The 121,896-nt window shown below is 37.5% G+C and overlaps 2 protein-coding genes and 1 pseudogene across 4 annotated transcripts; 1 reads left to right on the plus strand and 2 right to left on the minus strand.

Annotated features, from left to right (window-relative positions):
- Nucleotides 1–38,522: 38,522 nt before the first annotated feature.
- LOC117410351 (trifunctional enzyme subunit beta, mitochondrial-like) lies at nt 38,523–50,672 on the minus strand. Of its 2 annotated transcripts, none has more exons than XM_034016789.3 (16): nt 50,561–50,672; nt 49,688–49,763; nt 49,211–49,252; nt 48,808–48,904; nt 48,625–48,669; nt 48,393–48,492; nt 47,450–47,537; nt 47,056–47,243; nt 44,962–45,142; nt 42,321–42,442; nt 41,416–41,495; nt 41,037–41,084; nt 40,528–40,615; nt 39,983–40,057; nt 39,303–39,467; nt 38,523–38,908 (listed from the first exon to the last, which is right to left on the minus strand). In XM_034016789.3, the coding sequence occupies exons 2-16, from the start codon at nt 49,752–49,754 to the stop codon at nt 38,873–38,875; spliced, it is 1,422 nt and encodes a 473-aa protein (XP_033872680.3). In that variant the 5' UTR covers nt 49,755–49,763; nt 50,561–50,672; the 3' UTR covers nt 38,523–38,872. The 2 variants fall into 2 exon arrangements, with proteins under 2 accessions (XP_033872680.3, XP_058881717.1); XM_059025734.1 differs by having other exon boundaries at nt 50,492–50,664.
- A 214-nt stretch (nt 50,673–50,886) lies between these two features.
- Nucleotides 50,887–70,060, plus strand: LOC117410349 (trifunctional enzyme subunit alpha, mitochondrial-like; annotated as a pseudogene).
- Nucleotides 70,061–71,023: 963 nt separating this feature from the next.
- On the minus strand, nt 71,024–121,365 carry LOC117410347 (GRB2-associated and regulator of MAPK protein 2-like). Of its 2 annotated transcripts, none has more exons than XM_034016785.3 (6): nt 121,045–121,365; nt 102,161–102,301; nt 86,677–86,807; nt 83,616–84,803; nt 77,761–77,945; nt 71,024–75,318 (listed from the first exon to the last, which is right to left on the minus strand). In XM_034016785.3, exons 1-6 carry the CDS (start codon nt 121,154–121,156, stop codon nt 74,292–74,294), a joined length of 2,784 nt encoding a protein of 927 aa, XP_033872676.2. In that variant the 5' UTR covers nt 121,157–121,365; the 3' UTR covers nt 71,024–74,291. The 2 variants fall into 2 exon arrangements, with proteins under 2 accessions (XP_033872676.2, XP_058881718.1); XM_059025735.1 differs by lacking the exon at nt 121,045–121,365 and adding an exon at nt 103,337–103,393.
- Nucleotides 121,366–121,896: the final 531 nt, after the last annotated feature.

The following is a 121,896-nucleotide window of genomic DNA, read 5'->3' on the forward strand; positions in this document are numbered from 1 at the left end:
AAACTGTATATTATTATTATTTGTTTATTTAGCAAATGCCTTTATCCAAGGCGACTTACAGAGTGTGAACTATGCATCAGCTGCAGAGTCACTTACAATTACATCTCACCTGAAAGACAGAGCACAAGGAGGTTAAATGACTTGCTCAGAGTCACACACAGTGGCTGAGGTGGGATTTGAACCGGGGACCTCCTGGTTACAAGCCTGTTTCTTTAACCACTGGACCACACAGCCTCCTAATGTAGTGAGCCTCTTCAAATCACTTTTTCAGCCTGTACACATTTAAAACTGCAGCAATAAGGATAATTGTGACACAAAAAAATAAATATCTGAAAAGGGTTATCTTTTACAAAGTTGAGGATTGGGTCCTGACCATTTGTGTTATGGCATTCATTCATTTATAGTATAGTAATGTGGTTTCTTCTAGCAGTTTTCAAACTGGGCTACACATACCCCTGGGGGTACGCGAGACAAATTCTGAAATGGCAGACAACGCATTTTATTTAGTACCACTTGCCAATCTATTGCAAACTTTTATCATGTAATCAGCGTTTAGTCACACCAGACAGACGAGCTGTGAGTTCAGTGCACACACGACTAATTTACATATTAAATATGTACGTTTGAAATAAGCCCTGCTGTTTAAATGTCATATAAACAGTTGGTCTGTCTGGGATAAAAAAAAAATACATATTTTAAAAAACTAGAAGCCTAGTCTTTAACTCATTTTATTTCCTGTTCGTGCCTGCAAATCGATATTTATTTTTTTCAATGACCCGTTTAAAGTTTATTGTAACTTACTACATTTCAAAATACAGAATGTATGGCCAATCAGAAACCAAAGTATTGCCATGCGGTCTAGTATTGCCATGCGTTACGTCTGGTGTGAGAGTTAAGAGTTTTTAGCTTTTAATCCTGTGAAAAAATATGGATTGTTGGCTCAATACTATAACATTACTAGCAAAGGGCGATCAAGACGAAATACCGCCAAAAATGTCTTGCTACTGAAGCTCTCTCCAGTTTCCCTGCCATCATCAGTGAGTTGTGTGATAACAAGCAGGGACATCCATCACATACTAGGTAAGCGTTTTATTATTGTTTTTTTAATTATCATCAGTACTGTACGTTTTAATCACCAAGAATTTAAAAATGCCAATAATATGTTTTCGTAATGAGGTCAGCTGTAGAGATGCATGGACAGTTAACTTTTCTTTGCCTTTTCTGTAATTTTATTATCAATAAAAATATATGCTTGCCATTTGCTATCACGGAATAGTCTGAGTGATTAATAGTGTTATTTCTGAGTGATTTGAGGCTAACACAGAGGCTTCGTTGATTTTAATTAATATTTACAATAAAATGATGTTTCCAACAACTAGAAACCTGTCTGAGGGACTATTTTTAGCCAAAAAGTAAATATAATATATATTTTTTCTTTTATAATACTGTAACTTTTATAATTGTATCCATCACACACTCCAAGGCTTGTGCGTTTTGTTGTATCATGTTATTGTACAGACCTTTTTTTCTGTTTTCATTTTATGACTATCTCAGTGGACTACATATTTTGGAAAGGGGTACGCAGCTTAAAAAGATTGAAAAACCCTGTTCTAATGTGATTTGGTACAATGAATATCCTCTACTCAGTGATACACCAGCATCACTGTGACACATTTCCCAATATTGTCCCCAAAAGTGACAGTGAATATTGTAGAGACACCTTGGTTGTATCTACAGCTTTACAGTTTTATTTTTTATTCTGAAACAAAAGGTCAGTAAACTTTGCTGGCATATTTAAAAACACTACCGATCAAAAGTTTTAGAAGACCTCCATTTTTCCAGTTTTTATTGAAATTTACGCAGTTTAATGCCTCAATGTACTCTGAAATTAAAGCATAGAACAAATAAACAATTGGAGATAAAAAAGAAATCATGGAATCGTTTTGTTTAACAAAATTTAATCTAAATTTTTGACTCAAAGTAGCCACCTTTTGCAGATATAACAGCCGAACACACTCGTGGCATTCTTTCTACAATGGAAATCAAATATTGTTTGGAAAGTTCTTCCCAACACTGTTGCAGAAGTTCCCACAAATGTGTTGCACTTGTAGGTTGCTTTGCTTTCACCCTTCTGTCCAGTTCATCCCAAACCAGCTCGATGGGGTTTAAGTCTGGAGACTGTGCTGGCCATTCCATGATTTGAAGCCTATCGTCTTGTTCTTTTCTTCTAAGGTAGTTCTGACATAGCCTGGAGGTATGTTTTGGGTCATTATCTTGCTGTAGGATGAACCCCTAACCAACTAGGCGTATACCAGAGGGTATTGCATGGCGCTGCAAAATGCTGTGGTAGCAGTTTTGGTTCAGGGTGCCACTCACTCTGTGCAAGTCGCCGACTCTGGATCCAGCAAAAGAGCCCCAGACCATCATGCTTCCTCCTCCATGTTTGACAGTTGGTGTCACACACTGAGGAACCATCCTTTCGCCTACTCGACGGCATACAAAAACCTTGCGTGATGAACCGAAGATTTCAAATTTTGATTCATCGGTCCATAAGACCTTCTTCCAGTCTTCAGTAGTCCACTGGTGGTGCTTCATGGCCCAGGCAAGCCTCTTTTTCTTATTTTGCCATCTTAGCAATGGCTTTCTTACTGCCACTCGACCTGTCAAACCTGCAGCTCGAAGTCTTCTCTTCACAGTTGAAACTGAGACTTGCTTACTTCGACCAGTGTTAAGCTGTGCTTGAAGCTGTTGTCCTGTGAGCCGCCTATCACGCAAGCTGTTGACTCTCAGAAACTTGTCTTCTGATTCTGTTGTGGCTTTGGGTCTGCCAGACCTCTTCCTGTCAGAGTTTCCTCCAGTTTCCAAGTGCCTTTTGATGGTGTAGGAAACTGTACTCACTGACACCTTGGCTTTCTTTGCAATTTCTCTAAAGGAAAGACCTACACTTTTAAGGGTTATAATGGTCTGTCTGTCTTCCTTTGTTAATTGCCTTTTTCTCGCCATTATGAGAGCAATATACTACTTCCTGCAGTACAATACTGTCCAAATAATGCTTAAGAGGGTGTAATCAACAAAAGTTGGGACACCTATAGGAATTGTTAGCATCAACTTTCAAGGCTTAATTTACTTCCATTGCTGCAGAACAGCTGTAAGTTGTTAACCCATAACTTGTTCCCTGAAAAAGGCTTTTTTGTATAACTCTGAAATGTACATTATTTTTCAGTTTTTGGTTATATATGAGGCTGTGTGGTCTGGTGGTTAAAGAAACAGGCTTGTAACTAGGAAGCCCCTGGTTCAAATCCCAGCTCACTCACTGACTCATTGTGTGACCCTAAGCAAGTCACTTAACCTCCTTGTGCTCCATCTTTCAGGTGAGATGTTGTTCTAAGTGATTCTGCAGCTGATGCATAGTTCACACGTCCTAGTCTCTGTAAGTCTTCTGTATTGTCTGCTTCCATGCCAGTGACTTTTTTTTATAGCTTCAGCAAGTTATTCCTCTTGCTTAATTCTTTTACTCCATTTTACCTTAGTAGAATACCTGTATTACAATTCACCTGTACTACGTTTATCTTATTTTATAGCAATGTAAAAACAACTTAACTTTAAAGTAATATTACTCTGTTATTTGAGTATAGATATGTAACGGGGTAATGGATTCTTTCACGAATGATAAGTCCCACTTACACAATGAAACGGATACCACCACTGCGCTCAATTGGCTTTTGATAGCTAGAATGATTGTGCCAAACCATGGCTCTCCCCCATTTGGTAAGAAAAACCTGACTGAGCCAAAAATACAAATTAGCTGTAAATATATTTGTACATTTCAGTATGAATAATTGCAACAAATCCATGATTTACAGAAGTATTTGAAGTCTTTCAAATAAATTAGTACCTCCCTGTAACAGGGGGAAGTGTTACGTGTGTGGGCCGTCACTGAACAATAATGAGGCAGACACAGAGCATTGGGTGTTGACACGCTGGTGCTGTCACTAGGGTACCTGCAATGGCAGCCCTGGTATCAGATTTAATAAAGAAAACAAAACAAAGCTAAAAATAAAAGTTTGCCACACAAGGCAAGTGCTAGTCTCACTAAAAGAGATGTCCTGCTCCAGGAATCTATACGCTACAAAAACCCCCTTAATACTGTTTGGGATCAAAATCCCCTAAACTAACCTACTGCTGTTGCTCCCGAAGTCCCAGCCTCCCAGCGACTCTGGGTCGTTACAACGGACCTGGCTAAGCAGAGCTTTCACAGGCACCATCTTGCAGTTGAAAGGTTCCATAGTTATTATCCTGCAGAGAGGACGCTCTCCTCCTGGGTGTAAACAAAGCGCCCCTCTGTCCGGACCACCCGATCAGCTCATCATCAGGTGAGCCTACCTGCTCAATTGGATGTCTAGAAATGCATCTCCTGTTACGCGTCCCAGCTGCACACATCCGCACAAGAAACAGCGACAGGTGTTCATACAAAAGCATTCAAATCACTCTCCCCAGGTCAGCTAATGAGTTGGCATGAGCTGGCCCTCACTGCAGCAAGCCTCACGTAGACAAGATAGAAGATAGTTGCCCATGTTTCATCAAAGAAAAAGCTCATTAGCAGAGCTTTCAGGAACTGATTTGATTATAGTTTCACTTTTTAAAGTGAAAAATATTTCGCTCATTAGGATGATTATGATTCAAGGTCATCATTTGAAGCTGGGCCTGCCAATATAAGATAAATCGCCCTCCATTTTCCTTTACTTCTTTATTCCTTGGCTTTTAAAAATATCTGGCTTTTGGTCTAAAAGTTCTGTAACTATAATTATTTTTTCAATTGCTTTTCAGTTACAAACACTGATCAGAAAAGGGAGGAAGAACAAAGAGCAGGGGTGAGAAACAAAAGCCATTGAAGAGGTATTTTTTTTAGAGAGGTGGGTATTCTGCTTTTTACAGGTATCAGAAAGAATCCTTGAAATAAAAGTTATTCTTGAAGGGGTGTATTTATCTTCTTGGTGATATTTACAACAGTTCATAAGGCACCTTTAGGAAATGCCACTCTAGGGAATTGTTTTCAACAGGTATTTAGTATCTGCCCTGGTAGTCATTCATTAAATAATGACAAAAGACACACAGTGTCATACTTTATCCTGACATGAAGATGGGTTTTCTTTTTAAGAGCTATTCCTTTTAAGTTCCTTCGGCTGAACTTCATCTGAACAATATATGAGAAGAACCCTTTAATTAGTGGTGAAGATGGTTTGATAGCCTGGGGTCTGATCTATGATCACAAGGAATGAAGCACTGCTACGATAAATAAAAAAAAAAACTGGGACAGGACTACAGACCTTAGTTTACACAGTTTAGTCTTTCTATCAGTATAATTATTTAAAAAACACAATCAATCTTGTCCATGCAAAATTGTACAGACCTGGCAGTAGGTAGCGTGTACAGTAGTGGTTGTTATGATTGTGTCATAAACATAAAGTGAAAAGGTAACAGGGGCAGTTTTCAAAACTTATTAACCTGGAGTGTATGACTTCATTCTAAATAAGCACCTGCTGGTTAAAAAAAACTAGAAATAAACACATGTGATTTAGAGTTACCGTCTTTTAATTAGTCAGGATGTTTGATTTTACATTTTGTAACTTGGCTGTAATTTACCCTTTGAAGTAGAAAACTTTGATTTGATTTTATTAGATTTCTATAAAAATGTGTCTGTTTTGCTAGACTGAATAATGTTTTTTCAACACACCAAGACTGTATCAATTAGGTCCTTGCCAGATGTATATAAAGTACAAGTGAAATATTATAGTATAACCCTTTTAATATGTATTGTTGTTTCAAGCACACATGTGCGATTATGTAACAGACCTTCGATCCAGCATTTTCAACAAAGGCAAGAATGAGTGAGAAACGCAGCAATAAATCCAAACATTGATATATTTAGCTGTACAATAACAACAAGCATAGTGCATGTTCACTATGTTTGCTGTTTTCTTACATTCTGATTTAACATATGCAATACAACAGGTTGAACTATAAAATCGACCTAGTTGCTTAAAGTGGAGATTGGAGATTTAAAGTTGATTGAGGAAAAACTAAGAGGTAGATTCAATCAAAAATGCTGTGCCACTTTATGTAGCTATTTAACCAAACCTCCAGAAAAACAAGGGCCCAAACACACAACTGCACAAGAAAAAGAGGCAAAAAGAGGCAAATTTCACGATATGATAATTTACAGTTAGACAACAGTACATCGTACATCACTATATAGTTATTTATAAGGGCTTGTCACTTATTCGCTGTTTCTGTATATTTTATGAATCAGGCACTCATAAACAATCACTGAGGAATACAATAGCAAAACGATGGCATAGCACAGATAATAAAGCACAGGGTACAAATAATGTCTAGAATATGGATAGTAACATGCACAGGGTGGCTCAGGCTTTTGCATGTAACTCATTTTGTATTTACAACAATTAAGGAATTTAACAACCCATGAAGAGTACTTTGGTCAACCTGTTCATTCTCAGGGCAAGCCTCTTTCTGTTATTCCTCAGGAGATGATTACATGCCCCATTAATCAAGTTCAGAAAAGGGTCCAACGACATCTACATTTTCAAAATGAAGGCTGAAGTCCACTGTCACTTAGTTACTGATGAGTTGTAATAGCTTTCTAATGCACACACACTTTCTTTCTTTCTTTCTTTCTTTCTTTCTTGTCAAATTTCAGAGTAAATATTATGTTTCAACTGATGATTCTATCATTCAATTCAATTTTAAAAAAAGACAATAAGGCATCATTATACAGTACCTGCTGGTTTCATTGTTGAGCAGTGTACAATTGACTACAACCGTCATGCACAGTATTATTTATTATTATTTGTTTATTTAGCAGACGCCTTTATCCAAGGCAACTTACAGAGACTAGGGTGTGTGAACTATGCATCAGCTGCAGAGTCACTTACAATTACGTCTCACCCGAAAGACTGAGCACAAGGAGGTTAAGTGACTTGCTCAGGGGCACACAATGAGTCAGTGGCTGAGTTGGGATTTGAACCAGGGACCTCTTAGTTACAAGCCCTTTTTCTTTAACCACTGGACCACACAGTACATAGAGAAACATATATATTTGCTGTACAAATGCTTTTCAGCCACTTTATAAAGTAAGCAGGGCAGCATTGTAGTTAATATATTTGGATGTGTTTAAAGCAAATCTGATGACACCTAATTGTTAATGAATATTTATAAAATGGAATGTTCAGATGCTGCACGCTGATTGGCTGCTGAGGGGTTTTAAACTGCATAAATATAGCTTAATGAACAGCGGAATTTTTTTTATTTTGTCTAATTACAGTTCGATTAATAAATTATCAATACACAATATATTAAACTCGCCATAAGTATTTGCACATTGTTGTGAAAGGTCTTTTAAAGCTTTTAAATATGAGTGAGATTCCTTTCATCACATTTGATCTTTTTGGAGGCATGTCAGTAGACAAGTGGCGAGATTTTGAAGAAAACCCTGTGTTGAAAAAAAAAGCAAGAGACACAAAGAACTAACAAGTCAACAACTTAAAGAAATTGAAGAAAACAAAAATGAAGCAAACACAAAAAAACAACTGCTTGGGCTTCTGGTGTTTTTATTGATTTTAATGAAACAAAAAGAAATGGCAATCGACTTAAAAACAGTTTCTTTTGAAATTTTAAACAGTCAGTTACAAGAATTCTATGCTTCAGTGTGTAATTCAGCTGGTCAAGAATACTCAATTTCTATTGTTAGCCTTTGTTAGCCTCCGTGCTGGTCTCAACCGCTATGTAAACGGCACTGACATAAACCACAATGTTAGCATTGTTAGCGACCGAGCATTCAAAATGCCAATAATGTATTTTTGTCAATAATGAAAAGATACAGAAAAGCAGGCAAAGACACCGCAGTTCAGCATCCACTATACGAACCACAGCATAAGAAGCAGTGCTGTATACCTAAGCGAAGCTGGCTTGGAGGCGAGAGAAATAATGTCAGTTAGTGGTCACAGAGCAGAATCCAGTTTAAGAAGCTACTGGACTGCTTTGGCTGAAAACTGTAAGCAGTGGAGTTCAGTTCATGCCGCACCTTACGACCGTCTTCATCTGCAGCTCCCCCCACAAAACTTAAGGATAAAAAGGAGAAAACACTTTCTACAGCCCTTCCTACTAATTCGTCACGTTTTCCTTTTTTAATGGAACATTTTACAATTAATGGAAATGTTGAAAACATCCAGTTTAATGTTTCCGACAAATAGAACCTTGTCTGACGGACTATTTTTTTCTCAAAAGCTAAAGAATATATATTAAAATTGTCTGTTTTTTAAAAAAATTAAAAATAAAAGTTTTTTCTACGTTTTACTGTGTCCGTTTTATAAGTGGGATAACACACTCCAGGGCTTCGCTTCGTGCCTCCAACCCAACCACAGCCCTACGTTAATGCAACACAACCCACGCCCTGTCATGTGTTATCCCTTACTTATAGAGCTCTTCAATACTATATAGTGTTTTACATAAAATATCTAATCTGAAATATATTTATTTATTTGTTTGTTAAGTTATGCCATGTCACATCTTATCCCTCAAGCTCACCCTATTCACAGATAACATGGTAACACATAGAACATGCCATGTAACAATTACTCTGAGTGTGTGGACGAAGACGGAACCATTATACCAAACCACACCGATTTGTACTGGTACTTAAAACCATACATCATTTTGAGTTTTACTTTGGGTTTTTGTTGTTAAATCATGAAACAGGTAACACTGGAATCAGAGGACAGATAGAAGGAGAGATATTTGTTTATACCAGTGTAGATCAAGCCGTGGAAAGGGGGCTCTAAACTATTGGTCTCAGGTAAAGAACAATAATAAATTCACATATTTTTTTGAATTAATCTGAACAGTCACATGAACTTTGTTTTGGAAGACTGAGCAGAACGTAATTGTTCCTAAAAGGAAAATGCTACGCAGTACTTCATAAATCTCAAAATAAAAATATCAAGTAAAGCATCATAAAGTCAGAATGCTTTTTGCTTACTACAAAGTGAACACAATAGGCCAGGAAAAGCAGCAATTCCAATCGCTTTAATAAGCAACAATCTTGACTCGGGTTGTGTCACTTTTATGCTAAGGTAGCGTGGATATAGTTCAAGAGAATGAAAGCTAGTTCACCAGAACTTACTTGGCTGAAAATGCAAGTTCCATGTTGGTTTTAGGCTAAACATTATATCTTTGCTCCCCAGGGCACACCAATCAAATGAGCCTTTCAGGAAAAAAGGGAAAGGCACTCAAGTATTTTCCCCTGAAGAAAGTGAAAGGCAATAAGGAAATCAAAAGTGACCTGATCCACTTCACATTTTTTCAACACAGTAATCAACAGGTATAAGCAACTAGTACTTATAACACAAACATTAGCAAACCTTTAGAGTATTTTCTATTCAGTGAGGCTGAACTCAGGACTCTGCAGAGTGCAGTATATATATATATATATATATATATATATATATATATATATATATATATATATATATATATATATATATATATATATATACACACACACACACAACAAACTATTGGTCTCAAAATGTCAATATATACTGAAATATAAGTATTGGTCAAGTAGTAAGTACTTTAGCAGTCTGGGTTCGAAGGATGCAAACTACTAGGGTACTCTAGTAGACAGTTAGGCTTCATTTGAGTGCAGTACATTTACAGTATGTTGCAAAAATAGTAGAACATGTTTTTGTTTCTTTTTTACAACATTGTAGCAAACCTCAGTTCCCACAGGCAGGTGCATCACACAGGGCAAGGCAATCCACACACAGGCGGAGGGCGGGCGTGAACCCAGGACCTCTCGCACTAAAGCATAGCGCCAATACCGCTGTACAAAAGAGCCGGCTCCTTTGCAAGGAGTGTATATCGGGCTTATGTCTCGGTGTGTGATTACGTCACCTACCAGCCCTACTGCTGCCTTCCCCTGTGCACACTACACTCTCCCCAGCCAGCCTCAAGTCCGCCCCAGACTTGCTCACCAGGCTACAGTCCGACGAGTGCATGCTGGGGTATCTGTGTCCACTTCTGACACCAATTGTTGTGGTAGGTCTCTAATTTAATTATTTTTAAATAATGGTCAGACAACTATTTCCCAGTTAACACTCTGAGAGCTTTTTATTGCTGTTATAATAACACTAGGTCCCTATGGGCTGAGACCACGCCAAAAATAACAAACCCACTTCTAAACTATCCCCCCATGCACTCTCCTGACGGGAACTGACCCACTTCTATTCCAGAGGGGTGACCCGGTTACAGGCAAAACTATGTGCATGTAGAACTCCCCTGGTGTGGTCCCCTTCCCTTACAACACATGCACCTATAAACTGACGAACTAGGACAGACAACACATACAGTCTCTATGATGATGGTGCACTCCCCATAGGCCCCAGGTCTCTACAATATGTTTCAGACTTTTAAAACAGATAGCAAAAAAAAAACACTTTAGGAGTTATAGAAATTCACAGAAGAATAATTAATTATTGCACTGGCTGAGCTTTACAAAACACTGTATTTCTAAATTGCTGTAGTGTAGTGTAGATTTTAAATTCCAAACTGCAAACGGGGAATTGGGGCTTGATCCAGAGACTTTGTGTCAAAAAATGATGGTCAGATGTAATGCTCTTGAATATCAATGAACATATTGTTTAACTGCTCAGAGGAAGATGTTGTTCTCATCTAAGTGCAGTCTTCTGTTAGGGCCTCTACTTGACTGTTTGACATGCACTGCATGAGATGCCATCTGGAGCCAGCAGTGATCCAGGGATACCAATACTAATCTTGAGGGGCACCATGGGTGTGGTTACAAACATGTCTATAAAACCCACAGGGGGTCACAACAGACCCTGAGGGCCTGAATTATATAAATGTAATGCATGTAATATACTGTAGTATATTAATACAGATAGAGAGAAGTACAAAAATATTAATCTGTCTAGTTAAAAAAAAATACATGTATGATAAATAAAAACAAATCCTACTTATCTGTTAACTGCTATATAATTTCATCATTGTGTACGTTTTTGAGTGATATGATTGTTCTTTCATTTTATTAAATCACAGGTGAATGGGGTAGCCAACTTTGATGCCAACATTTTTTTTTTTCTGTCAGTTCAGTCAATCATAAGTAGGATCACTTCTAACCCCCAATGTTGACAAAGGTGTACAAACACATATACAGACAGTTCCCGGAAAGTTCTCTATATTTTGCTAACAATATTCTGAGATATTATTATGTGCACTCATTGGTGATGACTTAATTTCTGAGGCATGAAATATAAATATTTTATTTATTATAAAGTTTATTATTCATGAACTTTCCAGATTTCTTTTAAACAAGCCAAATGTCTAGAACAGTTTCATTAATAAGAATTTATATGTTCATTTAATTATACAGGCTTAGAATGAACATGCTTTATTGTTCATGTTCCAAAGCTTAGTTCTATGATGTATATGATATCCTACTTCCTAAATAGATATGTATTTTAAAATGGTATTCTTTTTATTCCATTTATTATAACACTATAGTTGGCAGCAAAAAACAAAGCAATACCTACAGCTGCTTGAGAAATGGTGGTTACTAAGATGCTTGCAATATCTAGTGACTTTAAAAATGACGGTTTCAGTTCAGTAAAGAATATGTCTAAAGATGAATATCTTTATGAGACAATTCCTGGTTGCTACAGTACAAATAAACTCTTCATTAGTCAAAATGAAATATAATAACTTCACTTTATATGAAACTCTTGTTTTAATGATGGTATTAAAAATAAAACCATGAACAACTACATACTGTACGTAAAATATATTTTCTGTCCTGATTTTTTTTATATCCCTAATAATAAACCCTTTATCATATTCTTACATATACTAGTTTTAAAAAAAAAGAACAGAAGAAATGGAGTTTAAACCTAGACAATTGATCTTGTCAAACCCCTGACTGAGCCTCATCTGGCCGAGAGAGCACTTTCTTCCTCATTTGCCTGCACTGAGCCATGAACACTAATTGAAGCGAGTAATGCAGAGCATTGTTGGGATGGAATGGAGGGGTGTGTGTGTGGAGAGAGGGGGGGGGTGATGGTGGCAGAGAAAGCTGACAGCGAATGGTGTCAGCTGCATAGGCAGCAGAAAAAGCCAACATCTTAATAAAACTGCCTCAGGCAAAATCCCATTAAAGCCTTCAGAAGCTTGTTTCCCTGCAGTTGAGCAGGTAGGTGGCGAGTCGTGCATGGCAGACTAGAGTGCTCTCTGGGAGCCTGGTCAAAAAAAGTGAGTGCTGTTTAAAAAAGAAAAAAAAAAGAAAAAAAACATCCATCCAGGCCGGCTCCTCAGAGTCATTTGCAAAGCAGAGAGAAAGTGCCTTGATGTTCAGGGACTGTGTGGCTCTGCAGTGACAGCATTGGCAGGCCTGTTAGCGAGCTGTGTGCTTCCATTAACGAGTAGCTCAGACCTCAGCATGACCTTTAGAAAGGAAAGGAAAGGGATCTGGCAGGACACACTGGGAATATGAATGAGGAACAACACACACACTGCTGTGCAAAAGTCTTAGACACATTCAGGAGTTACAATATATGCCTCCACTTGTGTTTTCCACTATTATAACAGCTTAGTTTGGGTGAGAAGAAACCAAGCTTGTCATTTACCAATCTTTAATTCACATTGATCAGAATCTTCAAAACCTTGTGATCATAACAACTCAAAGTAAACTATACATGAGCAGCTAATATAAAGTGTCGTAGTAGCTAATCCATCACATTTACCCAGTGGTTCTCAACAGGTTACGCGAGAAGCATAAAAAAAAAAAAAAGTGAAACTGTGCTAAATGTGCAAAATGTCTATATATATAAAAAGAATGAAATGCTATCACATTATGATTAAATGTTAACTACATTATTTTATTTTATTTTATTCCTATACAAAATGAATCGCTGTTTTTTATTTCTACATGAAAAAGAATGAAATCACATCTAACATGACGAGACACCTGCGATGTTGACACGCCAACTTTCTGCAACAGCAGTCTGAGAACCCACAGGAGACGGCTCCTTTAAGAGTCCAAGGCGGTTTATGTAATTTACGCAAGTCACAGCGTAATCACATACTCACTGTACTGTGCTACGTGAATCTGTCTTGCTCTGAAAAGCGTTATCTGTTCATCATTTGAAAACACTACTGTGTCCCAATTAAACAAATTGACATCCAAATTAAATGACATAGATTGTAGGGGTGTGCATTATGTATATTGTGATATTCATCAGGCAATACAATAACCCATATTTGAACAATACCAGTATTTTTGGTTAAACTGATTCAGGGATGTCGGCTATTATCTTTCGAGATAATCACTTCCTGCGAGAACTCATAATGCGAGCAGTGCCACTGCTACACAAAAGGAAATATGGCAGAAGCACACGAGATTTTGAGCTGCTTAAATTCTGCAAAACAAAGTCACGTGTGGAAGCATTTCCTAATAAAAAAATCTAAAAAGGATGGCTGTATAGCATCAAACATTGCGATATGTTGTTTATGCAAGGCTGGAGTAAAATATGCTGCCTGTACCACCAACCTTAGTTACAGTGGTGTAGTCCTACATCTTAAAATACCAGAACGCCAGTTAAAATATTGATTTTTCTAAAACAAATTATACGAATTCACACTGTATTGGTATATTGAACTTGAGGTAACATTTACTAGGTAATGCATGCGTCACCCATGCGACTTTTAGGTTACTCCCCCTTGATCAGTGTGCTGCCAGATTAGCGGTTTTCCAGCCAAATTTGGCTTGTTTTAAAAGCATCTGTCATGCATGCTTTTTTCTATTCCTTTCAATTATGAGGTCATCTCCAGTGCAGAACTTCAATCACCACGATGCCCTGTATACTGTATCACGTCCTCCCCCTGTCTACATCCAATAAAATTACAATTTACACAAACGCTCAGTTATTTTTTATTCGTCACCAATTTAGGAACTGTATCAGTGCAATTTTAATTGTTTTTACATTTATTTTTAAAGACTATCTGCCGACAGTTCTGGACAATGTAATTTTACACTATATTCCTGGACCTACTGTATTTGATCTCATCAGTTAAAAAACAGCGGTTCTGGTACTGTAAGTTGTGAGAAAAAAAAAAAACAAGCAAAGCAGATAAATAAATAAATAGTTTATAACATTTCTTACCAGTGTTTTTTTCTATTTTATTTTAAATAAATGTGTAGCACTTCTTTATGCTTTTGTAATGCTGTATACAGTTGTAGTCAAAAGTTTACATACCCCAATGGAAATTCATAATTTCTAGAAATTTCTCAAAAACAAAGAATTCTGTTATAGCAAAAGTGTTGCTTTTGTGGATGAGGAAAAAAAAGTTAAGAAATAGATCTACAATTATTTATTTCAGCAATTTTTTGCAACTCCAAAAAATGCTAATTCAAAAGTATTCATACCCTTTGAAGGTACAAGAAATTTCAATATGATAATGCAGAACCTAATTCTAGAAAAGTCTAGAAAATGCTGGATTGTATGTGAACATTCTTAAAGAGTATAAAATGGTTAGGCAAAGGATGATTGCTGTCATTACCAATAAGTCAATATGGGAAAAAGTAAAGAGCCATCAGAAGACCTTAGGCAGAAAAATATTTATTGTCATAAGGATGAAGAAGGATACAAGATTTCCAAGCATTTGAGTATCCCAATTTCAACTATTGTTTCTATTATCAAGAAGTACAAGACTCATGGTATTGTCACAATGCTCCCTCAGTCTGGAATAAAGAAGGTTAATAACAATCTGAGATTGACTGCCAAAGATATTCAAAGTGAATTGGCTGCAAGTGGGACTGGGGTTTTCATTTCAACCATATGTCGAGGACTGCATGGTGAATGTCTCAATGTTCGCAGGCAGATCAAGGAAAAGGCCACTCTCAGGAAAACGTCACAAGGACAATCGCTTAAAGTTTGCATTTGAATGATGGATATGAGTTCTGGTCAAAGTTTTTGTGGAGTGATGAAATAAAAATTGAGCTATTTGGTCACGCTGATAGTCGTTACATTTGGAAGAAAGTCTGGTGAGGCGTTGTGGCAAAGTGGTTAGCAGTGTACATGTGCAGGTGATCAATAAACAGACAGACAATTATAATCCAGGTGCAATGTTGTTCAATGATCTTTTAAATCCAATGGCCTGGCAGCAAACAATAAACAATGTCATTGAGAAGCAATACAGCGGCATGTATTGCTTATTTATAATCCGTGGGTTGGCCCCAAAATAATAACAGTCCCCAACACAGTTCCTCCTTTCAGTTATGTTAATTAACCATTTACAAAAAGGAACAGATCAGATCACTACGTTCCCTTAAATACCGTAAACCATGACTTGGTTAACGAGTGCATCCGCTCCTCCAATCCGCGGATGCCACGCCGTTTCCCGTCCGGGTCACTGATTTAGTGTACCATAGCTCCGTCCCCTTTCTAGCTGGCTGACTTCCACCTAACCCTGGGAATGAATTGTTGGGCCAACAAATCCAGGGTACTCTATTCCCTTTACGCTGCTGCCTCGCAGGTCAGGAGGGAGATCTAACACCAAGAATCATTCAATCTCTGTCACAGGCTATGGCAAAGTGGCTTGCAGTGTGCAGGTGTAGGAGTGATGCGGTGATTAATGAAAAGACAGACAACAAGAACCCAGGTGCAATGGTGTTTACTTATAATCCCGGTCTGGCGATTGCAAATAATAAATCACAGGCAATACCCAGCAATGGGTATTGCACTACTAACAAAACGGGTTACAGTCCCAAATAATAAACACAGTCAATTTGCAAAAACGAAACACAATACAAAACACGGTCACCAGTCCTGGGTGCATGTTTTAGTGCTCGTGGTGCAGGTACAATGAATTTGTGACTTTTTGGTGCAGTGTTGTTCCGGGTTAGTGCTGGCCCTTGGCGACAGCTCCGGAACGTGTTATCCGTCTACTAATAATAACAAGGAACAATAAGAGACAAACAAAACAAACACTCATGATACGTGTTTCACACACAAATGACAGGTCCTTCCAGGTTGTTCTCTAACCAAAACAAAGAAACAGATTACGTCGCTTTGTCCCCTATTTGTACCATCACACATGACCCCTTGGTAAATGATTGCAGCCACTCCTCCAATCTGCGGCTGCCACATCATTTCCCTTCTGGGTCGATGAGTTAGTGCACCGAAGCTCTGCCCCCTTTCTAGATGACCGACTTCCTTTTAACCCTGGAAATGAAGTGTCAGGCCAAACAGTCCAGGGTACTCTGTTCCCGTTACTTAGCACCCTCACAATTCGGGAGGGAGATTTACCACCAAAGATCATTCTATTTCCATCACACAGGTGTACAAAGAAAAGAACACCATACCTACTGTCAAGCATGGAGGTGGTAATATCCTATGGGGCTATCCTCTAATGGCACAGGAAATTATGTTCCAGTACATGGTAAAATGGATTCCATAGCATACCAAAAGAGATTGGCCAATCTGAAACCCTCAGCTACAAAACTTGGTTTAAAGCACAACTGGACATTCCAACACGACAACGATCCAAAGCACACATCAAAATCTTCTTCAGAATGGTTAAAGAAGAATAAAATCAAGGTTCTGGAATGGCCTTGTCAAAGTCCCAATCTAAATCCGATTGAGAATCTTTGGTATAAGTTGAAGAAGGCTGGGCACAAGAGAAGTCCTCGGAATTTGAATGAACTGGAACAATTTTGCATTGAAGAATGGTCAAAAATCACAAAAGAATCATGCCAAAAGCTCATTGACAAATATCCTGATCGTTTAAAAGAGATTATTATTGCTAAAGGTGTCTCAACTAGCTATTCATTTCATTTTCCTTGTCAGGGTATGAAACTTTAGAATGATCATTTTTGGAGTTTTGCAAAAAAAAAATTGCTGAAATAATTGTTTTATAAATAATCTATTTCTTGTAACTTTTTTTCATCATCCACAAAAGCAAAACTTTTGCTACAAAGATTTTTCCTATAATTATTTGTTTTCGAGAAATTTCTAGAAATTATAAATTTCCATTGGGGTATGTAAACTTCTGATTACAACTGTATATTAAATCTTAAAAGCAAGGTCAGTTTATTCTATTTTAATCCAACAGGGACTACAGTGAGGACTAAGAGGTTTATACTGTATCTAAACAGGGCCTCAGGACAAAATATCACATTTATTGACATCAGTCCCCAAAAGAGCGAAGAGCTAGTGCAAAGTAATAGCTTTTATAGTTCACTATGGTAATAAATCCATATGCAAATATAAGACACTGGACCAGATTCTCGTATAAATCATGATTCTCTTTTATTATATTTTAATTCTGATTCAACATTGCTTGTCACCAAACACAAAGGTGAGTTGCTAATATACAGGACTGAATCTTTTGCCACTAGTACACACATGAGATTGCTTGCCAAGTTCATAACAAAAATAGATTTGGTCCTTAATAATCCCTAATTTGTACGATAGTCTACAAAATGAATCAGAAAGCTAACCATAGTTTTATAAAGACTTCACCGCTATACAGGCCCTTGTCCACAGCAGTCGAAATCTAGTTTGTTAGTTGGTAGTTGTAGAATACCCAGCTGTTTATTATGTTTACATACCCTGGCATATTTCCATGTTGATGTAATTTCACCATTGATTGAAAGGGCAATGACTGGGTTTGCCACAGATAACACTACTAAGTCACAGTAAGAAGGTCAAGATTACCTGCTTCTACACTTTGTTTCAATTATTTCCAGACATTATATGAGATTATACTTTGATTAGAAACTTAAAATAAAGCACGTAATTTCTCAAGAACAGGAACCAAAAACAAAAACAAAAAACTGCACAGGCCTGCAATGATTAACAAAGAAAACAAAATCTGAAATCTGAAAAGCTCTCAGTTTAGCCAGCTATTGCTTTATTTAACTGAGCTGTAGAACTGACAACTTAAAACAGTCTCCAGACTTCAGGCCCCACCAAGCATGCCCCCGCCCCTTCATGCAGGTCAGCAGTTTTTGCCTTTTATCTTGCCACATTGCAGCAAGCATCATAGCTGAAAATTCTGCTTTTAACATCATCATGAGATTATTGACTCCCCTGTACTTCCACAGTTCAGAAATCTGTAATTATCTCCCCACCAAAACAGTTCTGTATATTGCATGTGAGAAGTGGGTCTGATTGCTTAAGATTGACCAAGTGCAAAATACAACTGTGGAGGGTTCAAAACTTCACGTTGGAGGCTCTATTTTGAAGCAAGTGTAAAGTCATGTATTCTTAAAAGGAATATACTAATTGTAACGGTATAAAACTTCTGTAAGTTCAAGGATTACATTTGAATACTGCCTCCTCTCTCATTGAGGCTTTTAAAAACTACCAAATAACAATACAAAAATGTCAAAACTGTGGTAGAAGTAACTGATGGTTTGTGGTATTTTATGCAGTGTTAGGATTAAATACCAATACAGCCAAACATATATCATAGGATAGTGAAGGGAGAGAAAGCTTTTAGTAACTATGCTCCCAGATTGTTGAATGCACTGCCACCTAATATCAGAAGTGCTACATCAGTTAATGCTTTTAAGTCAAGATTAAAAAGTTTAGCTTTTAAAATGAACCTTTAAACTGTGTTTTAAAATCTGTGCACTACTTTCTTTTTACCTTTTGAAAATAATTTTTAACATATTTTAAACTGTTTTTGTTTTGACTTCCTTTTGTTTTGTCTTGTACGGTGCTTTGAGATTGTATGAAAGTTACTATAGCAGTAAAATGTGATTTGATTTTATTTGATTTTGATTTTGATTTTGAATTTGAATTTGAATTTGGAATTCTAAGGAACAGATCAGTTATTGTTTAATTATGTTTTTGTTTTGTTTTTGCTAAAGTAAATTTAATGGAATTCTCTCTCAAAATGTTTATTTGCTCTTATTCATTTATTTATTTTGTTTTACCAAAATAAACATGTAACTTTCATTTTGGTGTACAGGCCTTGATAAGTCTGCCCTTGTGATATGTGAATGTTCTAAATGGAATGCAAATGGTAGAAAAATCTTGGCTAAGCTTCTGCAAATGTCACATCAGCAAATTGGGAAGCACACATTTTTGAAGATCTACAGAACTTTAGTGAACCAGGCCCTGAGGTACTAATTATCACTTAAATAAGTGAATAAAAAAATGGAGACAGCCCATTAACCTTCTTCAGCAATGTAATGATGCGGCTTCCCAGTTTCTATTAACCCAGGGTTCACTGTACAATTTACCGATTCTTGCAACTTTCTTATAATGTAATTTTTGTTCTGGTGTGAGTACCAGAAGTACTTTCCAGAGGCTGGTGTACGTAACTATAACTATATAGCAGAAATAATTTTCTTTGTTAAAGTCAATTGGGTGGAATGAAAGCAATTCTTCTTGTATAAATGCATATGTTACTGTAAAAGTCAGAATCTGGTCAATCTTAAGTTTTTCCGGTAAATGCCCGAAATACATTGTTTTTCAGACATTTACCGGTTAACCTTATGATTTACCAAAGCTTATTGGTAGGCCTAAATGTCCGAAATGATGAAGAAATAGATTACTTTTCAGACATTTATTGGTAAATGCAGGTATATCATCGAAGAATATATTTATTTCTGTATACACATTTTCCATTAACAGGAAAAGTTAATGTTGAACACCATATATTTATTTCTTGGCAGACGGAGACCACAGGAGCTGAAACTACCAAGCCAGCACATCCACCCAGAGCACCTGCACTGCCACAGCACAGCCACCTGGACTTTTCCTCGGAGCACCTGCACTGCCACAGCACAGATACCTGGACTTTCCCTTGGAGCACCTGCACTGCCCCAGCACCTCAACCCGTGTGTGCACCTGTGAATGGGACTGTGATTATCGTTTATTATTTTAAATCATCTTCTTTTGTTTAGGAACTGCAATCCCATCGTCTGTGCTACCCTAATACCATTGTTGAAACCCTTGCTCACCAGAAAGAGACTGCTTAGAAACAATTTCTCTGTCATGTTGGCAACTATATAAATGTGCGAAAGCGATTAGGAAGACATTCGGTCATTAGCCAAAGGCACTTGGTTACTCTTGAGATTTAGCATTAAATGCCCAAAGTAAAGCATTATCATGTTTATTTTGTAAAGATGATAGCAGCTCGCGGAGTGACTCCCCTGCCATCCTAGTCCGACCTCGGAGCCCTGGCTGTTGGCTGCTGCCAAACCGACTCCGGAGGGCCTCGCTCAGTGCCGCGTAGTCAGCCTGCTGCTCTGGGGTGAGGGTCAGTAGGCAGGGCAGAGCGTCATACACCAGACACCCAGTAAGTTGGAGGTCCTCCCCGGTCCATCCTTCGAGTTGGTCCACCAGGTTAAACTGGACATGGAAAGTGTCCCAGTCGACCTTTCCATTGAAGCGGGGGGTCTTGACTCGACTCCGCTTGCTGCTGTGTGGTGTTGGGACAGCCGCTGCCTCTATTTCCTCCTCTAGCTGACTTTTTGGTCCAGACAGCCCGCACTCGAAATCCCATTCGGCCGCCGGTCTCCACTTTGCCAGCGGAGAGAAGATCGACTCCTCCTCTGGTTCCTTATTGAATACCCACGACAACCCACAATGACACCAATGTGGTGGTGTCAAGAAGGAAGCAAGACAAGGTTTCAAGGCTAAATTTTGTATTTGTTTTAGCCTTAATAATCGCTTTAACTAAGCTGCTGTCAGCCACAGCTCATGCTTCTACAAGTTGTCTTTCTCTTCTCTTTAGCTCTTTCTCTCTAGCTCTTTCTTTCTTTTGCTCTTTCTCTCTTCACTCTGTTCTCCTTTTCTCAGTCCGACCCCGGGATCCAGCTCTCAGCTCCTTTTATAGGACAGTTGGAGGGAGGCGGTGCCTGTTCCAACCAATCCAGAACGGACACCTCACCCTGCTGGAAGGTTCCAGAATGACAGCTGTATGGAAATCCCCCAGCCCAGGTGCCTTCATCTGGGGATTGGAACACTCTAGATGAAAGGGGGCAGGGCCCCAGCCTGACCGCGGGTAACCTCGCTGGATGGAAAAGTATAGGCTGAGTTCTCCCGTTCACTCCAGCACACTGACCACGCCCCAACCGGTGGGATGCGCTCTTCTGGGTTTTAAATTTTAATCTGATACTCAGTACTTTCATTTTATTTTGTAAAAAAATTGTTTTGACAAGGTGTCATTTCAATTTCTGCATTAACCATATGAGAAAATATAGTGAGAAAACAGCACAGTTATCTTTATCTAAACCTTTAGGCTATTGTCATAAAGCAGTGGAATACTAAGGAAGGTGAAGTAATTCAGTTGTCAGCTGCCTTGCCTATATAAACAAAAAAGTGCACCAATGCCATTATAACTGAAGCAGCTAATAGGGAAGCTGGTATTATTATTATTTGTTTATTTAGCAGATGCCTTTATCCAAGTCAACTTACAGAGACTAGAGTATGTAGACTATGCTTCAGCTGCAGAGTCACTTACAACAACATCTCACCCAAAAGACAAAGCACAAGGTTAAGTGACTTGCTCAGGATCACATAACAAGTTAGTGAGCAAGCCGGGATTTGAACCGGGGACCTTCTAGTTACAAGCCCATTTCTTTATCCACTGGACCACACAGCCTCCTGTTAGGGAGGTCTGTTCAAGGGGTACCAGAAGACTGTGTCGCAGATTTAGATAACAGAAAAGGGATGGTGTGTTGCTTTATGCAAATTAAGTATTTGAGTAGCCATTTCAACTCCTACACTTCAGTTCGTGCAGATTCCCCAGGCATAACCCTCATGCTGCTTTAAAACTCAACTCGGAATGGCAGTGCTCAAGTAATAAGATCAGGTCTACTTGTGGATTTCATCCCATAGCTGTTTTTTGACCCATATTGTTTTTGGTACAGTGCTCCTGGTATTTTTTCCCTGTTAAGCAAACTAAAAAGAAAAACATAATTAAACTTGGAGTTTGAGGCTTACAGCAATTACAACACAACCTGACACATAGGAGGACATGCCCTGAATAATTCATCGCATCAACAAAAATGTAGAACTCCTGGCAACATACAATAAGAACATAATCCTAAACATACTGTGAATGTTGAGCTCTACAGGTGGACAGGCACAGCTAGTCTGTAAAAGGATCTTTTTTTTTCTTCAGGAATGTCTGTTACAGTCATCGGTGATCAAGGGGTGGCACACAGCCAAGCATAAACAAGCCAACTAAGTGTATTTAAACAATCGTGTGATCATTGGTGGAAACAGTATGGGACTTGTAGGCTATAATGGCTTATAAGCCCCTAAAGTCATATTTCTTTATTATTATAGTTCTGGAATCATACATATTTAGTGAAGAGAAAATGGAGTAGTGTCTGTTTGCAGTGTATGGGTTGTGTGGATTTAAATATGCATCTTCTTGTCGTGTTGATTCTACAGTATAAACCTGAGGAAAATATTACATAGATTATATACCTTGTAAAAGTGTACAGTAGTATAGCAGTGAAAGCAAACTAAAACACAGGCAAACATGGAAAACCACAGAGTAATTATCCCTTATTATTTCATGGCCATAGCTGTATGTGTCCATATATGTTAACTGCTTTTAGTCAAACTCGCGCTTAAATGTAATTATTTAGTGTATTCTCTATTTTGCTCTTGTTTGATTTATCTGCTACTGACTTTATTGTACTTTATAACTGCTCTATCTGTAATGTGATATTTTAGAATATGATACTTTGTACTGATATTTTGTAACAACTGTAAGTCACCCTGGATAAGGGCACCTACTAAGAAATAAATAATAATAATAATAATAATAATAATAATAATAATAATAATAATAATATATGTACCGTCCTTCAGTTGAGACGTAAAACCGAGGTCCTGTTGTAAGTGGCTCTTCAGCAGCAGTTGTGAGGCATAGTTCACCCCCTAGTCTCTAAGTCGCTTTGGATCTCAACTTCCTTTGATGGTGCTCCTCAGCACTAAGCTACATAAATATAGTAAGCATTTTAAATCTGGGTCTTGTTTTTTTTTATATTTTTGCAAAATCAATTGTTAGGAAATAGGAGATATCAGTTGCATGCAGTCACAAACATGCAGACCAGCAAAGTTTTCAAGAAGATTTTTTACTATTTGTAGCAGAAGGAAATGGGCTATGCAGTCACAAAGCACTAACTGAATTCAACCTGCTAATACTGTAACTATCACTTCCTAAAAGCACTTCCTTTAACCATCCACCCTATCCAAGTGAACTGTGTATATAGATGCAACTAAAACTTTAATGTGTTGTACTGTATGTGTAAATGTAGCAAAGGATATCATTGTATTTTTCAAATACCTTACTCAATATAAAAGGATTTGATGAAAAAAATAACCTCTTCTTACAATGCCATCTAGTGCCCTGATATTTGAAAACCTTTGAAAATGTAATTAGTTTGTGCTATCATAACTATGGCCCCAAAGGCACACTAACAACTCCAGGCTATGGCAGGATCCAGGGTGGCTTTTTGAGCTTATTTATAGGCACTTTTGGATCTACTGAGAACGCAAGCCTACTTTCAAGAAAAACAGCATATCAACAATTTCAAAAGTAGTTCAATGCAATTTGAGTTTTTTTTATGGTTTTCAGCACTTTGAATGGTTTCTTTTGGTCACACTTGCAGTTAATGAGTCCCAGCTGATCCATTTTGGACAGAGTACATGTTGGCTATGAAAATGGCGTGGGATTAAATCCATGTTGATCTCGAGGACAGCGTGCTATTTCAAGCAAAGCTGAAACTGTGAGTATATTGCTGAGGCAACCCTGACACCTAGTGGTGACAAATTAGGATTGTTATAGAATGCAAATCCTTGATTACCAGTTGTGTAATAAAGTGGGTCCTGTTCTTTTGTAATTCTGGCTATCTATAGCAGCCATTGTGGACAAAGCTCCGAAGTAAGGTTGCATTTCAGTGAAGTCTAATGCTAACAAGTTTGATAAAGATGTATCACATTTTTACAGATACAGGATTCTGCATCACTTGTTGACAGTTGATTGTCACTTGTACTATTCAAATCTAAATAACAGAAGGTCTGAACAAACATTGCTGCAGGTATCTTAAAATGTTGCTCTCCAGCACAAATCTGCCTGGAGCATCTGATAAAACAAATGCTCTTGTTTAGAGTTAATCTGTAAACACAATTCCAGACAGACTGGTGCAGAAAAGTACTAAGAAGTTTTTATCAGTGCAGTCAACCAATAAAAAACTTGCTTCAAGACCTTGCTTCCATTTTGTGGTTTTACAAACCCATAATGGAAGCCATCCTCTTTAGAAAGGTTTATAGTAAATCTATAAGACAATTTTGTTGTTTATTAAACTCCTGACCTCATTGGAGTTTAATAAACAACAACTGACCTCAGTTCTTGACCAATCTGTTGTGCTATCCTGTTAACCTTTGCTTAGTTATAGAAGATATCGTTCCAAAGGTTTTATTTAAACTATTTAACACAGATTCAGATACTTTGAGGGTTAGTTTGTATTAAACCACTTGCTCAATGATAATCAAGTTAGCAGATATAAATGCTATATTACTGTGGGATCTAAGATGAGGAAAGTGCAGTATGTGAAGTGACTCACTGGTGTGAGTCTTCTTTTCTGGATTAACCCAAACTGATTCACACAATACAACAATTAGTCAGTTCAATACTAATGCTGTATTAAACTTCAATAAAAAGATGCAATACAAAATAGGTATTAATGCACATAAATACCAATTTCATAAACATAAGAATGTGACAGTATTCTCTTCTAATGCTGGTCTAATGAAAGAGCTCTAAATAAGCCTTTTTATATCTAACCTGTGGTTACATTATTCTTATTATATATATATATATATATATATATATATATATATATATATATATATATATATATATATATATATATATATATATATATATAACTGTTCTCCACTACAGCATGATATCCTCTCGTAGCTTTTCTCTCTTGTTCACTTACAGACTGTGGTTCCCAATCTGTGGTCCACGGACCACTGGTCTGCTGGCTCCCTTCAGGTGGTCTGTGGAAAGGTTACATAATTACTGAAAGTAAGCGGCAGCATAGTTTATAAATCCCATTGCAAACCCAGAAATGGAGACCTTAAAAACTCATCTACAGAAGCAGGAAGAAAATGTACACATGGAGAATATCTCCAATTTAAAAAAAAGGTCTAAACTCTCCGTCATATAGTTTTGGATTGTCTAAAATGTATTCTTTATAGGGAGTTTTTTGTGTATTGTGCTCACGCGCACTCAACATAAGGGATAACAGTAACACGCGACAGGACGTGCGTTGTGTTGCATTAACATACTGCTGTGGGTTGGAGGCACGAAGCAAAGCAACACAAAGCACATGCCCTGAGTGTTATCCCGCTTATAAAACGGATACGATAAAAAAAAAAAAAAAAACAGTTTTATTATACAGTATATCCTTCCGCTTTGGAGACGAAATAGTCAGTCAAACAAGGTAATATTTGTTGTAAACATTCAACTGGAGGCTTTCAACGCTTCCATTTATTGTAATAATAAAATGAATGAAGCCACCGTTCTGGTCTCAATCGCTCCGTAAGCAGAGCTGACATAACCCGCAATGCTAGCCTTTTAGTGACCAAGCATTTACAAATGCCAATCATGTATTTTTGTTGATAAGATACAGAAAAGGAGGCAAAGACAAAGTTCACTATCCACGCATCCTTTGCGGTCCATTGTCGGACTGGGTCCGACATTGCAATTATTCCTCACAGGTCCTTTGTCGGACTGGGTCCGACATCATTATAGCAACGCAATAAACGGGTGTTTAGTCGTTTTTTCTCCGGAAAAAGCCGAGAAAACCATTCAATTGCCGAGTGGTAGCGACAGGAGCCGAGACAAGTCGGAAAAAAAAAAAAAAAAAAAAAAAAAAAAAGGCGTATTTCATGAATAGTCATACATGGTATCAGGTATCAGATAATGGGCGTCCATAGTAAACAAGCTGGCTAAGTGCGTCAGCGCACTGAGACTATCATGGACATTTGCAGAGCTTTTTTCAGATGTTATAGTAATAAAATAATGACTTGGATCGCATTATTGAGGAGTTTGGTGATAAAACGAGTGATCTGGAGATGATCGATCGGTATGTACGACTATTATTATTATTATTATTATTATTATTTATTTCTTACACAGCTGAACGCTATAGCAAACAAAAGGGTGGGGCGGGGCTGGAGATGCCTAGTGTGTGCTTTGTTGATATGCAGGGCCATTTAAACCCGTTTGACTGTGAAAAAAAATACTTTTAAACAGCGCGTATAAAATTAACTGCGCGTGTGAAAATTAATTAGACCTGGCGTGCCTGACGCGCGATTAATAAATGGACCGCAAAGGGTTAAGGTTGCTACACACCAGATGAGATGCGGCAAGCAGAACTGTGCAGAGATGAGTCAAAATGAATAGAACCTATACTTTTGATAAGTATCTTTCACGCCACACGCGACGAGACAGGCGAAGCAGGAGCGGCATCACGGTGGCATTGGAGCAGTGCGAAATAAATAGGAATGAATCCTATTTTTTGCGGTTTGACATGCGTCAACTAGGGCACTGAGCAATCTCAGAGAACAGCATCAATGCCCATGGTCTAGCATGGTGAAGCAGTATCCAAAATGATGGAGGAAACATTATACTTGTCATTGAAAAAATACCCAGAGCCTTGAGACAAAGGGCATCACAATTATAAATATACAGATTTGAAAGATAATATATGGAAGTCCATTTCGAAGGAACTGGATAAGCCTGCTACAGTATGTATTGCCATATATGTTGAAACATCGTCAGAGAAGACACTCGTAATTTCTATGTCACGTTGATGAATATACTTGATCATAGTTCTGTCAATAGCAATTTTGAACAGTTGTATAGTTCTGGCAGGTTTCAAACCTGTCGCATCGCCTCTGTGTGGCTTCTAGTGTGTGGTCATGTCAGCTGCGAAAATGTCTCGTCACCAATTTAAAAATTGCATCGCGTCTGTTGTGTGGAGACTTTTAAGCCGGAGACACACTGCCCGACGCTATCGTCTCATGTCTGGCGGATGTCGCGTCGCAAAAAACACTTCTGAGAGCCCGCATGACACACTGCCCAATGAAATTGCAATAACGCTTCCCATGTTGTGTGTTTCTGTGAGCTCATTAAATTACCCCTTGCATGTTTAAATTAGTTACAAATAAAATAGCGATGTCTTTGTGTACTTGCAAGAGTTTTATTAAACAACATGCATTCACTTTTTTTTTTTTTTATGAGAATGAAAATATGCATGTCCCATATATTTGCATGTGAAATAAAAGATACATACATTTAGAACCCAGTTACACAAAAAAGCAATCACCAGGAAATGCAGAAATATTTCACACTATTTTTGTACTTTTAACTAATCAAAAATAACAAACTTCTTTATTATTGTCTACAAATCCTGATACTGGGTTCCTGGACTGTCTGTTGCTGTAGTAAATGGTCTAATCGACATTGCAGAGTACACATATCTGAATTGCTATCTAGATGTGGCTGCATATATGTGTTGTTGTCATGCCTCCGAAAAAAATCAAATGTGACGAAAGGAATGTCACTCATTTTAAAAATCTTTAAAAGACCTCTCACAGCAGTGTGCATATTTATTATGAGTTTAATATGTTGTGTATTAATAATTTATTAATTGAACTGTGCTTCGGCAAAATAGGTTTTGCCGTGCGTTGTACAGTACTGTTTAACTACACGGTAAAGAAATCCTCAACAGGCAATCAGCGTGCAGCATCCAAACGTTCATTTTATAAACAAATATTCTAGCTGGAGATTCGTAGATCCGACTGTGCTGGTGGCTCGTGGATGTAACTTCACAGATTATTAATCCACACAAAACAATTTCTGCTGTAATTATCAATTTAAAAATAAAACAGCCCGTTTCCCCCCCCCCCCCCCCTTCGATAAATTCGTGTTATGAAAAGTAAACTAGAACCATTCTTTAAAACTCAAATTTTAAAATAACTTTGCACACAGAAACAGGCCCACCCATCACATTAAAACAAATAAAGGTAAGCCTCCTTTTAGTCTTAGTATTACAGTGATTTTTGTATGTGCTCACAATTCAAGCATTTGACACAGACACAGACGTTGGTACAGAAGATTACAAGACACAGACAATATCATACCCGCATGAAATACACATTTTATCTTGTAACAAGTAACACTTTTAAATTCAAGTTTTGTGATCAAAGACCAGCATCTTAATGTTTCTAGTATGGTACAGGGGATATAACAATTGTAGGTTTTCAAGGACAACTTTTAACCACCTACAGCATCTGAAAATAACATTATGATAGTGACCTGTCTGTATAGTAAATAAAAATAAATAAATAACAGTATTTTATTTTCAAAGTAGTTTTCAGCTCACCCACCCACCCCAGTTTCCTGTGTTACAACACTAAAGTCTACACATTACTTGCCTTGAGAGAGAGAGAGGCTCCATCTGAGAGAGGCAGTGGCTGAAGTAACCACTGGTTCCCTTACAGCTAAGGGATATAAATTCTTCTCTTAATTCAGTAGCAAGGTACAAAATCAAAGGGGGGAAGGGGCAAACCAGACAGAGCAGTCCTTCTTAAGAGGGCCTCAAGGTAACCCAGCAGCTCATGGAGCCTTCCCTTTACTGCCTACAATACAGTTCAATACTCACAGTGCAGCAGTTAACAAAACATGCAGGCTCGGACCCATATTCCTTTGTTTGTTACTGTTTAAGATGAAAACCTATTCAATCAGAATAATAGTTAGTACAGCCACGCTGTTAACATACTGTTTAGCAATGTAACCTATACAGTAGGCAACAGCTCTCTGCAAAACTGCAAAACGAAATGAGTAGCAGCGCTTGTTGGCAGATAAACAGATGCCTAAACAACCCTAAGCTGTTACTGCACTGACAATGCAGTGATGTTTGTCCAAACATCGGTAAGACTGAAAATATATGATGAATTCTGGGATTTCTGTACCAGAGGGCTGTCAATCAGCCATCCATCCATCTGACTAATTGGCTTCTTACCCTCTTTCCATCATGTTTTTTTCTTAACTGGTTGCCTCTGGCTAAAAATGCAAATGACCAGGATCTGTCTAAAAAAATGCAGCTTTACTTAATTATCTGTCAGAGTAAGGACCAACAGACTCTGGCCCACACAGCAGAGCTATGCTAAACAGCAAAGCATCATGGGAATTGGAGTGACAGCTCATTTTCTTCCTGCAATTTTATATGAAAGGCAAGGTAGAAACATGGGTTTTTCCCACACTCCATGTGAACACCTTGGAAAGTTCTCCTGGGAGCACAGTGCCAAGCCTGTCACTTATCCAGACATGGCCTATTTGCTTCCATGGTGACAGGATTTGTTGACAAATGCCAGCAGTCATCTCACTATCATGGGAAATATCTGCCATGATTTTGTCAGCGGCCTGACAGAAACTGTTAAATGTCTCAAATCCTTCTGGTGACAGAATCCTGTCTTGTTGACAGTATCTGACATTCTGAGCCCAATCTTTTTTTCAAATCTCTACTGTTTTAGCAGAATATTAATGATTTTCTCCAGACAAAGCTGTACTAGTTACCCCTTTTTGTTTTTGATAAAATATGTTAGTTGGCATGTTCTATATATAGAGCAGTGGTTTTCAACCTTTTCATCTCAAGTACCAGTGTTTCCAGCAGGGACCACCAGGAGTACCAGTAACCATGTGCAATCCTAAATGTCTGTTGTAAAACAGAGACTAACCCAACAACCAGTTTTCTTATTAAAATTTTGCTCATCATCTAATTATTTGACAAAAGTTCACCACAATCAACAACACAGTGGCTGCTTTGGTTCCCCATCAGTTACTTTGAAAGTTCACAGCAATACTTCTCATCATAATTTCTCATTTCTCTGTGGTTTTAAGTTGACACGTTACTAGTGTGATTAAGGGACTAACTGCCGGTGTGTACCAGTACTGGTATGTGTACCACAGGAGGACGTTTCATTAAATATGTGAGGACAACCTCCGAACAATTATTCAGTATTCTGTTTATACTACAAGTATCTATTTAAAATAAATAGCAATAAAATGTGTATTTTTTATATTAAATGTTCAGATAAGTCAGACGCAGGCAGATCGGTAGCTGCCATTTTTTGAGTAAACTTGGTTCTCAAAGAAATCGGGGTCCAAATCAAAACAACAATAGAAATCTAAAATTATTTCAGACATTCCAAATTATCAGCGAGAACTGCCAGGGATCAGCGAGAACTGCCATTGAGAAGAACGGTAGTTCCTCGAGTCAAGTTATACTGTATCAGTGAGAACTGCCAGAGATCAGCGAGAACTGCCAGGCTCTCTATACAGCAAGGATAGTTTACGTGTTTTCAGGGTGTTGGTGCTGCAAAAGTAAATCAGCCAAAAGCACCATTTCACTTTTAATTTGTAGTCCCAAAATGGAGATTTTTCAAGTCATCATTCATCTTCATCATCATCATCATCATCATCATCATCATCATCATTCTGAGATTCTGAACTTGATCTCTGAAAAATTTTCCTGTCAGTGTAACGCTCATTGTGGTCCCTATTGGCGCAAGGAAGTACGGTTTCCTCTCGATACTGGTTGATGAGAGTAACGCTATTTGTGGTCCCCACTGAACAAAAAGGAACGTTAATGTCTGAGAATTAGCTATGCTGAAGGATAGCCTATATATTTGGTAAAAGTAAAACATAAATGAATAAATACATTAATAAATATTGAAATAAATGCATAAATAAATCAATCAAGACATTTCTTTCTTTCTTTATCTATCTTGATATTTATTTATTTATTTTTCACTATCAGATATAAATAAACACTGCCATTTAATACTGTATGAAAATGAAAATAAATACTCAACAGTTCTTGTTCAATTGTATATTAACAAAGATTTTTGTACATAAAGGTCATCATGCTTTCATATATTTTTACTTTCAAATTAAAAAATATATTGTAACGACCTGGACAGTTGCATTGTTGCAGGACTTGTTGTCTGTTCAGTTTCTCTCGTCTGTCTTTAATATGTGTTACATGTATTGTAAGGGGAATGGGTCATGCCGTTAGCATGGGAAGGGGGAGTGAGTGAATGAGTAGGGAGAATGTCTTGCTGTTTTTGGGGGTTGCAAAGCATGGATGTGACTGGTTGATGAGCCGGACAGTGGCAGGAAATGACTGGAGGTTATATAAAGGGGTGCATGAGCCTGGGGACTGGAGAAACCCAGGACTGGAAGACCCAAAAAACTGTCTAACAAGGATGAGCAATACTTGAAGAGAATACCCTTAAGGAATAGAAAGAAGACAAGTGTTGAATGATAAATCATGGATTTGAATATAAACAATAACAAGTCGTTGTCATGCCATCAAAAACCTATAAATACCGCCAATGTTTTGATTCAAACACATGCTCCCTTGAGAAAGATATGTACAACATATCAAAACATTGGGCAGCTGACTCTTTGAGCTAATATATATATATATATATATATATATATATATATATATATATATATATATATATATATATAGGTAAAGTCAAAATTAATTATCTTGAAATTGTAAATATAAGTTTTTTGTAACAACAATCTAAGCAGTTTAGGGTGCATAGTCTAAGGCGAATGTTTATTATTATTTATTTCTTAGCAGACGCCCTTATCCAGGGCGACTTACAATTGTTACAAGATATCACGTTATTTTTACATACAATTACCCATTTATACAGTTGGGGTTTTACTGGAGCAATCTAGGTAAAGTACCTTGCTCGAGGGTACAGCAGCAGTGTCCGCCACCTAGGATTGAACCCACAACCCTTCGGTCAAGAGTCCAGAGCCCTAACCACTACTCCACACTGCAATGTTATAGAATTGGATGGGTGGGTAAACACAAAGTAAAATGCATATGTGAAAAATATCTTTCATGTACAGAGGTTAAAACAACATGACACTGAAATGGTAACTTTCACTGGACATCACCTGTAATACAACTTTATTGAAACAAGTATAGAATACAGTAGTGTACCATAACATTAAGACAATAACTCAGTGTACTCTCTCTATACAGCAGAAACTTAAAAAGTCACATTACTGTACCTCAGTATGGCAGTCATATAAGGTCAGAGGTCACTGTCATGGTGACCAACACATTTAGCATGCAATGAAAAGTCACTACCTCTAATGGCTTTTTAGGTATGAGGCCTTGATACTGCATGGGCGGCAGCTTTATAAACAAAAAGGACACATTTTTCTTGCATGATACCCACTATCAAGCTTGAACGAGAGAATTGTGGGTATCATACGTACCGAGTATGAAGCCATTATGTCAAGTGTTAAGTCTTTATGATCCGAAAACCAAAAAGCAGCAGAGACTGATTGGCATGAGTAGCTGTGTTTACCTTTTTACTGGAACACCAACCAACCTGGAGTAAGAGATGTAAGTGCAATCAGAGGCTATTACAGTTTTATATACAGTATATACAGACGTGCTCAAATTTGTTGGTACCCCTCCACAAAAAACGAAGAATGCACAATTTTCTCTGAAATAACTTGAAACTGACAAACGTAATTGGCATCCACCATTGTTTATTCCATATTTAATAGAAATCAGACTTTGCTTTTGATTTTTTATTCAACATAATATTGTAAATAAGAAAACAAATGAAAATGGCATGGACAAAAATGATGGGACTGCTAACCTAATATTTTGTTGCACAACCTTTAGAGGCAATCACTGCAATCAAACGTTTTCTGTAGCTCTCAATGAGACTTCTGCACCTGTTAACAGGTAGTTTGGCCCACTCTTCCTGAGCAAACTGCTCCAGCTGTCTCAGGTTTGATGGGTGCCTTCTCCAGACTGCAAGTTTCAGCTCTTTCCATAGATGTTCGATAGGATTCAGATCAGGACTCATGGAAGGCCACTTCAGAATAGTCCAATGTTTTGTTCTTATCCATTCTTGGGTGCTTTTAGCTGTGTGTTTTGGGTCATTATCCTGTTGGAGGACCCATGACCTGCGACTGAGACAGAGCTTTCTGACACTGGGCAGTACGTTTTGCTCCAGAATGCCTTGATAGTCTTGAGATTTCATTGTGCCCTGCACAGATTCAAGGCACCCTGTGCCAGGCGCAGCAAAGCAGCCCCAAAACATAACCGAGCCTCCTCAATGTTTCACTGTAGGTATGGTGTTCTTTTCTTTGAAAGCTTCATTTTTTCGTCTGTGAACGTAGAGCTGATGTGACTTGCCAAAAAGCTCCAGTTTTGACTCATCTGGTCAAAGGACATTCTCCCAGAAGGATTGTGGCTTGTCAATATGCATTTTAGCAAATTCCAGTCTGGCTTTTTTATGTTTTTCTTTCAAAAGTGGAGTCCTCATGGGTCTTCTTCCATGGAGCCCACTTTCACTCAAAAAGCGATGGATGGTGCGATCAGAAACTAACGTACCTTCACCTTGGAGTTCAGCTTGTATCTCTTTGGCAGTTATCCTTGGTTCTTTTTCTACCATTCGCACTATCCTTCTGTTCAATCTGGGGTCGATTTTCCTCTTGCAGCCGCGCCCAGGGAGGTTGGCTACAGTTCCATGGACCTTAAACTTCTTAATAATATTTGCAACTGTTGTCACAGGAACATCAAGCTGCTTGGAGATGGTCTTGTAGCCTTTACCTTTACCATGCTTGTCTATTAGTTTCTTTCTGATCTCCTCAGACAACTCTCTCCTTTGCTTTCTCTGGTCCATGTTCAGTGTGATGCACACAATGATACCAAACAGCACAGTGACTACTTTTCTCCATTTAAATAGGCTGAATGACTGATTACAAGATTGGAGACATGTGTGATACTAATTAAAGAAACTAATTAGTTTGAAATATCACTATAATCCAATTATTTATTATCTTTTCTAAGGGGTACCAACAAATGTGTCCAGGCCATTTTAGAATATCTTTGTAGAATAAGCAATAATTCATCTCTTTTCACAGCTTCTTTGCTTTATTCTATGACATACCAAAGGCATGCAAGTGTACATGATAAAATAGCTTTTAATTTCATCACTTTTCAGGAGGAATGAAGCATTATTTCAATGAGCTGTAAGGGTACCAACAAATTTGAGCACGTCTGTATATATATATATATATATATATATATATATATATATATATATATATATATATATATATATATATATATAATTTTTCATATAAACACACCAGCATTCCTAAACAGGCATAGTCTATCAATATTCTGTTTCTGTTATTCTTTTGTCATTCATTTGAATATTATTAGAAAATTGAAGAACAAGATTCCTGGTAGTCTAAGTAAAGACAGCACCCAGTCACACCTTACTGACCATGTATTGTAGTGCTGATTAACGTTTCTATAAGTGTCATCTTTGAGGTATTCTAGAATCTGTATTTTGCATGTGATCTTGTACTGGAGGACTGGCAGCTGTATCTTTTTTTTTTAATGTGAAATGTGTTTGTTCTATTGGATTTTGTTTCGGGTTTTCATTAGCAGCTTTTCTACTCATCTTTCTGTTCATATGAAGGTGAATGATATCTTATAACACAGATAAGGAAAACTATGTAGCATTTCGTGTTTACATATAAAGGAATATTGTGAAGTAAATTGCCCAGTCTTCAATATGAAAGAAAGAAAGAAAGAAAGAAAAAAAAGCATTCTTGTTTAAATTGTGTCCCTTGATTTTGCTTGCTGGCCTTTTTGGTTTAATATAAAAAAAAACCCATAATGTATGCTCTTTGAAAGATAACATAAAGCTACAAACAGTGCATTCTAAAGTTATAAAAACGTGCATTTCAATGCCTATTTTTGTATGATTTATGCTACATTTCTTTCATGTAAATATATTTGATGAGGCTTAGTTGAACCTCTAAGGTCTTAATTCCCAGTGCTGAAAAAGCAAAAGCACACATTGCCTGAATGAATAGATACATGTCAGTTTTCTGTCAGTCTAAAGTCAATAAGCTATTTTAAATAACCCCCCCCCCCCCAAAAAAAAAAAACTGCAATTATAAATAAAATGTCACAGATGCAACATAAAAAATGTAATGTATTACATAAATGTATTCTAATTTGGTTACAGTAAGTGAATTACAATATATGTTAATTAAAAAAGTTAAATAAAATAAAAACAGCATCCAGACTAGGGGTTATTTGATCAATCTATACACCACTGGGATAAGACACAACAGGGTTTATTTTTACAGCTTTTAACAGCACTGCGGAATCCCCTTGATTTCATCAACCACCTATCTGTGGTTATCCCAGGATTACCCCTAAACATAACTGGCTGATGCAATCCTTCTAGCTGTGTCGTATCCCAGGCTGGAGTAGGTCAATCAATTCAACCCCTAAGAAACCAATCTGAATTAACCCCACCTAATTTAAACCTGGATTTCTTCCAGTTGTCGGTTTGTGTTGTAGCTTAGCATTGACTCCTTTACTTGAATAAATGAAAATAATCGAATGCCTGCTTGTTTAATTCTTATTATCCCTACCTCTATAGTTGACATCTTGAGAATGTGTTGTCTGGTATGACTGGGATCTATATTATATCATTAACAACCGTTTATTATCCAAACTATCTTTAGTGCTGATAGAACATTTTGGGGGATTTAGGGCATGGCCAGTTGCAGTTGGAGGATTGGCTAGGTGTTGCCGTTTTACCCAACTCAGACCACTTGCTTACAAAGTATGTTCACTAACCCTGAATTGATTATCTTCTGGTCTTCAAATATATGCAAAATAATTTTAATAAGCAACTTGTCTCACATGTGCTGTGATACCCCAAATGTATCTTGTCTTCAGGGATTCATAGATGTTTAATTTGCATGTATCATAAGTGGGCTAACCCCCCCCCCCCCCCCAACCCCAACCAACATCACAAACCAGTATAATGGCCTTTTTTTGGTTGGCTAGTGTAAGTAAAGAGATTCTCAGTGAGTGATTCCCTTCACCTGTTTTGTATTTCTTGTTAAGCAGTTCTTTGGTCTGACATGTTTTGATGTAGTTTTCAATTGAAATACAATACTTTACGCACATAACTGTGGATTTGTTGTTTTATACATCAAACTGAAGATGTTTAGTTCCATTACAACTGCAAAAATGCATGGAAACGTCAAAGTGATATTTTGCATGCTTAAGGAGTCCATGCCAAGGCTCTTATTATTCCCCGCTGGGAATGAAATCTCCTGCAAAGGGCATGTGGCGGAGGTGGTAAGTACAGTAAGTCACACCTCTCTCCATATATCAGGGGAAGTGCTTATCCAATTGTCCAATTGCTGCTCTAGAAAGAGTGCAAAGAAGAGCAACCAGAATTATTCTGTGTTTAAAACGCATGTCATATGCAGACAGGCTTAAAGAATTGAATCGATTCAGCCTTGAACAAAGATTATCATGCAAAACCAGCAATGCAATTTCCACATTTACAGCATTCATTTGTCAGGAAGTGTTAAGAGCTTATTGTGGAGACTATAGTTCCTACTTGCACTGAAGTTATTTCCTTGGCATCCATTTATATAAAAGTGTGAGCAACATATCACATGTGATTCCTTTTTTTTTTGGTCTAACCACTACAGTATACATATTCCATGAAGATAAAGTCATTATTGGTCAGCATAAAGAAAAAAATAAGTCAGTTTCACCTAGTATGTACAATAACTTCTACATATAAAATGTAAACAACATTATGGTAAAGATTGCGTTTAGTGGTATTCAGTTGACTAATATTTATACAAAAGTAGATCACACCACGATATATATTCTGATATCATAAGGAACTTGTCAAAGAATGTCGATAATAAGGTTTGCTATCCCCCGCTGTGATGCATATTATATATTCTAACCTTATGCATGCACTAGTATGTTACACTTACATATTCACATATATCTAGAGAACTGCTTATCAAATCGAGATTTAACGTAGTCAAGACAAAATTCAGTCAAAGCTATTAGGAATATCAAAACCTAGTGATAAAGAGATGCTGGTCTATCTGTCTTTCATTATGTTTTTGTCAAACATTTTTATGTTTTCAGTACATATGGTGGATTTAGATCATGGTGATACACTTTTTCAAACTTTTTTTTTTACTTACAGCAGACATGGGACTAACATGCTTGTTCCAATTTAATGATCTGCTGTAAGCATTCAAACGTAAATGTGACCTACATACATATATTTTTACGATAGTACAATAAGGGTTCAGATTGTGTTTCATTATGTTTACTTTATACCATGGGGCTACATAGTCCTAACGGGTAACCAAACCAAGCTTTTCATACGTTTTAATAAAAAAAAAAACACATTTACGTTTAATGTGTTATTACCACTTATCCTTCATCACTAAAATGTATGCCATCGAATTTGGGTTTTTGATATAAAGGAGTTTAAAGTAGTTATTTTCTGTGTTTGTTCATTGTGGCATGGATCCCTGTTCCTATAGCCATTTATCCTAGGGGAAGTGCATTACCTGACAAGTCATTCTCATATGAAATGGCTAAAATAATACCCTACATTTCAATGCTCGCATATTATATTCATGTTTAGGTATGTTGGACAAACCAATTGCCTGAAATGTCAATGTTATTTACCTGTTTGTGGAACAACTGCTTCACTATAATGGTTTTACATTTTGTGTATTTTCACCTGTCTGTGGCCTCTTATAAATAGCCCTTGTAAATTATCATATTCATCACCCCCCCACGCTAAAGGAAATCAAATAAATAAAAAAAATACATATGTAATTGTGTGCATCTAATTTAATTGTACAGAAAATCCTTACACTGCCCCTGCTGCAGTACAATATTGATTGTTTTTGTATCCAGCAAAAACAAACAAACCAATACACTTGGAACTCTGGACACTGGAGTTCCACTGCTCCACTTCAGCAAGTAAATTCAGTCAAGCCCTGTCTTCATAAATATGGATATTCTGATTTGAAAACGGAAGTTATTGATTTTTGCATTCACTTGCAATAGTGCGCTTAATGCTAATGTCAACAGACCCCAAGTTCAAAGCATACACATAATACTTTGTCACTTCATCATCAAAAAAATATTTCACACAAACAAATTACCAAGGATAATGGACCAAATTGCCAATTCTCATTTGGATTCAGAAACAACATGACAAAAATATATATCAACATTTCCATGTGTTTATGAAGGTTAACACATTTGCTTACAGAGTGGTGTGTTAAGGGTGTGTTATCCTGTGTCTGGAAGTTTGATTGAATATTATCAAAAGCAGGGCAATACTGTGAGTCATAAAGCAGCACAGTATTTTTTGATTGAATCTACCCCAAGAATGGTCAACACACAGCTGTCCTGCAACATACAAAGCTCATCACTAGAGACACCAAACAGAAAGTGTCCAACAACTTTCCCAAAGTGTTTATTTTATATTCAAACAGTATTCTTTTAAAAAATGTAATACAATATTATTGTATATTACCACAAAGTTAACTGCTGGGGAAGAAAGCTTATAACTGAAATAATCTATATCAATGCTGTTCTTGGATTTTCACTTCTGGGATCTGTAGTCACCATCTCCAAAAGCCTTATATAAAATCAGTTCATTCTGTGTCAAGGCAAACTGGTAGAATATAAACAAAGGCATAGCGTTTCCATTCAAATACAAGAACCAAGATGTTCTGCCTTTTTGTTTTCTATAAGTAAGTGCATTAACTAGGGCATCAGAATTTGACAATTCATTCTTTACTGGGGATAGGCTTCCACAATCATAGCATGACCCTAAAAAAAAAAAAAAAAAAAACATTTTAGAACATTAGATTTCTGATTTATACTGTGCCCATAGGTTCTTTTAAATAAATGTTATTTAAATAACAAATTAGTAAGCTTTTGTATTACAGAAGACTACTGTGGATAGGTGGCAGAAATTGTTGAGAATATGGATACACCCACTAGATTCTATTCAATTGACCTAACAGGCAACAGTTTTAAATACACCACTGAGATCATTTAAATGGATGAACAACAAGTATAAAATATAACATCTGGCCGTGCATGACAGTCTATGTAGTGCATCATCAGAATTTAGCCAATTACCATTTAGGTCAACTGAATAGAGCCCACTGACTGTCCTACACATAAAATCAGTTTGGATGTTAAATCTGATCTACATTACCAGTCCTCCTGCAGCACAGGCAGCTACCACAGCATACTGTCCTCCTTCCTTAATCATTCTGTTTGCTGCGGTTGTTACCAGTCGGCAGCCTGTGGCCCCAAATGGATGTCCCAAAGACAAGGACCCACCCCAATTGTTAAACTTCTCCATGGGAGGAGCACCGACCTAAAAAAACAAATCATGCTTTTAGCATGCCTTGTAAACAAAATGTTCTAATGCATTCCTATGACAGGTGGTATCAAGTTAAAGTTGTCATGCACTGAAATAAGAAAGGGTAATTTCTAGTAAACATATACATTTTTATTTTTTATTTTATACGTTTTATTTTATATGATCAGCTTTGACATGCTATCTTGCAAGGTAAATCACACATGGTTAAACTTCGACTTTTTACCTTGCATAGTCACATACACAAAAAAGAAAGGACCTTCATTATGTTTGATACTTTTTATAGCAACAAGACAATAAACTTCTTTTTACTTACAACTTCCACAGTTTCAAGATTCATTAGAACATTTGAAGTTTGTTTTTTCCAGCTGCACCTTTGAATTATAACCTCTACAGGGCTCAAAAGCAGCATGTTACAAAGAACAAATGTAACAAGAAATGTCTGCACATTAAAGGATTTAATGTGCAAAAAATCTCCTAGAAAATGTATCAAATACAATCCATCCTTGTACCTTAGATTTCCTGCCAATATAGGTTTGTGCAAACCAGTCAGAGTCCATAGCTTTCATGTTAGCGATGATCTGTCCCTGTAAATAAATAAACAAATAAATAGCAGGTGCAATGAGAAAATAGAGGCTTTGAACACCTACACTCAACGGAATATTTTTTCACACTGACTGAAAAGCTGCCATTAGACAATTACAGTAAGGTTCTCAATCTACCAGAAAACAGATCTTGTTATACATAATAAAAACGATGCACCAAGACAGACTCATTTTATATTTTTCTTGTCAGTTTGCTTCATATCAGGTCAATGTAGAGTTACAGTTACAATGTGCAGGTTCAATGTGACTAAACTTAACTGTTTACATGTTTTATAACAGTATTGTAATCTATAGCAGCCATCTGTACTGTCCTGCGCTATGACACTTGATGTGATTAATTTTTGCATGCAGCAAAAACTTACAAGTCACATAATCAAATTTAAGAAAATAATCTAATTTCATATATTTCAAGCTGCTCATTTTTTAAGGTACCTTAAATGCAAAAAACTTACTGCAAAAGCTTCATGGAACTCAAAAACATCAATATCAGCCATTGTCAAACCACTCTTCTCAAGAACTTTAGGAGTACCGTATGTTGGGCTGTGAGATGAAGATAATAGATAACAAACAGTGTATGTCAGGGATTATGTTTTTTTTGGTTTTTTTTTTAAACTAGCACAGAAATTTCTGATTTAATTTTTATTTGAGCTCAGTGTCATCAGAACTGGACTAGGGGTTCTATAAATATATGTACAAGTCTATGTGTGACATACAGGCACACTCCATTTACCCCATGTTTGATACCATGAATAACTAAAGAACGTCCTTAGGTAGTCATTAGGATGTTTCATTATAATCCGATTTACAAAGTAGCAGGGTTACAAGGATACGACATTCAGTTTAAGACTGTATTCTTTTTTTTTTTTTAGAAAACAATGGGGTGCAAAGTTACTTTACATAAATCTCACAAAAAAAACTAACTTGGAAGTTAGTACATTAAAAAAATACGCTTCTCACTTACCCCAACAGAAGCTGGTCTTTTGGATCCTGGGATACATACACAAAATCCCTATTAAAATAGAAAAGTATCACTATCAAGACAAGGAACTATAAACTACTATAACCATGTTAAATGTCCTTGCTACAAAGGCATGTGCTGTTTTAACTCTCAATTCATTAAATACATACATACATACATACATACATACATACATACATACATACATACATACATAAATAATGTGCAGGACATACCCATCATAATTTGTAGATATTACATGGTTTGAAAACAAAACAAAAAAAAACGCATTTATTTAACTTCGATCATTTTGTATTTCTTAATTTTATATATATATATATATATATATATATATATATATATATATATATATAGTCTTTACCTTAGATATGCTTTTGGTTTGTATCCCATAGCAAGTGCTTTCTCTTCAGACATCAGAAGAACTGCTGAAGCACCATCAGTCTAAACAGAAGAACATTATTAATGAAAGAGCCAGTGTCACATCCATATAAGTATTAACAATACCTGTAAGATGTATTAGACCTTGCTGTGCTGTTTCCTATCTTCCCGGATCGTTTGAACTGCTTCAGGCAACTCAGAACTATCCTGATGCTTGGAGGTATTGATTACATTTTTGACTGCAGTCCAGAACAATTGTGTTTATTTTTTCCGGTCACACAGCAGCACAGTGCAACCCAATAAAAGCCTGTAGATGTATCTATTATTTTCATTCAAATTTCCCCGAGCCAACTTTTACAGATAGTGGCTGCTCAGCTAGCTAGAATATGGTCTGCCTAGCTTCACATGCAGTGTCATCTGGGATGAATTAATTCCATGGCCTATCGGTTTTAGACATGTTTCTTTTTGTATTTTTTAGATACCATTAAAACATAATTTTACATTTTTCATAATACTTACTGTAATGGTAATTGTACACAGTAAATTAAATATCATAACACAACTCTGCTTTTAAACTAAACCAGTGTTCAGTTGTAATCTCATGCTCCGTTCCTAACCAGAAGCCTGGCCATTCCAGCATATTGCATGGCTATTCATTCATTCATTCTTTATTTTACATTAACGTCAGTGTAATAATGGAAAAAAGACTTACAAACATGTTTGAATTATTAAAATATCAACCAACTCTGAAAAATATCCCTAACAGTAACAGAATTTCACTTTTCTTTTTATAAATATATTGTTGTTATTATTAAATTGAAAACTCAAACTAAACCATCTGTGCTGCAAGATGTGCTTTATGACTGTGTTGTATTCTGTCCCTCTTACCAAGAAAGAAGAGTTTGCAGCAGTGACTGTTCCATGGGGTTTGACAAAAGCAGCCTTCAGTTTGCCCATCTGTTCCATAGAGCTTGGTCTAATCCCATTGTCTGCTGTGACTGTGTCCCGTCCTGTTGAAATACAAAACAATTGTATCCAATATTTAGTATTTTTTTGTTTTATATATATATATATAACAAGTAGTTGTCATGCCGTCAAAAACCTATAAATACCTCCAATGTTTTGATTCAAACACAGGCTCCCTTGAGAAAGATATGTACAACATATCGAAACGTTGGGCAGCTGGCTCTTTGAGCTATATATATATATATATATATATATATATATATATATATATATATATATATACAGTGCCTTGCGAAAGTATTCGGCCCCCTTGAACTTTGCGACCTTTTGCCACATTTCAGGCTTCAAACATAAAGATATGAAACTGTAATTTTTTGTGAAGAATCAACAACAAGTGGGACACAATCATGAAGTGGAACGAAATTTATTGGATATTTCTAACTTTTTTAACAAATAAAAAACTGAAAAATTGGGCGTGCAAAATTATTCAGCCCCCTTAAGTTAATACTTTGTAGCGCCACCTTTTGCTGCGATTACAGCTGTAAGTCGCTTGGGGTATGTCTCTATCAGTTTTGCACATCGAGAGACTGAAATTTTTGCCCATTCCTCCTTGCAAAACAGCTCGAGCTCAGTGAGGTTGGATGGAGAGCATTTGTGAACAGCAGTTTTCAGTTCTTTCCACAGATTCTCAATTGGATTCAGGTCTGGACTTTGACTTGGCCATTCTAACACCTGGATATGTTTATTTGTGAACCATTCCATTGTAGATTTTGCTTTATGTTTTGGATCATTGTCTTGTTGGAAGACAAATCTCCGTCCCAGTCTCAGGTCTTTTGCAGACTCCATCAGGTTTTCTTCCAGAATGGTCCTGTATTTGGCTCCATCCATCTTCCCATCAATTTTAACCATCTTCCCTGTCCCTGCTGAAGAAAAGCAGGCCCAAACCATGATGCTGCCACCACCATGTTTGACAGTGGGGATGGTGTGTTCAGGGTGATGAGCTGTGTTGCTTTTACGCCAAACATAACGTTTTGCATTGTTGCCAAAAAGTTCGATTTTGGTTTCATCTGACCAGAGCACCTTCTTCCACATGTTTGGTGTGTCTCCCAGGTGGCTTGTGGCAAACTGTAAACGACACTTTTTATGGATATCTTTAAGAAATGGCTTTCTTCTTGCCACTCTTCCATAAAGGCCAGATTTGTGCAGTATACGACTGATTGTTGTCCTATGGACAGAGTCTCCCACCTCAGCTGTAGATCTCTGCAGTTCATCCAGAGTGATCATGGGCCTCTTGGCTGCATCTCTGATCAGTCTTCTCCTTGTATGAGCTGAAAGTTTAAAGGGACGGCCAGGTCTTGGTAGATTTGCAGTGGTCTGATACTTCCATTTCAATATTATCGCTTGCACAGTGCTCCTTGGCATGTTTAAAGCTTGGGAAATCTTTTTGTATCCAAATCCGGCTTTAAACTTCTCCACAACAGTATCTCGGACCTGCCTGGTGTGTTCCTTGTTCTTCATGATGCTCTCTGCGCTTTAAAACGGACCTCTGAGACTATCACAGTGCAGGTGCATTTATACGGAGACTTGATTACACACAGGTGGATTCTATTTATCATCATTAGTCATGTTGGTCAACATTGGATCATTCAGAGATCCTCACTGAACTTCTGGAGAGAGTTTGCTGCACTGAAAGTAAAGGGGCTGAATAATTTTGCACGCCCAATTTTTCAGTTTTTTATTTGTTAAAAAAGTTTGAAATATCCAATAAATTTCGTTCCACTTCATGATTGTGTCCCACTTGTTGTTGATTCTTCACAAAAAATTACAGTTTCATATCTTTATGTTTGAAGCCTGAAATGTGGCAAAAGGTCGCAAAGTTCAAGGGGGCCGAATACTTTCGCAAGGGCTGTATATATATCTTTATGTAACTTTAATAGCTTTACTTGGTAAATATAAATGTATATTCATATTTTAACTGCAGTTTTTGCATCTTCAAAAGTAAATGAGCATTGTCTGTACAGACCATGTTTACATGTCACTAGCTTTCACAGGATCGTTACTATGCAGTTGATTAGAATGGTACAGCCAGTAAGAGCTGCTACAAAGTACTGTTTCCTTGCCATGTAGAACATTTTAAGCTCATTCTGGTGAAGCCTGTTACTGAATCAGTTATTCATGTTGGTTTGAACCAGGTTAAGTATGAACAAAATGTCATGTTTATAGCTGTTGGAAACGCTGAAACTCTCGCTACAGAATGCATTGGGCTTGCTGTGTGAACGAAGCCTGGAATGCATTACTGTCTCGCTTAGTGCTAAAGGAAAAATGGAGGATGTACAGTCATAAAAATAAAGTGGGATGGAAAAAAAATACTGCCAATGTCATTCAGCAATTTTAAAATGGAAAGGCATTCATTATATTAGGGTAAACAGGAAGAGTTTCCTTTTTATGTAATGGCGTAGCTGCATGGGACTTGAATCAAATACAGTATACCTGCTAATCGACTTTAGCAGTTAAAGGGGAGGGCTAATGCATGCCGAAAGCCCTTGCTTAACTCCATAGTTACCTGGCACTTTGAACTTGATCACATCACTAAGGAGGCCTGCATCCTGAGCCTTCTTGGCTAGTGTGTGAGAACGCAAAGCAAACTCGTCCTGCTCCAGACGGGTAACTCCAAAGGCAGCAGCAAGCCTGTCTGCAGAGTGACCCATTGTCTCACTAGTGGAAAACTCTGCAACTGCTGGGAGCTATAAGAAAACATGGGAAACAAATGTACTGTTTGCAACAGTGACACAGGGAGTGACAGAGCACAAAGTGTTTGAGCAATAGCATCTATATAAATTGTCATTCAACATATTATTTCTCGTGGTTCAAAAACTTCAACAAGGTCAGATCCTTTCAAGAGCACAAACCTAATTACTAATTTATATATATATATATATATATATATATATATATATATATATATATATATCACACACACACACAGTGGCTCTCAAAAGTATTCACCCCCCTTGGACTTTTCTACATTTTATTGTGTTACAACATGGAATCAAAATGGATTTAATTAGGAGTTTTTGCCACTGATCAACACAAATAAAGTCCATAATGTCAAAGTGAAAAATAAAATCTACAAATTGTTCTAAATTAATTACAAATATAAAACAGAAAATAATTGATTGCATGAGTATTCACCCCCTTTGCTATGACACACCTAAAGAAGCTCTGGTGCAACCAATTGTCTTTAGAAGTCACATAATTAGTTGAATGGAGTCCACCTGTGTGCAATTAAGGTGTTTCACATGATTTCAGGTTAAATACACCACAGAGATCCCACAGTTGGTTAGTACATTTCCTAACAAAAACTACATCATCAAGACGAAGGAACATTCAAAGCAAATCCGGAATAAGGTTCTTCAAAAGCACCAATCAGGGGTAGGATATAAGAACATTTTCAAGGCATTGAATATCCCCCGGATCACAGTAAAGTCCAGTATTAAGAAATGGAGAGAATATGGCACAACTGTGAATCTGCCTAGAACAGGCAGTCCTCAAAAACTGAGTATTCGGGTGAGAAAGGCACTAGTCAGGGAGGCCACCAAGAGGCCTATGGCAACTCTAAAGGAGTTACAGTCTTCCACGGCTGAGCTGGGAGACACTGTGCATACGGCAACAATAGCCCGGGTGCTTCACAAAACTGGCCTTTATGGGACAGTGGCAAAAAGAAAGCCATTGTTGAAAAAAACTCACATCAAATCTTGGCTAGAGTTTGCCAGAAGGCATGTGGGAAGACTCTGAGACAAAGTGGAAGAAGATTCTATGGTCTGATGAGACCAAAATAGAGCTTTTTGGCCTCAACGCTAAGCGCTATGTTTGGCACAAGCCGAACACCATCCCTACCGTGAAGCATGGTGGTGGCAGCATCATGCTATGGGGATGCTTCTCTGCATCAGGGACTGGAAAGCTCGTGAAGGTAGAGGGCAAAATGGATGCAGCAAAGTACAGAGAAATCCTTGAGGAAAACCTGCTGAAGTCTGCAAGAGACCTGGAACTTGGGAGAAGATTAATCTTCCAGCAGGACAATGACCCAAAACATACAGCCAAAGCCATACTGGAGTGGCTTAAAAACAAAAAAGGTTAATGTCCTGGAGTGACCCAGTCAAACCCCAGACCTCAATCTAATTGAGAATATGTGAAAAAAGTTGAAAATGGCTGTTCACCAAAGGTCCCCATCCAACTTGACGGAGCTTGAGCAATTTTGCAAAGAAGAATGGGCAAAAATTGCAGTGTCCAGATGTGCAAAGCTGGTAGAGACTTATCCAAATAGACTCATGGCTATAACTGTTGCCAAAGGTGCCTCTACCAAATATTGACTCAAGGGGGTGAATATTCTGTTTTGTATTTGTAATTAATTTAGAACAATTTGTAGATTTTATTTTTCACTTTGACATTATGGACTTTGTGTGTTGATATTGAGATATATATATATATATATATATATATATATATATATATATATATATATATATATATATATATATATATATATATTATATATAAAATCTAAAAAATGAAAATAAAACATTTTGGTACACTTTGCAGGTATGTAAAGTTTGTTCAATTGTCTGATACAAAAGCCTTTAGTTTGTAATATTTCTACCTCTGGTGCAAAAAAATCGAGCCGAAGCTTGCCAAGAAGTGCCAGTCTCTGACCCATGGTCTTCGCTTTATTCAGTGACAGCAAGGTCTTCCTCATCTTCCGACTGTGACGAATAGGGACATCAGACATGAACTCCACACCTCCTGCTACCACGGTATCATACTGGCCTGAGGCAATCAGACCAACACCTACACAGCAATACAGAATGTTTTACATACTTATATACTATAGAAATTCTGAAAGCAGTAGCTACTAACTGTCCATAATTTTTTTTAATTTTTTTTAAAAACATCAACAGAAAAATAATTAAAACCAAAGGGTTAGGTCTCAAAAGATCAAAACACCACCTGCAGTAAAAATGTTCATTCTGCATTGCTTTCTGTAACTTAAATACCTGTAGTCATTGCCTGATTAGAAGAGATGCATGCCATGGTAACTGTATGTGCTGGAGTTTTTTCAGAGAGTCCTGCTCCCAAGGCAGCCTGAGGAACACAATTAAACTTATATAAACATGGGAATTCAGGTGGCCCAACAGCTAAAGCTACATTTGAAGAAAACAAAATCTGCAGTTTGAAAAGTAGATACTACAGAAAGTCAATTTGATTTCTTCTAAAATCAACAAATTGTAGGTCATTCATGTTACGTTCATTTTTTGTAAAATGTTGAACTATTGGTTAATTTACTTTTCTATTTCTTATGTTTGACAGGCGATTCTGTATTATTTTATATAATCCTGTATGTCTCTCCTACGTATTTCATTTTGTTACATTTTTGGCAAAACATACTATACACAAGGTTGCTTCTTATGGTGGGTTTCTTATGACTGGATATCAATTTTCTCTATTTGTCATTTCACTTTTATCTGTTTATTTTATTGTTCTCATAGATTTTAGTGTCCTTTAATGTGTCTGTGATCGGTTTATATTTACTGTGGACCGGAACATATATTTACAGACAAAAAAAGAAAGGATTCATTCACAAATCTTTCTTATTGTTTCTCTACCCCCAATGAAATAGTTGCAAAGGCTCAAACAAATTCAAGACAAGGCTGCAGGCTGTAAAACAAAGTTGGTGCCAACTGAATCAAAAGTCAAACAGCCTAATGACTCAGTAAAGGTGAGACAATAAAACCTGTTCATTTTAGACCACAAGTGACACCTGTATATTTTAACATTCTTGATGCATGCTCTCAGTTTTACACTTCGATAAGCAGTTCAGATGTGTTATTAGGTTTGGCGAGTTGTGTTGTTTCTTAACATTTATTCAAGCACCTAGCAAACCCTTGCAGCAGTATGACAACCAAATAAATTATTTTATACCTATAAGACAAACCCTACCTCTCTTGCAACATTGCTCGTCTTGACCTCCTGGATAACCGTCCCATAAATAATATAGTCAACAGCATCTCTTGGAAGACTTGTTCTAGTGAGAAGACCCCTATGAAAATAAATATATAAGAAAACAAGTATGTTATAAACTCTAAATAACTTGTGGTAAAGAATGTCCAAAAGTTAACACACTTTGATAAGATGTAAATACAGGTTTGAAAAGTGTAAGAAGTTTACTTACTGAAAAGCTGCTCTGGCCAAGTCATGGGGCATCAAATCATTGTAACTTCAAAAATGAAAATAAATAATGTTAATTACACCTAAAATTCAAGATAATATAGCCAATATAAACCATTAATATTACAATACTTCTTGAATTGGTATTGATGTCCTCGTTTCATACACAACTGTTAATTGTACTCACGCAGTTCCAGAAAGCAGAAAAGGTGTACGAACACCCTCTACCAAAACAACATTTTTAACACCGGTTTTAGACAGGGTCTTCTTAGTCTTCGGCTGAACTAGGGTGATTGACATGAGACATAAAAACAGAATGTTTAAGTTACTACAACACCTTTACCACACTAAATAATTATTACATACTGAGCTACTGAGTAATTTAATATACCAGTTTTGTGTAAGGTAAATATCTACATTCTATATATTACACACACACACACACACACAGAGTTGGCTTGATTTTACAAAAGATGCCACATTCCAAAGGCCATCTTGTATGAACCTACTACAGTACACTATTGAAAAACATTCCCAAATACTTATATGTATTGATGTATGTAGCCTACTCAATTTATTTTTTGTATTACCTTGAGCTTGAAGCTGTGAAGTAGAACTCAGTGCTCTTGCAGCTTAAAAATATAATTCATCAGAAAATCCAATTAGGTTATTGCATGTTATAAAATGATAACATTCTTGTGTGAGAAAGGTTTTTAAAAAATCACTCACTACCTTTATCACTATCAGAACACTGTTCAAGGCTTGCAGAACTTTTAATTTGCAAAAAAAAATATGTATTAATTCCAAAAACTGTATAGCACAGACCTCTCCATTATATTAGTCCTTGCACCTTATTTATTTTATGTATTTATTTATTTTTTGCTGGACAGAGTGGTGTAATTAGAACTTACTGTATGCCGCCCAGCTTTACTTAAAGTGTGGCACATGTTAAAGGCACAGGTGAGATGTATTTGACTAGGCGACCCTAACAAATGCGTTGTATCTTCACATTTGCTATTAAACGTTTTAAAATTACATTAAAATATTTATCATCAAAGTTTACTTACTGAGATTTGCAGGCCAAAAGGAATTAACTGGACAATTTCTGATAGTGTATGCCAACATGGACGCCATTGTGTTTCCCTAAGGTACACAACAAATAAAACAGCGTGCTTTTAAATGCAAAATTTACTTTTTAGCCAGATCAACCATCTAAAGTGGTATACAATTAAAAAAAAACAACAATTTTTTTGTAATTTAAACTATAAATTATAGACAGACATATTAGTAGTCTTCTCTTGTTAAATCACGACTAGACATTCAAAATGTGTGCAGAATATATTAGTAAAAACATGACTACAAATCCTCTCCTCATCTTACAAAGTTTTATCCAGCGCTGTACAGTAAGCTGAGCCCCGCCTTCTCAGCCAAATGACCTATGCCCTACTTTCCTGCCCTGTACAAGGGCATCACAAGCATACTTACCTACGTAATACTAATGTATGTATACACATGACAAGTGCGAAAAGTAAATATGATGAACTCCTATTTCACAGCAAACAAATTACCAATACACGGTTATCAATAAATACGAGTACTACCCATAGTATACTGTTAATAAACTACCCAAAAATAAACATTTATTGTTATAGTAAAACCAACAATATACTGTCTATTTAGATAGCACTGCTGCACTGGACATCTAAGAACAGCAATGACTAGGTGAATTACTACTCACGGTACTGCAAAAACAAACAAACAAAAAAAAAGTACGCTATACAGTTTAGTAGTTCTACCCAGTAGAAGACGCCTAACATTTGCATACATATAATGTATAAAACTATTAGGTGTGCTCTCCGACTGTATGGTACCTTTTAGTTTAATGCAGTTTTTTTCCTGATCTTTATTTGTTTTTACTATCCAGCAATGAGGGGTTTTACCTCTGTTATTGAACCACCAAAACCAATCCCCTGCTTTACTTCAAGTTCACACCGACTGAACTGCACAGAACTACACAACCAGCCTCGTCAGTGTCAAAGGACCCGACCAGAGGGATTGGCTCAGTATCCGCCTGTCTCTAATCTTTGATATTTGACACTAAAGATAGCTTGAAAACAAATTAGAAAAACACATAGGATGTAAATATATATTATAAATGATCTTTTTGTGTTTTTTTTTAGCTCCAACTCATTTGTGTGGAGTAGTGTCCTATTATTTTCATCAGAGACTATCCCGAGTCACATACATCTAAATAGGCCAAATTTGTCTATGCTTTTTCTCACTCCTCTTTGAGTTCTCAGGTAGTTGGTGTTCGGGCTGTAGGGATTCTCTTCAGGTTTTCAACTACCAGATACTCACTTCTCACAGGTAACGAGGGATTTTTGTGACAGTGGTCTGTTTGCAGATGAGGGGTGCTTTCCTTGTTTTTGTTACATGTTTGATTGTGTGTTTGCAGTGGGGACGCCGCTGGTCATCGAGTGAGACACACGGGTTATTATTGTTAGTATACTGACATCACCTTTCACCTACTTAATGGGAAAGTCATTTTGACACAATATATTTAAATGGTCAGGAAACATTTAATGTGTGTGTGGAAAAAATCAATGTTTATTCGAATCATACAGACGGATGATAACATATTGTTTCTGCCAGTAACACCCATTTTACTTGATTCTCCACTTTGTACATTACATGTTGACTGTTTTTACTATTTGTCTGATGGACTTCTGAGAGATGTTGGACATCCGGCTAGGCTGACTCATGCAGATGTTATGAAATGCATAGTTAATAAATGCTGTTGGTATAAAATACATTGCGTATCATATTAATTTGTTTTCTTCCAGAAACGATCAGCTGCTTATACTGTGTTGAAATTATTACTTCCATGAGGTGAATTTCAGACCCTTCATGTTGATGCAACTTTGTCTCTTTCAAGGGTCACCACTGTGTGGGAATGCAATCTATATGAATACTACATTTGCAAGCTAATATTTTGGGACTTAATTGCACTGTTGTTTTATTAGGTTGTTGTTCTTTAAGTTAACAATCCAAAAAAAAAAAACAATCCTGTCAATTGGAGATTTGCGAGGTATGACACAGGTCAGGTTTTTGGGATGGAACCGCATAACAATCTTGCGTTTTGATTGGTCCATGTCTGTCACATGAATATGTCGTCACACGAGTGGAAAAGCTTGCAGGCATTTTTAACATTGTGATCAGAGAGAGAGAGAGAGATCTGCTTTCCACAACTTTTTTGGTTTGCAGATAACGTCCCAAATTCTAGGACGCTTTGGTTTGCAGATAACGACCCAAATTATGGGCCGATTTAGTTTGCAGATAACGTCCCAAATTCTGTGCCGCTTTGGTTTTTAGATAACGTCCCAAATTCTGGGGCACTCTGTTAACATCCCAATTTCTGCGCTGCTCCGGTTTTTGGATAACGTCCCGAAATCTGCATTTTCGAATTTAGGCCAGTTTTCGAGATATTCTGCTTAGCTGACAGCCGAGTTTCTAAGTCACGCATGCACAGTTTACCATAAACTGGACCGTTAATTCATTTAAAAGTAACCCTTAGTACATGAATCAAAGTTAATGTATTTTTACTCTTCCCCAGAAAACATTTAGGAACATGGTATACCCAAAAAAAAAAAAAAAGTACATCTCATTTGCTTATGTAATGTCCATAAATATATAGTGAGGCGTAGGGGTTTATCAGAACCTCTGGGTTTAAGAGACCAGTGCCCTTCAACAACTTCAAATAAATCCTATTGTATTGTATTAGTCAACATTTCCCTTATCTATTCCTGATAGTTTAGGTCAGGGGTTTTCAACCTTTTTTTGAAACTACCCCTTCTATCTGGAGATTTCAGCTTGAGTACCCCTTTACAATTTCCGCTCAACTGAATGGTACCTCAGTTACAATAAAATGGAGAATAATCTGATGACCCCCCAATCCCCCGTTTATTTAATAAATTTGGGTGACAAACTGCTGGTTTAGGACAGAACAACAAACAGTAGGCTTAATTCTTAAAACTTTTAACTACAAGTATTTGGATGCGCAGAATTAAAAAGACAAGTATTGGGTTAGGAGCACACCTATTTTTTTGTAACTTTGACAGCCTTTTTTAAATTCTGACAGCCTTTTGTAAAAGTGAAGACCTTTTGATACCCAGCATACACTGCAATACCCAGCAAAGTTATACACTGATATTCTGATAGCAGAACAATTCAAATGAAGTTTGTAATTGGTTGTGTTCCTCAAATACACAATAAAAAGTGATATTTATAGGGCATACAGTTATACAGCGATACAGTGGTTTCGGACATCTAAGAACAGGTACTGCGAGCATCTGGATTCATACCCAGAGGTTCTCTGTAGCCTCCTAGGACAGTCACAGCTTGTTTGACACCCTCTTGTAGTTGCCCGTTTCTGCATATAAAGCAAAATGCTGTTTGTCAATCTCTCTTTTTTCTTATAAATCAGTCTTTGCAGGAATCATTCCAAAAACACTTGAATCAGTTAGGGACTACCAGTCTGACACTACAGGCCTTTAAATTGCAGTACCAATTTGCAAGTTGTGCACATTTCAGGTCTTATATGGACATTTTTTGTATGTATTTTGCTATAGGAAATCGCGGTCTGGGGGTCCACAAATCCTGGGCCAACAAACTCGCTAGTACTCTCTTTAGATGCACAACAGTCTTAGTTAAAGAAAATGGGTTCCTTCGAGTTCGTAAGACCCACGACCGCCATTAGCTGAGCCTTACCCCGATGGTGTTTTTATAATGGCATTTACCATAGGGAAGGGGGTGGTCTCTTATTGTACCCATATCTCCACGACCCCTGGGCCAACAAACTCAGAAGGACATTCTTTGCGTACACAAGAGCCTTAGCTAAAGATGGTGGGCGTTGCCCCAAAGGGGTTTTATAATGGGATTTCCCATAGACATTTTTCAGGGTGCTATATCTCGGGTTCCGGGGGTCCCCGAGACTTGAAAATCGGTACGGAGGTCCACCTCGGGGCCCCTGTCGATCCCTCCAAGCGACATGTCCCCAGCTAGAAAGGACACCAGTTTAGACTTTTTTTTGCCAACCTGGAGCTCAAAAGCTATTGGAAATGCAACCTTGACATGCCATCATGCTGATAATGTGAAAATTTGTTGAAAATGTAGCATTTGAAAATGGGTGGCTCCCTGTGAAAGAGGGACGCCAGACATGACCCTAGGAAGTTCAACACGGTTTCTAGGCCCCGGGGTCATGGAGATACGACCCCAAAAAGGGTTGTTTTTGGACATTTTTGACAGGGCGTATCTCGGGTTCTGTGGGGGTTAGGAACTTGATTTTTTTTGCGTTGGGGCCCCATGGGGCCCCGCACCAGGAGTCACCATTTTCATGGTTCAAATGCCAGGACGGCTTGGCAAAGTGAATTTTTTTGTCATGACATGAGTGTTTGGGTGAACCACCACACCGTTTTAGGTGGTGGTTTGGGGTTTGAATGGTGGTTCTACGTGCTCGGGTTCGAGAGATATGCCTGAAATGTGTTTTTTCAACCCTGCTATAGACATGAATGAGGCTGAACACCCTGAACGCCCTGAAAATATTTTTTGCAAAGAATTGCTATGAAACTGGGCATATTACGTTCAGGCTGGTCTAGAACCCTTCGAACGGTGGTTATAGGTGCTCTCGTTCGAGAGATATGACTGAAAATATGTTTTTTAACACCGCCATAGACATGAATGGGGCTGAATACCCGAAAATATATTTTGCAAAGAATTGTGGGTGTATGCGTGCAGGGGTTGCATGGTGGTGTGTGCGTGCAGGGGTTGCATGGTGAGTGTGTGGGTGCAGGGGTTGCATGGTGGTGTGTGCGTGCCGGGGTTGCATGGTGGTACACGTGTGTGGAGGGGAATTGGAGTACAGGTTTTGCACAAAAGAGGGGCGGGGAAAAGACTGGGAAGGGTAGGGTAAAAGAGAAATTACTACAATCATTTATTTTCACTTTTGACTCCCAGTCTCCTTTCCCTCACTTTATGATTTTATTTTGTGATTATTTAATTATTGTCAAAATAAACGGCCTTCATCTACTCACAGTTGCAGGCTCATTTCTGTCCAAAAAGAATCTGAAACACTACGATATATTGATGGACGTTACATAAGAAAATGAGATGTCCTTTTTTTGGAATACCATGTTCCTTCCCAAAAATGTGTTTTAATATTAGCCTTTAATAAAGGAAAACGAATGCTTTAATTAATTTTCATGTATCCATTTCAGTGCAATGTAGTTTCTTCACGTAATAAGAAATACGTTTTTTTTTTTTAACATTTACATTTTATTTCTGTTTTTTCATAAAAAAAATATATATATATTTCTGGGGAGAGTAAAAAATACATTAACTTTGATTCATGTACTAAGGGTTACTCTTAAATGAATTCACGATCCAGTTTATGGTAAACTGCATGGATGACTTAGAAACTCGCTGTCAGCTGAGTCCCCAAAACTGGGCTGAATTCGAAAATGCAAAGTGGCCCAGAATTTGGGACATTATCTAAAAACCAAGGCGTCCCAGAATTTGGGACATTATCTAAAAACCAAAGCGGCCTGGAATTTGGGACGTTATCTGCAAACCAAATCGGCCCAGAATTTGGGACATTATCTGAAAAGCAAACCGGCCCAGAATTTGCGACGTAAATCAAAACAGGGGCAGTCTATATGTACAACTGTGATTATATTAGAGATAAACTAATGTATCCTCTAACAAAACTGCAATAGTGTATACATTTTATATTAAAATATATCACAAAAATGATTATAGATATATGCTACTTGTAAGAAAAAAGTACACCACCACATAAAGCCAATTCTTACATTTGTGCATAACATAATAATTAATATAAAGTAATTACCCATGGTTTGTTATATCAGTACAGCGTAATACCACATTATATTTTAATGGTAAGGTTGTGGAAAGCAGATCACTCTCTCTCTCTGATTACAATGTTACAAATGCCTGCAAGCTTTTCCACTCGTGTGACGACATATTCATGTGACAGACATGGACCAGTCAAAACGGGAGACTGTTATGCGGTTCCATCCCAAAAACCGGGCCCGTGTCCTACCTCAGTACATGACAATTACCAGTTGTCTGAGGTATAAAAATTTGGAAAACTTTAAGTTGCCAGTGTGTTAATATCCACAGAAACATCAGTTGAAAATAATATTGTTGGCAGTTTTTAGTCAGAGGGTCTTGCTTGGGAGCAGTATTCCTGGCAATGTTCTTCATTCCCATAATATAACCATAACATAATCCTTCACTACAACCCATCTGTACCTGGAGCATTTGGTGCTGGGCAAATTGGCAACCTGCAATTATCTGCCATGTGTCATTTCAGTAGTTTGTGTTTTTCCAGGTTATCTTATTTGTACTCCAAGTACTGTAAGTGACCTTTGTCACATTTTAGGCCCACTTTTTTGAGAATATATAGCTTATGTTAAAAGTACTTTTTTTTTTTTTTTTTTTTGTTTCCTCCAGGCTATACATGCCATAATTTCACAGTTTCATCTGCCGTGCTAGGTAAGTACAATATTTTTGCATATTTATAGCTTATTTTACAAAACAAAATTAGACTTCTAAATGTATTTGTCGTTGTCTCTGTCTCTTAGCTCAAACCCATGTCAACTGTGAGGTCAAAGGTGATGTGGCAGTTGTGCGGCTCAACAGCCCTAACTCCAAGGTAAGACAATGCAGCTTTTAGTGTACAGTTAACAGCTTTGTGTTACTGTGTTTTGTGGTTTATAATATCCAAAATAAAATCCTTACAGTACAAGCACATAATACTCATATTACTCGACGCTGTCAGTTAGGGTACATTATGAATAACGTTTATCTGTTTGTTTTCATAAATGCAAGGTTTGACAGAAAATAAGTCCAAGTGTCGCTGACATATTTTCCTCCTAAATATGTCTGGACTTAACAATGTCCTTTGATATGTCTGCCACATTGTGCTTATGTGAGTTTTTATGTTTATCCATGATACAGACAGCACATTTTGAGATCTTTATGTATTGGTACACAACTGTGGTCTTACCAGGACATTATGATTGAGTGTTTTATAGTTGTGTATGAACTACCCAAAGCATACATTTTACTCCAGGTTTACAAACCATTTTATAAATATACATTCTAGTTTGTCTAATACTACATATCCTTTCTGGTTCTTTGGTGATAGTCCAACAGAGTTCTTGCTTTAGTCCTTGTCGAGGTGAACAATTTTACAATAGAAAAAAAAATAATGTACAAACTGAACTTTAATGTCTGTATCATAGAAACAATGGAAACTATATGAAGTCACAAGTATACATTTCTGAGGAACATTTTTATAAATGTTTATAAAACCTGCGAGCCCCTCTATTTATAAGTACTTGAACCTATATGTAGCCTTGGTTATACTTGAGATAGTTTTGCATAAAGGGTTACGACAGTAGGTAGGAGTTCTGTCTCAGTTTGTGGAGTGTTAATAAACAGCCCAACATCAAAATGTAGTGTCTGAGTTGTTTGTCAAACACAACAGTTATACTGTTCAGTATATTTAAACTTTATTGTGTTGCATTTTCGTGATTATACAATTACATATTAATTACTGTTAACCTAAATAAAATATGATTTTGCACAACTGCTAGCTGTTACTCTGTGATCTTCATCTGTGAATTTTATCTACAACTAGCAATTAACTGATCAGAAAAGTAATGTACCTGCTCATAGCTACAGATTTCGTTTTATACAATTTAAAAGGTTTTTGTCCTTTTCTAGATCTTGCACTCATGTTATTTTTTCTCACCATGTGTGTTTTGCAGGTAAACACTTTGTCCCCACAACTCCAATCTGAGTTTACTCAAGTAATGAGTGAAGTCTGGGCCAACGATGCTGTCAAAAGTGCTGTCTTAATCTCCTCAAAACCGGGCTGCTTCATTGCCGGGGCAGATATCAAGTCAGTACCATTTATTTACTAAGTTGACAACCTGAAAAAAATATTGCCTGTTGGGATCCCAAGTCGAAACGTGACTAGGTGAATTATTTTAATTGATAAGCTGATGGGGTCATATTTCTACTTGGGATCCTAATATATTTAAAGTACGGTAAAAACCGTTGTATAAGTCCATTTTCTAGGCATTTTTGCGGGGCCCTTAAAAGGGAGGAGCGACTAATACTCCGGTGAGACACATGCGCTGGTGTGTCTAATATTAAACTACTGTACCTGTGCCATAATGGGATTGTTACCCGATTATTCTTTCAGGATCTACGGCATTCAGGTCATGTTGATGATAGGTAGAAACACGAAACCTCTATTGTAAATGAGTTTTAATTTGTTATTCCTAATACCCTTAGGCATTTTGAATGTTAAATGCAAGCTTTCAGACTCATGACTGATCTCCTCTCGACCCAGACGCGTGTGCACGTGGAGAAAAAAAACAGTGGTTGAAGTTATCAATCTTTGGAATTGAAAGCTATACTGGTTCACTGTTAACACAATAGCTGTCGGTTTCTATGAATGTCCTTATTCCCACCCTCCCAAGCCATTGATTTGTCAAATATTTAGTTTATTGTTTTTTTGCTTTAATTGATGCAAACAGCACTGTTTAATACGTTTGCTTTTAAATTTGAATTAATACAACAAATGTGTAAAAGCCAATTCAGCTGGAACTATTGTCCAAGTATGGTTTTGGAAAGAAATGTTCAGTAAAGCAAACTTAACAAGTACCCAAACAAGTTCTTATACTTGCTTGGGTACTTGATAAGCTAAAATAAAATAGGTTAATACAGATGTGATGTATAACTTGAGTTTACGTTCTGTTAATTATTAATTTATACATTTTAGAAATTTTGAAAAACAAAATAGTTTCTAGCAGTTTCACTAAAAATGAAAAACACTGTAAAATGAATAGAATAAAATGTTGCAAACAAGGGTTATTTTGAAACTAAACCTGTGTATCTTCTTTATCGGTGTTGAGCATGTAGGAAAATCAATAGTAATAATAAATAAATATTTTAAAACACAAAGGTGTTTTCCTAAAATTGAAGGATCAAAAAGGGGGAGTGACTTAAGCCAGTGCGACCTATACAATGATTTTTATGGTAAGTCATACCTTTTCATTACTGCTTTGTATATTACTCAAATGTGCTGAAATGGTGTATGCAGTGGAGGTTGATGCAGTGGAGTGGAGTAAAACCTGGTTTTCTTAATTGTTCCCTACCAGCATGATTGAAGCCTGCAGTACTGCTGCAGAAGTGACCAGCCTTTCTCAAGAAGGACAGAGGATGTTTCAGAAGATTGAACAATCCCCCATACCCATTGTAGCTGCTATTAATGGCTCCTGCTTGGGAGGAGGCTTGGAGGTACAGGGTGACGTAGACTTTATCCTTTGGTTACCTAGGCCAAGTTCACATGCCTTTTAAAAGCAGCAAGAACAAGGAACTCTTTCAAGCAATAATTGTTGCATTCTATATATTCCTGAAACCATTAGTACTGTATTGCCATGTGGTAGATCTTGTGATTTGAATGTAAACTTGGCTGTGTTTCTTCCATTAGATGTCTCTCTACATCAGTGATTTATAAGCTTCTCTTCATGTTCCCTGCTTTATGTAAACCACAGGTAGTAAAGTAGTTTGTCCTTTTGAAGACAGAACTACAGAACTCCTCTTCCAGGGTACATGAAAAAAGGGTGAATCCAACCTATAGTAAACTATGCATTATGACTTGTACGGTGCATATAGTATTATCTCTGTTTGACTTTAACTAAAAAACGATCCTGGAATTTTTCTGTTCCGTCCCCTCGCTTCTTGATTTAATGTGACTCAAGCCTGTTGTCCACATACCCTGCTAAGAATATTTCAGCATCCTTATTGATGGACGTTGCTGTTTCTTTGTTTAGGTTGCAATTGCCTGCCAATACAGAGTAGCAACAAAGAACAAGAAAACTGTTCTGGGTACACCTGAAGTCATGCTGGGATTATTCCCTGGAGCTGGTGGCACCCAGAGATTGCCAAAAATGGTATTTAACATTTTTCCATTTTTATCCTCATGTTAAAGGATGTAATGTTCAAATAGAATTGGGAACTTTTTTATTATTTTTTTTTTCTTTCATTGAAAAATAAATACGGTATGTGTTTTGTTTCTTTTTATTTCTGTTCAGGTTGGCATTCCCTCTGCCTTTGACATGATGTTGACAGGCAGGAATATCTGTGCAGAATAAGCCAAAAAGATGGGTCTTGTTGATCAGCTTGTTGACCCACTAGGTAAGTGACTGAACTTTCTATATATTCTACGAGGTGGGGCCTTGAGAGAATGCACTGTGTTGCGATCATGAGTGATTGATTTATATTTGTAAAGTTGAAAACTATTACTTTTACGTAATGACATATTCCACTAAATCAATAAACAGGTTTAATGTCATACTGTAGGACCTAAAGGCTATCGTTCATTTTTATTTTCTTCTAGATATTCATGTTAAGTATGTATCTGTTTGTTTTTTTAGGTCCTGGTTTGAAGGGTCCAGAGGAGAGAACAATGGAATACCTTGAAGAGGTTGCTGTTGAATGCGCTAAAGGAATAGCCAATAAGAAAATCTCTCTCAAGAAGGAAAAGTGTGTAATGCAGAGTAGGTGCTTTCATTTAGACAAAACTAAAACTGAATAATCCATCGCTGATAACATTCTGAAATTAGGAGAAACTATTAACATGCATGTATACATACATGTTTTATTTTTTGTATTTTTACTAAATAAGTGTTCTTGATTTTTGTTCTGCAGAGTTGACAGACTGTGTCATGGGTATTCCATTTGTAAGCAGATATACAAAACAGTACAGACGAAAGTTATGAAACAGACCAAAGGATTGTACCCTGCTCCCTTGAAAATTATTGAGGTAAGAATAGTAACTTCTGCTGCCATGAGGGGGAGGGGGGCATATTCATAGTGATATGAGCTGCATTCAAATTCTAATTTTCACTCAAAAACCATAAGTCATGGTTCAAAACTGCTCTTAGTAAGTGACCTGCACTACGTACACTGGAGGAACCAATACAATGTATAAAGATATGTCCTGAATGTTTTAATGTTTGGTCATTCCTTTTTCTGCTGCTAACTGACATTGCTAATGACGTTATCAGGTGTGGAAAAATCACTACTATGTGTGGTAGACCGATAGGCTACCAAAAGGTATACTATGGTAGACCACCACAAATTATGGTAGCCCACATTTTTTCAGTAGATAAACATTTCCATTTAACGCTGCACACCATTAAAAAATGTAGTTCCGATAAAATTGTAAGGTTCAAAAAAGAAATCCGACATCACTTCTGAGGGCCACTAATAAAACGTGTGTTTTTTTTTTTATTTTTTAAACCATGTATAACCAGTACTGCCAAAGTTTGCTAATAACTTAGTTTCTGTTACTATTTCTACCAAATAATCTAATAATATTTCCTTATATTAAATGTAGGGAATTTTGTTTTGCCGGCATCATTTGCATTATTTTCCCAGACTTTCTCAGTCCTGGGGAGTTTTAAAATAGTAACTGCGTAACAAATTAAAACAATCATGTTCTGGGTCCTAAATGGACTGTGGGAATTATTATGCACTTGTGTTAGTGTTTTTATTTTTCCTCAGCTGTGCCATTTATTGAACCTAGCCCCACCTTTTACCAGTCTTAATTAGCTAAACCAATTTGAGGGTACAGTGTTCTCTCCTGTTTATTAATTTGTGTGATATATATATTTCTCAACCATAACTCCGATAAAATATACTAGCCTACTGTATACTTGCGATCACTATATACTGCCGGTGCCATTCTAGTAAAGTGTAAAGCAAATTCCCCGCTCTGATTGGTTTATCTGTCATGTCGCTGATTTTGCAAGGAACTAATGCTCAATTTAAAAAAATAAAAAAATAAATAAATAAATAAAATGTCATGAGTCTTAAGGCATGAACCAATCACGATTGGATTCGCTGGTTACTATAGCTATCGCTTCAACTGAGTAGACGTGTACTAAATGGGACGTAAAATGAGCTGGTTTATCAGTCTGTACAAAGTAACCAAATATCTTCTATATAGAAGATCTTTGAAGTAACTATTTAAGAAAAGAAAAAAAATCTTTAGAAGCCGCCAGTAGTCTCCCAGGCTTTGCAACGTTACAGTTCAGTAGTCTCCCAGGCTTTGCTACGTTACAGTTCAGTAGTCTCCCAGGCTTTGCAACGTTACAGTTCGGTAGTCCCGTGGGCTTTGCAACGTTACAGTTCAGTAGTCTCCCAGGCTTTGCTACGTTACAGTTCAGTAGTCTCCCAGGCTTTGCAACGTTACAGTTCAGTAGTCTCCCAGGCTTTGCAACGTTACAGTTCGGTAGTCCGGACCTAATTTTTGTTAGTCCCGGGTGCCTGGACTACCTATTTGTCTGCCGCTGCATTGTGCCAAGAGCTGTGTGACAAAGATCTATGCTGTTTCTTTTATTATCTGTGAGGAAGGATGATTAATTCTATTTGGGTTAATCACAAAATAAAAAATAAAATTAAGCCAACAGATCATGACATTTTAAAAAGCAATAATCTGTTTACTGTCCTCAGGTTGTACAGACTGGGATTGAACAGGGATCGGATGCTGGCTATTTGACTGAATCACAGGTAAATAACCCTAGCCTACAATTACTGTAGACTTAATAACTTCTTAAGAAATATCACTCGGGCAACTGGAAAAGTTAGTGGAGTTCATGAAACCTTGATGTCATAGGAGGTTATAAATCTTAGTGTTGCACAGTACTTGTCCAAGGACAGGAACAGGTGTTGGTTTTTAAAACCACCTTGAATTGTGTTTTGGGCTTTTTTTGGATAATAAATATTATTGGAGCATTCCTGAACTTTAAAAAAAATGTTTTAATATAGTAAGATACAACATGTAGAGTTTGCTCCCCTCCATGTTGGTCCATGTTGGTCCCACCAATAGCCTAAATTGGAGATTGCGTACTTCAAATGAATGGTTGCTGGCAAGAAATTTGCTGGCAAAAGAATGTCACTTTTTATTTTAATCTCCAAAATATACATGCTGCAAAATTATTATTTATTTCTTATTTCAGTGTAGTAATTACTACACTGAGTTTATATACGGTATATTTTATACTGCGTGTGCAAACATTTGTTGCAGTAAATATGGGACATCAGCGAAAAAAAGTTGCCACAGACATTTTACTGTTTTACAGAAGTTTAGTAAAGGGTACAAAATATATTTTAAAAACTACACATTTAACTGATTTTAATTCTTAAGGGATTTTCAGGTGTTAAAGGTTCTAGTAATACCTTTTCTACCAGTTTGTTTATTTAAATAGTGTATTTTTTTTCTCTGACATTAGTGTGTTTTAATTCAATGTAGAAGTTCGGTGAACTTGCCATGACCAGGGAATCCAAAGCCCTCATTGGCCTCTACCATGGTCAAGTAGCATGCAAGAAAAACAGATTTGGAACACCACAGAAAGAGGTTCAGTAAGTACCCTTTTAAAGCAGTGATTAGTTCAAGATACTAGTTCAGTGTAACTAAGCTCCTATAAGAACAATGTAATTAACATTATGAACAGTTTAGAAATTGTATGAGGTTACTGGAAAACTCCACTAGGTGGTGGTAATGCACTTTATTTTAAAGCTAGTAGGAAATGCAGTGAATGTTTTCCACTGAACTTGTGTGCTGGCTATTGGCAGTTGTTATCCTCCTTCAAAGAGGATACAGTTGAGGCGGTCCTACGTACACGGTCAAAGTGTCTCGAAACGTGTGCATTCTTATTGTGTATTATTCTGTTGTGTCAGGGTCATCATATAGTTCCTCACACGGATGGCCCTTTTACTTTACAGCCGTGGTCCAGGACATACCTGTCTGTTGCCTTAAACTCCTACTAGGATAAAATATTTGCTGTTGCATTCAATCCAAAAATAGAAGTTCATAAAATATTTGTAATAAATGTATTCACTAGTGTCTGAATTGGTGAAAGGGAGGGGAGGGGGGCAGACAATAGTACCATACAATACCAAACTTAACAGTATTTAAATTATACCCATGCATTTTAATTATTCATTTTCTCTTCTGGTTTAAATTCATTTATTTTCTCCATTGAAGGAGACTGGCCATTTTGGGAGCAGGTCTGATGGGCGCTGGTATTGCTCAAGTCTCTGTTGACAAGGGCTTGCACACCATTCTGAAAGATACTACAGAGGAAGGCTTGAGCAGAGGACAACAGCAGATCTATAAAGGGTATGTGAGCAGACATTTTACCAACAGGTGGCATTTTCTTAAGATCCCGTCCTCCTTACTGTTGGCACAATTGTACCGCAAAGTATTTACTGTATTAAACCAAAATAAAAACATTCATAAAAAATAGTGAACAATGATTTCTTTTATTTTTATGTTCGCTATGCGAATTAGCCCTACTGTGTGTTTTTTGTTTATGTATTTAATTTTTATATATACATGTCAAATGCTAAATTATATTGTCTTCCCAGGTTGAATGATAAAACGAAGAAGAGAAGTATCACTTCCTTTGAGAGGACAGTATTTTCTCAAACCTTACCGGACAGCTTGATTACAGTGGCTTTAATAAGGCAGACATGGTTATCGAGGCTGTGTTCGAGGACATCGCTATAAAACACAAAGTCATTCAAGAAGTTGAAGCGGTAATTTTTATTTATTTTTTATTTTAATGTGGTACTCTTATGAATCTATATTTTAAAATCTGAAAAAGTTCCACACTAAATGTCTTGGCTGTTACCATTGCATTAACAAATGAGACAGTTGGGTAAAAATGGTCATTGGTAGGAAAAAAAAAAAAATAGGGGATATTATCCACTCTGGAATACCAAGTGAGCAAAGGCTGATGTTTAGACCGAGGGGTGTAATTATGGAAATTGTTTTGAATTCTCAGCATTTTGAAAGGATATTCCAAAAAAAAAATAATAATAATAATAAAAAAAAACTTGAGCATTTGTTTAACTGTTCTAATAGAATGGAATGATTCATCTGAAACCTATATGATAATTCATAATTATTCACAGTTGAATGTAGCTTGATTTGTCAATGACCTAAAGTAACCGACTTTGAGTACTTCGTTCACATTTAATACCTCTTGTACAATGTTAATTTAGGACTTTTTGATAAAAATGGAGTATACAAAAATGTTAACTCCACACTTGTCTTACCTATCTGAACCATGTATTAAATACACTATGTAACACGATTTTTGTTCCTGGGTAGTAAGTGTTATTTTCTAATTGCTTATGCCTCAAAAGTATAGAAAATGGCTATTATTCCCCACAAACTTTGCTTTTGTGACCAGGACAGAGATATTTTGAAATTTACCTATTTCCAATGAGAAAACGGGCGAATTTGTGTCTTTTCGTTCACATAAAGTCAGAAAAAAACAACATATGAATTTAAATTAACATGTATTTATACTAAAGTAATACAAAAATGACTACAAAAGATTTAGAAGTGAGTAGTTTTTCAAGATTTACGATTATACTGTAAATCACTTTCACGAATCAGCCCCCAAATGTAGTCTCCCATCATGTTCTCGTTATACTGTCCTTGGTAGCGGCATTCAAAGTCCAGTATATCCTTGCTCCTCCGAGTACGCTCCCATGTTCTCCTTGAATTTATCAAGATGAGCATCAAGAATATGGACTTTGAGGGACATCCTACAGCCCATTGTGCCTTAGTTCTTCACCAGAGTCTCAACCAGCTCCACATAGTTTTCGGCCTTGTGATTGCCCAGGAAGCCCCGAACCACTGCGACAAAGCTGTTCCAAGCCGCTTTCTCCTTACTAGTGAGCGACTTGCACACTTTCATCCAACAAGTTCCACTGCTTGAGCCTAGACGTCAAAAGCTCGGCATTGGACTTGGTGAGACCAAGATCTCTAATCAAGTCGTTGAGGTCTTTTTGGTTGGGGTAGTATGGGTTTCTCTCAGCTCCACCTCTGAAATTGTCATCTGGATCTACAACGTCTTCCTCGCTCTCTGACTTGCTGCTCTCTCTCCGGAGGAGTGGGTACGGGGAGCTCATGGCAGTGTGGCACCGGGGCGATGGATGAAGGAAGGTCCGGATACGTGATAGCAGGTGCATTCTTGCCAGTCCGACGTTTGGAAGGGTCCACCATGCAGAAGTAGCAGTTGCTTGAGTGGTCAGTGGGTTCCCGCCAAATTCTTGGGATAGCGAACTTCATGGCTCTCTTTTCCCCTCTGTACCATCCTACAAAAATACATTTATTTCACCCATGACTAATGTGTAAGAGATTCTCGCAACATTTTTCATATATGATATATTTTTTCAATAACATTGAAAATTGTAAAACATTTTAAAATTAAAAACTTTTACAATTTTAAAAATTTTAACAAATTTTATAACATAAAATTCCGAGCAACAATTGTCCATCTTACATTCCAGAGTTTTTTTTGCAGTGCTCGCAGGTGAAATGAGGTGCCCAGGGTTTGTCTTGATCCCTGACAGGCATGCCGAAATATGCCTTGTAGGCCTCACACATCTTAGCAGATGCTTCCATGGAGTACTTTTTCGCTCTTGTCTTGATAAATTGGCCGCAGACATAGCAAAATGCGTCTGCCGGTTGCTTGCAGCCTCTTGAAGCCATCTCAGAAAAATGCAGATATGTATCCACTTAGGCAGCTGGAACTAAACTGAACTGGTGGGCTTAAGGCCCCTATATTTATATTACTATTTATATTACTGGAAAGTTCTAGAAGTTACTCCAAGTTTACTCAGCACTGAATCTATCTGGAATGAATCTGGAAAATAGGTAAATTTCAAAATATCACTGTCCTGGTCACAAAAGCAAAGTTTGTGGGGAATAATAGCCATTTTCTATACTTTTGAGGCATAAGCAATTAGGAAATAACACTTACTACCCAGGAACCCCAAAAAAATAATAATAATTTGTTACACGGTGATATTGATTGAAATGTATGTTTGTCAATTAATAACAATGCTTATTTGAAGAAATCATGACAACGAGAACAGTGGTGTACTTTTTGTCTACAGGTTATTCCCCCTCATTGTGTTTTTGCCACTAACACATCTGCTCTGCCCATCAAAGACATTGCTTCTGTCAGCAAAAGGCCAGACAAAGTAAGTTACTGTTCTTTCAAGTCAGAGTTTGCTAAACTAGATTCTAAAGGTAAGATTTTTACTTGAACTTTTTTGCTTACATTTTAGTAAATATAAAAGTTGAATATATTACTGGGTTACAGGGCATTGTTGTTGTTTATTTAGCACTCGTATAATAACCAGACATCTTGCATATGGCATTCTCACATGGCTGTTTTTGTTTCTTTACCCAGGTAATTGGGATGCACTGCTTCTCTCCAGTAGACAAAATGCAGCTGCTGGAAATCATCACCACAGACAAAACGTCCAAAGACACAATTGCCTCTGCTGTAGCTGTCGGCCTTAAACAAGGAAAAGTCATCATTGTGGTGGGGGTAAGAGACACAGCAATGTATTCTTTTTATTTTAACACAGGGCATTTTGGTTTAGTATTTCATCATAATATCCCAAAATAAGGGTTATGAAAATATTTTAAAATTATTTAAATATTTTATATTTTGATCCCTGCTCCTGTGTAATTGTATACTGAAATTTCTAACAAACTGTTTTTTTTTCTTTTCAGGATGGTCCTGGCTTCTATACAACCAGATGTCTAGCTCCTATGTTGGCTGAAGCTGTTAGAGCCCTGCAGGTTTGTATTGCTTTTAACCTCTATCCCCAGAGATTTAGAAGTATAGGGATAGTGTTTTATAAGCGTGCTGCACTTAAGTTGCTGTACATTAAGTCATGGACACTTACTTTTGTGGGTACTCTCATCTGATTGGTGTTTTGGATTTTTCCCATGGACCACTTGCCTTGCATTTTTTCACAACAGCATTTTAAAACTCATTTTTATGTGTACAGTAAAACCTGCCTTAGTGACCACCTCCTGAAGGGAGACAACCTGTCACGAGCGACTACTTGCTGAGGTCACGGAACATTTTCCCTTATAATTTAACTATATTATGTTAAATTATATCCGGCACTTGAACCTGTTTTCGAAAAATTACTGCGCAGCAAGCATGTCAGTCGGTGGTGGTGGCATGGCAGATTTGCCATGACAGCGGTGCCATGCTTTCCATGATGAGGTGGAAGGGGGGCCATGCATAAAATACATTCAAATAATTCAGTGTCAGAAGTGAACAGCAGGCATTTAAACAGCAACCTAAGGAAAGGTAGAAGTTACAGGAGAGGAATAATTATTTGAAGAATTTAAATAATAATAGTAAACTGTAAAAAAATAGTAAAAAGTTCAACGTTGGCTTTATTGAGTGTACTGACGCGAATGGGAACATACCGAGCGTGTGACTAAACTGAAGTTTATTGATTTGAGGGTAGCTTACATACAGAGTGTTGTAAACCAGGAAGGAGAAGGGCTATTACCAGATAAAGTGCAATGGTCATTTGTTCCTGTATTATGGCATGTTGTCAATAAATATCGCTTGTTAGGGGACACAAATACCCCGTAGATAACGGCGACCTTTCAACCGTGTGTGTGTGTGTAAAAATAGATAGACATAGACAGACCCTTGTTTTTTATTTTTATTTATGTATTATTAGTTAAAAGAAATGCTCTGTGTGCTCTTTATGTAGGAAGGCGTTGACCCTAAGAAACTGGATGCCCTCACAACTGGCTTTGGGTTCCCTGTTGGCGCTGCCACTCTTGCTGACGAAGTAGGAATCGACGTTGCTGCTCATGTAGCAGAGGACTTGGGCAAAGCATTTGGCTCCCGATTTGGTGGAGGCAATGTTGAAGTACTAAAAACCATGGTAGCAAAAGGATTCAAAGGTAAATATATTTTAAACGTAGTCTACCTACCTACCACCTCCCCACCCCCCCGCCATAAAAAAAAAAAAAAAAAAACATTCCACAACCAAAGCTGGACAAATTTAACTTCACCGTGCAGGATTAGACTATAGGTTTTATATTCAAATGCTTGTGTACAGGCCGCAAATCTGGAAAAGGATGTTACATCTATCAAGAAGGCACAAAAAACAAAAATGTGAATCCAGGTGTTGAGGAGATCTTGGAGAAGTTTAAGATTGCAGTAAATCCTGAAGTGTAAGTGATTCTTGTAGAGATCCCTATAATTTGATAAGAGTCTGCATCTGTGGTGATCGGTACACTAATGAAGGCTTTATCTTGGGAATTGTTTTGAATGACTAAGCACTCCTCCCTTTTTTTTTTTTTTTTTACTCGGTACAAATGCAAATATCTTTTACAGTCCTGCCTTTATAATATTCTGAATTGGGAATGGGATTCAACAAGGTCTGGATTATATTGGAACATACCCTAAACTTTGTCCTATTAACATCCCTGTAACATGGAATTTTAAAGTTCCAAACAGAGTTGCATAGAAACATTTAAATTGGGTAAGGTGTTTAAAATGGTCTTTTGTTCAGGTGATCTATTTAAAGTATTGTACCATAATTAAAAAGGTAAAAAAGTAATACAATGAAGCTGTAATATTTAGGTCATGATTTTGTCGTAACTCTAATTTTTTTCAGAGCCAAAGACAGTGATGACCAGTATCGCCTGGTGTCCAGGTTTGTGAATGAGGCAGTGATGTGCCTGCAGGAAGGAATTCTTACTAACCCAGTGGAAGGAGATATTGGGGCAGTCTTTGGCTTGGGATTCCCACCATGTCTGGGAGGTAAGAAAGTCTTCAGAACAACTCATAGAAATGTAGGTTTTTTTGCTTTTGCTGACATGTATGTCTGTCTCTTGTCATTCATTTTATAAGCTTGATGGTTATTTTATCTGTCCTCCTTTTACATATTTCTATATTAATCCCCTCTCCTTCATCCCAATTTTATAATGCATCTTGTGTTTTGTTTTTAGGTCCTTTCAGATTTGTTGACTCCTACGGAGTAGATAAACTTGTTGAGAAGATGAGAAAGTATGAACATGGTAATTAGTCTATGGTAATCAGTTCACACCGTGTCAGTTGCTGGTTTACCATGCCAAGGATGCCAGCAAGAAATTTCACAAGTAAACCAGTAAAATAGATATTGGTGGATAATCACAATGGATAAGTCTAAGTAACCTTAAACAATGGAAATGCACTGTTTTTATATTACAATTTGTTTGAAAAATTAACAAAGAATAACTATCCTAAATCATCTTCCCATGGTGCCTTTGAAATGCAGACAGCTCAGGCACTTATTTCTGTGTTTTTAGCAGAGCTAAAATTAATTTGCACATACTTGTAAAATGGAAAGTTTTGTTTAAATATAGTAGATGGTTAACACTGTGGCCATTGTAATGCAGCATTTCATTGTAAAACCATCTTAACAATAAAACTAAACTGTTTGGAGTCCTGGTTGTTTTTTGTTTATTTATTTTTTTAAGACCAACTTTATCAATGTATTTAGACTGTTTTTTCATATACATCCATAAGTACCGTGTGATACAGTACATTTTACATTGATGTACCTCACCCATTTCATTTTGGCAAAGGTTTCAGCACTGTTTATGAAACAGTATATACACTTTCCAATTATGTGAGGACTGTGGGGGGATATACCAGAGACCCCTGAAATGTGTTCAGTTGCATGTGAGTTTTAAAAACCTAAATATTTTAATTGTTTTGATATTGTAAGAAGAAAAAGAAACATGCTGTGAAATGTGTCATTTAGAAACAGAACGAGTCTAGAATAAAATATAACTGGTTATTGGACCAACCCTTTATTTAAACTGGATGTTGTGGCAGAGGCTTGACCTTGTTCTCTGTTTTATTATCATTCTGAATTAATGTGCATGCTTATTTATTGTGGTAATGTAAATGGAAACACACTGCCCTGCCACAATTATTAGTGTCATCACTAGTTGCACCAACCTCCTGATTCTGTTAAAACTCCCAAGGACAGACCTTGTAATAAAGACTGGACAGCATGCAGGTTCATGGTTATCACAGACAGCCGAGAAAAGGGAAATAATGACGGGGATCGTAAATGTTTAAAAATGTAGTTTTGTTTCTTGTGCTCTATTTATTTCTCTAATCCATATGGATTACATGTTACATGAAAAGAAATTAAGAATTTCATTACAATCAATAACACTATCTGTGTTAAATATTATTTCTTTTTTATAACAATATTCTACATGTGGGGTGGGGGCAGAATGGTTGCTGTTCCATAAATATACATACACAATCCTCTGGGCACACAGAAAGTAGTTAAAAACCAGAGTCATTAAACTGTATAATTCAGCACCGTCTTTGACAAATAGCACACTATACAACTTCAGACAGCAGCGATTAGTACAGTACAATTTAAACTCAAATTACAGTCTTTTAATAGTGTGCTTAATTACAGGCTTCTTCAGAACAATGTACAAAAGGCAACTTGAAGTTGTACCTTGATAGAAAGTCAGCATAGTTACAGCCTAATGATGCCTTTTAATTTAGATTTTCACAGAGGTAATGGGTTTCCAAACTGCTGAAGCAAAGCTTGAACTGGAGTACTACTTTTGAAAGCAGAACATGACATTGGATCTGCAGGGGTTTCAAGGAGAAGTACTTGCTGTTGGACCCTAAACTTTTACTACAATTTCACACATCTTTACAGGATATTTATAATGTATTTAACTCAACAGTTAATATACTCTGATGTAAGATTAGTGTAAATGTGTTTGTGATAGTCAGCCCAGCCACATCAAACCCAGAACTGGAAAATCAGCAACCAAGCAATTCCATCATCTTCCACGCCATTTAAAATCTGCCCTTTATTTTATTTGTGGAGCTCCCAAGAGATTTGATAAACAATATTGCCCCCCCCACCCCCAAAATCTTCTACAAATTATACTTTGTGCTTAACATCTGGTAGCCATTTCATTTTAAAATAGACTTTTTTTCTTGTGTACAAAGAGAAGTTTTAGGTATTATCAATATGTTACACCTGTGTGACTACATGACTGTGAGGCATGTTTTTTGTGGAGGGGAGAAAGGGCGTTGATGCAGAACTACGTGGACAGTTTTGTTGGACTTGCCTTTCTTAAAATGTTTGAGCTCTGAGCTGCTTTTGTATTTATATACTAACCTGGAGTTATCTATATTGTATAGTTGTTTCCTTTTTTCGTCCTCAACACACCCCTTGTAGTCACTTGTTTAATGGTAGTAGAAAGATTGAGAGAGAAAAGAAGCTGCTTAAGGTTGAACTATACCTGCCAGTCTGTTTTCTCTTTTCAATCATTGTGTGTTTGTTATTTGAAACGCTTGTGCTTCATGTCCTCTCATTCGATCTACCTTAACTGACCTTCCACACATACACAAACCCATAAACACACAAAGTAAAAAAAAAAATTCTGTCATACCTCCCAGAGGAGTATTTTCAGAAGCTAGTAGCCTCACTGGTACGCAAGAGTAGGGATGGTTGTTAAGTAAAGCCTTTTCATTAATAGCAAAGTTTAAAAATGAAGAGATTGTTCTTACTGTAGGTAGTTGTCTGAATGTGTTCCATGTGGTAGTTTTACAAGACCAGCATGGCCTGTGAGTCATTAAGAATTAAAAGGCCAGAGTTACTAGTAAAAAGGATTAGGGTTTTATAAGATGGTGGCTTCTCAATAAATCTCCCAAACAATGCACATTATCAGATATAGATTAAAAAAAGTTTCAATTTTGCATCTTGAATATAAGCTTCTTATGACTTTATCCCTGGCATGTAAAGTCGGTGCAGCCGGTGACATAGAGTGAAATATACAGCATATTGCTAAATGATAAGGTACCTAGGTCTGAATTAAATACAACTGATGGGACAGCCATCACTATACTTTCTAATGGCTGTAGTGCTGTCATTTGAATTCATCTAAGCTCTAGTTTTAAAAAAAAAAATGACACTAGTACTGGTACTGCAAAATTGGTTAGCAAGGAAAATAAGACCAATCTTAATTTTAGTGGGAGAGAGAGCTTTGTTTTAGTACATATTTGGTGAATTTTATTTGAGCTCATGTTGTGGCAGCACATTTACAGGATTTAAAAGTACATTTAAGGTGAGCTTGCTAGAGTGGTGTATGTCATAGTCTGTCAGGCTTTTGGCATTACTGACACTTAAACATTGTCTGTCTAAGCTATGGTTGATGTAACCTATCCAATAAACATAGATCGTTATCAATACTGTACACCTACACACATATCCCACTGATTAGCTCATAAATTGCATTCTAGTGGGTGGCGTGTGCAAACCTCTTCTCTACTTAAAATACCATGAATATCAAAGCTGAATGGGAATGGCCAAACATGTGCCTCTTGCCTCTACATAACCCAAAGCATGTTCTGCTAGAATACTTGCTTCATTTCAGAAACCTGTGTTTCTGTACCATGGTTACAGGGAAAGCAAATCACATGTTCAGCAGATTCTTAGAAATGAAACAAATGACTACTGTAATTTCCATTACCATGGTTTCTTTCTTGTACATTATTTCATTCTATAATTGCTCACAGTAGCATCTTGGGTGGCTGTTCTTTAAACTGCACGGTGATATGTGTTGCTGTATTGATGTGGCACAGGGTACAAGTTACTTAGCACATTTAAGCAGTAAACTAGGAATCACAATGTTAAAGGTGTTATTAACATGAGAAGCACATACCCAGTACATTAAGTTGAATTTGGGTATGCAGAATAAAGAAGCTTAAGGCAGCTGGGATTTCAAAGCCACAGAAATGATTAAGCTGACATTGCTTGAAAATGTGAATCTTTTGGTGATCATCAAAGGGGCTGGAATGGAGAGTGAATTCCTCTCTATCACAAAGGAGTAAAGCACAGGCAGTGACAATGTGAGCTTCCCTACACTGTCCCTGCAGGCATGCCTCAAACCAGCCAAGAAGAACCACCCTTTCTGGGGATAAGGGAGCAGATGAGTCTCCATGCCCACCCAATCCATGGCTTTTCTTTCAGTTATATATTTGTATGCAAAACTACCTAGTGACATTAGAGTTAAATTGTGTGTTTGATTTTGTGATGTGGGCAGGAAACTCTCAATTTGTGAAATAAATCAGATTTGAATCCAGGTCTGCTACGCTGAAAGGGAAGTGCATTATCCCACTCTGCCACCAAGACCACCTTGCGCTTGCTTTCTCAGCCTGTAGACAGACCTACTGTGCAGAACCCAAAGGTATGAGCTGAGAATGTTGAGAACTTCAATAGTTCAGAACCGAGTAGTTTCCCATAGGAATCATAATTATGTATGTTACTCTAAGTGTCATGCAGAATGTTAACCGAGACAGGAACTTCAGATTTAATATACAAAACTAGGATACATTTCAATTCTGCCTGGATTTGAGCTGGATAGATGAAGATATACAAAGTACCAAAGTCATAAACATTCAATCTTCAGTAGTATTCCAACAAGACACTGAAACTCTAAATTCAGGTTTGTACTAATTCAAATCTCACATTCCTTTATCCCTTCCTCCCTCCAACCGTATGTCCATCCCTCCTTACCCAATATTGTTTTCTTTTGTAGTACAGTATCTTCATTCTATCTCCAGGAAGATCAACCTTGGTCCCAAACACAAGTCACAAATATAAGCCTCACACATGAGTGGAGCGTTATATTTTTGGCCTCCAGCCTTTAATAAACTGCATGATTTTCTTGACCTGCAGCTTTGTCAGCTTGAAGTCGTCTGAGAGAATCTCCTCATTCAGCTGCACGAAAATGCTCCCGTCAATGCGCTCACGGACAAAAAAAGTTACCACATCTTCTGAGAGGCCTATAAACCTCAGGCACTTGGAAACCTCTTCCACAGAGAGTGTTGAGATGTCTGAAGGGGGCTGCCATGCGGATCCGTCCCCATTAGCTCGGGCCATACCTGACGCGAGGGGGGAAGAGGCTGACACAGGAGTCTCGGGGCTGCATCTTGTAGATACAGGTGGGACCTCAATTACCCCTTGGGTGAGGTAAACCCTGGTGATGCCACCTTCCGCGCCCCTCACAATGGTGGGGGAGAGTGGAGCTGTGCTTCTTATGATTATGTTTTCAGACTCAAAGCCCTTAGGTGGCCGAGGTGGTGGGACAGCGCATATCCCACCATCGCCAGACTTGTAAATTTGTTCTGCATGGCGGTTCCAGAGGTCCTGATCGAACCTCATGTCTCCCGAGTTGAGAGAAGCAATATCTGGAGAGGTGCTCCGGCTGTTGGGTGGGTCGAAAGGATCAGTGGGTTCAGAGGCAAGGGAAGGAGATTTCTGACAGTCCCCTGGCTCCAACCATTCGGCTGGGGACGAGGAAGGGCTGCTGGAGTATCCAGGGTTAGCGAAAGGGTTCAGTGCCCCAAAAGGAGCAAAACGTTTCTGAGAGTGAGGAGGCTTCAGCCTAGGGCAGCTGTAATAGCTTTTGTAGGTGTCGGTGCTGAGGAGGGGGGTGGAACGCCCACTGGCCACACTGGGCATAGTGTCTGTATAGGCCCAAGGGTCCGACCGTGAAGTTTGCGCTGGCTGCATGCCAGGGGCCCCGTTGCTGCCAGGAAGTTGTCGTGTGGACGTATCAAAGGCTTTGCAGTCACTCCAGTTACACGGGTAACAGTAGAGGGAGTAAGAGTCTGGAGAAGGTGAACAGCTACCACTGCGAGTTCCAGAACTGCAAAAAAAAAAGCACAAGCTACAACTTACTAAAATAAAGCAACATGCCTCTCAACATTGCTGCTGGAACTGCAGCCGTTTCATTTTGACATTTTTTGCTCAAACAAGCATAACTAAAGAAAGCCTTTTAAAATGCATTTGTTCCTTTTAATCTAGCATTTCAAAAAATAAAGTGACGTAATTGTGCATGCTATTGCAGTTAGTTATCATAAATAAGCTGCTAACCCTGAAAGTTTAACATGATCTATTTGCACTGTAATTTCAGTTTAACAAGCTGATTTTATTATGATTATATATTTCATTGTACCATGTCTACTACGCTCTACCATTCTCCCACTGTACTACGAACAAATTATATTGTGGAAGTATGCAGCTAACAAGGATTTATATTGGCAAAGGATGGAATGTTGGCATTTGTTTAAATCTTTATAAAAAAATAATGAGAAACATTACCAACTCAATTAAATGAATGAATGAAGAAAAGAGAAATAAAGAGCTGTAATTACAAGCAAATGACAATTTATCACTCAGTAAATCGTCATTACAATTACCTCTGCATAAGGGAGATTATTCATTGATTTACTGCAATTATAGCTTTAAGAATTAACTAGTTAAAATGTTTGGCATTGTTATATGAACTACAGTAAACTAAGTCCTCGCTCCTCTAGGAATTTCTTAGAAACAAGTTCAATAGAATTATATGCATACCAATTTTTCCAAAATCACGTCATAAACTGTGTGCCTGCAATCTGGTACCATTTATATAGAAATATTATGTTCACTATATTTAAAAACTGAGCAAATTGTCCTTTTTACTAATTACACTAGTGTTATATGCATAAAGCAAACTAGTGCAAACTAGTATGAAAAAGCAAACACAATGATTTAAACTTCACACTACAAAATGCTTTCTTAAAAGGTGTTTGGACATTTTTTATGCAAAGTTCAATGAAAAGGCTTACAGCTGTTTAAATAATTCCATGTGCTGAATCTTGACTGTCGTGCACTTGCTTTGTAGGTCTGCAGTTTTTAACAAAACACACTTTTTTAACATGCAGAAATATCAGTTCTCACCCCTTTAACTAACCAACTGTTTTACCCTAATGACCAATATGCTTTGCAGCCAGTGCTTTCACCCTGAAGACACTGCTGAGGTACAAGGACAAAGGACGTGTAACTGACTGCCTGAAAGATATGCAAACTGAGAGCTTTCTGTAGACTCACGTTTTTGCTGTATAATGTCTGTTCTTCTTTTAAAACTGCACATATGACAATAAAAGCCCATGTCAGGCAAGATACAGTACATGGAATTATTTCAACAGCTATAAGCCTTTTTGAACTTTGCATTAAAAAAAAATGTATTTTCGTTAAAAAGCGCTTATAACTTTAAACTTTGTTTCCTTTAATTTGATTAATGCTGAGCTAAAAGTAGCAGTACTCAGAAAATTAAAGGGAAAGTGTGCACTTGTATTGAAGCACTGGAAGGGGCAAACTAAATTGCTCTTTAGGAGACCTTGTGGAAATTCCTTGACTGATTTCTAACATAGTTGGAAACTTTGGAAACAAATGTGATCCAAGAAAAGTGATATACCAATGGTAACTAAACACTACACTTCACCCCCTCCCACAGTACATCTAGTGGACCATTGGGACCTGGCTCCGGCACAGTGCACTTTTCTTCAAACTCAGCCCCATGTTTTTTTCTATTACGGGTAGCAATGACTGGAACTGTGTCTAGTTGTCTGAATCTGGGGATTGATGACTGATTCAGATAAGAGTGTTAGATAAAGGAGGGATTTACTGGTCTTAGTCTTATTTGTAAAAAAAAAACACAAATATACAGACTCCTTACTGCTTGGAACACCTGCCAGATTTTCATTAAATTACTCTTACAGCAGCTCTGCAGTACAAAGAATCTAGAATGTAAAACATTTCGGCGAATGGTTGAATGACTCCAGGAAGAACACAGAGTGGAAAGGTTATCAATTGGAGGTATAGTAGCCAAAAAGTATGTACCAGTTGTCCTTACATTACTTATTTTATTGCTCGGTTTTTAGTATTTGCCCCCTATACCTACAGTATATCAGTTTTTGTCATCTACATTTACTACTACTGTGGAATTCTACTGCAACTGGCCTTTGCATTTCCTCTTAATAGCCACTTGAGGATATGAACTCTAACACTAGTGTGCCCACCTACTCTATATCCTGTATATTGACATTGAATAAGAATATAACAGCACATAGTTAGTCTGGAAATTAATTAGTGAAGGCATAGGGATAAATACTGGCTCTGAAGTCACAGAACTTCAGAAAGATAGCAAATATTATAAAAGGGAGAGAAAAAAACATTAAATGGAATTGAAATGTTGTTAATAGAGTGTATTCAAGGCAACATAAACGTGTGACGTGGAGTTTAAACATTCAATAAAATAACTTACATGTTGTGGAGCCCGGAGGAATAGTATGAAAGACTGGGGTTTGGTGAATGGGCCGGTTGGATATGTGCTTGCTGGAGCTGGGTCTTCGGAAAGCGAGGGGGCACTGGAGGGCTGGGAGCAGGGACTGCTTTACTGCCTCTCGGAGGAACGGGGGGAGCGTTTAAGAAGCGACACTCCTCTTTCACCTGCACAAATAAACAGAATATCAGAAATAACATACTACAATTCCTTTGTGACACGCATGTCATGTTGCCTTTAATGTTTATGTTTGAACAAAGATGTCTATTCTCATTACTCTCCGCAGCACTTTCCACATCCTCTCAGCACAGACTCCTAAAATAAGTGCCTTACCTTTATCTCCATGGTGAATTATTTACTAATCAATGGGGATTCACTAACCCTCTGATAAGACATCCTACTCTTGTTTACTTGGGGTCATATTTATCAGCACAATAATAAAAAAGCCTCTTCCTAATACAAAACGATACTGTGTGACCCTACATGGGGAGGAGACCTACAAGGAAAACCAAGTGTTAAATACAGTCAACTCTCATTAATACGAATTTCAAGGGACTAGTATCAGTAATTCTTATTATCGGGATTCTAAGCCAAATGCATACTCTCAGTTTTTATTGAAGTAACAGTAACAATTAAATCAAATTTCAATTATAGTACAATGAAAAGTATTATCAAGTCTTCATAGAAATGGCATTGATGCATGAGCACTATGGCAACTCGAAAACTGTGTGTATAGTAACTCAAAAAACAGCACTAAAATACAGCACAGTTACAGTCAGCACTCACATATCCAACCCGATAAAATTTTGACTTCAGTGATGGTTAAACGTGTGTGACGCATATCTGATTATTTCATTGTGGCCTGTTCCAACCCTTGTCTGTTTTTTCAGGGAAACCCAAAAAGATATAAATGTCAAAAATACATAGCTGAAAGGACGTGTTTTAAAATAAGTAGGCTTCCATTTAGATGTACGATATTGGTTTTGTTGATACAGTACTATATTTTCAACATAAGTAGTATTTTAATTCAGAATGATATGATTCTGAAAATATCACTTTCCAAAATAGATGACACGTGGACAGTAATACAGTACATACTGTAGCAGGGGGGCAGCTGATTTGCAAGACAATGTGGGAATAGACCTGGTTATGGACTGGAGAAAGGGATGGGAGTACTCTGTAAATAATGTGTGTTTGTAAACGGTATTATTCTTGCTCAGATCTGCTAGTGTTCTCTGTGTATTTTGGTGCTTAGCTTGTATGACAGAGCAATTGGCACCTACAGGAAATTTGTGTTGAGTGAATTCAATATGATAAGAAATAATTTACAATAAGCGAGTGCCTAATCTGTACGAGACCAAATATAAAATTTGTAGTATCAGTAAATGTGTTTAATCTGAGTTTGTTTTAATGAGAATTGACTGTATTTGGTAGGTCATTAGGGGCAATCTGTCTTGATGGACATAACTCATAATATTTGGCTTAAACCTGATAGAATTCCCAAAAAAGACAACAATTCTGGGGTAAGGAAAATCCCTGTGCCATGACTAATTACATTAAACAAGTTTCCCAGTCCCATTCTATATACGATATTTAACATACATAGAATATCCTGCATTATTTGACAAGTGGAACTCAGTTGTTTTGGAAATCCAGAAATGCATGCAAGCCACTGCACCATTTGTTAACATGAAAATATGGTATACCCCTTCTGATGTCCCATATACCCATACTATTTACATTAATGGGCCAAATTCTACAAAGCTACCCAAAATAATCTTCAGCTACAGTATCTATTACATATTAGTCATTTTTACAATTTATATTTTTTGTGGAGGCTCTGAGGAAGGAAAGAGCCCCAGGAAAAGAGCATGTGTCAGTCATGTCAGTGATAACAAATAAAACATCACTAAAAAAATCAAAACTCACCGGTTAAAATGATCTTAGGTACCTTGTGCACTGGAAAACAACCCACATATTTTGACATTTTGTTTGGGTCTATTGGCTGACACAAATTGATCCATCCAGTAGCAAACTTGGCCCTAAATGCTCTGAAGGATATTTACTTTGCCTGAAGGATATTTCTGATTATTAAAATACTTATACAGCTAAATGAACACGTTTTTCCACTAGATGCTGAATGCTGAAAGGGAGTACAAAAAAATGCCTTGTAGCACATTAAGAGGTGCAGTTCACTCAAAGATATGCTGAATTACATTTCTGCTATTTTCAAGCTGCATTAACAAAGCATTTAAAGTGCCATAAATGTGGCTCAGAGCATTGGGCAATTTGTTAGCAAGCGGAGCTCTCTGGCCTAACCTAGAGAGACAAGTGTATAGTAAGCACTTCCTACCCTCTCAAGAAACTTAAAAATCATAGAAAACTGACCACTTAAGCTGAGAGAACCTAAAGCCGCTTTTTCAGGCACAGTGGCTTGAAACTTGGTTTCAGGAGACTGACAGACCTAGTTTGAGGCAACTTTGCTTTATCAAACCCAAGTCTCGACAATACTATTAATCAAAGGTGGCCAAAAGAATAACATAATATATAGACATCTACCAAATTTGAAGAAATATGTCACAACAGTTGTCTCTATCATTGATATGAACTTGTAAATGGTAGATATCTTTACTATAGGAATCAGACCTAAAACCCTATTTTTAAGCACTGGCATCATTGTGAGAAGCAGGACTGAGACCCTGTAAAAGTGATTCCAAGTCTGTGAAGCTTTCCAAATTACGACACTGATAAATTATAGAGGAGTATGAGCGTCTTTGTCTGGAAGTCAGTGAAGGGTATAATTCCAACTACGAGCTGTCAAAAACTCTGCCCATCACCGACAGTCAACTCCTCTGCATGTTTTAGCACTGAGGTGTAAAGTCAGTGGTACGTTATCATTAGCTTTTAATGGATTTCATATTGTCTCCTATAAATATCATATCTTTGAAGAAAGTCATCTTTGCCAGCCTAGTTTAGGAACTGCAACCCATATGATGTGTTCTGGTGACACTGTAGACACGTTTAACTGGCAAAATCAACAAAAAAAATAATTGTTAACCATGTTTTATATCATTTAAGGCCTAGCATGCACAGAAACTCTACCCTGAACTGAAGAAAACTGCAAATCTCTTTTACTGATATTGTACAGATTTGATACTGATTTTACATAGTCCTTATTTGGCATGGTCTTTTTTTTCAACAGAATGAATTTGAACTGTTTTCTATTTCTTTTTAACAGAACAATTTCCTGCCGGTTTTCTGGTGGATGTCATGTCCTTCATCTGGCAACCACTGCATAAATACCACTACTGACAACAAGTCCATGTAGTTAGATACTCTCCATTCAGCTTTATTGTACTTTAAAATATTGGTAGGCATGACACAGTACATCATCTTAGATAACAAGAGCCCTTAAACCTCCAAGAACTCAATCCCTCACCACTTATAAACTTTCACTCTCCTTCAAAGCAGTCGTGTCCCTTCTTTGTATCCAAATCCTCAGCAGCTCCTCTCTACCTCTTCTCTCTCTCACACACAAAAGAGAAAGACCCAGTAGGCAAAATGGATGCTGACTTTAGTTCTTCAAGAAACTATGAACCTCTTGCCAATTTTAACAGAGCTCCAGATACGGATGTAACACCCTGGCTTCCCCCCTGGTAAATATTCATTAATGATCCTAATGGGCACAGTGCAAAAGGAATACCAGTACATTTTTTCAGTTAAATCAACTGAAATACTGTAAGTGGGTGTTCCCATCACCACAAACACATCCCCGTGTAATAAATAAAGATCCACACAAGATCCCTGTCCCAGCCCACCGTGTGTGAGCTACAATGAGATTTAACTTTCCCATCTATTTGCATTTGATCCAGAAGAACAAGGATAGGACAAGAGATTTTCACAGAGCATCCCGAATGCTTCGATCTGCTTTGTCTTTGCATGTGGCGTTTGCATTGCTTTTCACACTTCTTGAGACATGCTTACATTCCTCTAGTTCGCTGGCTGCACCCCTAGACGTGACAAACAGCTTGAGTGAATAAAAAACCCTAGCTTTGTGTGTCTGCCTGTGGTTACAATGTGGCCTTTAGTTTGCTCATTGTGAGAGTAGCTAAGCTAACTTTGGCAGGAACGAGATCTGGAACAATGAGCTCCCTTTATCTGCAGGCACAGATTAAATGTACCACAAAAACGAGGAGGGGGGTGATAAACCTTTCATCCATGAGCTGCTGGGTGTTAAAGGGACAGAAAAACATCCAACTCTGTGGCTCTGACACATTCAGTTGTGCTTCGTTTTCATGGAACGGCAGATTTATCATTCAGCTATTCAGACATGTTTCATGTGCAACAGAGAACTCATGTTTTAACTACTGGTATCTTAATGAATCACAGATGACACTAGAAGTGCCTCAACATATTTGCTCACCTGATCTCAGGAAAGCATGAACTGTTCATGAAATGTAACTCCTGGCATTTGATAAAAGATGTTTTTGATGGATTGAACATTGTTTGCTGTCCAAGAAAGTTGTCTCAACTGTTTGGTTTGGGTTTTCTTTTTCTATTCTTATACTTCAGGTACAAACACACCTAAAGTGTTGTTTTATTAATACTTCATGTTTTTAATGGGTCTTGTAGTTTTTTCTGAACAACGGACTGATCTCTGGTTAAATGGCTCCTGATTCGCTATTCATTGCCATCCTCCCAGTCATCATGATAGCTGGCACACAGCTAACCATTACAATTTATGCCAAGAATATGGACTTGCAATTATTATTTCAAGAAAAAAAAAATAACACATACAGTACATGAGTCATGAAACTTAATGTATCCTTTTTAACAATTCTGTTTAATATTCTCATTACTTTGATTAATTTCTATAGGCTTGCATATGCAATTTTAGCCTCTATCATCTATCCTCAGATTAGCCATCTTTGTGTCAATAACCGCTATGGTACCTGAGTTTTGTGTACGCACTCCTGATCGCTAAGGGGTCAATTTGCACGTGACCGTTGTGGCTCTGCTTACGGTCAGCCAGATATTTCCATGCTTTATGGGGATATATATATTTTTTTACATTTTCAGAGGGGATGATTTGTTCTGTTAAACCTACAAACACTCACTTTAGGTTCAGTGGTTATAACATTCACACAATATACACATTAGTTACTGTCATTACAATGGAAAGTTATTTATTTATTTATTTTTCAATTTTGGGTCAAGTCATATATTTGCATGTCCGCAGTCATTTAAAACAAAAAGTCTGTGTATAACACACAACCTTAAAATGCCATGACCTGGCCTTTTTAATGGTAGCTACTGGCCAAAAAAGAATCACATAGCTTTTGGTAATGGGAGACCAGCTGACCTAATGTAGAAACATACTATTCCTGACAAATCAATTCAGCTGGAGATAGAGAACTAGTAAACTCTGTGATAACAGAGCTATATCTGACATGAGCTCTAACGCTTTTGTCAGACAGAAAGATGCATAAAAACACACATTCTCCCACAGACTGGAGTTCCAGGAAGATGTGGTCAATAGCTTGAATTAAAAAGACAGTCAATTAATAATTATTCAGTCCCGTCTGTGTTTTGCTCTGATATGGCTGATGGGGCAAGACTTACTTAATCAGCAACTTACCAAATAAAAGGTAACCTGTTTTATTATTTTTCTCTCTCTCTAGTAGTACATCACCCAGGGGGCTGGGATAGTTGGATCATTAGTAAAGTTAAATTAATTTCACAATAATGCACATAATTATCATTAGAATGGAGAACAAAGTATTGTACACTTAACAGACAGGTGATTTCAATGGCCTTAAAATAAATCCTGTACTCACAGCTTCTGATTTGGGGGGTACAGGGGGCGGAGTTGGCACACGTTTGTTCTCCTCTATTTGCAATACAGCGATGTGAGATGATCCCACGGGTTCCTCTAAAGATGAAGTTGAAGAATGGAAAGAAATAAGATTCTGGTCTCCTTTGCCCCCACATTTCTGCACCTGTGGGTTTCCACTGGCTTCTGAATAATTCTCAGGGTTCTGATTAGTCCATAATTCCTCATAGGGGATTTCAAGTTGCTCCACAGTTCGAAACTCGTTTTCTGCCCATTCAGGAGTCACATACTCCCTTTCGGCCTCACTGACCTCCGAGGGTGTCAAGAGTTCATGGGGCATGATCTGGTGCTCCCCCAGAGAGTCCCTACAGCTCTGAGACTGGAGATTACCATTGGCATGCATCAGCATGCCACTGTAAACGCACAAAGAGAGCCTTTGAAAGGACTGGGTGAGCTCCTCATGGGCATAGTTCAGGGAGTTAGAAGTAAAGTCCTGCAGGCACACCCGGATCCGCCTGGGGCTGGTGCCCTCCTCTGTGAAGTCCGTTTTCACCTCCCTCACTGCCTTGGAGTACTCGTCGGGGTTGAATCGCTCCTGGCAGTACAGGGAGATCTCATGAGCCACTGTCTCAAAGATGGGGTCCCCATGAAGGAGGCCCTCGGGCAGCAGGAAACGGGGCATGTCCGTAAGCAGCAGAAAGTGAAACGGGGCCACCTCCTTGCGAAGGATGCAGCACAGGACGACAGTCTTGGAGATAATGCTGACAAGCTTGTAGCGGTGACCTTCCCGTATGACGTGAAGGTCGTAGAGGTTCCTGGGCGGCCGAGTAGGTACCACCACGTTTACTGGCAGACGGACCTTCTCGATAATGCTGCGGATAGTGTGCTCTCCCTCCTGCATCTGGATCTCCAAGGGGCTGCGGGTGCTGAACTTGCCTTTGCACTGGAAGGGCAGGCTGAGGCTCTCGTTGGTCCGGTGGTTCATGCAGATCAGACAGGGCATCTTGCCCTTCACCTGCTTGCTCAGTGTGTTGGTCTTGCCCAGCTTGCGCAGAATGCTGTTGAATCGGGACTTCTCCTTCACCGTCTTGGCGCACAGGATCTCGGCTTGGCCCATCAATGTCAGCTCGTCACCAGCGTGGAGGGTGAAGTTGTATGCCTCACTGTCCTCGCTGAACTCACCAGAGATCACCTACCAACACACAAAATGCAGGGATATAAGTAAGGTCTTTCTGAAATAGTTCAGCACACAGCACACTATAAACTGAGAGAGAGAGATTTTAGATTTGTATTTGCACTTTATTTGCAGTTAAAATTATCTGATTGCAGAAAATCCAAAACAAATTGTTAAAATCCCCCAAATCCCATCACCATATTCTTTTTCTTGTTCTTTCCATTTCATCTACTGCCTTCTATTTCCAAATTATTAAACAAAAACAAACACCTTGAAGAAATCTCAAACACATCAGTCAGTAAATAATCAGTTCTTCATCATATATTTTGCATCATATACTTTGCATGAGGCACCGTTTGTACACCAAAGCATCTATATTTTTAATCTGCAAATTGCTGATTTGTTTGCATGGGTTTACTTAAATTCCTAGCACATCATATGCTTAGCTAACAGGGGGTAGGACAATATTGCTGGAATAGGCAATAAAAGTAATGTTTCACATTCCCATAGATTTACAGAGCAAGCACATTTATCAACAACTTTTCCAAAAGCAGTGTTCTTGAGGAATGTCCTTTAAACATTTAATATATGATAAAGAATCAATATAAGGGGTTAGGTTAGCAACTTAAAAAACACCTTTTTCCATTTCATTACTTAACTACTGGCTTTACACGTTTGGGGCAAGTTAATTATTATTATTTTTTTTATGAATTAAGGGGGGAAAAAAATCACACTATCCTGCGTAACTTAGAAAAACATTCAAAAGGTAAACCATAAAAAAAAACATAAATCATAAAATGACAGGGTAAGAGAGTTACCCGCCAGCATTGTAGATATAGTATCACACATGTACTTTGAAAGAGAAGCAGGAGCTGTCCAGCACAAATACCTCGCAGCTAGCTGCTGCTGAAGCAGGGCAAATATTTGTAAAACAAAACAATAGGAAGCTAGTAGTTAGCTCGAGTGTTTCCTGACAAATATACAAAGACGTCTCAAAGTTAACGTAGTTCTGCAAGCTCTCAGCAACACACCCTAAGAGGGGCTCGTAATAAGACTTAGTTTCAAATTGTTGAATCTCCTTAAATGGCGCACAGGGAAGAGTTACATTTTTTTCTGGTAATTATAAGTTCAACTCCTTTATAAATAACTTGTTTTCAAATGTAAAACTGTGATAGACAGCTATTTTTTGTTCTGTGGAAATGTTATTGTGTTGTATTATATAATTGTTTAGTCCCAGAATCTCACACGCTTTTCACTTACTCAGGCTTATATGTTTCTTATATGCTTTTTTCTTGGCAGATCTCTCTTGGATTCAATATGCCATGTGCTTGGTTTCTGTGCTAGACAGCCAGTTAGCTAATAAGATGTCCACTAAATAACCAAAAGAATGCAACATTGACTGCTTCAGTTAAACAAGTGGGATATTAAAACATTATGTGGTACATTTTATGAGCGTGTAAATAGTATTTTATTTGTTTTCACTAGCTGGCAAAAATTGAACTTGGAATTTGGGGGAACTAAGACCTAATAAAAGCTGAGAATTGGAAACCAAAACATGCTTGTTTCAAAGCCACTTATCCTACAGTACTCAACATAATGTTAGAATATTATTACATCTTCTTTATTGCACCATGGTTTTCTATGGCTTTCCTGTACCAGTACCCAAATGCAGCACTCTAAATTGGCTAGCCACAGTACGGTATGTGTGAATATATATCACAAATCAAGCAATTTTACGCCAGCACCGTAAGTAAGGTGTAAATGTAAATGTTCTCCAAAATTTTAAAACGTACATGCCACCTGATATAGACCAATGATCAATGATAGACTTTGGTCAAACTAACGCAGCCATATCAACTTATATCTACAATGCTCTATTACCACCACTGACCTTTACACTAAAAGTAATGGCCTCCATCACGAAGACTCTCTCTGGAAATACACTGGCTATTTCCTCCACGCTACTGAAGTACTGGACAGGCTCTCTCACATCCCGGTCTTGGTCCAACAGTTTAAACTTCCCTGCAAAAGAGAGACATAAAAAAGTTTATTAATAAACACATGGGTTCAGGTGTAAAACATGTAACCTTGTTTCCATTATCCATCCTGGGTCACTTTTTAAGTAAAAGGTGTTCCTAATAAAGTAGTCATTGCAGTTCATGAATACTGGAAACTGTTCTGGTCAACAGCCCTTCCCCACTTCCTGCAATCAGTATCTGGGTTATTTGATGTCACAATCGTGTGCAGCTGTTGTTGTATTAGATGTTGATTTTATATTTTAATGTTAAAAACAAATACTCATGAAAAAGTATCAGGTAAAGTAATTTAAAAAAAAGGTGTAATCTAGTTTTATTAATGCACACAGTAGAGAACCTGGATTCTACTTTATCATACTCTTACATAAAAAACCAGCTTTACATTTTACATGCAGTACTTCCATTACTGTACCTTTATTTGTTTTTTTTTTACAACAAAAACCATTCACTAGAAAAACATCCTTGATTAAAAATGGCTAAACAATAATTAATACACTTTTCACTTGAAATCGGGTTTAACCCTAAATTTTAAAAAATCCATTGCAAACTTGGAATATGTTTTATTTAATTAATACACATTTTATCTCCATTGACATACACAGAAGACCTTCTTCAGCCTTATCTAATCTAAGATGAAACCAGTAAACAAGTCATTTCCCAATATGCATCTACATACTCAACCAGAGCAGTCAATGACACCAGGGATCTGAGAGTGGCTTAACAGCTGCTCTGTAAGTAGCAGAGATTGAATTCTATTTGTTCTAGTGTACATATGATCTTGCAGTCTGTCAATAGTTTATTTAGAATCTTAATGTAGACTTATCGTCTTCATGTAATTTATTCTCATTTGCATTTTTAATGATATTCATTATGATATGACCAGACTTCATTAGGATCACTCATCACTCAGCCTCTGTTCTACTTTTGAAAATCGGTTTCCTGCTGAACAAAGGCACAACTTGCATTCTGAACAACTGCTAGTAATATAAACTCAATACTGGTATCATTATCTAGCACTTCAGTCATGAGAAATGGAAATCTTTATACAAGTATGTCAGTAACACACATCTCCCACAAATAATTTATCAGTATGATGAAAACAACTGATGTACAGGACAGTATAGAATAATAATTAGCAATTACATGTCTAATCATAATTTCATAAGTGATTCTCCAGCAAAAATGTGTGATAAAGAAGGAAGGATAAACAAACACACAGACACCACAATATCACCAGAATATCATACCCTCAATAACTTATAAGCTAAATAATGTTAATATCACAGTTAATGACAATTGGAGAAGCAGTTCTTCCAACATATGCAAAAATGTAAGAGGGGCATACTCAAAGACAGTGGTGGAATGACCTTCCTACAGATGTCCGGACTGCCCAGTCCCTGACCACCTTCTGGCGCCTCCTCAAGACTCACCTCTTCAGACAGCACCTGTAGAACTCCTCTTTTCCCTCTGGACACTATCACTCTTCTTAATGCGCTTTACTTGCTCTTATCTGCTCCCTATTTTACTGCATTTAATAAACAAGTGTTATTTAATCTGTAGTATTTTGTATTTAATTATATCCTGATGTAACTATGACTGACACTGTTATCTGCTCCGTTACTGAATCGTATTTTGTCATATACTTGTACTTGCTAGAACCGAAGTCATTGTATTTTATCTTGCTCTTAATTGTATTAATACTTGTACTGTGATTCTTGAAATGTATTTTTGTTTACGACTGTAAGTTGCCCTGGATAAGGGCATCTGCTAAGAAATAAATAATAATAATAATAATAATAATAATAATAATAATAATAATAATAATAATAATAATAATAATAATAATGTACAGACAAACAGACAGCCCTCTATATCAACAGAATGTGATGTTCTCAATTACTTATGCTAAATAATGTTAATGCCAAGTTTCATGTCACTTGAATAAGCAGTTCTTCAGATATATGGGAAAATGTGGGAAGTGTGACATACAGTACATACTTTTTTTAGAATGTGATATATGAGTGCTATGCCCCTTAAATGCAGATCCATATTCAGATGAACAGAATATACTTAAACAGGAAACCTGTACTAATATGTCAGAACATAAGAAAATTAAGCAACAGTAGATTTTTGGTGGTGAACAAACTTCCATGCAAGAACCCAATCACACTTCCCTGTTTAACTCAAGGCAGGTACTGTATGCGTATGTGTGCCAAACAGTCTCTGTGACCCTGGAGTTCTTCTTCTTTAATGAATTTTCCTGCATATTACTTGATGTTTATCAGCTGAGAGTACAGTTCACACGACTCTGAAGCCCCTCAAGTTTCCGTTGCCTAGCAACAGGTTTCCTTCCAAGGGGCACGCTCCAATCAGCAGTCATCATTTCAATAAAACTCAGCAGAAAGCTTAATAAAAGACTGCTAGGAAACCATATTCGCTTGCCAACATACAGTATGCTATCACCTCCTTGCTTGTATAACATTTTGAAAAGCGCTGTATGTTCCAGAATGTTTCTAGAAGTGATAATTGTTCCAGAATGTTTCTAGAAGTGAGAATTGGTCCAGAATGTTTTTTGTTTAAGTAACTGTAGTTTTTTGTTTGTTTGTTTGTTTTTGTTTTGTTTTTTATAACTCCAAAAATAACTTTCCACCTGCCGTGTAAATCCATTTGGACTACATAAATGACGAATGTTTCCAATGTACAAATGCCGAATGATTCCTTTATATTGGTGCTTTTCAGTAAAAATTCACCCTGGCATCAATGCTTTGTATTTGACAGTTTCCATAAGTGAACTGTCAAATCACTGGGGTCAAATGAGAATGCATGGACACAGTGTAAAACTAGTTAGATACTTTATTGATCTGGAGCATGTTCTACAAGCCACAAGCACGACGATACCATGCCTTTGCTTTTAAAGGTGCACACAACACACCAAATAGGGAATGATTCAAGCCTGGTTATGAGATAAGCCAGAAGGAAAACTCTTGTATTCTGATCTGGCCAGAATTTAGATGAAAATAAAAAAAGCTTGATAGTTCATACCACAAATGATATGATGCCAAAAGAAAATGTCTGAGGCATTTGAGTGGAATAAATGTTCATATATGTTTTATATAAATCAGTTACCATAAAACTATCATGCTTGAACAACTGTAGAAGGCAAATCTGTGGCTGCATTATCTAACTGCCTATGCATCTATGTACTGTACTTGATTTTCTACCACACACAATCTATTTTGCTCTTCAAGTCTTTGTTCATGCAGCTTTGATTGTATCCCTATGGAAACCAGGCCCAGGACTGAAAGGATAGCTAGGCAGGATATACAGGACCACACTAAACAAAGAGTTGGCTGGTGGAAGAAAATTAAAACAGTCTAACATTTTTGTATGCAACGCTGCTTTTGGAATCTATCTTGCATTCATTCAAATCCAACAACAGAATGACACTGCATAGCTAAGCAGCTTGATCTAAGAAAAGTAATTCTACAAACTCAGCTGTTTAATGCAGGTTTAAACATACTTGTGTTTCCATACATTGTACTTTTGTAAAATAGAAAAGATATACACCTCTAAATTTTCCTATTACACAGTGGTCAACTGTGAAGCTGTTTGCCTCGCAACTAACTACATGCCCTTAACCTACTTGGCTTAATCTTACCCACCCCTAATCACTAAACCCCTTGAGCACCGCATGGGACCAACTCTATACCTGTAGCATGCCCAGTAAAACCATTTCTAAGGCTGGGGGCACCCCATTTGTGAATCCTGATAACTGACTCACATGGTTAATTCAGCAGTGGCCATTAAACAGTTACATTCCCAGCATTCTTCAGTTCCTGTGGCTAGTTTAGTCAACCATATTGAAGTAATAATTCACAAAATTGGTTCATTCCTTTCTTCCTTTATAAGCATATTTTTAGCAATATATGAAAATGTATAAAAATGTACCAATAATGAGCTACCTTCATTGCTTATAATGCTGTAATATTGGCAGCCTTAGTGCTGTAAAATATTGATAATGAAGTTTTGTACATTTACATAATTTACTTCATTTAACTTTACTACTGGTCATTTCAGCGCAACACACTACTTTTTCTAAGCAAAATTTCACAACGTCTCAGAGATGGTTCAGATATTCAGAATTTTTAACCCCCTTTTTCCAAGTATTTTTAATGAAATGTGGGACACGGACTGAACTAATATATATTGCCTGTTGTTGACAATTGGGCCGTTGTTGTAAAATGTTACAAAGGCATCTGGTTGACCAAAATATTGAGATGTTAAGATGGTAACCTCCAGAAAATACAGATTCATTGTTCAATGGCAAATATTTGATTATTTTAGCCATACAGATCTTTACAGCAGCTAATTGCTGAAACCAACAAGCCCATTTTAAGCAAAGCCTTGACTGCTCTACTGCCAGTGGTGCCCTGGTCCCAGTTGGATAAGGATTAATCTATATGGACAGAATATGTCCCATTTTAAAAGTGGAAGGACCGCAGGGTATAACAGATGGACAGCACTAAGGTTAGACAGGTGGTGAAGTGAGAGGGAACCTTGTCTATCTTATCAGAGATCAGGCTCAGGTTACACTCATCCCCCCAGGAGTTTGCACGGAACTAATTAAGGATTCATTTATCATCATTTCTTCCTGGGTATAAATACTTTATCGCTTACCTCATCTCCCTTTCTTAGGAAAACGCTGCTCAGTCAGTAACAGGGATACTGAGATTGGGGTTTTGAACGGATCAAGATGAGAAAATCGAATTGCATGTCAACTTTCAAGGCCACGAAATTGGATATGTAATACTCTAAATATTTACTCTCAACCGGATGCAAACCCAAGTTCAATGTTCAATGTCCCCAACTGCTTTTTAACCTACATCTCTTTATATATTTTCAATGGACTATAACCTGGGCTGCCACGTCATCATTATGAAGAGATTCTTCTTAATAAATAGTCCTAGTCATATATATATAATAGCAGAGGACAAGACAGCAGAAAATGCTGTGGTTTTCATGATATACCTATGGTTAAATATCCAATATCACTCAGCAGTAAAAACAAATAAAACCCGAGGTCAGTTTTGTGTAGTGAATGAAAATATGTGTTTAATGTCAACCAATGACTTAAGTCAGGTATATCATAAACTGCAAAGGAAATTACTTTATAAGTGAGTGTGTGTGTGTGTGTGTAGCGGTCACCAGCACCATTTATAAAGCTCCTGTAAGTCACATATTGAGTAATTTCCTGAGCAGGTTACCAGGTTTAATATACCTAAGTATTCCTAAGGTTTAAGTATTCTTTTTATGTACCAAGTACAAAGTGTGGAAAATAAATTATGTTAAACCTAGCTGAAAAAAAAGCTGAATTCAGAGAAGCTCTGCATAATTTGGAACAGTGTGACTGGCCCAGTCATTAGTAGTATTAATTGCACTTACCATAAACTACACTGTATTTAAATAGCAAGCTTGTAACCCTTTACTGCCCTGTAACACCTGTAAGTCACCTTGGATAAAGGCGTCTGCCAAATAAATAAATTTAAAAAACGAAATACAAAATAAAAAATATTTAATATTTTTTCCCCAAAAGACAATGTGTGCTGGGGAAGCAATTTAAAATAATATTTTATTGAAAAAACAAAAAACCTTCCCTAGGTTAAATAATTAAATTAAACCCAGAAATCTTGCAATGTCAAGCACAGCTGTCTTATCAGCTGAGTGTACAGAAATACTGTGGGGTGAGCGGACAGGAAGACTGACACACTTACTGTATCACAACCCAGTTACATCTCCACTCCTGACGGAATTCCCTTTTTACCTAAAAGCTTCAAAGAAGCTGGAACAAGTTATAAGGATTACTTCTTCATTTGTGTTTTAACAGGAATGGGATCTCACCAGCTGGGTGACACTGTTACAAATTATTTATTTATAGTAAAAATTATTATTAACCCGCATATCAGTCAGATTGGGAGGGGTGCTCGCAATCCCAAACACTGTTATCTTGCCAGTTGAGCTAAAAGAGTTGGGTCTGACAGCTAGTAGGACAGAGACTGATATACACCATTCCCAAATATTAAGCAGTACAGGCAGCTCACTACACAGGATCACCCCGTTTAAAAAGAGGTCCTGACTAAAGGCTTACAGGAAGATACACTACGGACAACCATCAGGGATAACAAACCTTTAAAAAAATAAAAACACCTGTGACTCCTCAGTGAGGAAATGCTCCTCGGATCCTCTATGAAGGATACGCTGCACCAAAATAAGTGAATTGGTTAAGTCTGGTGATCTCATCATCCACGATGGTGTCATGCTGTATCTGGGAAACCCTGTAGAGAGTAAGTGTCTCACATGAAGCTGATGCCATTTTCACATTACAGTGGGCAAATATTTTGAGAATAGTCGGCTCTTCAAACATTCCCCATGGAATACGTGAGATTAAAGTTTATTTATTCCTTTCTTCTGAAAATATAACAGTAGTAACTCCTTTACTGAATTTCACTGGCAATTTATTACCAGTAATTAATTTTATTACAATTTTATTGTACAAGCAATAGTAGTATTGTTATATAACAAACATAATTGTGTATTATAATATCTAAAGACCTTAAACAATGCTACCACATTTCGATTATATATTATTAATACAACTATAAAATCAGATATTCTAGAGCTGCAGCCAGAGATAAGATCATATTAGTGTTTGCAATCAGACCCTTTGGTTTAGCTACTTTCATATTTACAGTAGCTTATCTAGACAGACATGTTTTGTGTGGTTGTTAAAAGATGCAAATGTGTGCACATTAGGCCAGTTTAACAAGCATTGAAGCCAGTGCAAAGTTTGCTTAAGGCATTGGTTGATAGGTGTAAACTATAATTAGTGTGCATTCATTAACAAATCTTTCGAGATGTCTTTCACAATGTGTAACATTACATATGTTAGTTTTATTTACAGTATTATTTCTCTGGCTGGGATTCTCTTTGGTCTGTTCTGGGCCTGGGATTTTGGATATATTTGTTTGTCTTACACTTTTGTGCATGTGGGAGTTTCCATCTAGTATGTAAATGCTACTCCAGGCAGTGCAGATTGGTCTGCCTTTCTTTACAGAAAACTGTATATTACATTTTCTGGGTAAATTTGAATGTTGAGTGTTTCAATTTTGGAACTTCTATCTTGTATTTTAGACGCCCATCCTGGTGACAGAAGATACAGTCTTTAAATTCTACATTCCACCTCACAAGTTCAAATGTCCAAATTACAAACACAAAAAATATAATTCACATATTCTAATAGTACCCAAGGAGAGCAACTTGGTATGGGTATGTGTATTCTCCTTCATTGTTTAAATTTACTTTGTATTCTTGTATTCCGTTTAATTCATCACATCCTGTTGACCTTAAAAGAACACCTATGGTCTAAATAGAGCTCAGAGAATCAGGTGAAAACTCTTTAAGTACAGTAATGCGTCACATATCCGCCTGCTGTGGGACCAGAGTAAGGGCGGATATGTAAAAAGGTGGATAAATGAATCCTGTTTTAAATACCATTATACACAGCTGTAAAAATGATTATTGTAGTGTCCCAGACAACTGGAGGATCAGAAGACTCGCTGCTATGGGTGTTATGTGTTGTACATGCTGTGTGTATTGTTAAGCTGGTATGCATGCGAATGTGTATGCGCAGCCGGAGTGAACGAGGTTAGTTAGATTGCACGGCTGCAGAGGACTATGTGTGTGTGCATGACAGGTGTGCTCGTGTGTGAGTGGTGGAGGAGGAGTCATTAAAAAAGTGTGTGTGACAGTTTTCTGAGTGAGAGATAGTACCTGCCTACAGTGTGAGATTGGAAGCCAGCTACAGTTGTTTGTGGTTAATAAATAAAAGACTGAACGACACTCACCTTATCAGTAACTTTATTACTGGCACCGCAAAGAAAAGGAATGGTGGTACATTATATTCACACAATTATTGTTTTGAGATTCAGCTTTTATTAGGGAGCTCCCTCAAATCCCTTGTTTACAACAATACAGGGTATTAATGCCTGTGACAGAGTAGCCGTCTGCAGTGTGGGTGTGTGCATTCGCTGCTGAGTGACAGGAGATCGAGATGGAGGTTGAAGTTGATACGCCCCACAGGCGAACAGGATTTATTTACATAGTCAACACATTGAACAGCTCACGTGACACTTCCAGCAATAGCAACGCACGGAGCACTTACAACACAGTGTACAAAAACTTTGGTGGGAGCTACAATCTCTGAACTAATCTTCTCTGTTCAATAATAAACTAAAGTTGTTGAAGAGATTAATCATGGTGGATAAACGGTTAGGGCGGCTATGTACAACAGGTACTCTGCCTCTAGTGGATGTAAGACGTAATACATTTACTGTTACAAGATTCTTAGAGCAAATGTGGGGACCAGGTTAGTGCGAATACTGGTATATCTGATGTACTCAAGAGTTTAGACTTGATTCTGTAAGCTCCAGAGAAGAAGAATACATTAGTTAAGATAATTATCATTTCCCACCCGTACCAAGCTGCCCTTTAAGATATATTAAGTAACACATTTGTTTCCTTGGAAATTATTCACTTATCATTGCAGTGGAGTCCAACCTAAGACCCTGCCAACATACTGTGTACCCGAGTGAACTGCAGTGACGGCTGTGGAGCTTCGGTCTCAAGATGCCTTCCAAACAAAGGAAAACCTCTTGAATTAGGCTATTCCAGTAGCCAGTTGGCTGCAATGCAACAACGCCTCTTCCCTCCCCTTTCGAGTGCTTCAGATTGACATGGTTTGAGGTTTTTATTGCAAAAACAGGTACAATTGATTACACACTAATATACAGAGCATGGGTAGAGGTAATTTAGCTTGAGTGGACCCCACTGTGCCCTGATCGTCTCAGGCATAACGCTGAACATGTCTTACACAGCAGGACAAAACACACAATTACAAAGGCAGACAACAACTGCAGTGGATGATATGCATAATTTGTTTATGTCACCAAAGCCAGACACCCCCCCACCCAACACTTCCATGATGAAGCGATAATTAATACATTTAATTCAGCAATGTCATTTCAGAATGTTTTGATTTTATGGATAGTTCACATCTAACTTCCAGTATTGCTTCTTCTGAATTTAACAGCCTAGCTTTCAGTCACAAATCTTCTACAGGAACTTGGGCCAAGGAGGCTGAATTACTTCTCCTGGGGTCTTCTTAAAAGTTTCTAACTTAAGATAGACTTTCAAGGTTTCCGTCTCAGGCACTGATCAACACAAAACGCACAGTGCAACAACTCTACATTTGTGACCAGAGGTTCAACTGAGGAAGCAGAGTTGCATTTTTGTTACTGATTTTTCCAGCCAGAGAACAGGAAATAGCCTCAAACTACTTTAAAAAGAGCCTCTGTCAACACTGGACTGTGTGTGAGTGCGACAGCCCTGCTGGAAATTGCCATAGAAACAGCACAGGAACTATAGCCTGATCTCTAATGGCATCCTATCGGGTCAGATGTTTTAGATAATGGCAACAGTGGCTGGGTAATCTTTATTTTCAGACCACTGATTTTGTACTGGTTGTCAAAAGAAACTGGACCAGTGAAACTAATCTGTCCCTGGTTACAGGAAGAAAAGCACTATTTAAAGTTAGGCATGGTTGAAATTCCCTCTTTAGGATCATGTATCCTGTCTAGGAAAACAAGTTTGTAACAGGTAAACTCTATAACAACCCATAAAAACAGATCTGATGCTTTTGTACAATGGGGAAGATGCTTGGTTTTTTATTATTATTTGTTTATTTAGCAGACGCCTTTATCCAAGGCGACTTACAGAGACTAGGGTGTGTGAACTATGCATCAGCTGCAGAGTCACTTACAATTACGTCTCACCCGAAAGACGGAGCATAAGGAGGTTAAGTGACTTGCTTAGGGTCACACAATGAGTCAGTGGCTGAGGGGGGGTTTGAACCGGGGACCTCCTGGTAGTAAGCCCTTTTCTTTAACCACTGGACCACACAGCCTCCTTCTTGGTTTGGGACTGTGAGGTAACCAATTCATGCCCAGCTTCTGTCAAGCACATCAACAGCTGAGGAGATACCACAAAATACAAACCACAGCTACTATTCATTATAAACAGCTCCTAAACTGCATTTTTCTGGGCTAACCTAGAGTTCAAGAAAGGAATTTTCTGTAACTTAGTTCTGAGCACGTTTGTTCCACCACAGATACTTCCCAGGCAACTATTTTGTTTTTTTTAAGTCAGCAAATGTCATAGGCCTTATTTCGAAATTCCATGCTGATTTCTATAAGCATCTCTGGGAGGGAAGGAGAAAAAGGTGAACCATGCCACCCACTGGATTCGTCCTCCAGAAGTATGAAAAGTACCTTTATTTTCATTCTTTAATTGGCAATAGGCCAGGGGCTACGTACTATTAAAAGAGGAACTCACAACTCTGTGAATCCTAATCCTACCTGACCAAAATTTCAAGTTGTGTTTTTATTATACTGAAACACAAAAGAGTAGAAATACCCAAAAGTGGCTGAGAGGCCTTCTTGAACATGTTAAATCAGATGGAATACTAAACCTTTAAATTGTAATGTTTAATTGTTATGACAAGGAACCATGAACTAATAATACTAGAAGAACACAATACAACAGTAAAATGTTAGCAGGTATAGAGGACAGTACCTGTTTTTGTCACTTATTTTACACATTACAGTACACCCTCACTATAACAAACCTGTTGGGGCCCAAGCCTTTTGTTTGTTATATCGAGGGGTTCATTATAGCAAAAGGACAATCAAAATGAACGATACACTGTTGGAGTAAGTTAATGAGATGAGATTGTAAATAAAAGTAGAATTACACATACCTGTTCGTCTCATGTATGCAGTATTCTGCTTTTGCTTTATCCTATTTTTTAAAGAATTAAAAAGCAGTACAGAAAGCACAAATCCCTAATTGAAGCTGAACGTTTATTCAAAATCAATCTGACATGAATCGTTTCAAAGTGCACCAAATCCAACATGCAAGAATCCCAAACTGAGCTTTTATTGCAAATCAACCCAACACGAAAAGTTTGACATGAAAAGTTCATCAGATCTTCAAGTTTTTTTGTGTGTTGTTGTTTTTTTTTCCTTAATAAATTTTTTCTTGCCACATCATTGCTGAACAAGCCAAAAAAGAGCTTTTTGACAATCTATATTCATGAAAGAGATATGCCTGCGTTACTCCTTTTTTCAAACGATCAATATAGTTTCCAGCATTGTTGCAACATAACATTATTTTCGTTTTGGTTGTATAGTTGCACAGCGTGCGTTTTTTATTTAGACAAAAGAGTTTACTTCACTGCGGAGGTGGCATCCTGTGCGCACAGACCGGGATGTTGATAGTGTGTGTTTATATGATCTTTTCTGTTTTTTTATTTGGGGTCCAGGGGCCAGGTTCTTTATAATGAAGGGCGTTATAGTGAGGGTGTACTGTAGTTTATAATGAAGGGCGTTATAGTGAGGGTGTACTGTAGTTTATCATGAAGGGCGTTATAGTGAGGGTGTACTGTAGTTTATCATGAAGGGCGTTATAGTGAGGGTGTACTGTAGTTTATCATGAAGGGCGTTATAGTGAGGGTGTACTGTAGTTTATCATGAAGGGCGTTATAGTGAGGGTGTACTGTAGTTGATCATGAAGGGCGTTATAGTGAGGGTGTACTGTAGTTTATCATGAAGGGCGTTATAGTGAGGGTGTACTGTAGTTTATCATGAAGGGCGTTATAGTGAGGGTGTACTGTAGTTTATCATGAAGGGCGTTATAGTGAGGGTGTACTGTAGTTTATCATGAAGGGCGTTATAGTGAGGGTGTACTGTAGTTTATCATGAAGGGCGTTATAGTGAGGGTGTACTGTAGTTTATAATGAAGGGCGTTATAGTGAGGGTGTACTGTAGTTTATAATGAAGGGCGTTATAGTGAGGGTGTACTGTAGTTTATCACTTGCCATCAGAAAATACCAACACTGGCAAAACTGCAGATGAGCTTTTATATTCTCAGTGGAGATGTCTTTTTGAAAAGGGAATCAGAAAATCGCTGTTAAAATCAGCAGTGCATGTCTTTGATTAAATCCTATCCAATAGCCACATCTGAATAGGGAGCCATTGATAGATTTTTCTCAATAAACACATGTATGAATAAACTGTCTAATAGATGGAGTCAATATGTAGTTAACAAGCCCCACCCCACCCCACCCGCAACAGCACTCTCTCCTTCCTTTCTGGCCATGGGTTCCCTTTAGAGACCAGTGATTAAGTACCCGGGATCTCCATTTCACATTATTTATTTATTTGGACGCATGCCTGTCAGCTTGGGCAGCACTTAGGGTGGCCATTAACCCGATAGTTTTTGTAGCTAAAGTGATCTCAACTTCTCGGAATAAAAGTCTTATCATCCTTTCACCATCTGTCAATAATTAGTTCTACCCCATCCCCCTAACCCCCTACCGGGCAAACTGGCGCCAAGGTACCAAACCTAGTAACCCCCCATTGAATTTCGATTCTTATAGAGGACAGTACCTGTTTTTGTCACTTATTTTACACATTACAGTACACCCTCACTATAACGAACCTGTTGGGGCCCAAGCCTTTTGTTCATTATATCATTAATGCAGTTGCCAGAGGGATTTTCCAAGATTCATTTTTTATTGATTTATTATATTTCTACAAACTAAATATTATTAACAATATCAGAAGATATTTAAGCTGGATAGCTGTGCTGAGATATGAAATGCCATTCCAAGATCCTGTCTGAATCCAAATAAAGGCTAAACCCTCTAACCTGTCTTCTTTGGAAATAAGGTTCTTACATTGTGGAAGTGTACTTGCGCTCCCGACTATACTATACTGCAAGACTCTCCCTGCACATCACATGGCTGTTTCTTTACCAAGAGAACCACTCGAGGACCCCATAAAGCCATAGACTATTTTTGGATTGATGCCATTACCCCATGTGAACCCCTAAAAAAGCCAAGCAGGGACTTCTGCAAGGATTTAAAAAGTTATAAATAACTGCATTTTGCGTGATGTCTTCTGTGCATCCATCTTCTTATTAACATAACTGAACTATTGTGCATGCCCCCATTATTCATAGCTGACAGTGCTGTCTGTAGGATAGGCTTACTACTTTTTGATTTTAATCGGTAAAGCTTGTTAAATGTCGAACTCCCCAAAAATAGGAGTTTGACTGAAATAAATTTATATAGGATAAACGTCTGTAAAACCACTATTTTTTTTGTTTTTTACCAAAAATAACAATTTAAGAAATCATCTCTAGTCTGTGTAGTTTTTATACTTGCTGTCTGTCCCGTCTCCGTTCTAAATGGCTAGGGGGTCGCTGTCAGTCAACTCAGTGGTTCCTTAATAGGCTAGTGTAGTTTCACCGTCAGTCATTTCATCCTGTCCTGACAGATCTCGTTGGCTGAAGCAGTGCTAGAATGCTCTCATTCGTTTAAATGACTGTCAATCGTCAAGACTGACTGTGCACATTCATTTGCCAGCTACAGCACCTGTGCATATTATTTAAACTTGTAAATGTATGCTATAAAAGTCTGTGTAATACACTTTATATGCTGCATTTTCTACAGTTTATTTGAGACAATTTTTTAAAAATTTGTGTAGGAACTTTAGCTTTACAAGGTATAGCGATGTTATTTCAATTAGAATGTTGGCAACCATGGTTTTGTTGCATGTCGCATATGATAAAGGGGTTTCTCAAAATGAGACGTTTCTCAAAGGCATAAAAAGTCTTTTTTTTTAAGCATAAAGGTCGATTTCACCCATGCTCTGCTTGAATTGAAAAATAAAGATCGAAAAAAAAAACCCCAGCAAATTCTTTCAAAAATGTCGATATTAATCACCGATTTGGCAAAAAAAAATAAAAAAGGAATAGTAGCAAGCCTAGATATATATTACAAAGTGGAAAATGTTCCATAACCTAAAACTGACTACATATAATTAAACTGATTATAAGAATGCAGCCTTTTGATACAGGTGTTTAGCAGGGCAAAAATGTAAAGACTGTGTGTGGGAATGTAAGGTTGGCAGGGATCGGGTTATTTCTGTCCCTGACAACAATCACAGGTGTGGCCATTCCCCAATTAGATAACTGCGTGCTAATTGGGGAGTGGCCACATGTATAAAGGAAGAGCGAAATCCTTTGTTCGGTGCATGTGCGTAACTGTGTTGTTTGATATCTGTAGTGAAGGCGAATGCCCAGCCTACAAGAGTATATTGTTTTGTTTAAACTGTTTATTTTGGCCTTTGTGCCTGTTTTGTTTATTCCTGTTCTTGTTGTGAATGAAATGTGTGCAGCAGCTTTTGTCTCCAAGACTCTCTTCCTGCCGGTAACGTCTTGGGCTGTGATGCTATCCTGTCACAATCCATCACTGCTAACAACTGATTTCTGTTTATGAGTTATTATCAGGCTGTGAATAATGGAGGCTGCAACTGCAATACATCTCAATTACACAGTCACGTTTGTAACTCTGATCAATCGTCAATTAGATGTAAATGACTTCAGTCAATAACAAGGCTCAAATTGAACTGGCAAAGCAGAGGTTAAGAATCACAATATCCTAAAAACACTGACCTTTCATAACCCCTTAAACGCTTTCTGAGTCACAGCCTTTACAGTACAGTGGTGGGATCCTACGACACCAGCCAGTGAAATTACTATATGGAGTTCAGTGTGGTAAATCTGTAAACTTTCTGGGTAAGAAAGCTTCAGTTGAATGACTTGCATCTTTCCCTAAGGTAGACGTACAAGAAAAAATCTTTAAATCATCCAATTACTACTCCGGCTTCCACTGCCATATTTTAAATACACAAAGTATCAGTTTATTCATTAACAAGCTTCTAATGATCTGAGGTCTGAGTGAAGTGCACTGCATGGATCATGCCAAGCAGCCAGAAACCAAAGCTATTTAAAAAAAAAGAAATGATTAGCTACATTCATTAATGTTCAAAGTTGTGTTAAATTGTATGAAGGTATAGCTCCTGAGGTTTATTTCAAGGAAGATAGACCCATATACTACAAAGAATCTAGCACAGTATCCAAGAATGCTGTAATAGATACAGCAGCGAAGAGGAGGAGGAGGGAGAGGGCCCCCCCGGCCACACCACCCCCTGCACCCCCTCCCCGGCCACACCACCAACTGCCCCCCCTCCCCTGCCACCCCCCTGGCCCCATCAATACTTTTCTTTAATAATTAGCCATTGTTCCTGGACAATTAAAAAGAGAATGAATAATATAAACCTCACATTCTAAATTTGCAGGGAAAAAAGCTCTCCACCTCACCTGGATATTGCAATGGGATGTCAACTTTAGGACCAATGACATAATGCCCCTCTTCCAAGCTGTGTGCAGTCACAGTGGTCCATTGTCTGCAGGAGTGAATCAGAATCACATCCTGCTCTGTCAAGCCCTCCACATGATCCCCTAGAAGAACAAGAAAACAGTGGATTTCAGTCAACGACTGCGCAGGACTGGACGTGCAAGACTGCAGGTATTAAGCACCAAATGCAAAAATAAAATAAAATGGCATTGTTAGAATCTTTAACTCTAACTGTTTGAAATTCTATAAAAAAAAAATAAAAAAATGTTAGTGTTATGGAGAAAAGAGTTGAGAAAATGTATCTTTGATTTTTCCTTTACCAAAAACCTAGTTCAAAATAATAGCCTAATTAAATGTAATCAAATTAAACAAAAACAAACACCTTAATTAGCCTCAAAGTGGATGGGATTGACAAGCTACAACACATTTCCACAGTTTGCAGCCAAGGTTTCCCATAGCAAAAATGAGTTTTGGAGCACTGCCATAGAAAATGTAGTTCAATTCAATACAAGTGAAACAGGATTGGTGTAATGCAGCCTGTGGTAAATGACCTTCACATTTATTGACGGTTTTCATTTTAAAGCTCCTTTTGTTGTTGTTGCTTTTTTACAGTGTGTGTGTGTGTGTGTGTGTGTGTGTGTGTGTGCGAAAGACAGTAAAGCTGTTTATTTATTATAAAATTAACTGGCCTCAATTCAAAGTAATATTTTCAATGTCGTTATCAGTATTCTAAATTAATAACATGTCTGCAACTTCTTCAGGTGCCTGTTCCTCTCCTGTTGTGCAGCAGTCGACTGCTCTAATGCTTTTAGCATCTCTCCCATTCAATTTTTCAAATTTTTCAAATTTTTTTAGAGCTGTGCTGGGTCTGTAGGGGCGCTCTCCCACTCTGACACCATATGTGGCAAAGCCCTCAACTTGGGCTCGTTTGCACCCTTTAAAAACACTTGACCCAACACAGGAACTTTGGTTTAGCGCAGTTGTACACTTTTATTAAACACAAAACAAAATAAATAAACAAAAAGCCTAACTCCAGGAGTGCTACGCTAAACTCTTCTTTAGTTCTAAACAATACCAGACAGCTAAGCTGTTTCCTTGTCACAAAAAGTCCTTGTTATACAAACAAGTTCACACAGTACCTTTAAATTTTCCTCTTTGACCACACCAGTCTCCCCAGCACATGTAGGCTTCCTCCGCCTGGCACACAGCCCTGACTACAGGGTTTCTAACTTATGCAGGGGACTAATTAATTCAATTGGAGTCAGGTGTTCCTCTCTGGCTCCTCGCGTGGCATTCTGGGGAATGTAGTGCCCCCCACTACCTCTCCCCCCTACTCTGCCACATATGTTATATCCTTTTGCGACTTTTGTAGAAGTGTTGGGAGATATTAATAGTATTTTCTGATATTCCCAGTGGCTGTGTAAACGGAGGTCTAGCAATACAGTGGACTTTATTATTTTATACATGTCTCTCTTTGTGGCTCTTTGGAAAGGATCCAACCCCACTGAAGGTCTGGGCCCCCATGATCGGACCCTCACACAGCAAAAGAATGCATCTACCATTTTTAAAAAATCCAATCTCCAGTACAGTTGGCTGGCTCTCCCTTAAAGCCAAAGTATAAAGTATATAGTGAAGCCTGCCTAAAAGAAGAGTCAAACATGGAGTCAGAATAATACGAATATGATATTCTTTACTGAAACATTTGAGCGTTCATCTCTCACCTACATGTACGGTTAGAGTTTGGGTTTGTTGCCTAGGCAACACAGAAGAGATTTGCTTAGACCACAGGACGTCCAAAGCGGTTGTTAATGGCGACTGCCTAGGAACAGTACTGCAAATGTTAATTTGTTAAAAATGCAGTAAATAAACCTGTATCAGTTTACCTTATCTCCTTGTTTAATTCTAAGTATAACAGTGCTAAGCACAGCTGCGATTTCAATTGCCTGGTGATCTCTCCGCCCGTCTGCAAATGTAACTCATTTAAAAAATATCTTCTCCTTAACTACTGCCAACTTTTATATTTATAGGTCCATGAAGAGCTTCATATACAGAAAAGCTTTCAAAAGTACCCCTGGTGGTTTGTGAGGCAGAATGTATTTCAGCTGCTCACTAAACCTCTGCATTTAAGGGCTTGGATATCATTCTTGTGATTTTGCTTTTAAAGACACATATTCTCTAAAGTTCATTGGATACTGTAAACAAGATGGTGGTAAAGTTTCCGCAAGATCCAGTGGCAGCGTTTGTCTCGCGGTGGTCCCATGCAAAGCTTGATTCCGGGGCTCCTATTCCCTATTCTTATCATTAATACTACTCTACGATACCTTGTGTAGCAGGGCAGAAGACAGCGCTACACATAGCTAGTGGGGCAGGGCAAAGCCCTGCTTGTAAATAAATGTATTGCTTGGGATTTGTTTGAAAACACGGTTGAATGTATTGTGAAATAAGGTATTGCTGTATAGTTAAATGTGGTCTGGCAGAGGCGGTGTCTCTGCCAGACAGCTCGTGAGAATGTGTGGTTGGCAGTTAATGATTATTGACTGTCGGCCATGCAGACAAAAAAAACCCTTGTGTAGAATGTGACCATCTCCGGATTGATTAATTTATTACTAATCCGGAGATGGTCACATGTATAAAAACCCACAGCTTTTGCTGCTCGGGGTGGTGGTTCAAGGCGGTGGAACGTGAACGAGAGCGGAGGAGAATGAGAACGTAAAAGTAAACAACTGCTACACATACTGGAAGCACCAGCACAGTACTTGTTTTGGGTGGAGGGAGATTATTGTGTTTGTGACCTGTTTTTGTACACACTTTTATTTTGCTCTGTGAGCATTGTTTTGTTGAATTATTTTATTTTGAATAAAAACCGAGCACCTGTGCTTTCACCCGCAAGTACCTGTCTGTGTCTCTGTCAGCTTCCTGGTTTGGGTACATCACCATTGTGCCGTCCTGTCACACCATGACTTTCAAACACGGCAACAACAACACTATTAAATGGATTGCATTTTACTACAGCAATCACAAAAAAACACACTCACAGAGACCGTTAGAAATTAACCTTTAGTGCTTTCGCAGCAACAAAGTCTGCAATTATAGCTGAATAATCCAGTTTTTGGCAAATCTGGTGCACGATCAATATCTGCCCTAGTCCAGTCAAATGTTCCTATGATATTGTAGAAAGTAAATAGTTTTTGATTCATTTCATGTTCTCTCCCCTGATACTGTGACTGGCAGTCAAAAGCAGATGCAAGGCAATACTGAGGTTAGGATACAGGTCCAGCAAATTTCCCTAGTGGATATAGTCGAGCCTCACAAGAGGTGAGACATTGTCTGGAAACGCATTTATTTTACTTTGGTTCATTCAAACATGCAGTTTAGACACCTATACATGTATTCCATTCAAGTTTGTAGCATTTGTTTGTAGTGTCTGGAAATTATGGCTGTTTATGGCTTGTGGCGTATAGATAAAAAGAATGTAAAATGGCTAATATGTCATTTATTCTGGTGCAGACTTCAGCCGAATACAATTTTTAAAGGTTTTTTTTTTTTATATAGTAACTGAGTCACGACAATAGGGGCCACCTTGCTGCCTGGGACCTCATGTTCCTAAAACTCCCTAGTTTATGCTGTTAGGGGTGGTTCTACAAATTGATTTATTCCATGTCCCATAGAAACAGCCCAGGGAGTAACTGCATGGCTGCCTTTCAAAGACTCTCTCACATGGAAATTTTTGCTCTCAGAAAAAACCATGGGCAGGGCCAGACTGAAGGACATGGGGGCCTTACGCTAAGCCTTATTTTGGGGTACTCCGGCACTGCACAAAATTCTCCACCATAGATGCGTAAACATATTAGGGAGCAAGGGGTCCCAGAGTGGCTCACCTAATAAAAGCACAGCCGCATGATGAGCAGTATGAGTTATACAGCGCAGGTTCGCGTCCTGGCTATGCGGAGTACCAGTCTTTGTTGGGGATTCCAAAGGAAGCATTGCATTGGTGCTCCTGTGGGTTAGGGAAACAAAACTGGCAGGGACTGCTTCTCCTTATCACGCTACAGTGAACCTTGCTGGTCAGGCGCCCAGTGAGCTCAGTGCAGACACCTGCAGGGCTGGCTGTTCTCCAGAGGCCGGTAGCTTTCTGACATCCGCTCTCAAGTTCCTGGGTGTAAAAGAGGGAGCTGGTTTGGTCGTGGGATCGGAGGATGCCCATTGAACCCTCGGATCTCCTGAGCTGTGTGGGAAATTGCTGCAGTGAGGAGAAAAAATAATTGGACATTCCAAATTGGGGAGAAAATCCAGGGTTAAATAATTGGGCACACCAAATTAAATAAAAACATGGAGCAATTACTCTTTATAAAAAAATATATATTTGATTATAGTTGCTGCTACTTTTTTTATTTTATTTCAAGCAATTGCAGTTTACAGAAAACTAAATAAGTTGCCAATTTCTATTAATGTACACTTGGCAAGCACCACTAAGGCTCACAAAATATGGAGTGGAAATTATAGCAGTTAAAGTATTGCATACCTTTTCCAGATTATATATATATATATATATATATATAATGTATATCTCATATGATAAAATATTATGACAATGCATGATACGCTTATCCTTTCTTATATGTTGTATGTTGTACAATTTGTCCCAGTTATTTACATCTGTAATTGTAATCGCCCTGGATAAGGGAAATTCGCCCTGGATAAGGGCGTCTGCTAATAAATAAATAATAATAATAATCTGTTTTAGCAATTTGCAACTGGAGAGGACTCGCTAAAATATTTTAGCAACAGAAGATGAGTTGTGAAATAATACATCAAATAGAAAGCCGTGTCTAACTCTGGTCCCCTCACTACAAAAACATGAATTGTTGCACATTTGACAAAGCCTAATCTCTACTAATAAAGTTAGGAATTGCTAGCAAAGTTAGGGGACTGTACAAGAAATATCCAAATGACAAACTACTGACTTAAGTACGTTAGACACATTTTGCACACAGAATATATAAAACGTACTTGTGATAAACAACAGATGCATGCTGATGTAAGGGATGGCTTAGCTTGATTAAAGATTTTTTTTTATTTTTCACCAGGGAAAGACTAAAGGTTTGCAAAGTATGCTCAAGAGCCTTCGAGCTCCCCAGCACAGGCACTTTCATTTCCAGGAACACACAATGTCATTATCCTCTTGAGCAGGCAAACTGCAAGTCATGTGAGCAATTTTACTGAATGAAAAGATTAACATTACAGTATGTCAAACATGCACTTCTGATGTAGTTACATTCCCACTAATAACTTCCCGCAGGCTATGGCGTCAAATATGCTTACTTATACACTACTTATACTGTAGTATGTGGAACAAAGTGTACCCAACTGTACATAAAACATTATTTAAAATCAAGGCATTCTGGTTCCACTGTAACCTGGTTTATTCATGTTATCATGACCCTGACATAAAATTGCAGCCCTGTACTATATGTACTAAAAAACATTAACAAATTAAAACAAACTATTTATTTAAATTTGGCCACCTTCACCTCTGTCGTTCCGCTGGCTCAGCACTTTGCATACGGTTACGGCATAAGCATAATTAAATGTTTTTTTTTTAAATGTAATACATTGATAAAGAAACTCAGAGGGGCTACCACCAAACCTCAAATGGGCTGCCATTGGCCTGCGGGCCGCCACTTGCCAACCCCTGATCTACTGTATCTCTTCAACAGCAGTAACCCTACAATACATTTTTTAACAAGATAAGTTGCTTGGGAAGACATGGCAACAACAGTTTGTATATACCCGAAGTAACATATGCCTGCATCTAAAGACAGGAAGTTGGGCACTATATTACAAATTGTAGAATTTTAAGGCACATAGTTACTCACTCATATACTGATCGGATAGTCGTAAAACTGTCTTAAAGCACAATTTAAAAAGAAAGCCAGAACAGCTTGTATATTAAGCTGGAAAGGGTATTATTTTTACCCATATTATAATAAGCCCTACATTTGTTACTGTCTTCAGAAGGGGGTTATCACTCAGCTATACTTGACTGTCGAGATGGGAAGTCACCTAAGTTTAAATGCCACACCAATCAGTGTCAGCTACACCCACAAGCCAAACGATTTCAAAATGGGAAAACTTGGTGCGTGCTGCTACCAATATCCCAGAAACGTATTTCCATCCAAAGACTGTAATAACCCAAGGTTGTTGGCATAGTGTCTTTGGCTTCACTATATAGAAGAGTTTAACAAAAGCAAAAGCAACTATTAAAATGTGTTTCAGACACTGTATGGCAGTGGTGTTTGAAAGTCTACTCGATAAATGAAGTTTACTAGTTTTCACAAGATAGCACTGTTGGCGAGTGCAGCCAGCGGCTGGTGTTGATTTGCAGGGAAGCAAGATCACAGAGAAGTTTGATGTAAAACCAATTATTTTTATTTAAGAACAATGATATACAAAAAGCTAATTGAACAAAATATCAAACAATTTGAAGAAAGAAAAAGTGGAAAACCAAAATAACTATTTATAGTCACCTAACCACAGGTACTGACTTCAATAACTGAGTCCAACCATAGAGCTGCAAAACTGCCCTCTGAGCTACACAAAAGGAAGCTCCTGACTGCACCAACTGACAGCCTTTATACCTTTCCAGGCCTACCCCTCCCCCAGAATAAACCATTATGCAGGTGGTTATATAAAAACAAACCAGCAAACAGTTATCAATAATAAATAAAGTATTCAAAAAGAAACAAATCAATGAATATATATATGTACTAAACATTAATCTAACACATGCATTAAAACTATGCTTTAAACCAGCAGAGGGAAACTTAATTAAAATCAGCTATCCCCCCTTTCAATATCTTCTACAGGTACTGCCCTGCTACAGGAAGTCAGTACCCAGGGAAGTCAATAAAAGCTTCCCTCACCAACATGGCTGGTTCCCCACTTCCTGTCAAGATGGAAGACCATACCACCACACCCAACTCAGGTTACCTAAACCATGGCATATCAAAAAACATGCACATTAAAATAACTGTTGATCATTTTATCTTAACAATAGTACTGCAATACATTGTTCTGGAAGTGTGCACCCTTCCAAACCAACTGTCTAAACAGTACTCTTGATTAACCTTTCTTTTGTTTTTCAGGACACTCCCAACCACAGGCCTCCAGTCCCAATACACCAGGTAAGTGAATTTTGTTTTTATTATTTTCCTTACTAGACACAAGGTTCAGCAACACTATACACAAACAGTTAAAAAAACAATTTGCAGAAAATGTCCACATACATACTGAGACAAATGTGAGGGTCTCCTCCCTCACAAGCACCAGCTTATCAAGTGCAGCCCTATTCATACAGAATTATTGTAACACTGAACCACTGGAGATTTGCCAATTCAAACTGGCCCCAAGATAGAGAAAATGTTGGCTGCTGAACAGCAGACACATCAGGCTAGATGTCAGCTCTCATACAGTAATTTAGAAACAAATCTGTACTATTCAATTTTCATTGATGAATTTTACAGTGCACCCCGTTTATAAGAATCACATCCGTCCTGGGTGTTTTGATTCTTATAAGCGGATGATTCTTAAAAGTGGACAGATATGATTAATGTGGTGCAGAATTAAGAGCTTGTTCCCTGGCTGCAGTGTAATGGGTTGACCACTAGATGTCATAAGTTCCCGCATTTATGCACGCCCACAAAAAAATCCACAGCTGCTTTTCACTAACAAATTATGGATAATAGTCAATTGGTTAACTGCTTGTTAAAGTTAATGCCACCTCAATAGAAATGGCTTAGCCAATAGTTTTGTGATGGGGTTATAGAGGTGTAAGGAAGTAACAAAAAGAAACCAAAATTCGAGTAAGAAATCTAGTGTTTGTTCCACAGGAAGTACTGTTAGTTAGTGCTCCAGCTGAGAGCTAGGTTTATTTTGTTTGTTTTAATAGCGGTTGTTTCGCCACCGCAGTGTAAGAAAAATAAACCAACACCAGTTTAAAACTGTAAATCAAGACTCCAGCCTGATAATTTACACAGTCCTCGGCCACTCTGTCACATTACAATTAGTAAAAGCATGCCATCAGCAGTTTAAATACAGTATACAAATGTCAATGGTGCTCAATCACTAAGAACAATACATCAAAACAAGTCTTCATGGATAAGCATGCTTGTTATATGATCACGATTATGTGTACTCAGTGCTGCAGAATCCTATTATACTACAGGATACTTGAGAAGCGATCGTCTCATGAGTGTGTCTAGTTTAACTGCCATGCTGTGTTACATGCAATGGCCTTTGAATTAAAATGACAATACAGTACAGTATTTTACTGTCAGGACTACCACTGCATTTAAGCATCTGTCGCTTACTTATTTTCTGTTGCGATGCAAATCTCACAGTGTTTCATTAAGCGGAGATGCAAAGCGCTGCAATCCCCTCCTCCTCCTCCTCACAAATTTGAAACACATTTTCACTAACATAGAACACAAAAAAACATACCTGCAAATGCAGTGGCGCAGTCACGTTTGATTACAAACAATGCAGTGTTTCCTGCATCATTGCACTATCCACACTGCATACGTGGCTAATCACGCGAGATGTGATCAAATTCAAATTAAAAAACAGCTTTATTGGCTGTACACATCATTGCACTTGATGAAGTACTGTATTACATGTAGTCAGTTTGCCCCAAAATTATTCTTATAAGCGGATTGCTTGATTCTTACAAGCAGAGTATTTTACATTGGTTGGTATAGGAATGATTTTGTCCCAGTGGTTCAGGTTTTCAGAATATTATAATATTTTTGACAAATGTTTAGTTAATTTGGATTATTTAATCCAATACCATAAACCCAACTCAAAAAACATCTAACACCTACACTGCTGAATTTATATGAAAATAAAAAAATAAAATGTATTATAGTTACATGTCAAACTGTATGGCTTAGTGCTACAATATTACAAATGATCATTCATCAACAGTCAACACAAATTAAATACAATTCCTCAAATCGTAATGCATTTCAAGACATGTTTTAAAATGCAATTTGGAATTTCACCGTTAAACCAGTTATGTGTAACCATTTACATGTTTAATTTAAAGCTGAATGCAGACTTTCCTCTTCTCTCTTCTAGAAACCAGCTCCCCAACCAAAACATGTTATTGCTTTTTTTGTTTTATTATGAAGGACGACCAACATAAGGGATTTATATTTTATATACCAAAACATAAGGTCACTATTTGTTACTAAGAAATTAATGTTATCCCTTTAAATCACACAAATCACACTACACATTGTAACACAGTTGTACAGTACATACGGTATTGGCAGGACGACAGTGTTTATTGATCAGAGATCATCTATTATCTTGCAGTTGTTCTGTCAGATTAGTCATTAGTAAAATGCTACCGCTTTGGTAACGTTGGCTTCCTTTACAACAAATATAGAGGTAGAATAGCCTGCTATGATAGCAGTGCTATTATTCCTGAAAAAAATCCACTTCACCCTGTCCTTTTATTAAATGACATGGATTTACCGCACCAGTGGGTGTCATTTTAAGGTCATTAAGGAGGGGCTATGCTAATATTTTGGATGTCACGCATCATAAGAACTGTACTGTGAATTAAACTTGCATTACGCTAAAAAACGACTTTGTAAGACTTTAGAATAATATTACATTACTGATCTCTACCTAATTGTGGCCATTCAGGTTTACAGCAAATGTGACTGGGGGATTATACTGGTCATCCTTGCACTTCTTTTCAGAGGATGGTTAAACGTCTCCCTTAGACCATCATAGAACAAGAGACTTGTTAATGTGCATGCTAAAGTTATGCCAACAGGCTACCACTGCTACTTACTCCTTTTCATTTTTTTAACAGTGTACTATTAACATGCGTTTTGTTTTTCGACTACCCCTCCTCACTCAGCAATACGACCATCAGTGTCAATAGCTTCACTGTAATATGAACTATAATACTTTTTGTATTCAAATACTTTCCATCAAAGTGATCTGATGCTACGATCTCAGAAACCGCAAGCAAAGGCTTTATTGACTACATGGAGAGTTTGTTTTAGTGGTTAATATCAGCGACTGGAGGTGTGTATATCGACTACATAACGTATGTAATTATTATTTATAAATAAATGTGTAAACAGGTTCATTGTTTTCACATCAGCATCATATATCTGGCAACACCCAATATTTTCGAAAACTTGCATTAAAATCCAGCACTAACTGTCAAGCAACAGAGAGAGACGCTGACAGAGTGCACCCTTAATGTCATTTTTATAGTGACCTCAATACAGAAATCACACCTTGTTCAGGTTTGCTCAGAGACAGCCAAATGTTTGAGTGACTTTGTTAAACATGCCAAATATCCATGAGTTCTGAAACAGTAATACATGATGATTAAGTAAGGGATAAACAACTCCAAACTGTGCTTTCTAAAATAGTCTCAACTCACATTCTCTTTGATTGCATACCTGGGTGGCATGCATCATTGCAGACTTTTTCAGCAACATTTGCTCTTAGGTGCAAACCCATAATGCTGACAACCTGCAATTACTACTTTGTGTGGCTGTGCTAAGCAGCCAGAGAAGATCACTAGTTGTTGCTAATTGCTAGTATATAAACTGTCTACAGGCATTACATAATGTAAGACAAACAATCTTCTTTTTTTATCTCATCCTGCAAATGTTTCAGTGATTTAGGTCATTCAAAATATTAGAGACATAACATGAAGTACACACACCTGTTTTCTTTTGTAATTATAAACGGATAAAAAAATAAAATAAAGATATTATAAACCTCATGGGTCACCTCCTCCAATCAGATTCTGAGCAGAGCTGTCATTAGCCCACAGGCAGCTGCCTAAAAGCAAACAGACTTCGGAATCTTGAGACTCACTTTAAACGGCAACTCAAATTTCAAGCAGCTTTTTCATAAAAAGGGTCTTTCTAAAAAGTGTAGTATTTCTTTAAATCAACTGAAAAAAAAGAAGTGGCAGAAAACTAGGTGACTACTTCGAACTAAGTGTTATCAGCTCCGCTCTCCATCTTGTGCAGTCCACATAACCAGACTGTCCTGCTTCACTGAAGTGAAGGGGATCCAGAGTCTTCTTTGAGTACTGTATATACCGAAGGAATAAGCACCGAGACATGCGGCCTACCTTCTCCGAAACGTCAACTGTCAGCCCAAGTCTATTGTGAATATGATGTCACAGAAGTACAATTATTAAAGGGCAGACAATAAGTTTCACTGCAGACCATATGTATATAATTTTCTTGGCAGCAGTTAAAATGTTGCAGTAGGTTTAGACCATTTATCAAAACCCAGAGATATTCAAATAACAGAACAGAAAAGACAATGTCTGTCATTTATTACACACATATCAGCTGCCAAAGTATGTAATTTCCAAAAGGAAATAGATAAGCAAATGTTAAATAAACATTCAGCTCTGTTCCAAAGAAACAATTATATATACTAAACTTGACAAAAGTAAAGAATAGGTATTCATTCACATCTGAATTTGATTAGTTGTGTGGGGAAAACAAAGACTGGTGATGTGATAAGGTTTAGAGCTTTGGTGCTAGCTTAAAATAAGTAAATATATTAATCAACAACCTTCTTTTCCTCACCGGCCTAAGGCAAAAACTTCTACTGGACCAAACCGAGTCCCAAAAATGGGATGTTTCCTACATATATTTGCTATTGAAAGTGTGCATTCTTTGGATGTAAATCAGCTCAAATTTACATCTCAGTCCATCTCTGTATCATGACCACAGCTCAGCAGTCTCAACAAGGCCTAAAACAGTAGGTAATTAATCTTTTCTTTAGTATACAAAGATTGGTCTTTAAACAAGAATTTCAAGCAAAACATAATGGACAAAAGGCAGCACAAGGCAGCTCAGTCTGTAAAATACAGTAGGTTTATATACTGTAGCCTTTACTCTGCTTCCTCCAAGGCAGTGCCATTCTCTGCTAGAAGCCCATTTATGAGACCACAGTAACAACAACCACACCAAATGATGGGAAGCAATAAAGAGTGTAAATCATTATAGCATGGCACAGCACCAGCTAAAATCACTATAAACCTAATTTCACAAATTAAATGGAATTGATAAACAGCTTATTGCATACCATTTTTAAGAAATGGCATTTAATAGCAAGCTACATGTGTAAGAAATAACCCATGACGCTTCTATAACATCTTTTTCTTTTTCTACATATAATGACATGTTACAAGTAGCTAAATCACATGCACATTATATATAAATATAAAAATAACAGACCAACACCAGTTATTTCACTGCAGCATTAATTGAACAGTTCTTGGAAAGTTGTTAAAAAAAAAAAGAAACGTGTTATTTGTTTTCTTGTAGCACCAATTTTAAAACCTGCTTAATGAATTTCCACAATGCTTCAGAAAGATCTGCAAACAAGCATTACATAATAAAACTGTAAAAAGAACTGTCTGCACACATTTTAAATATTCAAGTACTGTACCTGACAAATTGGGGCCCAGGTATTTCATCCGTAATGAACTAATCCAGCTATTAGCAGGCCTCAATGTAGTCTGTAAGTTTAATTTATGCGGGGTGTGGCAAGGTGCCCTTCCCTTTTATTATTTATGTATTATTATTATTTATGTTATATTATTATCATCATTATTATTATTATTATTATTATTATTATTATATATATATTGTGTTTGTGTGCGGACAGAAGAAAGCCGTCCAACGTTGTTATTTATTGTTTGAGACGCGCGAAAAGCCAGTCTCGTAAACTGTAACTGGCATGGATAGGGATGAATCCCCATCCTAATAAAACTCATGGGAATGTGGCTGGAGCCTTAATAAGGTAATTATTTTATGGGTAATTAAGGCCCCAGCCACAGTATAAAAGACCCACTCCGGGCTCAGAGCGGGAGAGAGTTTAAGAGAGTTAAGGAGAATAAATAAATCAGGTTAATTTAAGAGCTCCGACATGCCAATTGTTTCTTGTTAGATCTGTAACCTTAACATTGGCTGATTGATATTTGCTTTAAAATAATTGTGCAAACTTTCTAACAGGTGGTAAGTGCTTGTGAATATAGCCCAGTACATCAAAGAGTGGAGGCTGCATCCATGATATGACCAAAGGTTAAAGCAATATTTCTGAGAAGCAGTTCATATTAACATTACCAGTAATAGAGCTTATCTGAAACAATAGAAAACAGCTGTGTGTCAGCTGTAAATGTGTGTTTATTGATAGGGCTGGAGGTTAAAACCACATAATCAGGGTTTTTGTCTATGAGTTGCCGCTACCAAGTTCACACTGGTCCAAACGCAGAGTCTTTCACAGAAAAGTGGGGCGGTGCTCACCACCTCAAAGGGGGTTAACACTACTGCAGTGTAGCTATGGCAGTATTCTTCTGGAACATGTCATCTGACATTGTAACAACACTTAATAGGACAGACTATCAGTGTTAAATCCACATAAAACAGATGATATGTTCATTTTATTTTTGTCTCACCCGAACAGTATTCTAGCTATGAAGACATTTAGAAAGTCTTCCAGTCTTTTAGTACTCATAAATGTAACACTATAAGGTGTTTAATAGTTATGGATTATTCTAACCAATAAGAGCATCATTTGCATTAATATGAGATTCCTGACTGTTAATAAAATGATTAAAACTGAATCTGAAAGAAACCTCATAGAATATTGTGTTTTGTTTTGTAAGAACCTGTTTTGGGTGCCACTTTATAGCCCACTGTTTCAGTTTCCCCTGCATAAAAAAACAGCTAAATGCTTATTGTACATGTATAAAATAATATGAGTTTAACTGCACTAAATAGAAATTGTCCAACCATATTAGTGCTGAATAGTTTCATTTCATTACACAACTCAACCATACAAGTGCTGATGAATAGTTTCATTTCATTACACAACACTTATAAAGACGGTGCATTATAAGGATGTGTACTAGCATTAATACTTGCAAATTAATGAAACAAATGAATAAACTGTCATCGAATCAGTCCTGCCAGATAAGCACACTGTATTGCAACATGTAACTATACTGTTCTGAGAAGTAAGGTGTGGTGTTCACACACACAAAATAAAAATAATCACCCACCAATCAGCACACACCAGTGCCCAATAAATCTACACTGGGGGTTGTTACGCTTTAGTTAGTATTTCCCGTTTTTCATTTAGGCTGTAGGGGTCTTTCCTCTCAGTGCACAATATATATATATACACTACCGGTCAAAAGTTTTAGAACACCCCCATTTTTCCAGTTTTTATTGAAATTTAAGCAGTTCAAGTCCAGTGAATAACCTGAAATGGTACAAAGGTAAGCGGTTAACTGCCAGAGGTTAAAAAAAAAGTTTAGGTTACCAAAAACTGAAAAATAATGTACATTTCAGAGTTATACAAAAAGGCCTTTTTCAGGGAACATGTAATGGGTTAACAACTTACAGCTGTTCTGCAGCAATGGAAGTAAATTAAGCCTTGAAAGTTGATGCTAACAATTCCTACAGGTGTCCCAACTTTTGTTGATTACTTACAAACCCTCTGTCTGTATAAAAGCAGTGTTGGAACAGACTGTTGTTACTACACCCTCTTAAGCATTATTTGGACAGTATTGTACTGCATGAAGTAGTATATTGCTCTCATAATAGCGAGAAAAAGGCAATTAACAAAGGAAGACAGACAGACCATTATAACCCTTAAAAGTGTAGGTCTTTCCTTTAGAGAAATTGCAAAGAAAGCCAAGGTGTCGGTGAGTACAGTTTCCTACACCATCAAAAGGCACTTGGAAACTGGAGGAAACTCTGACAGGAAGAGGTCTGGCAGACCCAAAGCCACAACAGAATCAGAAGACAAGTTTCTGAGAGTCAACAGCTTGCGTGATAGGCGGCTCACAGGACAACAGCTTCAAGCACAGCTTAACACTGGTCGAAGTAAGCAAGTCTCAGTTTCAACTGTGAAGAGAAGACTTCGAGCTACAGGTTTGACAGGTCGAGTGGCAGTAAGAAAGCCATTGCTAAGATGGCAAAATAAGAAAAAGAGGCTTGCCTGGGCCATGAAGCACCACCAGTGGACTACTGAAGACTGGAAGAAGGTCTTATGGACCGATGAATCAAAATTTGAAATCTTCGGTTCATCACGCAGGGTTTTTGTACGCTGTCGAGTAGGCGAAAGGATGGTTCCTCGGTGTGTGACACCAACTGTCAAACATGGAGGAGGAAGCGTGATGGTCTGGGGCTCTTTTGCTGGATCCAGAGTCGGCGACTTGCACAGAGTGAGTGGCACCCTGAACCAAAACTGCTACCACAGCATTTTGCAGCACCATGCAATACCCTCTGGTATACGCCTAGTTGGTTAGGGGTTCATCCTACAGCAAGATAATGACCCAAAACATACCTCCAGGCTATGTCAGAACTACCTTAGAAGTAAAGAACAAGACGGTAGGCTTCAAATCATGGAATGGCCAGCACAGTCTCCAGACTTAAACCCCATCGAGCTGGTTTGGGATGAACTGGACAGAAGGGTGAAAGCAAAGCAACCTACAAGTGCAACACATTTGTGGGAACTTCTGCAACAGTGTTGGGAAGAACTTTCCAAACAATATTTGATTTCCATTGTAGAAAGAATGCCACGAGTGTGTTCGGCTTTTATATCTGCAAAAGGTGGCTACTTTGATGAGTCAAAAATTTAGATTAAATTTTGTTAAACAAAACGATTCCATGATTTCTTTTTTATCTCCAATTGTTTATTTGTTCTATGCTTTAATTTCAGAGTACATTGAGACATTAAACTGCGTAAATTTCAATAAAAACTGGAAAAATGGAGGTCTTCTAAAACTTTTGACTGGTAGTGTGTGTATATATATATATATATATATATATATATATATATATATATATATATATATATATATATATATATATATAGGGAGAGAGAGAGATAATCTCATATAGTCAAGACCAAAATTGAGACCAAGACCGAAATCGGATGTGTTGAGACCAAGACGGAGACCAGGACCAGTATATATGCAAACTACATAGAAAGTAATATTCAATGGCTCATAGGTTTCAATAATTCTATTCTCATGTTTTCACATACACATGTAGGATTGTGCTTTTAAAATTACTTAATCTTTCACATCAGACTTAGAAATAATAAAGCAATACAATGCTTTCACTTTTCAAAATATTATTATTATTATTAATATAAGCATGATATACAATTATGCATAGGCTGAAGAATTGTGTTTACTTGGTACATTTTTCATAGTGGATTAGCAGAAGACCCTGGTATAACCAGATTACAGTAGTGTATGCATTCTGCTTGAAATGAACTATTAGAATTGCTGCTTAAGCATTTCATTGCTCAAAAATGTATTAGTCATTATATAATAATTTGATATACAAAATTATTAGAACACCCCATTGCTTCTGCAGTTTTGATTTGTTGTGTGTTTGAAATCAAGCCACTGTAACCGAAAATCTGGGAAAATTGTCAAAAAAAAATGAGTGATTGTCTAATTTGTTTTAGTCGCTTTCATTTTTTGAGTCGCGGGTTGCTTGATTAATGTGTCAATATATATGCACATCATTATAATTTTAGAATCCTCTCTTCCCGACTCCAGTTCAACTCCCTCTGAAATGGGTTGGGCTTGTTTTGAAAGGCAGTGCCGCTTTTTTTTCTCGTGAGACTTGGCAACACTGGCCGAGATGGAGACCAAGACCTCAAAATGTGATCGCGAGACCGAGAAAAGTTTACATACCACAATTTTTGGAAAAGTTTTTTTTAGCAAAAGTTTTGCTTTTGTGGACAAGGAAAAAGTTACAAGAAATAGATGTATACATTTATTTATTTCAGCATTTTTTTTGCAAAACTCCAAAAATGCTAATTCAAAAGTATTCATACCCTTTGATGCTATGATAGTATAATCAACAAGGTGCTAGAAATTTCAATATGATAATGCAGAATTTAATTCTAGAAAAGTCTAGAAAATGCTGGATTGTAGGTGAACATTCTTAGAGAGTATAAAAGGGTTAGGCATAGGATGACTGCTGTCAATACCAATAAGTCAATACTGGAATAAGTAAAGAGCTATCTGAAGATCTTAGGCAGAAAATTATTTATTGTCAAAAAGCTGGAGAAAGATCCAAGAAGATTTCCAAGCATTTGAGTATCGCAATTTCAACTATTGTTATTATCAAGAAGTACAAGACTCATGGTACTGTCACAACGCTCCCTCAGTCTGGAAGAAAGAAGGTTCTTTCACCAAGAACAAGTAGACGAATTGTGAGGAAGGTTAATAACAATCCGAGATTGACTGCCAAAGATATTCAAAGTGAACTGGCTGCAAGTGGGACTGGGGTTTCCATTTCAACCATAGGTCGAGTATTGCATGGTGAAGGTCTTAATGGTCGCAGGCCAAAGAAAAAGCCACTCTTATGAAAACGTCACAAGGACAATCGCTTAAAGTTTGCAAAATGGCATTTGAATGATGGATAGGAGTTCTGGTTAAAGGTTTTGTGGCGTGATGAAACAAAAATCAAGATATTTGGTCACGCTGATAGTCGTTATGTTTGGAGAAAGTCTGGTGAGGCTTACAAAAAAAAAGAACACCATACCTACTGTCAAGCATGGAGGTGGTAATATCCTTCTATGGGGCTGTTCTTCCTCTAATGACACAGGAAATGTTGTTCCAATACATGGTAAAAGATATTGTCCAATCACCTGAAACCCTCCGCTACAAAACTTGGTTTAAAGGGCAAATGGACGTTCCAAACATGACAACGATCCAAAGTACACATTAAAATCTACTTCAGAATGGTTAAAGAAGAATAAAATCAAGGTTCTGGAAAGTCCCGATCTAAATCCGATTGAGAATCTTGAGTTGAAGAAGGCTGTACACAAGAGAAGTCCTCAGAATTAAAATGCACTGGAACAATTTTACTTTGAAGAATTGTCAAAAACCACTAAAAAATCATGCCAAAAGCTTCATGACAAATATCTTAATCATTTGAAAGAGGTTATTATTGGTAAAGATGCCTCAACTAGCTATTAATTTCATTTTCCTTGTCAGGGTATGAATACTTTTGAATTAGCATTTTTGGAGTTTTGCAAAAAAAAAAAAAAAAAAAAGCTTAAATAAATAATTGTAGACATCTATTTCTTGTAACTTTTTTCCCCATCCACAAAAGCAAAACCTATGATTAAAAATATGTTTCCTATAATTATTTGTTTTTGAGAAATTTCTAGAAATTATAAATTTCCATTGGGGTATGTAAACTATCGACTACACTGTATGTGTGTGTGTGTGTGTGTATATATAATCGGAATGTGTTATCCTTTGTTCAGTCTAATAACACTTGTTTAAAACTTGTAGCTCTGCCTGCTTTATTAGTATGCAGGACACTCAGTTGCTGATTACAGAATTTACATATGAATAGCTTCGATCTGTTCGCAAATAAAATAACAAGACACTTCGTCACCTTTCTTTGCCAACTCTGAAATAATCTAGAAGATGTGACTCGTTTGAAAATGCGAAATATAAAACGTGACTTCATAATAATAATAATAATAATAATAATAATAATAATAATAATAATAATACTTTTGATTTTGGATGCTAACGTAAATGTTTGTTTCTTTCATGCTCCACCTTGTCAACATAGCATAGTCTATATGCTACCTATTGTCGCTTGTAAAATGACATGCTTTGAAAGAAGAAACATGATTGATAGTGCAGACACCAGCAGCACCGGTAGCAATGTTTACCAAAAGCGGAAGATGTACCTTTAAGAAAAGTCAACTTTGTTTTGTCCTCTTTTCTTACCTTGGCTGAGCCGCACCAGAGTTGGCAATATGAATTTACTGACTATTACATCCAAAGGCAAGGACACCGCGCTCCATTTGATCTCGGAAATGCTGGTCGAAAACTTGTCCATTTTTCCAACATCATAACCGGCACGGGATGCGGGAATTCAGATATTCGTAGAGAGTCATCAACATCATCAGAGAGGCTCTGATTCCCTTCTGAGGATTTCCTACTACATTCATCGCCATGTTGAGAAAAGTGAATGGGGCTTCACTGGAGAGAGCATTTGTTCCTATGGGATTTTAATAGCACCTCCTCCCTGAAACTGTCAACGCTATTCACAACACCACCCTCTGCTGCATACAGCAAATCAGTATCAACGCGATTCTCGCTGTGCTGGTCCCTTATGTTTAATTTGTAAGCATGATGTTTAGATAGAAGCTGTCTGCTACAAGTATCTGTTGGTATGATGGGTTCATTAAAATAAATAAATAAATAAATAAATAAATAAATAAATAAATCCAGCAAAACATTTTTTGGGGTATTTGACGGGTTATATGGTTTAACAGTTAATAAGCACTACGTTCGTTTTTCTTGTCCTTTACATTTCTCAACACAGAAAATCCAGCAATGGTCATGCTGGACAGAGCTTGTAGTTTTGTTTTGTTTTTTTGCAGCTGGACGAAAATGTAACTCCTTTCTTTACAATTATAAAGTCACTAACACTATTAGAATCAAGTTACAAATCAGAAAATGTGTATACCAATTACCAGCCAACCTGCTGATCAGGCACACGTCATTATATTCCTGATTCCAAAGAAATCAAATGATGTCTTCAATTTGAATATCCTGAAAATGTCAAAGTGTTGG

Source organism: Acipenser ruthenus, chromosome 6, assembly GCF_902713425.1.
Source record: "Acipenser ruthenus chromosome 6, fAciRut3.2 maternal haplotype, whole genome shotgun sequence".
NCBI classification, from domain to species: domain Eukaryota; kingdom Metazoa; phylum Chordata; class Actinopteri; order Acipenseriformes; family Acipenseridae; genus Acipenser; species Acipenser ruthenus.

What these genes read in the sequence shown, in the direction of transcription:
- LOC117410351 (XM_034016789.3), bottom strand. Translation starts at nt 49,754, where the DNA reads ATGGCGTCCATGTTGGCATACACTATCAGAAATTGTCCAGTTAATTCC. An exon ending in CGAGCAATGTTGCAAGAGAG is followed by an intron (nt 47,538 to 48,392) that starts GTAGGGTTTGTC and finishes TGTGTTCCTCAG; the next exon opens with GCTGCCTTGGGAGCAGGACT. An exon ending in ATATTGGCAGGAAATCTAAG is followed by an intron (nt 39,468 to 39,982) that starts GTACAAGGATGG and finishes TTGTTTTTTTAG; the next exon opens with GTCGGTGCTCCTCCCATGGA.
- LOC117410347 (XM_034016785.3), bottom strand. Translation starts at nt 121,156, where the DNA reads ATGGACAAGTTTTCGACCAGCATTTCCGAGATCAAATGGAGCGCGGTG. An exon ending in CCATTACTTTTAGTGTAAAG is followed by an intron (nt 84,804 to 86,676) that starts GTCAGTGGTGGT and finishes GTGTGTTGGTAG; the next exon opens with GTGATCTCTGGTGAGTTCAG. An exon ending in TCCTCCGGGCTCCACAACAT is followed by an intron (nt 75,319 to 77,760) that starts GTAAGTTATTTT and finishes TTTTTTTTGCAG; the next exon opens with TTCTGGAACTCGCAGTGGTA.